Source organism: Lynx rufus, unplaced genomic scaffold (assembly GCF_022079265.1).
Source record: "Lynx rufus isolate CCGP_SWC_20201006 ecotype Redwood Valley unplaced genomic scaffold, mLynRuf1.p SCAF_14, whole genome shotgun sequence".
Lineage (NCBI taxonomy): Eukaryota > Metazoa > Chordata > Mammalia > Carnivora > Felidae > Lynx > Lynx rufus.
The window spans coordinates 1407028-1551206 of record NW_025814828.1 but is presented as its reverse complement, the minus strand read 5'-3'; the positions used below and the strand labels follow the sequence as shown (position 1 = coordinate 1551206).

Here is a 144179-nt window from a genome sequence, read left to right as displayed (position 1 = left end):
TAATTTAATTTAAACAAGATAAAATAAAATAATAAATAAAGCAAGGTTAAAATAAAATAAAATAATAAAAAAAGCAAGGTTAAAATAAAATAATAAAATAAAGGGAGGTTAAAATAACATAAAATAATAAAATAAAGCGAGGTTAAAATAAAACAATAAAATAAAGTGAGGTTAAAATAAAATAATAAAATAAAGGGAGGTTAAAATAAAATAAAATAAAATAAAATAAGATACAATAATAAAATAGTGGTAAAATCCATACGGCACCACTTTCCGTGTGCGGGCCAGTGGTAAGAAGTTTATTCACTCTGCTGTGCCATCCGTTTCCATAAACATTTCATCTTGCAAAACTGAAACTCTGTGCCCACTACACCCTAAAGTCCCAACTCCCCCTCCCTCCACCTCCAAGCGACCTTAATTTTTTTTTTAAACAGCAAGGCGTTACTCTATAACATAAAGGAACCAAGCTGTGCTAAGGTTCCCCCACTACGGAGCGCCCCCCACTATCTGCAATTCTTCCACCTCCAGCATTATTGTGGAAACTATCCCTGGCATCCAGCCTGGGATGACAATTGATTTAATGACTGTTTTTAGCCGGGAGCCACTCAGCAGACACGGGGGCAGAAGGAGGCGTCCGGGACCAAGTGGGGCCTTAGCTGAGCCCCAGCAGAAAGTCCTGCAAAGCGATCACGGCCCGTGAGGCCCTCTCGTGGGGAGAGTCTGATGGGCACAGAGCGGGCACACAGAGGGCGCACCTATTCCAGTGGCTTCTCCCACGACCCTCGGCCGACCTCGGAAGCCACAACCCCGTCCTCCGCCCTGTGCATCTCTGTGCACCTGCCCTGCTCTGTCCAGACGCGTCACACCCACGTGGGAACCATGACTTTTTTGAGATGAGATCCGCCCTCTCCCTGTGGGTGCAGGACGCAGGCCGGATCCCCTGTGTGTGTTTCCCTCTTCCTCCTCTAGGCTCAAGGAGGCCAGCGCTGGTCAAAGTCCGTCTTTGCAACTTTTCTGCAAATCTAAGACTGCTTCAAAATAAATTGCGTGCTCGGGGCGCCTGGGGGGGGGGCTCAGTCGGTGAAGCGTCCGACTTCGGCTCAGGTCACGATCTCACAGTCTGTGGGTTCCAGCCCCACGTCCGGCTCTGCGCGGACAGCTCGGAGCCTGGAGCCTGCTTCGGATTCTCTGTCTCCCTCTCTCTCTGTCCCTCCCCTGTTTGCTCGCTGTCTCTCAAAAATAAGTAAAGATTTAAAAATTTTTTACAATAAATTGTATTTAAAAAACCAGATATAATTACATTTACGAAGATCTGGTAGCTTTAAGGATAAAGCGGACTCAGTGGGGTGTGGAAAGGGATGCTGACTGTCTCAGAAACTTTAGGGGGCACGGGGGCAGCCACCTGTGTTTTATCTCTGCATGGACATTGAGTCCCCAGGGTTAAGGACCAGAAACAAACCCCCGTGTCGCAGGGATAAAATCAGCCAGAGTGCAGCGGTAGGATGGACGGTCTGAAGCACTTCCCGGGGCTCTAGACGCAAGGCTAGGAGTTTGGTTACTTTTATAGAAACAATGCCAACGTGTTGGGAAAATGAACCGAAACCGACTAAGGTTATAAATCCTGCATTTGCTCTTGCTTTTACACTAAGAGGTAATGATGTTCGAGAGCCGGGAGACATGATGAGGAGGGTACCGTGGTCAGGTTGAAATCCGAAGGTCAGCCGGACTAAAGGGGTCAATGAGGTGACTTCTAGTGGTATTGTTGCTATGAATCAAAGAACAATGTCGGGGTACATGAGGGATGGTCAGTAATTGCCGACAAGCTTTTGGGAAGTAAATGTCTCAATTCCAACATCCCCAGCATTTAAACATTGACTGGTGTTCAGATCAAATACTTCCTCTACCCTCTTAGATGTGGTTCCCGGGAGGTGTGAATTAAACTCTTAGAGGACAGTTTGAAGGGAGGGGGTAAAAAGCATAGAATTTTATTAATATTTTACGGGCACCAACATTTGCAGAAAAGAAGTAAAAACTCAAGTAAGTGGCTACATTCAGGGGCATCTATACCGTTTTAAGGAAAGGGGGTTAGGTTTTGAGAGGTGGCAAATTGTGGGAAAGTGACTAGGATTGATGGGGGCAATTAATGGAAGACGGGGGGAGGGTTGATAAGGTTTTTTCTTTTTTTTACAAGTTTTTTTGCTAAGTTTTCTTTAGGTAGACTCTTGCCACGTGCAGTGATAACAGTCACCTTCCCAAGGGACAACTTATGCCCTGCTTTTTGGGCAGATAGGGCAGGGCCCAGAACTCCTCAACTGCCTTCAGTTCAGAACAATTTTCTCTGACAAGGCACGTTGTGAAAATCCATCCGGCTGTGATGAAGGAGCCCTTTCCATGAACGGAGGTCCGTTTGCATGTTTATTGTCCCTGCTCAAGCTTGCCTGTTGCCCCGTTCCGCCGCATTGGTCTGACCCACTCACCCTTTCCTCAAGCTAAAGTGTGACAGGTTGCCTGTAGAAAATTGGATGTGAAGTTCACGTTTAGGTCGGGTTTGTTCTTAGTGTGCTTGCTAGATAAGAGTCTCAGAAAAACATTAAAAACAGGAAGAACTTAAGAATGGGACAAGAGGATCAGAAAACGCACCGTGTTGTATTTTTCCTGGGTAGATACGTGGCCAACGCACTTGTGGCCAACACCTTCCGTGTCCCCGCAAACGCACGCCTTGAACAGAAGCTGCTTTTTCAAAAATCCTTTACCTCATTACATTCTTTGCACAAATCCCATCACGCGGCTCGTTCGTCCTAGAGGAAAAGAGTAGAGAAATGTCCTTCCCAGAAGAGAATTTCCGGGTCCGCCATAGTTGGTGCAGATTTGACTCATTTTCATGCCACCCTGGTAGCTTTATGTTCAACCTTCATTCGCATCCTGCAGACGGTCGTGCGTTCACAGATAGCGACTCCCTTACAGGGAGCACTGCCTCCTTTCTCATTGTCCTGTGTTCACAGAGAGGAAATGTCAGACCTGAAAAAAGAAAAGTTAGCTTTATTTTATTTTATTTTATTTTATTTTATTTTATTTTATTTTATTTGGTTTTATTTTATTTGGTTTTATTATTTTATTATTTTATTTTATTTCATTTTATTTGGTAAGTTTTTTGAAAAAAGAAAAAATGATTTATTTTATTTTGTTTATTTTTGTTTGCTTTCTTGAGAAAAGAAAAAGCTGTTTATTTTATTTTATTATTTTATTTTATTTATTTTTGGCAACTTTTTTGAAAGAAAGAAAAAGCCGTTTATTTGATTTGGTTTTATTATTTTATTATTTTATTTTATTTGGTAAGGTTTTTGAAAAAAGAAAAAGTGGTTTAATTTATTTTGTTTACTTTTTTGAGAAAAGAAGAAGCTGTTTATTTTATTTTATTATTTTACTTGTTTTTGGTAAGCTTTTTGAAAAAAGAAAAATTAGTTTATTTTACTCTGTTTATTGTTGATAACTTCTTTGAAAAAAGAAGAAATGAAAAAAAAAGAAGAAATGGTTTATTTTATTTATTTTTGGTGAGTTTTGAAAAAAAGAGAAAGCTGTTTATTTTATTTTCTAATTTATTTTATTGTCTCATTTTATAATTTTATTTATTTTTGTTAACTATTTGCAGAAAAGAAAAAGCAGATAATTTTATTTTATTTTGTTTGTTTTTTTGGTAACTTTTTTGAAAAAAGAAAAAGTCATCCATTTTATTTCATTTTTGTTTTTATGTCGTTTTATTTTGTTTTATTTCAATTTAATATACTTTTACTGTATTTTATTTCCTTTCATTTCATTTTACACTTTTCGGTAGCTCGGTGGGGAGGGGCCCTAACATACTAGAGAAATAATATTTTTTCCGTGTGTTCCTTACCCGTCCTGGAAATTCACTTCTCATTCACAAATCCAACACTCTAGAAATCAGGTCAGCAAATTATGCCCCCCTCCCCCACCCCTTGTGCTGCCTTTCTTTGCACAGCCCTTGGAGAACAGTTTTTCTATTTTTTAATAGTTGGGAGTGGGGGGGAAGAAAATCAAAAGGAAAACCGTATCGTGCACCTCTCACGATTACAGGAAACCCCAATCTCTGTGCCTATAAGGTTTTATTGGAACACGCGCATGCATTGGGCACTGTCTGTATACAGGTGAGCAGACCTCCAAACAGAAGATGAGCTTTTGTCCAAAGGGAAATTGAAAACACACAGAGTCTGGATCAAATAACCCGCATGTCAATAATTTTAGTGGAATAGTTATTATTAGCTCAACAGTATAATCAGTTAAAACAGCGCCAGAAAAAAAAAACAACACAGCTTTTCTGAATTATGCGATCCGTATGGCCGCATGGCTGTGTGATATCACACACACATGCTATCTGTCTACACCCCTATATGTCCACGCGCATTTATATGTGCAAGTACACGCGCATGTGTGTATATGCAATTCTATAAACGTACAAATATACACACAAAAGCGTGTGCATCCGTGGATATGGTACATACCTCCACCAAAACCAAAAAACAAACAAAAAAAGGAGTCAAATACCCAAAGTTTATGACTTCCTCCAAATGGGAAGGGACCCAATTGCTCAACAACCATAAAATGAATCCATATTCCACGGTAATGGAGAGAAACACGCTAGAAACACAGGCTCCAGGAAGGACAGATTTCACAGGCATTACAGTGCCCGCCAGGAGCCCGACACAGAGAAGCCTGTGCCTCATGGCCGTTTGCAAAGCCCCCAGCCACCCGCCCGGCTGCCCATGGCCCTCAGAGACTGGGTCCTGGGTCCCCTCCGTGTTATTTCCTGACGTGGATGCTGGCAATTTAAAAAAAAAAAAAATTAATGTTTACTTTTGAGAGAGAGAGAGAACGGGGTGGGGACTGGAGGGGCAGAGAGAGAGGGAGACGCAGAATCCGAAGCAGGCTCCAGGCTCCGAGCTGTCAGCACAGACCCTGATGCGGGGCTTGAACCCACGAACCGCAAGATCATAACCTAAGCTGAAGTCGGATGCTTAAGTGACTCAGCCACCCAGGTGCCCCAAGATGCACTTTTAAATGCAACTCATTTCGGTCCCGCGTGTGCAAATAACTGGCTTCCTTCTCCCCGGCTGTAGGATGTCGGCTGTAGAATTAAAGCTGATGCTTTTCTCCCTGGTGCCGGAATGCAGCCCCCAAATTCGGTGCCTTCCTGCACTTTCTCCCCCATCCCGGGGTGATCACCTACATTCCTAGGGAAGACGGCTGTCTGGGGGACAGGTGGGCTCAGGTTTGTTGCTACCGAGAAATCCTTCCAGAGCGACATTTTACTCGTCACAAAAAGACCAGAAGACGTGACCCTCCCTCTGGCTCTCTTTCCCCGTCATAAAAGCAGAGCCACTGTGAATAATAAAACAGGCCAGTATTTGTGGAAAAAGGGAACAGAGGGGTTCACCCCGTATCCAGCGTCCTGGTGCCCAAGCGCCTGAGAGTTGACGGATTCCCCTCTGTGGCTCCAGCTCAGGATGGGGGCCTCAGGCTTTTTCTCTTGCAAAAACGGGGTGATAAGAGGAGACCCCCCCCCCCCCCCGCCTTGCTGGTGTCGTGTGGCCTTATGAGAGCTGAAACGTGGATACGGTTTCTCCCCAGCAGGCGGGAAAAAGCTAACTAATGTTACTTCACCTTCCCAGTAGGGTTCTTTGCAAAGGGGTGTGCACGGGGATTAACACGCGGTCACCTTCCCTTACCAGTAATAACTCATCAGTTTTAGACAGAATTTGTTTTGTAAAGGGCTCAGCACCAGGATTAATGCCATGTAACCTTCCACTGGAAGTAACAATTTATCATTTTTACATAGATTTTTTTGTAAAGGGGTCAGCACAAGGATTAATGCAACGTAACTTTTCATTGGAAGTGATTTTTCATTCTTTTTAGGTAGAGAGATAGAGAAACAGATATATTGCACTTGTCTTCATTGCTTGTATACACATTGCATACATCCTGTGGGGTTTAATTCTATGTAGAGATATTTAGTGTTTATAACTAATAATATAAAAATTTTTTTTTCAACATTTATTTATTTTTGGGACAGAGAGAGACAGAGCATGAACGGGGGAGGGGCAGAGAGAGAGGGAGACACAGAATCGGAAACAGGCTCCAGGCTCTGAGCCGTCAGCCCAGAGCCTGACGCGGGGCTCGAACTCACGGACCGCGAGATCGTGACCTGGCTGAAGTCGGACGCTTAACCGACTGCGCCACCCAGGCGCCCCTATAACTAATAATATAGATACGATAGTTTTCCACATAACTTTATATGTACTTACATACATAAATGCACACACATAGATACTCTATTAGTTATACTGAATGTTTATAACTAATATACATAGTATAGTGACACATATAAGTTTATATATGTACATATATTAAGCCCACACATATACACCCTATCAGTTATATTAAATATTTATAACTATATATATACATAGTATAACCACACATGTAAGTTTATGCATGTACATATATATATATATAAACACCCATGTACATCCTATTAGTTATATTTCATGTTTATAACTTTATATACATAGTATAGTTACACATGTAAGTTTATGCATGTACATATATAAACACACTGATATACAGCCTATTAGTTATATTTACTGTTTATGACTATATATATACATAGAATAGTTACACATATAAGCTTATGCATGTACATATATATAAACACACACCTGTGTGTTTATATATATATATTTAATGTATTTATATTTGTATATATAAATACAATCCTGTTACTTGTATTTAATGTTTACAACTATATATGTGTATATATATATATATATATGTATAGTCAAACATATAAGTTTATGCATGTACATATATATAAACACACTGATATAAGCCCTATTATATTTACTGTTTATGACTATATACATAGTATAGTTACACATACAAGTTATGTATGTATATATAAACACACACATATACATCCTGTTAGTTATATTTACTGTTTATGACTATATATATACATAGAATAGTTACACATATAAGCTTATGCATGCACATATATATAAACACACACATATACAGCCTGTTAGTTGTATTTAATGTTTACAACTATATATATATATGTGTATATATATATGTATAGTCACACATATAAGTTTATGCATGTACACATATATAAAAACACACTGATATACACCCTATTAGTTATATTTACTGTTTATGACTATATACATAGTATAGTTACACATACAAGTTATGTATGTATATATAAACACACACATATACACCCTGTTAGTTGTACTTAATGTTTATAACTAATACGCAAACTATATACAGTTACACATATACATTTATATACATATACATAAACACACACACATATAACAGAGAGATGTATTATAAGAAATTGACTGATGCATGATGGAGGCTCACACGACCCGCGATCTGTAGGCTAATTTGGCAAACTGGGGCCCCAACCTACCCGATGGTGTGAGTTCTCACCCAAACGCCAGCAGGCTCGAGAGCCGGGAAGAGCCCGCGTTCTAGACACTCCAAAAGCAGGAGAATGCACCTGTCCTGCTTCGACAGCACTCAGCAGGTGAAATTCTCTCTTCTGCCCCACACGTCTGCCTTTTTGATGTGGTCGGGCCTTCAACTTATGGCACAGGGCCCACCCACACTGGGGAAGGCCGTGTGCTCTACTCCGTGCACGCATTCAGTGCTCATCTATTCCTGAAACACCCTCACGGACACACACAGGATCATGTTTCCCCACACGTCTGGCACCCCCACGGCCCAGCCAAGTTCACACGTGCAGTTAACTGTGACTCTCCATCAATGTGCTCTTTCAGCAAAGCGGTGATGGCTCCAAGGACGGACCTTCCCTTCCCCCACTCCGTTCCAGCCCTCAAGCTCCAGGCACGTGCGGGTTAATTGTACCTGGACTTGGACCACCGAGGTGCCCAGCTGTTTGGTCAAACGCTAGGCGAGGTGTTGCTGGGAAGGTGCTTTGCCAAAGGGATGAACACCCACCATCAGCTCATTTTTAACAAAGTACACTTTTTCCATATGAGGTGGGTGGGCCTGGTCCAGTCAGTCGAAGGCATGCCACAAACGAACAAAAACCAAAGTGGACTCTCCCAACAAAAGGGAGCGATGGTGCCAGACCTTCCAGCCTGCTGCCCTGTGGAATTGGGACTCCAGATGGCCATGTCGATGCCGGCCCGTGTCTCCAGCCCGCTGGCTTGCCCACAGATTTCAGCCTCGCCAGCCCCTACAATGCCTCGAGCCCACTCCTTAAAATACACCTGCACATGCAAACGCATCCTGTTGGCTCTCTCTGGAGAACCCTGAGGAACACCACGGTAAAAGGGGCAACCCAGTCATCACCCCGATTCCCGGAGCATGTCCCCTCCAAGGAACAGGGGCCGTCTGCAGGAAAATGCATCTTAAAACAACTTCCAAGGAAATGCCCCAAAGCAGGAGGCATGCATTTGGAATTGTGGGATCCGCGCTGGGTGCCCAGCTCTCCCTGGGGGTGTCTTTCACTGCGGGGGGGGCGGGGGCTTTCCAGCCTGTGAGCGCATCCCCGGGATGTTGGGACGTCCTTGACCACACCCACAGGCGGTGACACGTCTGGGGCAAAGGCCCTTGGGTGGCATCAGGGTGTCAGTAGCACAGGGGTCGATTACTACCCCCCCCCCAGGGAAGACTTATATGATAGTATAAGTCTAGCTCAAGGCCCCCCCAGGGAAGGTGAGCTCTACTATATATATGATAGTATAAGTCCAGCTCCAGTCCCCCAGGGAAGGTGGACTCTACCGTATATATGATAGTATACGTCCAGCTCCAGTCCCCAGGGGAGGTGGGCTCTACCGTATATATGGTTGTATACGTCCAGTTCCAGTCCCCAGGGGAGGTGGGCTCTACCGTATATACGGTAGTATACTTCTAGTTCCAGTCCCCAGGGAGGTGGGCTCTGCCGTATATATGGTAGTATAAGTCCACCTCCGGTCCTCTAGGGGAAGGGGACTCTACCGTATATATGGTAGTATACGTCCAGTTCCAGTCCCCAGGGGAGTGGGCTCTACCGTATATATGATAGTATACGTCCATCTCCCGTCTCCAGGGGAGGTGGGCTCTACCGTATATACGGTAGTATACGTCCAGTTCCAGTCCCCAGGGGAGGTGGGCTCTGCCGTATATATGGTAGTATACGTCTAGCTCCGGTCCCCAGGGGAGGTGGGCTCTACCGTATATATAAGAGTATACATCCAGTTCCAGTCCCCAGGCGAGGTGGGCTCTACCGTATATATGGTTGTATACGTCCAGTTCCAGTCCCCAGGGGAGGTGGGCTCTATGTATACATGATGTATATGGGTTTATTGTGTTCTCCATGGTGAAACAATCATACTGAAGGATTATCTGCTTCACCCACACCCCCCAAAACGAGGTAGCTTTTTTGGTAATTATCTGGTTAACTCAGTCAGTGAAATTTGCCAAAGTGATTCATCATCCCTAAAAGTTTTGTTTCTTGTTCTTTTGCTCTTTGATAGCACCCTTGAGATTTCTAACAATTAAATGTGACAGCCTTTCTTTGCAATAGCATCAGCACGTTTTGCAATCTCTGCTGAGCGTGGCTTTTTCCTAATCTCAGTTAAATTTCCTTGTAAGTCATTTATCTTCCTGATTCACTTTTGAAGGACCCACGTCTCCCTGTGGGATGTCACGTCAGTGGATGTTTAGAGCTCCAACTCCTTCTGGCTTTGATGTTGACACCGTAAGCATCTTTCACAAATTCCTGTGTCCATATTTTCGCCCCATTTATTGAAAAACCGATTCTGGGGAAACCGCACATTACCTCACGATGTGTCAAAATTTCTTGTCCTGCAAAGAAACGCTGGGGAGTCACAGCATGGCTGAGCTCGCTGTGTCTGGCCTTTATCTGGCGCGGACAAGAACTGGGTGAGTTTCTAATTCTTCAGACCCGATTATGTGACTGACGAGCATTCGACAGGACAGAGCACATGGAACCATCATTTCCCCCATCTTATCAAGACTGCTTTGTCCTACTCACTCCTTTCATGCTTATGGATGTTCCTTGCTTACAAATTCTATACATGGTGTTAGGAAACTCCACAAAAGGTGCGGAAAGGAGACCTCTTTAACCTGTACGCACATCGCGTTCCGTGATTTTCTCGTCACCTCATTACTTGTAAAAAAGGTACAGTTGCTATGGGATGTGGTTGACCCAAAGGAGCCCAGCCAGCGAGGAGGGCATCGATCCAGTCTTGGAACTCTGTTTTTATTCTGTCTATCCTATTCTGAAATCTCTCTGATTCCCCCTCCCCCCAAAAAAGCATTTGACTGGCAAGCCTCAGGATGACTCAGTAAGTCGTGAATCCTCCCTGAAATAAGGCACCTTGGATTCAAACCTAATTGTATTCTGAATCAATATTCTCTTCGAGGACCAGTACATGATTGATCGTTGACGAAGGCAAGTACACGCACACGAGCGCACCAGTGAATTCAGCCCCCGTGAGCCCTGCCGTAATATTCCCACCCCTCTCCACCCCTCTCCATTCCTATTTTCCTTTCCCCCTTTTCCTGGGTCTGAGCTGTAGCTGAATCGGGTCGCACAATTTGCACGTGCTGGCCAGCGCTAAATGAATTTTCTAATTCCATTTATGTCTGATGCTCCTTAAAACGCACCTCCCTCTCTCTCTCCGTCTCTCTCTCTCTCTCTGTCGTGCTCACAATGCACGTCTTTGTTCTGTCCATCCTGAGCAAAACGCCAGTTCACAATGAACTATAGCAAGCTTCCAAAAACACCCAGGCTTTCAAGCCTATAGAAGGGGTAAAAAACCCACACCACCGGGACACATGGTTTTCATCTAAAGGACTAAAATAATTCAAAAGAGGTCAGCATTTTTAAAATTAATTAGTGCTCTGCCTCTTGGTGAAAAACCAAAGAATCGTCTGTTGTACAGCAAAATGAGGTCATGGATTTCTTTCTTTTTTTTTTTTTTTTTTCTATTCAAGCAGATGGTTTGCATTAAAAATGATACGGGCTAAGGGAATTTCAGCCTTTGGGGAGATTCCTGCACGCAGAGTTTCTTGAGATGCCCCTCTAGTCTCAAGGGGCGCGTAGACGATAACCCCACAGGACCGGGCACGCGGGCAGTGAGTTTCTGTCTTTCCTGCATCATCTTGGGTGACAATATGCCTGAAGTCACTGAGAGCCAGCTTCCACCCCCGCATAGACTCAGACAAACCCCCGGGGAACCTGCATGCTGGTGGGTTTGAACACACAGCCACTCCCGGCAGCCAGAACACTCATTACAGACCCAGCTGATTTTCTGGATACGGTAGACAGGCGGACTCCACAGGTAACCGAAACGGCAAGATAACAGAATAGGAGGAAAATTCTCTGAGCTCGGACGCTTAAGTGGCCGCCATTCCCGACAAAGGCTCCCAGATCCTCCCTGCGGAGAGACCGAATAGAGAACCGGCCGTGGCCAGACCAGCTGTGCAAACAGAAGTCTGACCCGGGAGCTGAAGCGAGCTGGCCTGAAAACCCCTGACAGCAGTGGCCCCAAATGTCCGGGACCTGATCACCACCCGCCAAGATCCCTCACTCTCGCCCCTGGTTTTCTTCCCACCTTAGGACCAGCCCAACAAGGCTTGGGTCAGGCTCCCCCTGACCGATCCCATAGGACGCCCTGCTTCTGGTCAGCCGCTACCAGCTCCTTCCAGAGCCCCCAGCCCCCAGCCACGTGCACACCTGCCCTTTCCCATTTTTGTCCGCAAGGCAGGTGGGCCCCACCTGTGCCTGCCTCGGAGCCTCCACTGACACATCTGTGCTCAGCGGCCGACTCCTTCCCAAGCTCTGAATAAACCGCTCGCTCAGGTGGTCTCCAGCATTCCCCAGCATCACGTCCACATCCTGCATTAAGTGTCCTCTGCTCCTTATTTGCCGTCCCCGAGCTGCTCTGAGACTCACTCCCCTCCTCTCTCCCCTCCAGGTCACGGCCACCTGCCCCCATCCTGCACACCCCAGGCAGGTGCTCACCCTGAGGAAGCCTGCTGGGACCCCTGTGCTCCCACCACCCCTAGGCCACGTAGCCACTCGTGGTGCGCACATTTGAAGGAGCCGCTGATTGTCTGCAGGCCTTCGGTGTCCTCCGCTCGGGGAAAGAGGGGCGTGTTGCTGAGATCCGTTGAACCTTGTCTCCTGGCTGAAAGCACGGCAGCGTGAATCATCCCCCGGGAGGCTGGAGTCAACCTGTCTATTCATCTCTTGCCTGTAAGACAGAGAGAAGCAAACTCACTTGGCTCGTACATCGAATATGTTTATTCTCATTGACTTGCCCAATCTCCACTTGATAGGCATTTACATCGCTTTATTTTTGTAAACGTTTATTTATTAGTTTGAGAGAGAGAGAGAGACTGAACAGAGGAGAGGCAGATAGAGAGAGAAAGAGGGAGAGAGACAGAATCCCAAGCAGGCTCCGAGCTGTCAGCACAGAGCCCGGCGCGGGGCTCGAACCCACGAACCGCGACATCATGACCTGAGCAGAAGTCAGATGCTTAACCAACTGAGCCACCCAGGCGCCCCTATATCGATTTATTTGGATTCACTGCACAACATCACGATAAATACTATGACGCCTGCAACGTACCCTCTGTCCTTGCTTGTATTCCTGGATGGTTTCCTTCGCCCAAGGGTCTGCACATGAGAAACTTGCTTTCCGCGGTAGACCAGAGATCCCAGATGTTGCTACTATGAATCCCCAAAACTGCCTTCTTTTTCACGGGCGTTGGGAAAAGCAGGTCTGGACGGACCCCTGCCAGATTCTTGGAGGCAATGGGTCTCAGCCTCAGCCCCACGGACGGTGCCAGCTTTCCAGGGCGAACCTTCCGTCCGCAGACACACGGCTGTGAATCCGACGAGAGAGACGTTTCCCGACCCCAGCTCTCCGCTCTTATCAAAGCCTGACCTTCCCGATGCTTTGGGCTTGACGTGCAACTGAGTCAAGGCTGGCTGCACCTGTAAAAAACCTCTTTCAAGAACCAGCAGCCTCATGTGGGATGAGTGAAGATATCCCTGATTTCCGCAAACTTGTCAAAGATGTGATCGTGTGTTTTCACAGAAGGTGCACACGTCAGGCTTCCCACTGGTTTCTTTGTCTGTCTGTGTCAGGGTATGCGTGCTTGCATAGAGTTTTTAAAAATTAATCTCGGGGCGACTGGGTGGCTGAGTCGGTGAAGCGACCGACTTCGGCTCAGGTCCTGATCCCACGGTTCGTGGGTTCGAGTCCCGCGTCGGGCTCTGTGCTGACAGCTCGGAGCCTGGAACCTGCTTTGGATTCTGTGTCTCCCTCTCTCTCTCTCTGACGCTCCCCAACTTGCACTCTGTACTCTCCTTCTCTCTCAAAAATAAATAAACAGTGATTTCTGACATAGTCTTTGCAGGCCACATGAGGACCACAGCCACTGGTCGTGGACGTTAACAGAGATACCAACGCCATTGAGTATAGACAGACTGTATGAAATATGTTTTTTTTTAGTTTATTTATTTATTAAGAGACAGAGAGAGAGTGAGCAGGGGAGAGGCAGAGAGAGGGAGAGACAATCCCAAGCAGACTCAACACAATCAGTGCAGAGACCAACATGGGGCTCGAACTCACCAACCATGAGATCATGACCTGAGCTGAAATCACGAGTCAGATGCTTAACCGAGGGATGAGCAGCGAGGGGTGACCTCACAGCTGTTAGGGAGGGACCACGGACAAGGCAATGACACCACGTGTTGGCGAGAATGTGCCCGTAACACAGCCTGAGCGACAAAGTTCGTTCTTCTGAGAATCCTTGACTGCCCCATGCCGTCCTCACATTGGGGACGTAGCATCCCGTGCTAGAGAGTGACAGTGCTGATTCAATCTAGTCAGGGAAGTCATACGCCCCCGACAGAGCAGAGAAAAATACACCCACATCTGGAAAGATCACTCTCCGATGCCTGGCCTCCCGGCCCAGATCCACCTTTATTAGGACCCCTCTCCCCTTACCCTGTCCGTGCACCTTAAATCCCAGGGCCCAGCATTTCCACAATTCTCCCCAATTTGTAACTCTGTGACTCAAGAGACTGAGTCTTGTAGAGACTTGAAGAGTGTCCCCCTCTCTCAAAATGCACATCCATCTGGAACTTCAGAATGTGACTTTATTTGAAAATAGGACCATTGCCATTGCAGGTTAGGATGATGTCATGTCCTGATGGCAGTGACAGGTGTCCTTTGAAGAAGAAGAGACACAGATCTAAAAAAAAAAACAAACCCATGTCAAGACAGAGGCAGAGATTGGGGTGATGGTTCTACAAGCCAAGAGTAGGGGAGGGAAAGTCATTTTCCTCTACCCTGCTAATTCTGTACCGGAGGGCTGCAAATTAAACGGACGATAAGTTCACAAGAAAATAACTAGCTTTAATTACGTACATTTGTAACCATGGGAGCTCACAAAGAAAGCTGTAGCTCAAGGAGGCAGCCGGATGATTAGAGTTTGTGTAGCACCTTAGAGTAAACAGAGGAAGAGGGGTTTGTGCTTCCCATAGGAGGAAGTAAGTTTGGAGAAAGGGAAAGGTAAATTGTGTTGTAAATGGCATTGTCTTCTTATGTGCATAGAGAAGTCTCTCGGGGGGGGGGGGGGGGGCGCCTGGGTGGCGCAGTCGGTTAAGTGTCCGACTTCAGCCAGGTCACGATCTCGCGGTCCGTGAGTTCGAGCCCCGCGTCAGGCCCTGGGCTGATGGCTCGGAGCCTGGAGCCTGTTTCCGATTCTGTGTCTCCCTCTCTCTCTGCCCCTCCCCCGTTCATGCTCTGTCTCTCTCTGTCCCAAAATAAATAAATGTTGAAAAAAAATTCTAAAAAAAAAGAGAAGTCTCTCGGATAGTAAGAAATGTCTCCAGAAGTTACTGTCTTTCTGGTAAGAGGTGTTTCTGCAAATGTGGATTTCTTTTAGGAAAAGGGGAAATTCACATACTCTGTTTTTAGGCAGTTAGGGAAAAGTAAAGAACTTTTCCTGCACCTGCTGGCTTGCAAACACCTGTAGCTCAAAATCGTCCACATCACCAAAAATCTATAGTTTAGGGTAGCACATTGTGGTCCCCTTTGGAGGGAACGTCGAAGGTTAGCAGAAGCCCCCATGGTGGGGTGGAGGGAAATGTAGGGGACAGACCTGGGAGAGGACACACCTGTTGTTGTAAGTCCCCAAAAGTGTGGTCATTTGTGAGGGCCACCCCAGGAAAGTGCTACCTGTGCCACCCTGGGATTATCCGATTCACAAGCTGTGCACCCTGACAACTGGACCTTCCCCTGCTTGGTCCCCATGGCGGCCTCCACATCAGCAGCCTAAGGGACCTGATGCCAGGCATCCTAGAAACAAACAAAATGGAACAAAACAAATGCCTTGACACACCCACACCTCCCCCCAAAGGGGGAGAAATCACATTTCTTTTTTAAATTTTTTTAATTTTAATTTTTTAACTGTTTATTTATTTTTGAGAGAGAGAGAGAGACAGAGTACGAGCAGGGGAGGGGCAGAGAGAGAGGGAGACACAGAATTCGAAACAGGCTCCAGGCTCAGCCGTCAGCACAGAGCCCGACGTGAGGCTCGAACTCGTGAACCATGAGATCATGACCTGAGCCGAAGTCAGACGCTCAACCAACAGAGCCACCAAGGTGCCCCGAGAAATTGCATTTCTAATGTGAAGCAAAGTAAATGAGCCAGCACAGACAAACAACAACAACAACAACAACAACAGACAAACAAAAAAACAAAACTCACAATTTTACATTCTGCTGGGTTTACTGGGTCAGCGGTGAGGGCAGATACATGAGAGGTAGCAACAAAAAGCAACAGTGTTCAGAAGCATAAAAAACACTAGTGAAAATTCCTCTCCTCCCCGCCTCATCCACGACGTCAAATGAAAGCTCACGGAAATACCGCTTGGCCCTTTTTCGATTGCCATTCCGAATGACCATTTCTGAAATCCTGTGCAAAATCAGCGTATGCATTCGTTGGGGTTTCTGCACCTTGAAAGAGGAGGTCCTGATACCCCGTTACCGTCCCTGGACCCCCTCGTCTTTCTCCAGATGGCTGATCCTGTGTACAGAATGCTTGATTCCCCTGCATTCTGCACCAAGCATGAAACACCCACCAAAATTTCTTTTTCTCATTCTGCAAGGTATAGACCGTTTTTTTTTTTTTTAGGAAGACAGCACTGTGTACAATGATAATTTTAAATAAATTTCAATCTGCGTGGAGTCCACCTGATGGCAAAAATAATCCCCGTTGCGTTTTCTTACCAGGAGTACCACTGTTTTATATCATATATGTTCTCGTTACATATATCATATGCATGTATATGATATATGCATATATCCATTATATCCACACATGTATCTGAGATGCTTACTTATATACATTTCATGCGGTGCTGACCTAGTTATGCATTTTCATGCCAAACACCTTCATCGAGGCCTGGGAGCTGGGTCCGTCCAGTGGTGCCTACGGACCACACCCAACGTCAACGACCTTCCCAATTCCAGTCGTCTCTGACCCAACAACATGCCCCAGGAAACACCGGTCTGCCCCCCTCCCCCACAGAGGACACCAGCCCTTCGCCAAACTGTAAAAATAGAAAAAGTTGGGATTCCACTTTGGAGGATGTAAGAAAAGTAAATCCCAACTCTGCACCCTGTGCTTTCGCGATAAACACGGATGCTCAGCTGGCGGGTGGAGAGGGGAGGCCAGGGTTTGCGATGGGACGGCAGGTGCACAGCCAGAGTGAAATGCAGTGGGTGGGGGAGGGGAGGTGTGTGCCCAGAGCCCCGCCCCCGCGTCCAGGCCGCAGCCCCGGGCACTGTCCCCTTCCCTGTGGGCCCCTGGCTGGTCTCTAATCACAGGGACACCAGGTCAGCAGGAAAAACAGGGGAGGGAAGTCCGTCCCGGAATGAACGTTGAGGGTCAGCATCTGTGTGGTTGTGTGTGCATCTATCTGTTCACGGTGTGTGTGGCTGTGTCTGTGCACGGCATGGGCACCCTCCCTCCCGTCCCTCTCGCTCTGGCTCTTTCTTAACCCATTTTAATTCGAAAATCGCACATTTGGGGGCGCCCTGCCCTGAACCGGCAGCCTCTCAACCTGGACTGAGAAAACGAAACAGCCCAGCATCTTTGTTCTTTCCAGACTAGTGAGAAGAAAACTCGGCAGTAAACCCCAAAAGGGCCCTCCGTCACCCCTAGCTGAGAGGTTTACATGCTGGAGGACCGTGAACCCTCCAGAAGGGACAGGAAGGGACGGACAAGGCAGGCGTCCCCGGTCCCCTGAAATTACGCAAAGTCCTCTAAAGCGTGTCCGCTGGCCTCCATGCTGGGTCCCCCAGAAGGTTCTGCACTGTGTCAGCATCCATCCCTGCAAAGGGGAACCAGCAGGTCTAAACATCGCAGGGACAAACAGGCTCGTCGTCTTTCCAGCCTCATTTTCAAAGGCTGGCTGTCCACAAAATGAAAATCCTCCGATCAACACATTCTTTGCCCTTGGAAAACTCCCCCTCGGAGCTCACCCCGCCCACACCATCCCCGAGTTCGGAGCAGAAGGCAGCCTGGCCCCGAGTCAGATGGAATCCAGGAGGGAAAATCCGCAAGCCGGGATCCAGGGTGCTTATCCCACGGGACAGGAGTGGGCAGCCCCTCTCGCAGCCGGGTTCGGGGGTCCTGGAGGTCTGGGCACCTCCGTGCACGGGGACCGGGGCTCCTGGGTAGGAAAAGAGGATGCAAAACGCGGCTGTGTGGACACACAGGGCAGAGGGCACACAGCCAGGCACAGCCCCCTTCCTCCTGCACCCTCCGCAGGGCTTCCACAGGGTGCAGAGAATACCGCCCGGCTGTGCTGTGCACCTGGCCCCAAATGGGTGGGGGTCCCACCCCAGGCCAGGTGTGACCACCCTGCCGAGCTGCAGCACAAAGCGTCCGCAGGTGTAATTGGCGGAGAAGAGACAGAGACGGAGACAGGAGAGAAGGCGAGACAGGGAGGGAGGTCCCACCCTGGGGGGGCCCACCGCTGGAGCAGCTACGTTTAAAAAGCCAACAGACCCCAGGCCCCGGAGAAAGACAATGAGAGACAAAATAAATCCCCCGATGCAGATAACTCAGCACATTTTCTCTCTTCCCCAGGAGAGCACATGGAAAGTCCGGGATGACTTTTCTCCGGTTCTGACTCATCGGGGAAATTCCTCCTGCAATGTGGCAGTGATAGGCGTGTCTGTCCTCGTTTAGGGCCCAGGAGAATTCTGGGGCTTCCTCCTCCCTCATGTGCCAGTAGACAGGACGGGAGGCATTGGGTGGGGGGGGGGGTGTGGTGCAGACGACCTGCTCGTGAACGGAAGTCCCCCTGATGAAGCTGGAGCTTGCACTCAGCTGGACGCCGCGTTTTACGCTCCTTCGTTTTCATTTCGATGCGTTTGCACAAAGAGGACAAGGTCACCTTAGCAATGATGCGTAATAGATACAAAGGTTAGCTGATGCTTGGAGCTCTCCACGTTACTTAACGGCGATAAAATATTTCCTCCCCCACCTCACCCTGCCTGAAAGAAATGCAACATCGCAACAAAGTCTCGAGTTCCCTGGCTCAAGGTAGCAAATGACAGTCTGAGTCCGTATCTGAAAACTGTCAGTGAAAGCTCTACAAGTCAACGCGTGCTGTTTTCTGGGCTATTAATGAGGTCAAGAGGGCAGCCTTGCATGACAGACTTTTCTATGCCATAGGACAGAGCAGGTCTCCAGAAAAAATGGGTCTCGGACATTTGCTCACGATTTCACACGTGTGTATAGTTCCTCACTCAACGAAGTAACGAAATTGAATGATAAACCAGGAAGATACCTTCATATGCTTGGATATGACTTATCCGTCATCTATTGTCTATCAATCATATGTAACATATGTCTATGTATCTATCTAGCCATCTATCTTATTTATCTATCATCTAGCCATCATATCCATGCATACATATGTATGTATGTATGTAACATCCATCGATCAATCTATCATCTATCAATGATACTTCTATGTATATATTTGTCTATGTATCCACCCATCATATCTATCTATCCATCCTTCTATCTATCTATCTATCTATCTATCACCTATGTATCCACCCAGCATATGTATGTATGTATCTATTTATTCATCCATCTATCTATCCACCCATCTAATCATCTATTATCTATCTACCTATTATCTATCCATGTATGCATCTATCTGTCACCTATCATCTATCTATATACCTACCCATCATCTATCTATCCATCCACCCATCTATTCATCCAGCTACCTATGTATCTTTCATCTATCTATTAATCCATCTATTAATATATTAACCTATCTATTATCTGTCTAGTATGTTTCATCTATCTATTAATCCATCTACTAATATATCAACCCATCTATCATCTGTCTATCTATCAATCGTCTATATCTATCCACCCATCACCGACCTAGGCATTTCTAACGGAGTCATCCCTTTCCCCAGTGACCATGCACACATCATGATGTGAAACCAAGCAGCCACCCCATTTCAACAGCATGTGCTGTGTAGGAGGGGTTTGCAAAGAGTCCACATTCCTTTGTCTTCAGGAAGTGATCAGAGCCCTTTGGTGGTGCGGCCGGCTAAGCTGTGATTCCATTTGGATTTAATAAATGATTCCATGTAACCCTGCAAAAACAACAACCAGCTCTAGATTTCATGCATGGTGACAAGATCTGGGATACGCATTAACGAGAGAGGGGCAGTGATGAATTTAACATTTGTCTCGTACAAATAAGATTTGCCGTAGATTTTTGTGCGCGTGTGTGTATGACCCAATTATAGTTTCAACATCAATTTTTAAAATTACTCTCTCTGCTTTTGCTAAGGGTCACTGACGCCTTATGGTTTATGGTATATCCATCTGTTCAGAATTTTTCCAACATTTTAACAATTTCCGTTAATATTTCAACTCCACGAGTGATGTTTAGAAAGCTAAAGCGTTTGGACTCCGGGTTGATCCTGCTGTTTCAAAAGCACGAGTTGGGTTTATACTATCTGAAGTGGAAGATTTTTTTTTTTTTTCAGGGGAGTGGAATTTCCACATGGCTTTGATCATTTTTTTTAAATATTTATCTATGTTTTAGAGAGAGAGAGAGTAGGTGGGGCAGGGACAGAGGGAGACGCAGAATGTGAAGCAGACTCCAGGCTCTGAGCTGTCCGCATAGAGCCCGACGCGGGGCTCGAACTCACGGACCGTGAGACCACGACCTGAGCCGAAGTCGGACGCTGAACCGACTGAGCCACCCAGGCGCCCCTCAACTGCGTATTCCCGGGGCGATCCTGGCTGGCATTGGATGGTGTCTGTGACATTCTTACAGGGAACCCGAAGCCTGTGCGAAGCATGGGCCCCCATGCTCGCACACGGCACCGCTCGGGTTAACGTAACACCTAAGACAAGGCGCTCCGAAGAACTTTCCCCTGTTAGTGGATACGCGTCCTCTACTGCTGATGCCAATCAGTTTTCTCCAAATCTTAGAATTCTTTCCTCTACAAAACAAATAAATAAGTCAACAAAAGCGCTTTCCTTGATCTCCACACCAGCAAGCTTTGGTTTTAATGAAACGAAATCTTGAGAATTCCCGTGCCTGCATTCTGCTGGCTGTTTCCAAACCAGCCACTTTTTCCACTGACGTCGACGTGTACGTGGAAACCTTGCTCCTTCGGAAATTATATTTCTTTTGCTGCTTCTGCAGCATAAAAGGTGTCTGGTGAGCTGGCAGGAGGCTTTAACAACTTTTGACTTTTCCTCAAATGCATCCAAGACTCAAAGCAAACCAGTAACTGTCGGTTCCCCGCTGTGTATTATAAAGGTTCGTTAAAGCAAATGTAGAGAATTTTTTAAATTTTGCCGAAATCCCAAGGGGCAGGTCAGGAATAACACTTGGCGATGGCTTCCTTTTCAGCCTCCAGAAACACACAGAAACCCAGGATAATCCACTGGCCGCTGGGCAGTTACCTAATACGGAAACTCTTGTGGGTTAAATGGTGACTCCCAAAATATATGTCCAAGTCTTAACCCCAGAACCTTCCAAAGTGACCATATTTGGACAAAAAAAGATAGTGTCATTGTAAGAGACAGAAGAGGAGAGACACAGACCCAGACGAGAAGCCACGTGAAGACAGAGGCAGAGACGGGAGGGACGCGGCCACAGGCCCAGGGACCCCCGGAGCCCCAGAAGCTGGAAGAGGCAGGAAGGACCTTTCCCCAGAGTCTCAGGAGGGAGCACAGCCCTGCCCCGCCTGGATCAAAGGTGTGTGGGTGTCGGGCTGAGTCTTGGTTTCCTGGCATAAGAAAATTGTTGCCCATGAGTGTTCCTGTCTCTGCCACATCCTGCCTTTCTTGCCATCTCCGGCTCCGGGGAAAAACCGTAAGATTGCGCACAGACAGGAACGGAGAGGCTACACCTGCCAGAGATACTTTGTCTGCAGAATTGAACAGGCAGGTTGGAACGTCTTCCTCTATCGGAAAGAAGGGAAAATAGATGCACAGGGAAAAGGGAGTTCAGAGGGAGTCAGGACGATTTGCTCCGTGCAAGAGTCTTTCCCAAGCCGGCACGGTTTTGTAAACTTACAGATTCAAATCGCTGTCCTCATGATAATGGAAAGACTGGCCTTCAATCTGGGGCGGGGGGTGGGGGGCAAGTGTGATTTTGAATGACATGGTAAGACATTACATGAAGACTGGAGGTCAAAAAATCAACAGGTAACTTTTGGGGGCTCCTGGGTGGCCCAGTCTGTTGAGTGTCCCGTTCTGTTTGTTTTTTTTTTTTTATGTTTATTTTTGAGAGCGAGACAGAGAGAGACGGAGAGAGAGACACAGAGAGAGAGAGAGGGCACAAACAAGGGAGGGGCAGAGACAGACACACACAGAATCCCAAGCAGGCTCCAGGCTCCGAGCTGTCAGCACAGTGCCCGACATGGGGCTCGAACCCACAAACTATGATATCATGACCTGAGCCAAAGTTGGACACTTAACCGACTGAGCCACCCGGGCGCCCCGAGTGTCCCTTTCTTGATTTTGGCTCAGGTCACGATCTCACAGTTTGTGATTTTGAGTCCCACGTCCGGGCTCTGCACTGACAGTATGGAGCCTGCTTAGGATTCTCTCTGTCCTATCTCTCTGTTCCTAACACACTCAAACTCTCTCTCTCTCTCTCTCAAAATAAATACATAAACTTAAAAAAATTATAAAAAATCAACAGATAACTTTTATAACCCCCTCAGTTCCTGGTAGACTTCTATTCAATTTCTGGTCAAGCATGGATGCTTACTTTGAAGAAATAGCCCAGTTGGGAAATGGTAGAGTGGGCAGAAAAGGTAACGAGGTGGGGAACACCAGCGTGCACAAAGAATTCAACCCCGTGAGTGATTTTCTGTACCTGAAAAGTGAGGTCCAGACATGTGACGGGGTCAGGGCTTTCCCGTGCGGGCCCCTAAAACACAGCACTGGGGCCATCACGACCTCTCTGCAAAGACGTTCAAGGCTGCAATGAGGGGAATCTGTTGTATTATAAGCACAGAACAGACTATGGAGGGGCGTGGGTGATTTCTTCCGTCACAGGAGATCAGCGCCTGATCCGCAGAGAACTTCCCACCAGACATTTCCATACAGTTGCCTCAAGTCAGGAAAACAGTTACAGACAGAACCAGAACTGTAGGATGCCATCCCTCAGAACCCTGTTAGCCGAGCTTCATGGGAACCAACACCAGTCCTTTTCTCCGTATTTGGAAAATATGGCCCGAATGATACAGACCACTAGTCCGTGTTGCTGCGAACCCACGTGCCCCAAGACCAGTTCCCTCTTTGTCCCTACAGTAGATTGTAAGATGAAGACAGGGACTGTCTACATCCCTGACAGACACCCCTACCTGTATTGTTCCCTCATGATGTGCTTGCCGAGTAATGTAAGGAACATTCACAATTCTGCCTGAAAGCAGATTTTAACTCATGAGAGAAAATAAATACATCAAAAGCAATGTGGGTGGTTCTCGATTTTCCTTGGTTGTGCAATATCTCCTCGTAGGTAATAATTTATTGGCACAGACAACATGACATTTAACTCTTCCACTCCTAAAAGGAGTATCTGTTGGCATTCTTGGGGCATCAGACAAGAAAGAAAGAACAAATTGGTTGAAATCATGGCTCTTTGAAGGCAAGAACCCATTCGAAGCATCAGGGGATGTACGTTGATGAGATCAAGGAAACCACCCGCGTGGCTGGAGCCGGTGTCCCCAAACGCCCACTTGTCGTCTCCAGACCAATGGTACCCTCTCATCCAGTCCTCACCATCTCCTGCCTCCTTGGTATTTCCACTTGGATACTTGTCAGCCATATCTCAAATTTGGGCTTTCCACTTGTGGGATCCCCCCCTTCCAACTGCCGTCTTTGCAAATGGCACCCGTGTCCCTGCAACGGCTGACATGAAACAGCAAGAAGCCATCTGTCATAAACATTTTTTCTCTTCCTTTGCACCCCTTCCCCACAACCAATTAGCAGCACATCCAGTTACTTCTACTGGCGATGCGTGTCCAGAATCCAGGCGTCCTTTGCTGTTTCTAATGCCCGTGTTGTGGGGCAGGCCATCACCGCCCACACAACCTGGGGCAACCACCCTCTCTTCTCCTGTCCCTGTGTCCTGTGGCTCAGTTTTAGCCACCCAGCTTTGATCGCCACCCCTAGTCCTATGTTTTTCCTCCACGCCTGGTTCCTTTCAAAGCCAGGTCCTCCCTATCCTTCAACGTCAACCTAAACATAGCTCTTATCTTAAACATCCAGAGATTAGGGACAGGTTTACACTCATCCAATACTACCTAAAATTTCAGAGATGCCTTCGATAAGCGCGAAGCTTGTCCCAGAAGAGACTCTCAGGGAAATCACCAGCAATCAGGGCCAGCTTCCTGATGCCTGACCCATATTGTCACACGCTAGTCCCTCCCCCAAGGAATGGCCCGCCTGGCTGAATGCCCTGCCCTCCCTGTCCCCACATCCTTTAGGATTTCCAAAGAAGGAGCCCAGGGTTTTAATTCTGCAGTGTGCCCCTCAACTGACATAGCACATCCTGACCCCAAAGGAGGAGGCCCCCCAGGCTGATTGTGGTTATGGCATTATTACTCAGACTGAGAACCTACAGAGGTAGGTTTAGATGCACAAAGCCTGTCTTTGCAAATATGCCAATTATACGTGTTTGTTGCAACTGGGTTTTCGGAACGGTCCCTCAGGGTGACAGGGCGTCTGGATCGCTGAGTAAAATTCTGCTAAAAGGAAACAAACATTTCTTTACAGTTAAGAAAGGACACAGGGGCGAGACGCATGAGGGGATATTTGCATTTTCCTGGCGGAAGCTTTGCTTGCCTTTTATGTAACTGCAGTGGGAAAGGGGGGAACCTGGGTGGCTCAGTCGGTGAAGCATTCGACTCTGGATCCTAGCTCAGGGTCTTGAGTCATGAGTTCAAACCCCAGGTTGGGCTCCACGTTGGGGGTGTGATGGCTGGACAACTGTCCCTCACACCACATCCTTGTCCCCGAGGAATCCAGATGTCCCATAGACATTGTCCTTCTGGGATACTTGGGCTGAGTCTACCTCCCACCATGTTCTGGACACTCACTCTGGCCAGAGGCTGGGGTGGAGCCCCAGACACCACATAATGCTAACCCTACAGGTCTTCACTGTCTATCAATCCATCCAAGTTGGGATTTCCTCCAGAAACCCCAGGGCATCCGGAGTCACATTCCACGAGAGATTTTGAGTCTAAAATGCCATTGCAGGTAGGTCCACCGTTTCCTTAGACACGCTATGTGCAAGACTGGAAGAGTAGATGGTGAGGGCAACAAAACATCAGAATCACTTGCACGCATATCCCACCTCAAATTATCATTTTCGCCCCATCCCTGGAACAGGAGGGTCTCAAGACAAGAGAAACGATGCATCTTTGGTCCACATTTGTCGGGATTCTTCCAGGTGTCTGATGAATGCATCACCATACTCAGGATGGATGAACAAAAACACATCACAAATAGTAGTTGTGATCAACGTGTGATTGCTTAGAAAATTCCAGATGGTGAAGTATGCATGCTGAGTATTGTCTCTAGGTCTGACTGTGTTTCTTTAATTTTTTGCTTTCTGCTATTCTTACCAGAAAATGTGTGATCATAACCACACACCCCACCCCCCATCTTACCTTGTAACATAATTACGTCTTAACATGAACAAAGCAGGTGGGGGTGAATGTCTTGATCCAATCAGAGGGGAAACATTGAAAACGGGGTCCATGCCTTGCAAATTCCTTTTTCGGGAATGGAGTTGAAACTTATGCTTTTTGGTTTTTTTTAAATGAAAGATGTGTATACATTTAAAAAGTTGTTTCTTAGGAATTTTGAGTCAGGGATGCACACAGCTATATCAGTGTGCCCCCTTGTGGTTAAATTAATCTAATGATTAAAAGCATCTAACACTCAAGAAAGCTTAAATTATTAGGTATTGAGAATGGGGGAAAAAGAATTTTTTTATGTATAAAATAATTTTTATAGCATTTTTAGTTTCCTGGCAATATTGAAAAGAAGGTGTAGCTTCCACAATACCAACTCAGGAAAAAACACTTTTAAATCAGTATATATGTGGAGACAATTTTATGATTTATAACTCTATCTGGGACAATGGTTAACCAATGGCCCTTTTGACAAGTGGCCAAGACATGCACCATTTTGATCTATGACATGCCTTACATTCTAACCCACATATTTTAAGGTATCTTCAAAACAGCTCATCGAAAAGCAACTATTTACCTAGCAGTCTGTGTGGGACCGGGTGCTAAGTCCTCCGGGAATCTCCACGCAAGTCCTGTGATGTGAGTGTGGTTGTTACCTGCATCTTTTAATTAACATTCTTTTTTTTCTTAAGTTTATTTATTTTCTATTTTTTTTTAATTTTTTTTAACGTGTATTTATTTTTGAGACAGAGAGAGACAGAGCATGAACAGGGGAGGGGCAGAGAGAGAGGGAGACACAGAATCTGAAACAGGCCCCAGGCTCTGAGCTGTCAGCACAGAGCCCGACGCGGGGCTCAAACTCACGGACCGCGAGATCATGACCTGAGCCGAAGTCGGACGCTCAACCAACTGAGCCACTCAGGCGCCCCGGTTTATTAATTTTCAAGAGAGAAAAAGACAGAGAGTGAGTGGGGCAGGGGAAGAGAGGGAGGGAGACACAGAATCCAAAGCAGGCTGCAGACTCTGAGCTGTCACCAGCACAGAGCCCAATGCCGGGCTCAAACCCACAAGCCATGAGATCATGACCTGAGCCAAAGTCGGACACTTAACCCAACTGAGCCACCCAGGCATCCTTATTATTGACATTTTATACACAGAGACACTGAAGCCATAAGTGGGCCAAAGACACATGGCTGGGGACAAGGTCAACTGCTATTGAATTCTGTACACGATTTGTCTCGACTCTACAGATACCACTGTGCAGGATGGGAAGGTGTCCTTGACTATACATGGCTTGCTTTTTCCTGCAGCCTTCACTTCAATGTGTGACTTGGGGACATAGAAGAAACAGAGCTGGGACCTAAGAGCACTCCTGAATCCTGTGTCACCAACCTGCAGTCTGGAGTGGGTCACCCTGGTCAGTGTGGGATGTAGCCTTTCTTGGTCAATCCCTTTAACCACCCCCCACTCTGTCTCCTTCACCCATAAAATAAGGGGGCTTGGTGAGAAGGTCTCAGAAGATCCTTCTCAGGCTAAAGTGCTCCGATTCTCCTCTGTGACATCCTAAATTGAAAATGAATCTTCTCGTACGATGTGTCATAAAATCAGGATGTGTTGGAAGTCTTAGGACAAGCAGTGTTAGAGAGATGATGCAGCCTGTGTAACTAATCCTTTCGTGAACTAATAAAGTCCAAGAAGGCTGCCTGAGATCACTCAGGAGACAAACAATACCCGATATTAACACGGTTATTTGTGTTTGATAGTTGTGTATGGGGACTTGGGGTGTGTTCTCTTGAGCATGTGACTCAACAATTTCCAAGCCCCGGTTGGTTATTTATTGGTTTATTATTGGTTATGTGAACGTCATAACCCCTGGTACCTGTGAATGTTCCCTTCTTTGGAAATAGGATCTATGCAGATGTTAAGATGACGTCTTACGAATCCAATGACAGGTTTCCTTTTAAAGAGAGGGGGGCTTGGGGACAGGCACACAGAAAGGGAAGAAGACCGTAGGAAGACGTTGACGGGAACCAGAGCGATATGTCTGTAAGCCGAGGGACCTTGAGGATTGTGGCCACCACCAGAAGCTGGGACAGATCCAAGCAGTGAAGGATTCCACCCATAGCTTCAGAGGGAGCACAGCCGTGCAGATGTCTTGATTGTGGCGATCTATCAAGGCAGCCCAAGCAAACTCGTGCAAGGACTCCTACTCAAATCATGGAGGGGAAGTTAGACTCCATCAAATCTCTGGCACATCCTCAGGGGGAAATCCACGCACCTGCCCCTCCCAAGCCTTGGATGGACTACTCCCCATTCAGTTTCTGTGGATGAAGATAAATCCGTTGGCTCAGCAGCCTACGGGTACTTTAGACTAGTTCCTTTCAACGCATTATTATTTAATCCATATTATTTTTCAACTACCCAATTATTTCAATGACTCAATACAAATTCAATCATAATTTCAATGATTATTCTTTAATGGTTGATTTTTTTGTTTGTTTCCCCATCAATGGTGCGCACAGGACCTAGATACACATTTATCCCCAAGAACAGAGAAGAAGTTGACAGATAGCATCACCACCAATGGGCATTTAGTAATCTGGAACAGAAGACGAACCCATGGGCTCTCCAATTCCTTCCTTGAAATTTTGCAGGTGCCACGATCGGTTGACTTTGTCTGCCTGTGCTCAATCTTTTCCTCATGCGCCCACAGCAGATGTGTTCCCTTCTGTGTCGCACAGACAAAATGGGAACACCCCACAGCAAGGCTTTAGCCATATGTTGCCCTGATTCAATTCGGAAATCTGGTGCCGGACAGGAATGATGCTTTTCTTGTGTTCCTTCACAGCACTGGCCACCGTCTGGATCACCACATTGTAAGAGGGCTCCGTGTCTGGCGTCAGAGGTGTGGACTCAGAGGGGTCCCTTGTGAGGTCAAAGAGCAGAGGAGGGTCATGGTAGGTGACCAGTTTTCCCGAACATCGGCAATATTGGGTCTCATAGCAGCCCTGAGCTCCTGGCGGCTGGAACACAGGTGTCACGTAATGAACCTTCCACACTGCCTCACCTGGACGAGAAAAGACACGTCAGCGACATCCAACCCATGTGCCAACCCATCTTGTGTTCTACCTTCTCAGGCATTTTCCCTGTCCTTCCTCCTTGCCCACAGGTTAAGGCTAAATGTCATTCCATCCTTAGAACAACACTAAGAAATCAGATTCCCCTGGTATAATTTTATATATCCTTGGAATCTGTCACACGTTTCGCATCTCAAAACATATTATTTCTTATAGATGACCCTCTACCTTTCTAAAGACAGTGATTCTTAGAATGATTTCAAAGAAGGTGTTTTCAGTGGCCACCCTAGAATAAATGGACTTGTCTCAACAAAGTGTTGAGAATGGACTTGAGTGGCTATAATCTTGGCGTACATAGCAAGCAGGGGCTCATGTACTCACTGTCCTTTGGATGCCAGCGTGCTGCGTGGAGAAAGGCACCACAGTAGTGGAACAAGAACTCATGCTCTGAGCGCTCGACATCTCCCTGAAGCAAAGGCATGAGGTCCTGGCCATCGATCACCCTGCAAACACACGCAAAGGGCATCAGGCAAGGGGAAGCTGACCACAGGGCTGTTTGAAGGATGACATTCATGGGACGCCTGGATGGCTCCATCAGTTAAGCGTCTGACTCTTGAATTTCGACTCCGGTCATGATCTCGCGGTTCATGAGTTCGAGCCCTACATCAGGTTCTGCAATAGCCTGTTTGGGATTTTCTCTCTCTCTCTCTGACTCTCTCCTGCCCTTTCTCTCTTTCTCTACCTCTCTGCCCATCCCCTGCTGTCTCTCTCTCTCTCAAAAATAAGCATTCAAAGAAGCAAACAAACAAACAAAATACAACCAAATCACAATTTCATGTGCAATTGCCTTCCTACTTTTACAGGAAATCTTATAGAACCTCTAAAAAATCTTATACTTTTTCTCTTATATTAGAAAAAAGGATCTTCTACCTCATGTTAGAAAACAGTAATAATAAAACCTACCTTGTCATAAGAAATGCAATAATAAGTGTCAGATAATCCTAAAAATGATCATGAAAGAATGAACACTCTCTTTATTCTCAGATACAATGGTTACCTGTGTTGATAATCCCTTAAGAGTTACTGTACACTAATTCAGTTTAGCAAGGTCACAAGGATAGAATTTTATCTCTATATCTTAGCAACGAACACCTAGGAAATCCATTTTTTTAAACTAGCATTCACTACAGCATCACAAAACACAGTTTCCAATGTTAAAATTTTGTGTCCCAAAGCCACAAAACATCTGATAAGAGAACTGAATGTCCAAGAGATGTACAATGTCCATAGACTGGAAGACGCAGAATTGTTAAGATGTCAATTTTCAACAAGCTGATCTATAGATTTAATGCAAACTCAACCAAAATCCCTAAAGGGTCTTTTGCACAAAGTGAGCAACATGTTCTAAAATTTACATGGGAGAACGAACAAATAATGGTTAAAAAGAAGGAACTAGTTTGAGGATTCCTACTAAATCATTCCAAAATTTAGTACAAAGAAAGACTAATCAAGCCAGTGTAGTAAGATCATAAGGGTGAGCATATGAATCAGTGGAACAGGAGACATCCAAGAAACAGACCAACACATATGTCGGTCAGTTGATTCTCAACAAATGTCCAAGGTTATCTAGTCAAGGAAGAACTGTCTTTCCATAAATGTCACTAGAACGATTAAATATCTAAATGCAGGAAAAATAAATCTCAACCCATACCTCACACTATATAAAAAATCATCTCAATATGGACCATAAGCCTAAATGTAAAACCTGAAACTGAAAAAAAAAAACACACACACAAGAAGAAATCATAGCAGGAAGTCTTTGTGACCTTTGAATAGAAAAATGCGATTTAGATACACTACAAAAATTACAATCTGTAAAAGAACAAAAGAGGTGCCTGCATGGCCAGTTGGTTAAGCACCCAACTCTTGGTTTCAGCTCAGGTCACGATCTCACAATTGGGGGGGATCAAGCCCAGCATCGGGCTCTGTGCTGAGCATGGACCCTGCTTGGGATTCTCTCTCTTTTCTCTGCCTTTGCCCTGCTTGAGTGCATGAAATATCTCTCAAAAAAAAAAAAAAAAACAACAAACATTTACAAAAAAATTTTTTTAAATTTCAAAAATTAAAAAAAAGTAAATTGACCCTTATCAAAATTGAAAACTGCTTTTAAAATAACAAGCTAAGAGAATGAACAGAAGCCACAGAACGGAAGATAGGACTGGCAAAATGCAGATCTGATGAAAAACTTGTGTTCCTAATATATAAAGAACTCTTACAATTCAACAAGAAGAAAATAAAATGCCCAGTTTAACAAAACAAAAATGGACAAATGATTGGAACAGACACTTGGCAAAGAATGGACACGGATGGACCAATAAGCACATGGAGATGTGTCCAACACCATTAGTCCTTAGGGAAACACAAATTAACAGCATGATCAGATTCAACTGCATCGTTATTATATAAGATGGAAAAGAATGGCCATAGCAAGTGTGGCCAAGAATGTGGAGCCACTGGAAATCATACTAGTGGGAATGCCAAATGGGGCTGCCATTTTGAAAGTCCATCTGAGAGTTTCTCATAAACATTTATTGATACTATGACCCAGATTTCCTGCTCTTGGTCATTTACTCCAAAGAAATAAAAATTGATGTCTACCCAAAGACCTCTGTGCAAACATCCAATGCAACTTTCATCATAAAAGCCAAGTTTCTTTCTCCAAAGCACACATGCCTTTCAGAATCTCATGGAGCCTCTCAGCTCAGTTTTCCACTGAAGAGTAAAAAAAGTACTGGGAATAAAGAGAAGATGTTTTTAGAACTAATTCTGCAAAAAATAAAAAGCAAATCAATTCTATGAAGGAAATCCTAATCAGAGATCAGAGGACAATATTTCTTGGGGTTGTAATTCTGCAGAACACTTTGAGTCCAATATATAGATTATACCAATGTCCCAAAGTCAGTGCACCCCACTGATGTCTTAGAAAATTATTTTTATGACTGTGATCAGCTCAATTAAATAAAAAGGTACAGGGGCACCTGGGTGGCTCAGTCAGTTACGTGTCCGACTCTTGATCTCAACTCAGGAGCTCAGGTCTTGATCTCATGGTTTTTGAGTTCAGACCCCGTGTTGGACTCCTCACTGGTCATGAAGCCTACTTTAAAAAAAACCACTATTTCTTCACTAATATTTCTATGGTTTAAAAAAAAATGGATCATTTAGGGGAGCCTGGATGGCTCAGTTGGTTAAGCACCCAACTTCAGCTCAGGTCATGATCTCGTGGTTTGTGAGTTCAAGCCCCACATCAGGCTCTGTGCTGACAGTTCAGAGCCCCTGAAGCCTGCTTTGAATTCTCTCTCTCTCTCTCTCTCTCTAAAAATAATGGATCATTTAGCTCAAATCAATAAATATATTTCTTAGGAGACCAGAATTGTATTCTGTTCCTATTTTGTATAAATTCTCAATAAGTCCTATTACTCCCTAAAATGAAGGTTAAAAAAAAAATAAGTTGGTCTTTCTTTGCTGCTGTTTCTAATTTGCTTTGGGATTTATTTTACTTTCCTTCAGAACTAGGTGAATATGGAAACATTACAATCAGTCTTTGGGCTTATGATGAAGACGTGTCAGTGGGTTGGAGCCGCTAGAATAAACTATCCAAAAGGCGCCTGCAAGGTTGCCTCGGTCCGTTGTCTCCAGGGAGTGTTAGGATTCAGTAGGAAGGGTCTCCTCCTGGTGGGATTGAAAATCACGATAAGCATTCGAGTATCCATGCAACGTCTTACCTTCACATCAGCCTCGGGACCTTGAGCAGCAGAATCCAGGGGACTGTTGTGTCTCTTGCACGGAGGAGCGTTTTACCACGTGCTCATCCCCAAACCTCCCCAGTGAAAACCGCACGGTGTCTGAGACCAGTGTCTTGTGCACCCATGATGTTCAAGAGACACAGCCACGCCCGAACCCACATCTTTTAGGTACGTGTTGAGACAGAGTATGCTGCCTGTGTCCCGAACGCTCTGAGAACCACAATGGCGTGAACAGACGGTATGACATCACCTGTCCTGAGGGACCGTGCTTCCTGACACGGCCGCCAGCGTGGGGAAAACGTCCATCATACTCGTCGGTTCCTCGATCACTTTCCCAGCTGGTAACCTTCCCGGCCAGCGGACCAGTCCCGGGACGCGGATTCCACCTTCCCAGCCGGCCATGCCTTTCCCACCTACAGGGTGAGGCGACAGACGTCCAGGTAAAACAGTCGTGGGGGCAAAAGTGTTTAAAAATGTATTTGAAATGTATTTCTACTATTTAAAATATACTTAAATGTATTCAGATGTATTTAAAATGTACTCAAATGAATTTAAAAATTAATAGCACGGACGATTGCTCGGAGCCAGCACTGTGCAGAACTCTGAACGGGTCACCGGTACGTGTCCATGCAATTCCTTTTCCTTGGGCTGCTGATAGGTGTTCGATTGAATAACTGATCACATTCAATATGGCGTATTAGCACTGGCTATTGCCTTCGCCTGTACGGCTGTTACCCCACGTATACACCTTTCTCGGCCCCAGCCGCCTTCACACCTTTGCTCCAGAGGTACTCTCTCTGTCATTTCTGCAGGCACACTTCTGATCAAATGACAGCCCCATCCTAGAATTTTTTCAGGCTTTTTTTTTGTTTGTAGATTTACTAACATATCTTAGAATTTACTCATTCTTTTCTTTTTCCTGGTATGCCACCCTTCACGACAACGTAAATTCCCTGACGGCAGGGATTCATTACTTTTGGTCACTGCTGAATCCAGAACGCATGAACACACGTTGAATGGAATAGTATGGATTTATGCAAATTTATTACCCAACCCAGGGCATTCTAGAGAATGCGCGTAGGCGTCAGCAATGACCCCGCGACAACAGGCATAAACCAGGATTCCCTTGAGCAAACCAGGGAGAATGGCCATCTTACGGTGTTCATGGATTCTTATTATTTCATTAAATTACTCAATCACAGCATGTTCAGAAATGGAGATTTTTAAAAAATATCCTCATAGGCAAAAATAGAATTTCAAGAATTTGAAATTGAAATTGAAATCCCAATTTCCTTATGGGATTTATTTGATTTCCTAAGCGTGCACTTCACTTGTGCACTGATGCCCCACAGCTAGACTGAGACAGGGACGACCCTATGCACACAAAAACATTATTTCCTACTGAATCTGTATTATTATCGTTCATACAATTATAGATTCAGTTATTCTGCATTCAATAAGAAAGCATGAATATCATTAATATTTTCCTCTGGAAAACACTTTGAACTGCCTTTCAATACCCATGCTAACACGTACTGAACATTTTCCAGACAATTTTCTCTTCACACCAGGGTACGTATTATACAGACCAGGACAACATGGCCTAATGGAATGTGTTTTCATGCACTAAATGTTCCATCAGGACAAGGAGTCGTTACCTGTGCATTTAATGACACAACCGGAGACATGCTTGCTTTTGTGTGTGCTAAGCCATATCCTTACAAGACAGCACCGAATCTTCCTTCATAACCCAGGGGCCTCTGCTTTTTGTCCTCCATACCCTGGCTACCAGATTTTTCCATGTCGAGTCTTCTTTCGACAGCCTTATAAATGTAATCAATGAGTAGATAGATATTCAGTTCATTGGCAGAGTTGTGCAAAGGCACATGGTTATGGTAATACTTTATAACCTCACAGGGTTTCCAGGCAGGCAGATTTCTAGATGCCCCTTCAGCAGAGTACCAACCCTGGGGCTAATTTCCCCAGAAATCGTGGCAAACTTAAGGTCAATTTCCTTGGTTAGCATGTTATTTTACCCAGAGCCAAACAAAATGAACTTGTTCACTTTTTCATGCATCAGTCGGTTCAGTTCACAGATTTCCATTATCATGAGCACGAGAGAGCTTACTTACAACCAGACCCGGCTCACCATCCCCCTCCTCACCTTTGTATATTCCGTTCCATCCCCCGAGCTGGGCGTGGCCCACCCGTGCCTCCAAATGTCCGCCGTGGTCTGATGTAAAGTAGACGAGCGTATGGTTCCTCACACCAAAATCATCAATGGCATCAAGAAGCTTGCCTGAAATAGTAAAAAAAGAAAGAAAGAAGGAGGGAAGGAAGGAAGGAAGGAAGGAAGGAAGGAAAAGAAGAAAGAAAGAAAGAAAGAAAGAAAGAAAGAAAGAAAGAAAGAAGAAAGAAAAAAAAGAAAAGAAAAGAAAAGAAAAGAAAAGAAAAGAAAAGAAAAGAAAAGAAAAGAAAAGAAAAGAAAAGGGACACGTGTAATGAACGTCATGATGAGCTTTGGGCTATAATGTTAGTCTGTGTTGCTTCTGCGGGAGTCATTGCAAAAATGTTTCTCATTCACGACGCGCCCCGCTTACGGTAGGTGATAGTGTGAGCTCCAGAACAGTGTGTGGTTGTGAACTTCTTCTCAATTCCTCCTCCACATCTCATGTTGGATGGGCGATTATGTTACATTACTAATAAAAATTGATTTATTTTTTATTATCATTACTATTACCCACTGCTATATTATTGCTTAATCGTATTTATTTTTTAAAGACTTTGTGATGCAGATGCCAACATTTATATAGGTGACCCCTAAGTCATGTTTTGCTTTTGCTGATTTTTCTTTTGGGGGCGTCATTGTTTCTATTCTTGATTTCCATGGACTCCTTTATTCAGGAATGAAATATTACATTGATGCTAATTGTTCCTCTGTTTGCCAGGAGCCTGAGGCATGCTACTTTTGGGTACATTTTTGGCATTTCGTGAGGCCCAGCGCTCTTTGCCTGTGTCGTGACTTCCCTGTGTTTTACTAGCTCTGTGCTCATGTGCTATTGTGATCCGTGTGTGTGTGTGTCTGTGTGTGTGTGCGCACATGTGCACATGTCTGGGCCTTCACACGGCACACACATCCTCTGTGGGTCTCTGTGTTCCCACCTCTTATCTTCTTGCAAGGTCACCTGTCCCTTCTTGCAAGCACCCACTCTTATGACGTCACCATACCTTGATTCCATCTGCAAAGCCTCTATTTCCAAACACTGTCGCATGTAACAGATTCCAGCACTTACAACGTGGACCTTTTTTTGGGTGGGGGGGAGCTCAATGCAACCCCCAACACCAATTTTGCCTGACGCATCCCATCCCTGCCACTGTGCGTTAGTGACCTCCCTCCTACATTCTCCTCCTCATTGGACCGTCTTTGCGGCTTCCTGTTTCAGCATCCCTGATCTGAAAGTCAAATCTTCTGCACGTCATTTAGTGTTTTAAGGTTTATTTTCGATAGTGCTTTCTTTGCGACCATAAAACTAAGACTTGACACTTTCCTTCAACTGGTGTCCTGTCAGATGTCCCTCAGGCACTTGGTAAGGAGGGCTCGCCACGTAAGAGTAATTAAGACTTTCAGTAGACTCGACTTGGGCCTCAATATTAATTTTGGAATCACTAATATTTTATAAGAGTCACTGTGCCCACCCAGAACCTGGTATATTTCCATTCGTGAAAGTCTTCTTGTATGAGTCAGGTGTCTTCAATGTGGTCACCTACTTTCTGAACATATTTGTATATATTGATAATGGGTATTGGAGCTACTATGAATAGTAGCCTATCACCCACTGTATCTTGAAATGGATTATTTTTAACATAAAGAGAAAGTATTACTTTTGGTGTGCATTTTTAACAGAGAAACACTGTCACGTATTTATGTATGTACATGTATATTAGAGTATATACATATATATATAAGCATAATAAACTAAATATACTATTACACTAATTCTATACTAGGAGTATACTATATAATGATCTCAGTATCTTTTTTAATGTTTATTTAGGGGCGCCTGGGTGGCTCAGTCGGTTAAGCGTCCGGCTTTGGCTCAGGTCATGATCTCACGGTCCGTGGGTTCGAGCCCCGTGTCGGGCTCTGTGCTGACAGCTCAGAGCCCGGAACCTGCTTCGGATTCTGTGTCTCCCTCTCTCTCTGCCCCTCTCCTGCTCATACTCTGTCTCTCTCTGTCTCAAAAATAAATAAAAACATTAAAAAAATTTAAAAAAAAATATTTATTTTTGAGACAGAGAGAGACAGAGTGTGAGCAGGGGAGGGGCAGAGCACAGAATCCGAAGCAGGTTCCAGGCTCTGAGCTGTCAGCACAGAGCCCAACGAGGGGCTCGAACTCATGAAACGTAAGACCTGAGCCGAAGTCGGACATTCACCGACTGAGCCACCCAGGTGCCCCTCAATATCTTATATGTTATCTTAATGCCTATATTATTATATATTATTGCTATAGTACTTATTAATTTAGCATGCTATTAATAATATAATATACTGATGATACATGCATTTGTTGTATTATGTAGTACAGCATATACAATTACTAATGATCTATGTACATGTTATATCATTACATTTTATGTTACATATTATATATGTGAAGTATATATTTAAGTTGATGTTGGACATCATGTATTTTCATGGTTACTCCCTAATTCATGATTTTTTTTTGTTATATTTTTGAGAGAGCGAGCACAAGTGGGGCAGGGGCAGAGAGAGGGAGACAGAGGATCCCAGATGGGCTCTGTGCAGACAGCAGAGAACTCACGAACCATGAGATCATGACCAGAGCCGAAACCAGGAGTCGGACTCATAACTGACTGAACCACCCAGATGCCATTTACGCTTTAAATGAGCATGTTGTGACTTGTCCTGAGATGTGTGTGTGCGTATGACTTTCTCAGACAATTGTGTCCTCTCCTGGGCTCCTGCCGCCCTGCCCAGGGGGCCTGCCCAACACACCCAACCCATAACCCACTCCCAGCCATCACCACTGCTCTGCACGCAGGGCCAGCCAAGCCTCTCCTCCTGGTCACCTGTCCCATCCGTCCACCTCACCCTGGACTCTCACCGTCCCCTCCCGTTCTCCGTGAACCTGCTCTGAACTACTAAATTCTCTGGGACTCATTTTGGATACCCAACCAGAGGATTGCCCCTGGGTGGAGTAAGGGATGTTATTTGCATTGAAAGCCTCTAGGCAGGTTTGAGGAACCAGGAAGCCAGATGGCGTGGGGGTGGGGAGTTTCTGGAGCTTTCCAAACACCTGTGAAGTGGCAGGTGGTGTAGGGCAGGAAGTTATATGGAGGGAGACGAGGAAACATGGCTAGGTTCTTCCAATGCATCCTGTAAGCCCTCAGACTCCTACAGGCGGAAACCAAGAAAACCTAACAAAGAAAACGTTGTAACACGGAGATCAGAGATTTTTGGGATTTGGGGTTTTGATATAGTTTCCAGGATGGGTCTGTTGGAGAAAAATAAACTTTTTTTTATACTATTTCTGAAATGACATATGGAAACGTGATTATTTATCCTGAAAGCTCACGTCTGCCTGGACAGACAGCATATACACGGCCCATGAGTACCCACGCTTAGATATTTCGAACACTTTGTATTGATTTACAATATTAAAGCAAATGGAATTTGTTTTTGTTCTTTTTTTTGTTTCTACTGACCCCATCCTCAGTTGGAGTTAGTTTCAGACACACACACACACACACACACACACACACACACATACGTATGCCTGCATAAACACAGACCTGTGTGCCTGTATTTCGTTCAATACTATTTCTATTTCTAATAATGTTTCAATCATTTCTGTATTTTGAAGACTGTGAATTGACAAGCTTGATTTCCAAGGCGTCTCTCTCTGTTCCCCGAAATCCATTTCGTGCTGCCCACCGGGGAGGCCAGCCTCGCGTGCGTTTCTGTGTTTCCCCGGAGGAAACCCTGAACCTGATGTGCCAACTAATACACGTGTGACAGAAACACCGGGACTCGCACTGACGGGGAAGCACTGAGCGTGCTTTTGTGGGAAGTTTGTCGAGGGCTGGCACCTGTGGCGTCGTCGAGGCTGGCCGGGGGGCCGCATGAGGCTGTCCTCGACTATCAAAGCCCGGGCTTCCCGTGTCCCTACGTCCTGTGCCACTTACCCACCATGAAGTCCATCTCCTGAACGTTGTCCCCATACAAGCCGTGCTTGCTGGTGCCGATGAACTTGGTGGTCGTGGGAAGCGGCACGTGGACGTGCAGAAAGGAGAACACAAGAAGGAACGGTCCCTCACGGTGCCTGAGGACACATCAATGACGCGGCTCGCGAGTTTGCAAAGCCCGGGAAAGGGAACCACAGTTAGCAAGACCGTCCCTCCTCTGCCTGCCCTAAGAGAGGGGATGCACGCACCAGGCGGCATTGTGGCTGCCCTGGACTCCAGCATCCCCCAGCGTCCGGACCGCCCCCGGGGACACCTGCGGGACGGCTGCAGTCCTCAGTGACCCCGCCTGGCACAGCCCCACGCTTTCCCAGGGCTGACGAAATCTGCAGGCCAGAGTCACATCCAACAGACCCAAGGGATGCCAACTCTTTCGCAACCCACGAGCAAGCACGGACAGAGACATCTTGGCAAGCTGTCCCCACACCTTTGGCCCTTCCTGTGAGGACAGAGAAGACAAGGCTGACCTACTTCGAGCCCTGACGATCCTCCGGGAAGGCAGGTCCTCAGCTAAACAGGGCAGTGCACGACTCAAATGCCAGTCTTTGGGAAATTTCTCCTCTGACGACATGTCATGAGGGGAAATAATGAAATCATCATCATCATCATCATAAAGTTGCACCGTGGTGAGCTGGGCAGAATGGCTGGCGTCCCTCCAAAAGTGATGCCCATCTGGAAGCTCAGAATGTCATGGCATTGCCAATGGAGTCTTTGGGGATGTAATTAGTGGAGATGAGGTCATCCCGGGGTAGGGTGGGGCCAGAATGCAAGAACAGGTGTCCTTCAAAGAAACGGATGGTTCACAGACATGGAACGCACACAGGGGAAGGAGGCTTTGGGAAATCAGAGGCAGAGGTCGGGGTCACGGAGGGACACGCCAAGGAACACCCAGCACCGACAGCAGCCACCAGAAGCTAGAGGACGCCAGGAACGATGCTCCCCTCACGACATTCGCAGGGAGCACAGCCCAGCTGACACCTTCCTTTGGGACTTTTCCAGTGTCCACAGCTCACAGAGAGTACGTCTCTGCTGTTTCAAGCCCTTCCGTTTCTGGCACTTTGTCCTTGGAGCCCAAGGAAGCTGCTACATGTGCTAGTGAAGAATGAGATTATACAGACGCCGCCTTGCATGGCCAAAGGGAATCTGTAGATGCAATCAGGTTCAGGATCCTGGGACAGTGGGTGGATAATCCTGGATTATCTGGGTGTGGACCCAGTGCAATTACAAGGTTCCTTGCGAGAGGGAGGCAATAAGGACAAAATCAGACAAACATGATGTGGGTAGGAGGTAACAGAAGCAGAGATGCAGGGAGAGAGCTATAAGCCAAGGAAAGTCTGCAGTCTCTCCAACCTGGAACAAAGAACACTCTTCCCTAAAGCCTCCCAGAATGAGCTCGTCCACCCAAAGCCTTGATTTCAGTGCCATGAGATGAGTTTGGGGTTCCTCACCTCCAGAACCATCAAATAACAAATCTGTGACGCTCTGAGCCACCCCCACTTGCGGAAATGTGTTCCAGCAGCCAGAGGAAACTCACACACTGAGAATCCAGATAAAAGTGGTCTCTAGCAATCTCGAATCTATGCCACCTGTTCACGGCCACATCGCTAGTCAACAGAATGGCTTCCGAATCTTCGGGTCCCCATTCCCCTTCGACATGGTGCCATGATAGATCGTATAGACCTTCTGAAACTCAGCACAGGTTTTGGTGATGGAAGTCCATTTCCACACCCCAGCATTTGTTCCTGACGTACTAATGTAAATGGTAAGCAACAGCATGAGTGGAACAGAATCGCTCATCTTGAGCTCTCAGTGTGACGGACCCACCTTGCAACCTGCCAGTGTGTCCCTCTGTGCATCTATGCCTCTGCACATGTGGAAGTTACCAGGGAATAAGGCGTTTGCCCTGATGAAACCAGCCATTGCATTGCATCTACAAGGCAAAGACGGTTTGATCTCTCTCTCTCTCTGAGAGTATACATTTGTTTTGTGTCCTCGTGGCCTATGGGGTAAGGACAAAGCTAGCCACACATGGCCCAAGATCCTTTATATCACCAATCAACTCTACAGGGCAGTCAAACACACCAGCTTACAGACCCCTACCCTGTGATGACCTCATCTTCACAAATCACATCTCCAAAGACCCGATTCCAAAGTAACATCAGATTCTGGGCTTCCAGATGGATGTGAAGGTTCTAGGGAATTCCATTTCACACTAGCCTAATCCAACTCACCATGGCACGACTGCTTTTTTAATTCATTTTTTTCCCTTTCTTTGCGTTTCCATATCTCATGGCAGCCGAAGTTTCTCAGAGTGGCACTTGCGTTCTGTGTGTCCCTGCTTAGCCGAGGACCTATCTTCCTTCTACTTCAGCTTCATTTGGGAATGCCTGGCCCCTTGTTCATCTTGTTCTTGCTTACCTTTCAGGATTTAGTTAACATGTCTTCTCAAGTATGGCTTCCCTGATATATTGGAAGGTTCCTACAGTTTGGACTGATACCACCCTGAACTAATGCCCATTACCCTATTTCTTATCATGGGCTTGTACATCTAATGTCATCACTAAATGTGTACTTGTCATTGAAGCCCAGACCCCAGGATGGTGATCAGTAAAGACAAAAGGTGAGAAAAAATGTGTTCACAGCCTTTTTCTAAAAAAAGATCCATCAGGGGCGCCTGGGTGGTGCAGTCGGTTAAGCGTCCGACTTCAGCCAGGTCACGATCTCACGGTCCGTGAGTCCGAGCCCCGCGTCAGGCTCTGGGCTGATGGCTCGGAGCCTGGAGCCTGTTTCCGATTCTGTGTCTCCCTCTCTCTCTGCCCCTCCCCCGTTCATGCTCTGTCTCTCTCTGTCCCAAAAAAATAAACGTTGAAAAAAAAATTAAAAAAAAAAAAAAAAGATCCATCAGCTAGATGTTTCTAAATGTGGCTCCCTTGAAAACTTTCCAGTGATTATGTTCGGGATGCATAGGACTTTCTAATGATCACCACTGCTCTAAGCTGAATAAAATCCCTATGTATCACATGCTCAGCGATAAGCCCTCTGATTTTAACCTCTCAAAAAGTTTTTTTCCCTAACAGGAAAAAAAAAATGCAATGGCCAACTTACTCTACTGTTTCCTGGCAAATACATTTCCCATTGTACATTAATATACAAACAATATGCATTGCAAATTAATAAGCCAGTTTTGTAAGTCTCAGTCTAGTGTGAGTCTACCTGCTTGGTATGACCAAATCTGAATTTCGAGGCTAACAGAGATATTGTGATTTTAATAAGAGATAAGAGGAGCTCAAATGAGATACCACCTCCTCAGGCACTTCCTGAAGAGTCCATGTGAACTCCAAAACACGCACTACTGTATTGTCTAGCCCTGACTAGCAATATTCCATTTCTTAAGTCAACGTTGTTCAAGCCATCACCTTTTATTTTTAAAAAACACTCATTCTCTTATGGTTTTTAAAAGACTCCTGTCTTATCCAAATGGCCAACAGGCACATGAAAAGATGCTCAACGTCAATCCTCATCAGGGAAATACAAATCAAAACCACACTGAGATATCACCTCATGCCAGTCACAGGGGCTAAAATGAGCAAATCAGGAGACTATAGATGCTGGCGAGGATGTGGAGAAACGGGAACCCTCTTGCACTGTTGGTGGGAATGCAAACTGGTGCAGCCACTCTGGAAAACTGTACAGGTTCCTCAAAAAATTAACAATAGATCTATCCTACGACCCAGCAATAGCACTGCTAGGAATTTATCCAAGGGATACAGGAGAGCTGATGCATAGGGGCACTTGTACCCCAATGTTTATAGCAGTACTCTCAACAATAGCCAAATTATGGAAAGAGCCTAAATGTCCATCAACCGATGAATGGATAAAGAAATTGTGGTTTATATACACAATGGAATACTATGTGCCAATGAGAAATGAAATATCGCCTTTTGTAGCAATGTGGATGCAACTGGAGAGTGCTGTGCTAAGTGAAATGAGTCAGTCAGAGAAAGACAGAAACCATTTGTTTTCACTCTTATGTGGATCCTAAGAAAATTAACAGAAGACCATGGGGGAGGGGAAGGAGAAAAAAAAAAGTTAGAGAGGGAAGGGGCCAAACCATAAGAGACTGAGAACAAACTGAGGGTTGATAGGGGGGTGGGGGAGAGGGAAAGTGGGTGATGGGCATTGAGGAGTGCACCTGTTGGGATAAGCACTGGGTGTTGTAAGGAAACCAATTTGACAATAAATTTCATGTTAAAAAATATATATATATGTATATATATGTATATATATGTTTTAAAAAGACTCCTTCTTTAAAATACTCATTGTTAAATCCATTAAAATACATGGATTTTGAAAGAAAATGACCTTTACCTTTCCATAAATGAAGTCGCTTCCCTCACCATGATGGAACCAGCACGCTCTGCCTTCATCGGCTGTTCAGTGATCTCGTGCTCGCGCATGAGGAGGCAATCCCAGTACAGAGGGGATTTGTAACTGGAGAACCAAAAGTAGCCCAGCAGAAAAATAAAAAGAATCATGGAGAAGATGAAGGACCAGGGAAGACAGATCAAGCGACTCAGCTTCCCCAAGGCAGCCGTGAGTGCAGCAACGGCGACCAGCTGAATGCACAGCCAGACTTTGCCCCCGATGGCTAATTCCGTGTCACGCGAGGGATCCGGCCAGCAAGGTTCAACGAGAGTGAATGGCATGCCATAGAAGTAATCAAACCCATAATTATATGGGTGATGGCAGTGGTCATGTCGGGAATCACAGTTTAAGCCTTCGTGCCATTTGCCTGAAATGACAAACAGACAAATAATGCATAATATGCACACACGCCACCAACACCGCGTGACTTCTTTACTGCACAAAAATCTGTGTCAAGACCTGGTTGTGAGTGACCAAATAGGATGAAAATTAAAGGGAGGAAAACACACTTGTGAGTTTGCAGCAAGGATGTGAACTGGGCAGTTTCTCATTCACAGGAAGGAAAAAAGTCATAGCCACAAAGATGAAGACATGAGAGAGTCAGTGTAGACTATAGATGATGGATAGACAGGTGAGTAGGTAAGTAGATAAATAGATATTAGATGATGAGATACATATGATATAAGATGGATAGATGGATACATGAGTGGCAGATGAATGGATGGATGTATGGGTGGATGGATGGATGGACGGACGATGGATAGATAGATATGATGGATGGATGGATAGATAGATAGATAGATAGATAGATAGATATGAAGGATGGATGGATGGATGGATGGATGGATACATATATAGATAGATGATAGATATGGTGGATGGATATATAGGTAAATATGATGGATGGATGGATAGATGGATAGATGGTTGGATGAATGGATGGATGGATGGACAATGGATAGATTAGAAAGATAGACAGATAGATAGATGATAGATAGATATGATGGATAGATAGATATGATGGATGGATAGATATGATGGATGAATGGATGGATGGATGGATGGATATGATGGATGGATAGATGGATGGATGGATGGATGGATGGATACATATATAGATAGATACGATGGGTAGATAGATGATAGATATGATGGATGGATGGATATGATGGATGGATAGATGGATGCATGGTTGGACGATGGATAGATTAGATAGATAGATGTAAATTATAGCCATAAAGATAAATGATAGAGGTAAGATAAATGATACATGATGACTAGATGGTGGGTGGGTGGAGATAGTACATAGATAGATAATGATAAATACAAATAAAATCATGGCAAACAGATGGGTAATGTATATATGCATACATAGGTGGATAGATAGGTATATGATAGATGAGTGGATGTGTGGGTGGATGGATGGATGGACACACAGGTAACAGATAGATACAGAGAATAGATAGATGGATAGATAGATAGAATGATAGATAGATAGATAGATGACAGATAGTTAGTAGATATAGATAAATGATGGAGAATGGACCAGGCATGCATGAATAGATGGTTGGATAGATGGCTGGCTGGAAATCCCAGAGTCTCCCACTAAACTTCACTGAACTTTATTTGATAAAACTTGCCACACGTTTTGAATGGTAACAAAAAGATCCATGTTTGTCCTGTTAACATGAGGACTGTAACAGAATCTGATCATGTGTATCCACTAAACCGTTAATGGTTCCCCCCATGGAGTTAGGGCCTCATGAAGGATGCACAGATTCACATCTCAGAGCACCTGAGGGACTAAGCACATGAGAACCAGGACTACTGGCCCAGGCTTTCCTGTCCTGCACCTCCATGAAGACTGTCTTCTCTGATCAATGTCAAATTAGTTACAAAAGTCAATTTAAAATAGCATGTTAGGGGCGCCTGGGTGGCTCAGTCAGTTAAGTGTCTGACTTCGGATCAGGTCATGATCTCACAGTTTGTGAGTTCGAGCCCCACATCGGGCTCTGTGCTGACACCTCAGAGCCTGGAGCCTGCTTCCGATTCTGTGTCTCCTCCTCTCTCTGCCCCTCCCCTGCTCATGCTCTGTCTCTTTCTGTCTCTCAATAATAAATAAGAAGAAAAGAAAAGACAAGAAAAGAAAAGAAAATAGCATGTTATTCTGGAGATACCCAGGTGGTTCAGTCAGTTAAGCGTCCAACTCTTGGCTTAAGTCATGATCTTACCGTCACTGACAGCACAGAGCCTACTTGGGATTCTCTCTCTCCCTCTTTCTCTGCCCCTCTCCCCTGCTCTCTCGCTCTCTCTCACTCTCTCTCTCTCTCTTTCTCTCTCAAAATAAATAAATAAATAAATAAACTTTAAACTAGGATGTTATTCTCAAGCCAATTGAAACCCAGGCTCTCAAATAAAGACAGTAGGCGTAGCTGCACTTGATTGGGGTGACAGATACAGGGTGTTGACATTTCTCAAAAGTCAGTTTTTAGATTTTTTTTTCTATTTGGGTGATGGTTATAGGGCATAGACTTTTTTACGGAGTCATTAGTTTATGGAGTCATTAGTTGATGCATAAAGCTATTTGTGTGTTCTTGAGAGAGCTTGTCACATTTCACAAGTGATGTGTGGTGAATGGGATGACGTATTCCAGCGTCTGCGGAGAATAATGTAGAAATCACAGTATCGTACAGAGTTCTGTGCAAAGACGAAGAACACAGGATTATACAGAAGCACGTGGGGTGGCCATCTGGCAAGGACTGGGGGTGTGGTGGGAAGCGGTCTTCTGTCATGCCTGAATTCTGTCTGAAAAGAGTGAACGGGCGTCGTTTAGGAAGAAGTGTGTGTGTTGGTCAGGGGGCATTAGGGCAGATGGTCCCAGGTGAACAAAGCATGACGAAGAATTCTGGAGGACGCAGGGAACACGTTTCCTTGGGAAAGACCGTATGATAGATTAAGTCTATCGATAGAGTCGATATCACACGGAGGGCCTTCTCTGCCACAGCCAAGATGCATGCTCCTTTGGAAACAAAGGGTTTCCAAGAAAACCACATCGAGCATAGAACGACGCAGATTGTTCCTTTGGGTAAACGAGGCATGCCCGTGGTCGCTTCTTACCTATCAGTGCCGTACTATACCCTTGCCTCTTCAGTAAGGCTGCAAATGTTGTCTCATTGCGAGGGAGTCCAGCAGGAGCTCCGAGTGTGGAGATCACACGGCTCACTCTGTTAGAAACCATTCCTACACGGGATGGGAAAAGAAAAGCAAAAAGCAGAAGGGACGCACAGTGAGTAGGTCCCCGTGAGATGGAGAGGAGAGGGAGTCACGGGGAGTTCAGGAGCTGGAAGACGCAGACATGATGAGAGAGGATCAACAAAACCATCACGTGGGCGAGGAAAATCACGTCCCGCGGACAGAACTCACACCGGGCCCCATGACGCATCCCTTTACCCGCTTGCACGCACACGCACGACACTACCAGATATGCACAAGCACACCACTCAAATAACACTCTACACGTAGCCTCTTGCAAATTTACAACAGGACAGGGTGTCATTTCAGTAGACACGCGTGACTGAACCACTAACACAGGCCTACTCTTGGCAGGGGGATCACTGTGTCGGTTGAAGAGCCAAAAAATGAAATCACGAAAACCTGAAACCCTATGAAAAGAGCCAAAAAATGAAATCACGAAAACCTGAAATCGTACAGTGTGTGTGTGTGTGTGTGTGTGTGTTTCTGATAATAAGTTTTAGTATTTGTAGAAAAGACGAATAAGCCAAATGTCTGTGAAAAACCTGACACTGGGGCATCCGGGACAAGTGGACATCTAGGTTTTGAACTTCTCCGAATTTACATAAAGTGAGCAGCACAGAAGAAAAAAGAGAGTCAAATCACATAGAAGTTTACTACAAGACGAAAAAAAGAATAAAGAGTTTAACGTTCACTGGACCTGATGCGCCCTAGCACCCGCTAAGCCAGATATCATCAACCTCAAAAGATCTGAAAATGAGTCAAACACGTGTCTGGGCAAGTACACCACAGAACTTTTCGTAAGAGCCTAAAGCCAGAAACAATCCAGTGGTTAGTCAATCAAGGGACAGATAAGCAAAGCCTGTTGCATCCATACAATGGTTGAAATGGGTGCTGAACGTTTGAGACATTGTGCTAGGACATCCTCACGACAGCCCGGATTAGCGTAGGCGTGTTCTGTACGTTAAGTCCTTCTGAGACAGCTTCTCGTTCTTGCCCTGGGATGGAAAGTCCTGCCTACGCCCGATTGCAGGCCACCGAGGAGAAACATTCAACTCTAGGTGAATAGACATAACTCAGCCAAGCGGGGTGGGCTTGGGTTGACTAGGAGAGCAGTGCTTTCCACACACATGTCGGCAGCTGTGTGTGCACGGACGTGTGTCTGCCCTCTTTGGGGCAAACTTTTCGAAATGACCTAGTCGCCTACTCACTTCCTCGTGGCTTAACATGTTCACAGAGAGTAGCAGAGATGCGTCCATCTACACACCTGATCGGATGGGGTATCTTCCCGTGAGGAAGGCGGCCCGGCTTGGGGTGCACATTGACGCTGCAGAGATGTGGTGTTTCAGTTGTACGCCTTCCCTTGCTAAGCGGTCGATGTTAGGAGTCCTGGAAAGAGAGACAGAGGGGAATTGCAGAGGGGACAAGAGGGGACAGAGAGAGAGAGAGAGAGAGAGACAGAAACCAACAGCTCTGTTTGCTGTGATTCCCTGAGCTCAGAATCAGAGAAAAAGTAACTGCACACAGCGCCTAATTTCCTGGTTTCTGCCCACATCGTGGAGAAAATACAGCTGAGGTTTTAGGCAGTGGCTGTGTATTGCACAGTCGATAGAATTTGGTTCTGCAATGTGGTATCTACTGCATATATTCAATGAGTACATTTAATGGCACTGCCTTTTAAGATATATGTAAAATTGGGGCGCCTGGGTGGCTCAGTCAGTTGAGCATCTGACTTCAGCTCAGGTCATGATCTCACAGGTTCATGGGTTCAAGCCCTGCATCGGAGCCTCTGCTGACAGCTCAGAGCCTGGAGCTGGCTTTGGATTCTGTGTCTCTCTCTGCCCCTCCCCCACTCTCTCTCTCTCTCTCTCTCTCTCAAAAATAAATAAACATTAAAATTTCTTTAAAATAAAATATATGTAAAAAAACGTCTGTGTTTATGGGCTGATGAATTAAGGCTAATGACTTACAGACCTTAGTTATGCCTAGCAACTAATAGACCCAACGACAAGTTCAATGCACAGGTTCTGTAGACAGACGTCTTTGCTCCAGACAAAGTTTGCAACCTCTGCCTCATGATTCCCTAGAAAGGTGTGTGGAGGTTGCAGAAAATCAGACAGACTGTACAGAAGAGAGACAGCCCTCTGGCTGGAAGCCAATAAAATGTAATGAGACCTGGCTTTCTTCATAAGAGAGAAGATGGGACAACATGGAATTGTTGAATTCCACATATAGACTTCACACGTCTTGCCCTGATGCACTCCTAAGCCTACGTGTTTTGTTTTGTTGCCTACCACAAAGCTCTGGGTCTATTTCATGTACAATTTTTTCCTTCAGAATGCCCATTCTTACAATACAAGCACCTCACTGTAAAAGGTCTGTTGGCTTCCAGAATTAGGAAGGGGGCAACGTCCAGTCCCGCCGAGAAAAAGTATGCATCAAAATCGTCGCTCATCATAAAAAAGTGCATATCGCAGAGGGCTCATGACATGGTAGGTAACTACTCTAAATGCCTTGCATATGTGAGCCCACACCTGTATACTGCTCACCTGCACGCTTGACCGCTAAGAAAGATAAGAAAGACACACAGAAGTCAAGTGACTTGTGCCAGATTTCAGAACCAGTAAGTGCAGAATCAAGATTCAAGTCCAGACGGTCCTGATTTTAATGTTATTGGCTTCTTTTATTTATTTTTTTTTTCAACGTTTATTTATTTTTGGGACAGAGAGAGACAGAGCATGAACGGGTGAGGGGCAGAGAGAGAGGGAGACACAGAACCGGAAACAGGCTCCAGGCTCTGAGCCATCAGCCCAGAGCCCGACGCGGGGCTCGAACTCACGGACCGTGAGATCGTGACCTGGCTGAAGTCGGACGCTTAACCGACTGCGCCACCCAGGCGCCCCTATTGGCTTCTTTTAAAGGCAAATTCCATCCCATGAGTTTGGTTTTCCACATGATGTGGTCATAAAACGTTATCAACCTCCCAAGCCTAGACAACAAGTGAAACAGCACAGCTCAACTCGAAACCATACCTCATCGTGTCATTGCCAAAGCAGCCCAAGTCACCGATCCCAAGATCGTCCACTATCATCAGGACAATATTCGGCTTGTCCTCATGCACCTCCTGGGCCCCACGTGGGCTTAGGAGTAAACACGTCCAAGACAGAGCGATGGCGAGGATCCTGAGAAGGGACAATGGATTTTACAAGGATGGCTTCAAGAGCTCCTTCCCATTACCGCGTCCCCGTGAATGCAGCGGGGCTCACGGGAGACCAGGCAATCTCCAGAGGAACAGGCGAGCCTCGAGAATGTCTCCTCCCAAGCATTGACTGCCACTGTCGAATGGGACCCGCAACGCGCAAAGAGAGGCTCCCCTGGGTTTCCTGCTCACACACACAAAATGCTCCTCCAGGACATGAAGTCTGAAATCATTTACTTGAAGACAAAGCATTGTTTACGTCAGGGGCAGTAAAACTCCTGAGATCACATCCCTGGAAGAAGGAGCCCGCCGACTTTCCTTTGCACTGGAATTCAAACGCGGGTGGGCACAGAGTTTTGCTGAAGGGATATTTGGTTGGAGGGAAGGAAAACAGCAAGCCAAACAAAGAGAAACCAACCCCAGGGCAAAGGAGAAGGGAGAACATGGTTGAAGACCTGAATGGTGGAAAAGGAGCACCCTGGAATCTAAAGACTAGTTTAGTCTGCTTCACGATTTTGCTCAGTCCCCAACAAAATCCCCATTTTCCCGGAGAAATATATAATATCCTTCCCACCGGGTCCCTACTCAATTAGCAGGTAATGAATATTGGGTGCTTGAACTATTAGTTGTATCATCTCCGTCTGGTTTTTATTCATGTCTGAAGACCCACCTCAAAGATTTCCTCTGTGAGGGAGGAGACAAATGGTCACTAACCTTCCTCTGCTCCCAAAACCTTTGTATAAACACTTGGAAACAACACTAGCCATATTGAGTTGCTTTTCTCGCATCCTGTTTTGACATCATTTCACCTATTTTGTCTTAGACTTACTGAATCCAGAACATCAGTGTAGACATCTATGGCCAACCCTACCCAGGAATGGCTGTCACCTATAAATAACAGAATCTATAAATCTCGGGAATCCACAGATGTCCCCAGAGTGTCCATTAGATTCAACACACTTGCACAACAGCAACTTGCCTCACCTGAGCTTCATGATACAGTGCAGAGTGGCTTCCTATTATTTTCTTTGGCCAGAGGAAAAATGTGCTGAAAAACATAAACATGTGTTATTGCCACACTCATTACATGAGTCCCCATTATGAAAACCTCATGAGATTACAAAGCCATTATTTCTTTTTCCAACATTTCAAACTGGTTTTCCAAATCTATCAAGATATGACCTTTCCATCGTTAATGACCTACTGCTCATAGTTTATTTTTAAGGAGCTCATCCTTAGGTGCCAAGTCCTGGGTCTACCTGCTTCTTTCTGCGTCTTGAGACAATTGGCTTAGTCTCTAAAGCTTTACTAAAACACGTCTGGATGGCAGTAGAGTCTTGAGGAGCAGCTGAACACAAGGGCTTATGCTCAGAACGTCTAGGTGGGATGAATTTGGGTCCCCTGAAGAGAGGTAATTACTTCAATGAAGCTACTACTTTGGTTTTGTGTCAGCGCAAATTCATACGACTCTACGGTAACCGATGAATAGCTAATCCTTGCGTATAAAGAGGGTGGGAGCTATGATAAGCACATGATACAACAGCGAAATATATTGCAGTGAAAGAAAACAGATACCCATCTCCCACATGCAAGCTATTACTCCAATTTGTACTTAAAATAATATGGAGAACATAATAAGAACCACCTCCTTTATCAATCCGTCTTGCCCCTAACGAGATGCCACCAGAGACCACAGAGAACGAGCCGTTGGCTAAGAAATGGAAAGGAAGCAGGGAGAACGGAGAGAAGGTGACTCAAACAAACACTGGTTTGGAATCAACCTTTCAATGCCTAAGCTGGTCCATTGGGTTCTAGAGAAGAGTCAGCCAAAGGGGTGTCCAAAATCCCACCTCCGCCCATGATGACAGAAGCTAAGCGAGAAGTGGGAAGTGTCCCACGCGTGCAGCCTCACAAAGCTTCCTTGACTCACCGGTCCACAGTGTGGTCTACCTGATGTCTGGGACAAAACAAGAAGGAGGTCTTGAAGAACACTTGGTTCTCCTCAGCAGCCGCCTGGAGTCTTTAGCTGAACGGCAGCCTCCTCTTACCACCTGTCTCTGTGATGGGGAGGCCGGTCCACGCTCTGCCCACCCAGATGGTTCAGATTTGTGAGACACAAATGAGGCAACCTGATTTGCCTCCCTGATTTGCATCTCCTGATACAAGTCCAGGGAAGGGAGGGGGGGAATTACAGTCAGCGAAACACTTGCAACCTTCCTTGCAGTAACTGAGTGTTCTTATCTGTGACTGGCACCAAAATGATTCATCAAGATGAAAAAGGCCAGCCCTCCTCCAGAAGAGTCATTGTTTGATCCTGTCCTTTGGATTCTGATGACTTCAGGAACTCTGGCATTGCCTCGGGGCGATCTGTGAACCCAACTAACGGAGAGAAAATATGTCTCCCTGACCCCCAGGCTTATTTCTGAATTCTGTTTGGCAAGGTAAAGTTTGGGGAGTAATCTGGGGGCTCGTGGACCTACTATTTGTCAACATCGCCATTACGCACTAACTGAAGCAGAGTGAAACAGCCACTCTTCCACATGATGGACAGATCTGGGTGTATAAGAACCAAGGCATTGTCATCCTACCCCTGAAGAAAATATCATGAACACCCAGTTAAACAAACCAGAGCAGTTTGCCTGGGGATTAGCTACACAGATTGTCATCATAGAGCCCTGTTTGACCAGAACATAGTGTGTGTGTGTGTGTGTGTGTGTGTGTGTGTGTGTGTGTGTGTTTGAGATGGGATATTTCATTCAAGGTGCTACCACATGACTCCATCACTCCAGATACCAGATCCTGGACCGTCAGACCCAACATACAGATTATCCCCAGGCCGCCTTTGTTCCCTGGGGAACTCTGCATTGGAATTGTCTAAAAAGACCAAAAATCACGTGTTAAGAAGTTCTGAACCCATTCTCCAGAATGCGTACCACAGAGGGCATACCAATATACCATGTGGCACTTGGCTACTATCCTTGAAACACATACATGAATCTTTTCTTAACGTTTATTCAATTTTGAAAGATAAAGAGAGACAGAACGTGAGCAGTGGAGAGGCAGCTCCAGGCTCTGAGCTGTCAGCACAAAGCCTGATGTGGGGCTCGAACTCCTGGACCGCAAGATCATGACCTGAGCGGAACTGAGATACTTAACTGACTGAGCCTCCCGAGTCCCTCTTGAGACATACATGAATCTTAAGATATAAGCCCTAACAGGACACTTGAACATGATGTTGAGTAGAGGCAACCACTCATGATCCTGTTGGGCGCAGTGTCCCTGCCCACGTCCCTTGATAATTTGGGGTGTCTCCCTAAAAAGGGGTTAGCATCATCATGCTTCAAGACGATCAGGTGGGGAAGTTTCCGCACACCATCCCAAGTGACGCATAACCCGATCTAGACATGAAACATGCGTCAGCCAGATAACCGATGATTAATTAGTGAGGCGAGCAAAGTCCATGAGAACACAAGAGTTCCACTCCTCTCTGATGTGGACCATAGTCTGGGCCAAACCAAGCAAACAAGCACAAACTCTCCTCTGCCTTTCTGACATAACAACATTGCCTATCGATATCCAGTTTCAGGGAAGCCTTAACACGCACATCATGTTTGCAATAAACAACACACTCAGAATAACCCTGTATGGAAAGTAGCGAGACTCCCCCCACCGATGTTGGAGACCTAGTGGTTGCACCTTTGAGCAAAACTACATTCGTGCGATGAAATTTTAGCAGATGCCCGCGAAGCATTTGATATCTACGGTACACATCGGCATTATAAAGCTGAGTGGCATGCCTTGTTGCTCAACAGAGACTCTTGAATTCCAGAACAGGAGGGAAACGTAGAAGTGACAAGGTGGGATAAAAGATCACACAGGAACAGCTGAATGCATCCTCGGTTGAAATGAGGACACAGATGAGAACATGGAAGGAATTCTACCCGGGATGCTGAGGAGTTGGAGGGATCTGGCAAAGGTAAGTCTTGGACTGAAGGTGCCTTTCAGGCAGGTGAGAGGGTGCGGGGTTGCTTGGAGAAATGCACACAGGACAGGAGAATATCATAAATTAGAAATCGTAAAAACGCTGGGAACTTAGCCATCGCCACCCAGCACTTGGATCCTGGCACACCCCAAAGGACACCTGCTCCGTGATTTACGCCCCAGATAAAGAAGCAGCTTGCTGTGTTTGGAAGAAACACGTTTGAAAAGCGGCCAACATCAATCATAAAGAAAATGTGACAATGCAGATACATCGGCTGGCTCCCTCAAAGCCACTGTAGGAAACCATTTGCGTCTCTAGTGGTCCTGGAGAAGTGTGTTCGATTCCTCCCCAAGGGCTCAAGGGACCCCGCGGACAGGCTGAAGCACCGTGGGCCACGGCAGCGATATTTGTGAGGCTGAGTCCTGGCTTCGGGACCTGACAGCCAGCCGGGGCAAAGAAGTCTCCTCCCGGGAAACACTGCCCATGCCGATGCTGCCACAATCTGCACCCAGGCTCACAGACCAGGATAGACTTGGAGAACAACACGCCCGTGTTAGCACAGCCCACAAAGGCGTGCGTCCCGCAGCCACTACCCTTGATGTCAGCCCCGTCCACACAGGCTCTCGGGAGACACTAAACGGATTGCTCTATAACACACGGGGTGAAATCCCAAGCTCATAGGATTGCAGATTTAGCAAGTAGATGCCCAGCTCACTGTGAATGTCAACGAAACGAGCCATGTTCATTTTCGTGCAACATGTCCCAGACGCTGCATGGGTAAGCTCACACGGGGAAAAGGACGTGTTGCTTATCCGGAATCCAAATCTAACTGGGGCATCTGGTGTCATGCCAAGCAACCCCATAGACAGTGAGCTACGGCTCTGAGAGCAGATCAGTTTGAAGGCTTCGCAGATCACCAGTATGAAACTGGTTAGTGTGATACCTGACCTCAGCGGTCAAAGTCATCATCAGACCACTTGACACAACTCATAAACATCCACCACTAAAAAAAAAACAAATCCCTTGGGGCACCTGGATGGCTCAGTCGGTTAAGCATCCGACTCTTGATCTCAGCGCAGATCTTGACCTCAGAGTCATGACTTCAAGGTCCGTGACCAGCGTGGAGCCTTCTCGAAAAAATGTCTCAGCAAACTGAGATGACAGGATTTCTTGTTCTTTTTTTTGAAAAGGGACCATGTGTGTGCGTATAAGGATGTATCTATGCGTCCGGATACCTGGGTGTGTGAGTGCATATGTGTGTGCATATGTGTTTGTGCATGGATGTGTTTTCGTGTGTCCCTTTGTGGTGCACATGAACGTTGTGTCTCTGTGTGCCTCTGATACCACACTCTGGTGTTGAGAGTTCTGCCCAATGAACGTAAGAACCACAAGAAGGAAAGGATGAGGTCTTATTGTTGTTTATAAAAGAAACAACACGTGGATGGCACAGTCAATGGTTTGGATGGCGAATTCCCTCACAGCTCCTGTCCCCTCCAATGGGACACGTGTACGTCCCGCGGGGAGGAGGCTGTGAGGCAGGACAGCGGGAGGGTCCACACGCTCAGGAGGCGGCCAAACCCCTCGGGGGAACAGCGCAACAGGGTCCTCACTTTCCAAGAATCTAACCCCTCTCCACGCCTCTAACAAGGCAGACCCGATCCGGTCCAACACACCGCAAAGACACATAAACCGTTCCCCTTGCCCGCACCCAGTAATCCCACCAAAAAAGAGACGCCCAAAGCTTAGATACAAGGAAAGTAACTTGACCCTGGAAAAGATTCCAAAACACAGACGTCCTTCTAAAAATTCAGAATATGCCAGGACACAGAATTTCTGTGTAAAGCAGAGAAGCTGTGCTCAAGCCACTAATGGATGTCATCAGTAGACTTTTGGGACTGGAGAAAGGTGGGGGGGGGCACTGTGCAGAAGCAGTAACGACACCTCAGGATGAAAAATCGTTCCTGCATTAAACCCGGCAATGGTTGTCATAACATGATGAAAACCCACAGGACGTGGGATGAAATTCATGAGAGGCCAGTGGGAACAGCAAAGTGTGTGGGTAGACAAAGGTTGCAAGACGGACAAGCTCTGTGATGAAAGCAACTCCAGAAAAACAAGAAGGAACACAGACATACGCACACGCGTGTGCGCGTGCGCACAAGATAATCCAAGGAAAGCCAGAAGACTGTCTCCATGAGTCCCAAAGACAGATTCAAACTACTGTTGCATCAGCATCCAACAAAATGATCAGAAGGGACACATCCTGGTCATTTGTCTGCTTGTTTTCAGCTTCAAGTGTAAAGAAAAACAAATCGAGGGGACATTTAATTGAAAGACGCTTTGGTCTTATTTGGGAGCAGTAGACCCACAAGTCTGGAAGCTCACAGATATAGACCCAGGCAGTGTGCAACTTTCCTGGGGCTCCTGCAACAACTAACCACAAAGTTGGTGGCTGAGAGCAACACACATTCATTCTGTTCCCGTTCTGGAGACCGGAAGTCTGAGATCCAGGTGGGGCAGAGGGCTGGCTCCCCCCGGAGGCTCCAGGGGACAGGCTGTTCTGTGTCTGTGTCCCAGCTTCTGGGGGCTGCGGGCGATCCTGGGCGTCCCTTGGCATGTCCCACCTCTGCCTCCGTGTCTACACGGCCTTCTTCCCACGTGTCTATGTCTGAATTTCTCCATTTTTATAGGGGCACCAGGCATATGGGGGTCATGTCCCAGCTGGGTCCAGGATGACCTCACCTTAACAGAGCTGATGATGATACCTGCACCAACATTTGTTCCAAAGAAGGTCACATTCTTATCCGAGGTACTGGGCAATTAGGGCTTCAGCATGTGATTCAGGCACGAGGGACGCCATTCAACCCACAAGACGCCCTCAACCCTCAACCTCAACACACACACACACACACACACACACACACACTGTTCACCTAGCTCCTCTCTGATGGCCACCCTGGGACGTCCCTCCTGTCCATCCATAGGCTGTGCTCCACTGTCCTCTCACCTCCAGAAGGTCTCTTCTCTCATTGGCTCATTGCACGCACCCCTGCCTGGCAAACCCTACTCTGGGCAGCCACTTCTGATGACCCGTTGTGCCCCATTCGAATGTCAGGTGCGTGACAGCCAGGAAAGGCTTTGCCACCTGCCTTCTGCAGTCCTAGCACCCGGAGGACCTTCACCAAGCCCGGGTCCCCAGCTCATCACTTCAAGACGGAACCGTGAAGCCAGGTCCTGTTTCATGCCTTGACTCACTTGACTCCCCTGTGTATTTACAAGAAAACAGAGTCCCATTAAAATGTTGCAGTTCACGCGAGCAAACAAGGCTGTCCAGCAGGGATCACCAAACCTAACGTGGTCCTGAGTGCTGTAGGGACAGGAGCTCGGGAAACGCTTTTGCAGGGCAGACGCAGCTAGGTTATCTGATCCCCTCTACGGCATTTGGGGAAACATAGGTGGCTACCTGATTATGGTTGGTTCTTCTCAAATTTCGTTTCCTCTGGTTCAGAAGCATTTGCAGGTTCCGGTTTGCTCTGCACACTGTTACGCCATCAGACCCACCTTATTTCAAGGCAGTTTTTTTTTAATATTTCTTTATTTTTGAAAGAGAGACAGAGCGAGCAGGGGAGGGGCGGAGAGAGAGGGAGCCACAGAATGCGAAGCGGGCTCCAGAGCCCGACCCGCACACCACGCGTCTCTTTTCTCGCGCCACATGTTCGAACTTTGTTGTTTTTTTTTTTTTAGTTTCAGACCAGCCACCAGCCTGCTAAGACCAGGTATGCAGGCAAATCAGACCAGGACCTCAGAGCTTCCTAGTGCAAAACATCACTGCTCCCTGAAAGCCTGACCGGGCTTCTCTGTGGCCCCAGAGACACTCTGACGTGTCCAGAGTCCTGTCCAGCTACTGTCAATAACCTTCCCATTTGCTGAAAGCCATGGGTGGGTTCAAGGCACGCGTGTCAGAGGCTCTGAGTCCCGAGGGGTTTCCGGAATTTTCTGGAAGATTTTTGCATGTAAACCACGGGGCGGGGTGCGAGGTTATGTGTGCAATTTCTCGTTTTGGACTGCAGTGGGTTCCTCTGTAGTTCCTTTTCTTACGACAGGTGTCTGTCTCACCCGTCCCGGTTGCTCAGATATCCTGACAACACGGTCGGGATCGGGTCTCAACCTTTCTTCCGCCAGGCACGTCTCTCGAGCCCTGAATCAATACCGGGTTGAATCCTATCAAACCACTGTGCGTGTAGGTCATAAGCTGCCACGCTGTGACAATGTCATGTGGTTCAACCCAGCAGGCTCAGCCCCTGCCCCCGCGGACACCTGGGCGAGTCACAGACTCGGAGAAGGACAATCACTGGGACACGCTGGGTGGCTGACATCGTGCTGACCCAGCCGTACCTGTGCAGGCAGATGCAAAGATCCCACAACTGTGAAGTGAGGGGGGCGGGGCGTGTCGTTTCTGGGCGAGCCAGCAGAGAATACATGGAAATCTCGAATTTTACCAGCTTCCCACTCCATTCTCCTTCCTGCGTCTTTCTTATTTTGTTTTTACGATGACAGACAGGGGCAATACACGTGATGCACAAGACGGGTACCACAGGCTCAGCATGAATCACCACCGACCCCAAGGGTGCTGTAAGATTCAGACTTATGCCTGTCGAGAAACACTTAGCCAGACAGAAGACAGAAAGAAAGACAGAAGCCAGACAGAAAGCGTTCGCAGAGACCAAAATGGCGTGAGAGGTGGCCAAAGGGCCATCGACTGCCGGCATGTGCTTCGCAGAGCACGAAAGGCAGGCGGGGACCGCCCTCAGTCGCCCAGGAAGGTTTCTCTGCTCTTAGTTGAGGAAGTCAGAATTCCTACAGCCAGGGCACAGATACTCACATGCGTCAGGGTCAGGACGCGGGCAGGAGATAGTCTCCCACGTAAGGCAGTCTGGGCAGTAATGCAGTCCACGGCTCATTAGAGGCACCCAAATCCGTGGCTGAGGGCTCACGGTCGTTTCTGGAACCGCCGAATGTCCGTTTTTGCTGCGGAAATGACCTTTCGCTGTCCTGCTGGTAAGGGCGTACATTCTCGGGCTCATCAGCTGACAGCTCAGAAGTCCTCCTGAAAGAGCCACCCAAGGGGGCCTCACCCATGCACCCTCCCCTGGGATCTAAGTCACAGCTGATCTCCTGACACCACATAGCCCCACACCGTTGCGGGGAGAGCAAGTGCTGGCAGCTGTCTCACCCTTGGGCAAGGATTTGCCGAGTTTCAGGCAAGCGCTTCTTAACTAGGGCAGCTCCCCTTCAAGCCTTTCTCACAGACGGTCGTCCTTTTGTGTTTTTCGCTTTAAATCAACAACCGATTTAGGGGCGCCTGGGTGGCTCCGTCGGTTAAGCATCTGACTTCGGCTCAGGTCACGATCTCAGCGTTCGTGAGTTCAACCCCTGCATCAGGCTCTGTGCCGACAGCTCGCAGCCTGGAGCCCGCTTTGGATTCTGTGTCTCCCTCTCTCTCTGACCCTCCCCTGTTCATGCTCTGTCTCTCTCTGTCTCACAAATAAATAAACGTTAAAAAAATAAAATAAATCAACAACTGATTTTACTTTATCACTTGTCCGTGAGTCATAATTTGCAGTGATGATAGCAAAGTGAGGCTAGTGGGATGAGCCTCAGAGACAGGGATGCCTGAAAATATTCTTGGAGTTCTTCCTATGCATTAAAAAAAAAAAAAAATCATTCTAAATTATCTTTAGTATGAGGCGGGGGTAGGAAGGAAACACAGGTATACAGAACACAAACACAGCTCTCATTCAGGACCTGGGTTCCCTGGCTTGGTCTGTTTCTAAGAATGTGTGCTTTTGTTTTGTTTTTACTCCTTACAGCATTTTTCTACAGTAGGTTGTGATTCTGACCTGTTTTCTTTGAATGGCAAAGCTCCATAAATATGTGTCGACAAATGAGGAAAATTACACTGGAGTCTTGAGTGGGACATTTAGGGCTCTATTTAACGAATATATACATATATTCTTTATATATGCTATATTATACTATATTATCTTACACTATACTATACTATGTTATATTATACTATACCATATTCTATTCTATTCTATTCTATTCTATTCTATTCTATTTGGATTAGTCAAATCACTCATTCAGTCCAAAGTTTCTTTCTTTCTCTTGAACCTTTTTTGAAACCCTAGGTTATATTATACTATAATATATTATACTATATAGTATATATGTATTATATAATACTATATATTATCATATATAATAATATACATAATATAGTATGTATTATAGTATAGTATACTCCATTATATTATACTATATTATGTTATACTATGCTATACTGTACTATACTAAACTATATTATACTATTCTATACTCCATGATATTATACTATATTATGTTATACTATATATACTGTTTATAATATAATACATTGTATTATATTATACTATTCTATATTGCATTGTACTATATTATAATATATTATACTGTTATATTATACTATACTATATTGAATTGTATTGTATTATATTATACTATATTATATTATATTATACTCCATTATATTATACTATATTATGTTATACTATACTATACAATGTTATATTATACTATACTATATTATAGTATATTCTATTGTATTATATTATACACTATTATATAATATTATAACATAATAAATGTAATGTAAATTATATATTTTATATAGAGTAATATTATAATATCTTATATATAAATTATATGTAATTATAAAATACATGTTTATAACATTTATACATTTGCATATATAAAATTTATATATTTATGTAAATTATTATTTAAAATAAATTATACATATTATGTATAATATCTACAATAAATGTTTACATTTTATATATGAATTTATACATATTTATATATAAAATAAAATATAATATATTATATTATTTTGTAGATATTATATATTATTTTGTAAACATTTATTATTACTGTATTATATTTATTTATTACTTATTATTTATTTATTCTATGTGTACTCAAAAGTGGATGTCACAACCGGACCTCAAAATACATGGGCTTTGAAAAACCTAAGCATCGGGTTCACATTTTTATTTTCCTACGAATCAGATGTCTGAAACATGAAACGTTGTCTTTGGGGGCAAACTGGGTTTTCATGACAAAACATGTAATTTAAGTCATCATTCAATTTTTTTTAAATTTTTTAATGTTTATTTTATTTTTGAGAGAGAGAGTGTGAGTGGTGGAGGGGCAGAGAGAGAGGGAGATGCAGAATTCGAAGCAGGCTCCAGGCTCCGAGCTGTCAGCACAGAGCCCGACCCGGGGCTCGAACTCACAAACCCGGAGATCGTGACCTGAGCTGAAGTTGGATGCTTAACCGACAGAGCCACCCAGGTGCCCCATAATTTGTTTTTTTTTAATTAAAAAAAATTTCTCTTAAGTATGGAACCTGACACAGAGCTCAACCTCATGACCCTGATCACAATCTGAGCTGAGATCAAGGGTCACGACCTGAGCTGAGATCAAGGGTCACGACCTGAGATCAAGGGTCATGACCTGAGCTGAGATCAAGGGTCACGACCTGAGCTGAGATCAAGGGTCAATCTCCTCAGCGCATTGAGTCACCCAGGTGCCCGACGTTATTGCTTAATCGTAAGCGAGTCTGAACTGATCTGCGCTGGCAAGACGCTGAACCAAATCACAGATCCTCCAAGGACCCAGCCCACACCCCCGAGCCCGCTTCGAGCAGAGACTTTGCTTCCTGAAAAACCTTAGGAAGCCATCAGCAGTGTTAGAAATTTAATTTTAAGGGCGCCTGGGTGGCTCAGCCGGTTAAGCGTCCAACTTCAGCTCAGGTCATGGTCTCCGGGTTTCATGAGTTCGAGCCCCACATGGGCTCTGCACTGACAGCAAGGAGCCCCTTGGGATTGTCTCTCTCTCCCCCTCTCCACCCCTCCCCTGCTTGGGCTGTCTCTGTTTCCCTCAAAATAAATAAACTGATTAAAAAAAACTTTTTTATAAAATAGAAATCATCTGTAACTCTTTTGTCTGGTAGAGAAGTATGATAAAGTAACTACCAGAAGAATTTCAAGCTAAAAACAGTAGAATGGTGTGGAGGTGCTATACTGGTAAACGGAAAAAAAGATTTCACAGAGAAGAAGCCGTTTAGACTTTCCGACTAGTGAATAGAAGCTTTTTCCTATTTGTACCTTTTTTTAAGAAACACGGGCAAGATTGGATCTCGAATGAACAGTGACTGGTTGCAGAGGAAAGGATTAAAACGTGAGTATAACAGTGTTATCTTTAAACATCAGTATTCAAAGAGCACTAGGATGGCCACTGACCTCTCCCGAGGGCACAGGGACAAAGCCGACAAAAGACCTGGGAAAACACACACTGGCTTTGCCCCTGTGGCTTTAGAACATCCGTGTCAGCTCAGGGAAATCCTTACACGCCGTGAAACTCATTCTCCCCGGGTGGAAATGGAGGTCACGTGGCGCATTCAAAAACACACTAATCTGTGCTACACGAGCTGAGCCCTCATGGTGGGCCACTTCCCTCCAGATTTGGGGAACCCAGTCTCCTCTGTTCCCAGAAACCAGAAAACTGGCCAAAGCCCTCAAAGCTCCCATTTACAGCCCCAAAGTTCTTTCTAGTCCTTGAGAATTAGTGTTCTGTCACTTGCTTTGCATACACGCATATGAACCTACAAGAACAGAACACTGCCCCCCTCCCCCCAAAAAAGGCTCTTTTTATGTCATTTTGTCATTGAAAAATACGCTCAAGAAAAAGCACAAGTTCCAAGTGTGGCTTGATGGCGTTTCTGCGAGGTGAACGGAACAGTGACAACACCCTCCAGGGCATCTAAATTGTGAAATATATCATATTGGCTTTTCCATTTCTCTTCCAATATTTGTAGGATTTCGAGTTTTGCTTCTTCTTTGATCCTCATATTGGAGGATCCTCTTTGACCTCCTTTCTGTCTCTGTCTCTCGGTGGGCAATCTACTGAAGAGTTTCAAGATGAAATGTGTTTCTCAGAGGGACAAACACCACTCTGTGGTGAAAACGAGGACAGAAATAGATCCGAGGAAAACAAAGAACTATGTGCATTTCAGTGTCGTAAAGAGGAGCTTGTTCAGAGGTATTTGTTACATGGTCAAGGATGAGTGCCAAAACCTAAGGTATTTAGACTGAATTAAATGCACGTTAAAGATGTATCGGTTTTATTTTTTTTCTAATTGATTTATTTTTGCGGGGGGGTGGCACATAAGCGGGAGAGCGGCAGAGAGAGAGGGAGAGAGGGAATCCCAAGCAGGCTCCACACTGTCAGTACACAGCCTGTTCGGGGTCTCGAACCCAGGAACCGTGAGATGATGACCTGAGCCGAAATCAAGAGTGAGACGCTTAACTGACTCAGCCACCCAGGTGCCCCTACACAGGTTTTATTTTTAAAACTTATGGGTCAGGGGCACCTGGGTGGCTCAGTTGGTTGAGCGTCCGACTTCTGCTCAGGTCATGATCTCACGGTTTGTGAGTTCCAGCCCCGCGTCGGGCTCTGTGCTGACAGCTCAGAGCCTGGAGCCTGCTTCGGATTCTGTGTCTCCGTCTCTCTCTGTCCCTCCCCTGCTAATGCTCTGTCTCTGTCTCAGAAATAAATAAAACATAAAAAAATTTTTTTTAAAAAACTTATGGGTCAATTCATAAATATTTTAGAAGGAACATTTTTAAATTATCAACCTTATTGTGTAATAATTTACACAATATAAAATGGATGCAGGTTAATTAAATGTCAAGACCAATGACATGTGACAAGGAAAAAAATGTTGTTAATGTTACACTCATGGAACTACCATGAAAATCTATCTGCCCACGGCCAATTCCAAGACCCAGGCATTCATGGATTTTGCTTTCTGCAACGTTACATTACGTTGCCGTTTTCTACAGTTTCACATAAATAGAAGATACTGTAATACTGTACATACTCTTTTGGTGCTTTATTCCTTAATTTGAGGATACTGGGCTTGAAATTCATCTATGGGAGTTATACATCTGTGCTCTCTTCTTGTTCACTGTTGAGTACTATTCCATCCTAGGCAATTTGTTTCTCTGTTCTTCTATCAATGAAAGATAGGATTTCTGTTACTCTCTCAATGGAATGGAAGTAGTTAATGGCTATTACAAATACAATGTTTACCAGAAAGCCCAATGACCGAAGTTTAGAAGATAGAAAAAAAAACTCTGATAAAAATATGGAAAGGACTCAGTTCCATAGAGGACAAACAAATCAATGCTGACGACATGAACACAGCATCCAACAAAGCTTGGGTCAGAAGATGTGTCATTCTACTCCTGTCTTTCACCACAATCTGTTCCCATCTGGCTAGTTAAAAGTGTTGCCCCACGCATGTTGAGGATCCCAACCCATGTGTTAAACTGTCTCCCGCTCTAGACTATCACACACACAAGCTGTGAGGAACCCAGCAATTTGGAAACTTTGGGACATAGAGTTTACAACAAGCACAAGGTTATGCTGTTCCTTAGATGTCAGACAAGCCTCACTGTCACTGATGTGACCGTGATGTGCAAGCATGATACACATTTTATACATGAGTGGTTGTGTTTACAAGAAAGTTCAGACAACGTAGTCGTTGATTCACCTTTATTTTTCGTTTTGAAAATTCTTTCATTTAGGATTTTCCTACGGTCGTAAGAGCACATCATGTAGATCTACCCTGTTGAGTTTTTACCTGCACTATATAATACTGTTAACTACAGACACGATGTTACAGAATTTATTTATCTTGCAAACCTGAATGTTTATACGTGTTGAACAGCACCTCCCTATGCGTTTCTCCCCAAGCCTCTGGCAACTTCCATTATACTTCCATGTTTCTACAAGTCTGACTAATTTAGATGCCTCATGGAGGTGGAACATTGCAGCCTTTGAAACTACCATGTATTTAAGCACTGAATGTGTGTCTGGCCCCCGAAAATCACCACGAGGCTACAGAAGAAAAAGATACCACCCTAATTACTGGGGACATGGAGATAATTCTATGATAAAGAAACAATTATGTATTCTTCCCTAAAACACAGTGATGATTCTAAGTAACTCTGTGAGTCCAAGAGGTAAAATTCCATACTCCATGAATGTGAAATTCCTGTGGTCACTTTAACGGTAATAGTAGTTGTGTGAGATTTACATCATAAATCAATTCATGATGCCTATTATTAACCTTTAGTGAGGAGGGATGATTACCTAAATTTTTTGGTGAGATTACAAGGTTACCAGCAGGTGACTGTCCTCAGAGATGGGATGAGTTTGGCCTTGGGGCTCAGTCTACTTAGTAAGGTTTGTGAACTCACTTCTCTTAAGCAAGAAATAATACTCTTGTTCCACTTGTGCAAATATCCTTAGGAGAAAGAACCTATGTACTCTTATTAGCTCATAGACACTTAAAATATCCAAGATTCACCCATGAAACTGAGTCACAAAAACATAATCGTGTCACAGAAGACGGTTGAACTGAATTATTGCAATGTCTGATCCCCAAAACCATTGACTCAAAACCATTGCTCTGTCTTCTACGTCAAGAACGCATGAACTAGCTCCTGACAGACCTGTCTTCCCAGAGATCACAGCTATAATCGCTATACTAAATGCAAAAAAAAAAAAACCCAACACATTAAGTAGTGAAGGATCTGGAGAGTGAACACAACAAGGCGGGTTCAGGATGAGAGTCAACATGTGGAAGGAGGGACCATCAAAGGGTGAGGTTTCCCAGGTTTCAAAACTTCTAATCTGAGAGTACCAGGGGCAGCTAAAGCTCGGGTAGGATTGGAGGGTAGAGCCCAAAATATCCAAAATGCATGTAAAGGAAGGTGAACATGACAGAAAGAAAAGAAAGAGCCTGAATGGGATCACTGTAAAACACTGCATATAAGTGCTGCCCAGATCTGTGTCTGATGTCAGAACCACACACATCCAGAGCAAACACAAAATGCCCAGTTAAAGAGAAAACATGGGGAAAAGACTGGCAGCTGAGCCGTTACCTAGTAGCCCGAGCTCTTGATTTGAGTCCAAACACGTTAATTCCCTGAGAAAACAAAAACATCAACACTCTTTTGATGAATATAAGAGAAACCAGAATCCTCACTCTACCATTCACAATGTCCAAGATAGAATCCCGAATTACTCAGTCTACATACAGTCAGGAGGACGTGAGCCACTCCCAAGAATAAAAGAAACAAAAATATCAACAGAAATCAACCCCAAGTTGGTTAAAACCATCTTGTGTTTTTTTTTAATTTTTTTTAACGTTTATTTATTTTTGAGACAGAGAGAGACAGAGCATGAACAGGGGAGGGTCAGAGAGAGAGGGAGACACAGAATCCGAAACAGGCTCCAGGCTCTGAGCCATCAGCACAGAGCCTGACGCGGGGCTTGAACTCACGAACCGCGAGATCATGACCTGAGCCGAAGTCGGACGCTTAACCGACTGAGCCACCCAGGCGCCCAAAAACCATCTTGGTTTTAAAGATGGATGGTTTCAAGATGGTTGGTTTAAAACCATCCACCTTGGTTTTAAAGTCCTTGGTTTTAAAGGACTTTAAAGCAACTGTTATCTTTATGCCTAATGACGTAACAAAAAATATGTTCATAACAAAAACAAGGTTGGTAAGTCTAAGTGTAATGAACTAAATGTAAACTCTAGAATCAAGCTATACAACTTCTATACTGTAAATGCCTAAAAACTAAATAGAGCACAAGGGGGAGACAGTCAATAATTTGAAAACATATCAGCAGAAATTATCCAATTTTCAGGTCAGAGAGAAAAAACTGTAAAGGAAGTCTTACAAAACAATCTCAAAAAAGTCTAATTTGGAGTCACCAAAGAGAAGAAGAGAGAAAAAGGTAGAAGCATTATTTGAATAAATTAGGAAATACTCAAAATGTTTCGAAAGACAAACAATTTACAGATTCAGGAAGCTCAGGAGAACTCACGTAGGATAAATATGAAGAAAAACATGTCTAGGCACATCATAAACACAATGCTAAAAGCCAAATGTAGAAGGAAAATCTTGAAAGCAGCCTGAGAAAAATGATAGATGAAATCCAAAGGAACATCAATTCAAATGACTGTCACATACTTGTGAAAAAAAGGAGACATGGGGATTGATGTATTTAAAGTGCTTAAATAAAATAAAAATCAACAGATAAATCTGGAACCTGTGAAAATATCTGTCAAAAATCAAAGTGAAATAACAGTTTTAGATGGACCTTAAGGAAAAAGTTAAAGCTAAGAGAACCCATCATCTAAAGACCTACACTATAAAAAAATACTAAAATAATATCTTTAGTCTGAAGGGTAATGATGCCTAATGAAAACACAAGTCCCCAGAAAGAGACAAAGAACATGAGAAATAGTCAATATTGAGCTAAGCAAAGAAGACTACTTTTTTCTCTTGGTTTCTTTAAAATATACGTTGGGTTTAAAGCAAATAATTACACTACTGGGGGCTACATCATACACGTAGTTGTAATACAACACCCAGAGCATAAAGAATGAGTGCTGGCAAATAGATATATGGAGTAGCAAAGTTTCTCCATTTTATGGGAAGTGATGAGATTAACTCTCATTAGACCATAAGCTCAACACATATATTAGAATTTCTAGATCCCTCACTAAAAAATGCAAAAGAGGAATATAAGAAAGACCAAAGATAAAAGAATATTCTAATTTTTTAATGTTTCTTTATTTTTGAGAGAGAGAGAGAGAGAGAGGGCAGGGGAGGGGCAGAGAGAGAGGGAGACACAGATTCCAAAGCAGGCTCCAGGCTCTGAGCTGTCAGCACACAGTCCGACACGGGGCTTGAACCCACGAATACAAGATCATGACCTGAGCCAAAGTTGGACGCTCAACCGACTGAGCCACCCAGGCACCTCAAAAGAATGTTCTAAAAGAAAATAAAATAATCGGGTAACCCAAAAAAGACAGAAGTGTAGCAACAGATGGCACAAACAGAATTGGAAGATGCAAACCCAAGCATATCAATAATTACACTAAATGTTAATGGACAAAACATTCCAATTAATACCAGAGATTATCAAAATGGATTTTAAAAAAAAGCAAGACCCAATTATATGATGTCTAAAAGAGAGGCACCTTACTTTCTTAATTAATTTATTTTTTTGTTTGGGATTAGTTGACACACAATGAGAAGCACTTTATTTTTATTTTTTAATTTTTTTAATGTTTATTTTATTTTTTGAGAGAGAGAGAGAGAGAGAGAGAGCATGAGCAGGGGAGGGGCAGAGAGAGAGGGAGACACAGAATTGGAAGCAGGCTCCAGCCTCTGAGCTGTCAGCACAGAGCCTGACGTGGGGCTCAAACTCACAAACCGTGAGACCATGACCTGAGCTGAAGTAAGACGCCTAACAAACTGAGACACCCAGGCGCCCTGAGAAGCACTTTAAATATAAAGCCACACATTGGTTAAACTGATGAGGAAAAGTACATCACTTAAATACTAAGCAATTTTTAATGTAATTAAGTTTTAACATTAAAGCTATGTTTATTTCAGCTTCACTGGACTTCAAGATACAGAGCATTACCAGATGTGAGGAGGTAATTTGCCTACTGATCAAAGATTCAATTAATCAGGAAAACAATTGTTTTCAAAGGCTTCTAGTACCATAGAGCTTCAAAATACAGGAAAACAGAGTTAAATAAAGGGATAAAAAATCCAAAATATTGGCTGTTTGTGTTTTAAAATTTTCAGCATCATTTTCAAATAATAGTTTGAGGAGATTATTCTGTTCTCTTATAGCTTCCCTTGGGGCCATTAGCAAATCTAGTTTTATTTGAATACTTTGTATTTTATAGGAAATCTGATTGATTTACAGATCTTTTCTTGGTCCTTTGTAATCTGCAGTTTTCTCATGATTCTTCAAGGTGTGGATTTATTTTTGTTTATCCTGTTTAGAATTGCTCTCTGCATGTGATGCCTGAATACCTTTCATCAATTAAAAACTTTTCCATCCATTTTTTTTTCCATTTTAGATATGGCCTCTTCTCCACTCTTCCTATTCTGTACTTTAGGGAACATGATGAATTGCAATTGACAATTACAACATTCATAACAATAACACCGATTTAGTGCTCACTGTACGGAAGGTGATTTCAGGTGAATTAATGCATGCGATGTTCAAGCCACTCCATGCGATAGACACTGGTTTCCCCCCAATTCACACATGAGCACACAAGACACAACACATCCTCTGTCATCAAAAGTTGCCAGGAATCAGAACCAACACCTGTAGGCGGGCATTTATTTTGTAAGCGGGAAGAGAAGGAAAGAAGAAAAGACCGGAAGTCAAGAATTGAAAAGTAGTGTGGGACCACTTCCACTATCATGAACACCATCTGCTTCAGGCTGAAACGAAATGACTGATTACAAAAATAAGTCATCTGGATTTAAGATCCCCAAGTGGAAGTTTCTACCACAACTACGTAAAAACGGTGCCATCCGTCCGACCATTTCTCACCATCTCCTAAGCGCCACGGATCCATAAGAATCTGCAGAAGGTTTCCTAGGTCTACCTTTTTGCTTGAACAATGACACAATTATATAAAGATATGACACAAGTTCTCTACTCCAGGGGCGCTGGTGTCCAGATCCATTTTCGCTTCGTCGAGCTCCCGGATGTGACTTGAAGAAAGAACTGAAATCTGAGGGTTAAAAAAAATGGCGGAGGGCATAATTATTCATCCCACAAGGAAGGGAGGAATCAGCTGAGAGCTGCTTCCATGAAGTCTGTAACAGTGTGTTGGTGGTTGGTAACAAGTGGCCCCTTGCTTCTCACCAAGCCGTAGAGAGGATGTCATCTTCTTTGTCACACCCACAAAAAGGGAAAGTCCCACAGCAGGGCTGCAGCCACGGTTTCCAAATGGTGTTGAACACAGAGAATTGCTGTGGGACAGGTGTGAGAGTCCTGCGATGCTCTTTTATGGCCGCCTCGATTTTCTTGACCACTGAGTCAAATAAGGCTTCATTGTCAGGGCTAAGAGGCCGGGCCTCAGAAGGGTCTCTTGAGATGTCAAAGAGCAGTGGAGGATCATGGTAGGTGACATCTCCAGAACATGAACATATTCCACTTCCATAGCAGGCATCAGCTCCGTCCGGGGAAAATTTGGGAGTCACATAATGGACCTTCCACACCGTTGCACCTGGAAAACAGAGCTCTGTTGAAAGTGCCATAGTTGTTATCACTTTAGGACTCGTTCCATGGAAACCTATTTCTCAAATGCTTTCGCCAACAATCAACCATCCTGTGCACAGAGTTACTTAGCAATTGTAGCATTTCCTCAACTGTGAGAACAACACACAACTTTGCTGCAAATTTGAAAACTTTTTACCTTATCACAAGGGCATGTGGAAATAATAGTTATTACCTGAATGGCTGCTATAATTCCAGAAGTTGTGAGTCTGATCACTACTTTGCTCTGACTTGCCATAGGCAAAATGGAAAGTTTCCTTTTCTTTTTTCTTTTCTTTTCTTTTCTTTTCTTGTCTTGTCTTGTCTTGTCCTGTCTTTCCTTTCCTCTTGTCTTGTCTTTTCTTTTCTTTTATTCTTGTCTTTTTTTATTTAAAAAATTTGTTTGACATTTATTCAGTTTTGAGAGTGAGAGAGACAGAGCATGAGCAGGGGAGGAGCAGAGAGAGAGGGAGACACAGAATCCGAAGCAGGATCCAGTATCTGAGCTATCAGCACAGAGCCTGATGCGGGGCTTGAACTCATGGACCATGAGATCATGACCTGAGCGGAAGTTGGATGCTTAATTGACTGAATAACCCAGGTACCTCTCTTTTCTTTTCTTTTCTTTTTTCTTTTCTTTTCTTTTCTTTCTCCTCTTTTTATTTGAGAAAGAGAGTGAGAACATGAGTGGGGGGAGGGGTAGAGGGAGAGAGGAAATCTCAAACAGGCTCCATGCTCGGTGCAGAGCCTGATGTGGGGCTCGATCCCACAACCCCGAGATCATGACCTGTGCCAAAATCAAGAGTTGGACTCTCAACCAACTGAGTCAGCCAGGCACCCCAAAATTCTAAAGCTAAATACCACTTTCAGGTCTGAAATTGACAAAGGTCATCTGGCAAGGTCAATCATTCCTTGTTCTATTCGTTCTCCATCTGTCTGTCCTTCTTTCTTTTATCTTTCATTCTTTCCTTTCTTTCTTCCTGTATCAGTGGTTGGCAGTTCTATTTCCAGAGATCGATTTTAGACAGAAAACATCATAAGTATTTCTCAGCGTCCGGTCAATGAAACTTTCATAGAAGTCTGTAAGCTGAGGTTTTACAGAAAAGATATGCGCTCCTAATCAATCACCTGACTTTACCCTTCCCCCAGATGGTGTTGAACATTGTACCACCTCTGTGCTTCCAACTTCTGAAATCTTGATTATGAAGATATAAGTAAAATTCTATTTGTTTAACCCTCCATCATTAAGTTTAGGAAGTTTTGCTGTTGGGGGGGGGCTGTTTTTCTTTCGTTACTCACCATTGAACATGTCCCTAAGTATAGAGAAGCTAGAAAAAAGAGGTTTTTGTCCGTTTGTTCTTGTTTTATGTGGGCGATTAGTCCACACTGACATGAAGAATGGATCACACCACAAGTGATAGGTCTCGTGGGAGAAAATTTTTATCTTTTCTGCAGATTAAGTTAATTCCCATCACGTAAGAATTCTGGAAATTTATCCAACTGCCTTTGATAGAGCTTTTCCTACAGACGTAAGGAAATGAGTATCTTTTGTTAATTTACATTTGTTTTCATGAATCATCTAGCGCGAAGGTAAGGCAGAGACAGTTCATTGGAAGGGGACAGGACAGTTGTGTGGGTTACACTGCAGAGCTTACTCCCTGTTGCTAATTACTTCACTGTCCTTAGTTGTGAGCATTCATATTCTCTCTCTGTCTCTGGCATATTTGTGCATATGAGCTTACATACACCTGTAAAATCCTACCGCAGTACAATGGCTGCTTATAATTAACTTCCCCAAGGAAAAAGAACCTCAAACAGCTAGGTGCTGTTTGTACATGGTACAACTTCCCCCAAGAGGGAAAGGAAACGGGGCTGTGTTCTTATTGTGTCCCCACACTCCTGCCATCTCCATACTTACAGTCCTTCTGATGCCACCTGGCTGTGTGCAGGTAGACCCCACAGTAGTGGAAGAGGAACTCATGGTCCGAGTGGGATACCCTGCCTTCCAGCAAGGGCATTAGATTCCGGCCATCAATCACTCTTTGGAGAGAAGGAGAAATGCAGAATGCGGTGAGAGGGGCACAGTTTCATCACACATCTTAAGACAAGAGGAAGTGAAGGGGAAGGGGAAGGGGGAGGACAAGGAGAAGAAGGAGAAGGAGAGGAAGGGAAGGAGGAGGGGGAGGACAAAGAAGAAGAGAAAGACGAAGAAGAAGAAGGAGAAGGTGGGGGAGGAGAAGAAGATGGAGAAGAAGAAGAAGAAGAAGAAGAAGAAGAAGAAGAAGAAGAAAGGACTTTAAGCCTCACTACACATCTTCACCCATTATATACCAGTAACAACAACAACCACAAAAGAAAAAGGAGGAAATGTCACACAGTTTCTAAGACAGTGGGAGAGGTGAGTGGCTGGAGATACTATTCTGATACTTGGAAGACAGGATGAATGAGCGTCATGGATTAGAAAATTGAGCTCCTGACACTCATTTGATTCAAGAGCATCCCCCCCTCAGATGAGCAGATACCAGTCCCCACACATGGAATTAAACCACTAGAGCATGGACCACGTCTCTTCATCTTAAAGCCCATAGATAAGTACAGCCTCATTCATACGTTGACACAAATGCACTTGTATTCAGTCATTCACCTAATAAATATCTGCTTAGTCTGGACGATGTGGTGGATATAAAAGTGAATGAGAGTCCATCCCACCCATGAGGACAGCCAAGCCTGTGTCTGCACATGCGTAGGAGAGACAAAGTAGAACGTGTCCTAATCGGGAAACATCCATCCACCCACCACCCACTAAGGGGAAAAAGATGTCTGCCCATCTTAACGGAATATTGAAAATTAAGTGATATACCACACATACACATAGAACATTTTCTAACACATCCAAGTGCCTGTCAAATATATCTGCCAAGGTTAGGCACAAATACCGTTTCCATACCTGTCCTGGGGCAATATCCCTCCACCTACATAAGACAGTGTCGGATAAATGTCCATTAGGCTTGTTGGTTCGTCAATCACTTTCCCAGCCTCCAGGACCGTCGGCCACCGGAATATTCCTGGGACACGAATGCCCCCCTCCCATCCGCCCATTCCTTTGCCACCTAAAACCAAAGATGAAAGCCAAGGATGAATTCAAGTCAATCATATTTCTCCACTCAGTTGGAAATTACGTCTAGATGGAATGTTTTCTGTCACTTGCCAAATTCTTGTTTCCAAGCAGTTGAAACTCCACTTGTAAAGCAAGTGCTGTCCTAATACAGTGCTATTATTTTGTGATGACAATGATTGCCATGGAGTTTCAATACTATGAGAAAAGAGAACATTCTGTGAGCTTTAAGAGAAAAAAAATGAGGTTCTCTGGGCTGGGTAAAGGAAATTCTTCCAAAGTAGAACAAACATGAAACATTCACGGAACACCTTTTCCATGTGTGTTACTCTGACGGTACAAATCACAAAGAAAACACAAGACAGTGTCTCTCTATGTAGAAGTGGGGAAAACATTAAATGGGAAAACATTTAGGGTCCAAGATACTGGTCTTGTCAGTGTTCAAAGCCCCCACCCCCACCCCCAGTCTACAGCACCATTCTTTATGGAAAACTTAACCAGCTCTCTGAACTGAATTTATGTTTGTTTTATATATGGATAAACAACGAACAAAAAAAGCAAACATAAACCCACCTTGACATATACATGGTCGTATTTAATGCCTGGCAACTGTGTAAGGCACCTACAACAAAATTAATCGTCTGCCCAGGACACCCAAATTTGTGTGCCAAATGGACTCAGCCCCTCCTGGTGAGCCGGACACTGGTTCCGAAGGTAAAACTGCTCGACAACAATTCAGCCATGTCTCTTTCAGAGATATCAGAAGGTACTTTTCAGAGTGATGGTCTTGTGCACACACAACCCCCCCCCCCACACACACAAGCAATGTGAATATAATTTAATAGTGACATCTCACTTGATGGCACATATAGAGTGACTTACTTTTACTACATAACTTTTTCCCTAGGATTGGCACCAATTTAGTCTATGCTAATTAACAGGATGCCTACAGCAAGTTGACATGACCTGCCAGAAAAGGTGGATACTTTTAGGAGGTCACTTGTTGTCAGTTCCAATGTATGATGTATCTGTCCTATCTATCTTCTATCTAATATCTATCAATCAACCGACTGATCAACCTATTGATCTGTCAAGGTATCATCTACCCATCATATCTATCTATCTATCTATCTATCTATCCATGCGTCCAACCATCAATCCATCCAACCATCCATCCATCCATCCATCCATCCATCCATCCAACATATCTGTCTGTCTGTCTATCCACCCATTCATCCATCCATCTATCCATCCATCCATCCATCGATCCAACATCTATCTATCCATCCATCCATCCATCCAACATCTATCTATCTATCTATCTATCTATCTATCCATCCATGTATGCATGCATCCATCCATCCATCCATCATATCTGTCTGTGTATCCATCCATTCATCCATCCATCTATCCATCCATCCATCCATCCATCCAACATCTATCTATCTATCTATCTATCTATCCAACCATCCATCCATCCATCCATCCATCCATCATATCTGTCTGTCTGTCTATCCATACATTCATCCATCCATTTATCCATCCATCCATCCATCCATCCATCGATCCAACATCTATCTATCCATCCATCCATCCATCAATCCATCCATCCAACATCTATCTATCCATCCATCCATCCATCCATCCATCATATCTGTCTGTCTGTCTATCCATACATTCATCCATCCATCTATCCATCCATCCATCCATCGATCCAACATCTATCTATCTATCTATCTATCTATCTATCCATGCATGCATCCATCCATCCATCCATCCATCATATCTGTCTGTCTATCCATCCATTCATCCATCCATCTATCCATCCATCCATCCATTCATCCAACATCTATCTATCTATCTATCTATCTATCTATCCATGCATCCAATCATCCATCCACCCATCCATCCATCCATCCATGCATCCATCCATCCATCATATCTGTCTGTCTGTCTATCCATCCATTCATCCATCCATCTATCCATCCATCCATCCATCCATCGATCCAACATTTATCTATCCATCCATCCATCCATCCAACATCTATCTATCTATCTATCTATCCATGCATCCAATCATCCATCCAACATCTATCTATCTATGTATCTATCTATCTATCTATCTATCTATCCATGCATCCAATCATCCATCCATCCATCCATCCATCCATCATATCTGTCTGTCTGTCTATCCATCCATTCATCCATCCATCTATCCATCCATCCATCCATCCATTCATCCAACATCTATCTATCTATGTATGTATGTATGTATCTATCTATCTATCTATCTATCTATCCATGCATCCAATCATCCATCCACCCATCCATCCATCCATCCATCCATGCATCCATCCATCCATCATATCTGTCTGTCTGTCTATCCATCCATTCATCCATCCATCTATCCATCCATCCATCCATCCATCCATCGATCCAACATCTATCTATCCATCCATCCATCCATGTATCTCTCCATCTATCTATCTATCTATCTATCATCTACTTATCTATCCTAAATTGTTTCATGAAGTACAAGGAAACCCTAAAGCTCTGATTTTTGTAAAGATGACAACTTGGACATGCTTTCACTTTGTTTTGATTGGGGTTCGGAGTGGTAGGAGAGGAGTAGCAAACAGCAAGACTATTCTTTTTCTTGGCCCCACTTTGCAGGTCTGTAAGGGCAGGCTCAGGAGAGCTGCTGAGTAACCCAGCACGCACACATCAAAGGCAAAAGAACTCCCTCAATGAGGAGGAAGGCCCCGTGCTAGATCATTAATGCCTTTCCTCTTTGTTTCACAGTGTTTGAAGCCTACTGATAACATGACCAATTTTATCTCATTAAGACCTGAATTTGGGTGCTCAAGTGAGTATTATTCTAGAGTAAGTCATTCTCAGCTAGAGAGGACTGTGCCCTGGGGGACACTGGGTAATGTCTGGAGACGCGTTCGGTTGTCACTATTTTGCTGGGGAGGGGAGTGTTAAGCGCCCCTGGCATGTGCTGGGTGGGAACTAGAGACGCTATTCAATGCCCTACAGGGTCCAGGACGCCCCATGCCACAGTCATCAAGCTCCAAATGCCTAGACTGCAAGCCTGAGAGAGCAGCTTTCGATAGTCACACAGACCCTGTGCATTCCCACTCAAGAGGCTTTCGTTACTTCAGGCACTTCTGTCTTAAACTCCCAGAAATAGCCCCCAAACTTGCACCTTTTCCCATCTAGTTTCACGTGAGAGTATCACTCACACAAAGATCTCCAAACCGAGTTTGCAAATGAACGCGCGTGCATGCAAAGTTAAGTAGACGCTACTCAGGCATTAAAATAAAACATGCGGATTCTCCGCACATCACCTTTGTAGACGCCGTTGGAGCCGCCCAGCTGGGCCCCGCCTTCCTGCACCTCCAGGCGACCCCCGTTGTCCGACGTGAAGTACACCAGCGTGTGATTGGACAGGCGCTCCCGGTCCAGGGCCTCCAGGATCCTACCTGGTGCAGGTGCGGACAGGAAGCTCTCAACTTTCAGTGTGACCACGGTCATCTCCATGAGGTGCTTATTATCAGGCACTTGTTAGCGTAACAGTGTAACTAAGGGTTATTTTATTGTATAGGTTGTAATAATATGTAATAAATCACTGTTATATACTCTAATACATGGGTAGCATATGTAAGGATACTAAGAGTGGATACATAAATATATGCTATATAGCATAGAATGTATATGCTAAGTAGCATATAACATAAAATTGGGCTTTATATATTTATAATTACTTATTACATATATTTGACATTATATGTAATATGTCATATGTATATAAATATATATTCCATATAACTATATAATAAATAGTAAATATATAATAGGAATAACTTATTATATATAATAACATAATAATAAATATATTTAATAAATATAAAAGATGCTTCATATATCATAATGTTTTAAATTATAATAAATTGTAATCCACAACATATACTATAGGATAAACATATTATGTGTATGTAAATATATGAAAGTATAATTTATGTATTATAATCCTATATGCTTTTTATATTATAAAGTTCATACAATGGTATATAATATATGATATGTAAATATGAGGAAATATGTATAACTATAAAAGTTATGATTTAAAATATATTAAAATGTTATATTAAGCATATAATATTTTATATAATGATATAGTATATTAGTAACATATACAATGTATATAATATATAATGTAAGTAACATATATATTAAAATATTGTATAGTGTTTGATAACTATATATGATAGTATTATATATTGGTTATTTATGTAATATTGATGGATAATGTTTTCTGTACTGTGCAATTTTATATACATTTAATATATCATTTAGTACATAATAAATGATTTTATATACCATATATTAAGTATAATATATGATATATAAAATATAACATGTAATGTAAGAAGTATGCTATATAATACCTGCAAGAAATATATGTAATATATAATATGCAGGAAAATATATTTATTTTAGAAATTATGTAATGATATGCACACACATTATATTCTATAAATACATGACGTATACACATAGAGTGTGTGAGAACATATGAACTACTATGTAGCTACAACACTATCACGGGTCAAGGATCAAACAGCCAAGACAAAAGTTTTAATAGGCAGTAAATATGAAGTCTGGCAGTTAGAAGAGCCTTACAATCACTAATACAAAAGAGACAACAGATGAAACACGGACATTTGCAGGAATAAAGAAGCAAAGTCCTACCCTTGTGCCAGAGAGCAACACGGTCCCCCCACCCCCCCCCCCAGGATGTACTGTCCCCACGGCTCTCTGAAGGTGGCACCGGACCCACAGGTCCTAAGCCTCCGACAATAATTAACATCTTCCCAGACTCGGCAAACATTGTGTGTTAAGTGTGGACACTCTCGTAAGAAGACAAACGAGGGTTTGAAACAAACAGATGGAAAGCCACGTTCCACACGACGTTGACTTAATTTGTGATCCCAGCTGGACATCAGCCCTGGGCTTCTGTAGGTCTCACCTCGGTCCTGCCGTCCAGCAGGAGCCCCTTCCCCGGCCACATTCCTGTTCTACTCAAACATGCAAAGACAACGTGGCTAACTGCAAAGAAAACCCCTTGAAGCATAAACTCGTTAACCTTTCTGTTTCGTTGTTGAAAAGCGGTTTGTTGGGGCGCCTGGGTGGCGCAGTCGGTTAAGCGTCCGACTTCAGCCAGGTCACGATCTCGCGGTCCGTGAGTTCGAGCCCCGCGTCGGGCTCTGGGCTGATGGCTCAGAGCCTGGAGCCTGTTTCCGGTTCTGTGTCTCCCTCTCTCTCTGCCCCTCCCCCATTCATGCTCTGTCTCTCTCTCTGTCCCAAAAATAAATAAACGTTGAAAAAAAAAAATTTAAAAAAAAAAAAAAAAAAAAAAAAAAAAAAAGAAAAGCGGTTTGTTTCCGAAGCCACGTTGGCCTTTTTTTTTTTTTTTTACAAACCTTGTAGCTAGAAATCAACGAAAGCCCTGATTTTGTTAGATAAAGTAAATGACACCGATGCGAATCCTGATATTTTTTGGAAATATTTCTATGTGTATGCAAGGTGTAAAACATAGAGATGTCTGTGTCCATATGTATGTGCAAACGGCAACGGCATAATCATAAATATAAGACAAGATATGAGGAAAGACTGCAAAAATACAGAGTGTCTGACATATTTTTTTAGGCTCAAGTTTGCTTGAATACAGAGTCTAAAATGTTCCCGAACCCTGGACATTTTAGGACATTCACTCTCTATGTCACTCTGACTGTAACATTGTTATGGCTTCTTGAGAAAGTTAATAACTTAGGAAATGATCTTAAGTTGTATCATCATATTGCCAACTAGACACACACACACACACACACACAAGACGCCTCTCTGGTTTTTGACCTGCCTCTGTTTTTGATGCGCTTTTCAAAAGCCATGAAGGGAGGGGCGCTTGGGTGGCTCCCTCGGTTAAGCATCCAACTTCGGCTCAGGTCATGATCTCACGGTGCGTGAGTTTCAGCCCCACATAGGGGTCTGACAGCTCAGAGCCTGGAGCCTGCTTCCCATTCTGTGCCTCTCTCTCTGCCTCTCCCCTGCTCACACTCCTTCTGTCTCTCTCAAAAATAAACATTAAAAAAAAAAATCTGTAATTGGCAGGTGTCGTGCAGGGAAATGCTGACTCGGCATTTCTCCCACATACATCGGATGAGCCCCGGAACTAAATGCAATTAATAGCGTTTACAAGGAACCTGTAACGCGGAGTTAACATAGACGGCAGAAGAAACGTAATTATCTGTTAGTGGCAAACTCTGCCCCTTCGGGTCTTGGACTTAAGATAGAAATGCCTTGTTTGCAAGGAGAGTATCCTGAAGGATAAAACACATCAAGGAAATAAACCACAATGTTGCAATGACACTAAGTTATCAGCCTACAGCTTGGCTTTACTTGTAGCAACTCTCAATAAGTTTCAGTGTTTGTGTACATCTGCCAGGAAATTTAAAAAATATATATATATTGTACTATGCACAGAGACATAATTAAATCATGTATCCATACATATATGCACATTAATGTTTCAGTTGCATGGATAGATTTATAATAACATAATGATACACTGTTGATTCATAGATATTAAATACATCAAATGTATTAATATTGATAGATATTAAATAAATAGATACTCATAAATAATGACTATTAAATAGATATTGAATATTGAACACTTAAGTTAATTGCATACTTAGTTGATTTAATATTCATAGGTACTAAATTAATAGATATTAATAGATATTAAATTAAAATGAATAGATATAGGGGCGCCTGGGTGGCGCAGTCGGTTAAGCGTCCGACTTCAGCCAGGTCACGATCTCGCGGTCCGTGAGTTCGAGCCCCACGTCAGGCTCTGGGCTGATGGCTCAGAGCCTGGAGCCTGTTTCCGATTCTGTGTCTCCCTCTCTCTCTGCCCCTCCCCTGTTCATGCTCTGTCTCTCTCTGTCCCAAAAATAAATAAATGTTGAAAAAAAAAATAAAATGAATAGATATTAAATAGAAATTAATCTGAATAGCTATTAAAGAGTATTATATATTAATAGATATTGAATAAATATTAATAGATATATTATATATTAATAGATATATATTATATTTATTTCATAGATATTAAATATATAATTTAATATTAATAGATATTAAATACATTAAGTATACAATTAATAGATATTAAATATAAATTGAATAGATACTAAATTAATGGATACTAAGTTAAATCAATATTAAATTAAATAGATATTAAATAGGTATTAAATATGAATAGATATTGAATAAATATTAAATAGAAATTAATATTAAACGTTAATAGATATTAAATGAATATATATCTTATATATGTAAGAGTAACATTTTCATATTTAAGGAACTTTGAATATATTTTAAAACACATTTCAAATTCTGTGAATATCAGTGTAGGCAGTCTGCACAGAATAGTTTTCAAGCTTCAAGTAGAGGGGGAGAAAATTGTACTGTGTTTCAACAGTAAAATACCCTAGGGGCGCCAGCGTGGCTCAGGTGGTTAAGCATCCAACTTTGGCTCAGATCATGATCTCAAGGTTCATGAGTTTGGGCCCCGTGTCAGGCTCTGTGCTGACAGCTCAGAGCCTGGAGCCTGCTTCCGGTTCTGGGTCTCCCTCTCTCTCTCCGCCCCTCCCCTGCTCACACTCTGTCTCTGTGTCTCAAAAATAAAATAAATACATAAATAAATGCAAAAAAAAATTCAAAAGTAAAATACCCTCCTTGTCATTCATTCCATTTGTCTTATTCTGTGTATTGATCGTATAGCTTTGAATCGAATGGCTTCGGTTTAGAATTCCCTCCTACATTTCTAAGCGCTTCTTGTAAAACGAACTAATAAGAATAACAGGTTTCCTTTTATATGCATCAAAATAACGGGGAAGGACAGTATCCTTTAGTAACTTTACTAATTTCGTCTCTGTTTTCAAGACAGGAAACCCCACATTCGTCATCGTGACCGCTTTCTTGGTCACGATGAATCGTGAATGATTCTCACTGATTCTGCTGCACCTACGGCCAGATTTGAATTCGGTTCACAGGAACAAACACTTCTCGGCGGCCCCAAGACGTGCAAGGGCCCGCCCGTTCCCAGAAACCCCGTTTTCCTCAATACTCACCCACCATCCAGTCCATTTCTTCGACGTTATCTCCATAGAGCCCGTATTTACTGTGCCCCACAAACTTCTCTTTGGTGATCAGTGGGGTGTGCACGTGCAGAAAGGACACGAAGAGGAGGAAGGGGCCGCGTTTATACCTAACGGGTGGAACATTAACTGAGTTATCGCCACAGACAAAGGTGTTTTCTTCACTTGGCTATGACGCTGCACAGGTTGAAAGGTGTTGCAACAGTGGATAGAGGTTGTGCAAGTACTTCAGTGATCAATGCCACTCACGGGAGTAACAAAAAGTACGGCGGAAAGACCGACCGTGGGTAGGAATAAACAATATGGGAACATTTGCACTGGCAACAAAATAGTGAGTTCTGACTTCGGAACAAAGAGTTCTTCGCTCCCTCCTCCTCCTCCTCCTCCTCCTCTTTCTCCCCAATTGCTGTGTGGAACATAGACGTGATGGCTGGAGCTTTGGCATTAACTTTGAGCCATGAGGTTGCTGGCACAGCATCACAGGTCGCAAGAGAGGATGCTAATCCATGTTGTTTCTTGTATTCTGCATTTTAACGTCACATGCAGCCATTTCAAATTGCCCCTTCACATACTCTTACAAGCGGGCATTATACAGGGTGAAGTGCATAGACACGGGGTGCGTTCTCTCAAGGACAGCCCTTGGGCTGAGTGAAAGCTGGGCTGAGTGACTACGCTCTGACCGCTGTGTTAGGGCAAAGAACGAACGTGCGGGTCATGCAGGCATAGGAGTGAAGGAGGCTCCATTGTCAGGGGTTAATCTCGTCTCCCATCTAGACCCCCATTCCCCATCTAGAAAGGAGCTTGTACCGAACATATAAAACCTCAGACGACGTATCTGGACATTGAATCACAGCCCCATCTTTCACGGACAGGGAGGCGTTTCCAGGCTGTTCCTGAGAAGAAGCAAAATCAGCAGCCATCCGAAAGCTCGAATCCATTTAGACACCAATCCATTTCGAAGCAGTTTTGCTTGAACAAGAGCGAGCGAAATATAGCTCTTGGCCATTTTGGTGTTTAAAATTGGCAGGAAATTTAACTGTCAATTTTATTATTATTATTTTTTTAATTTTTAAAGTTTATTTTCAGAGAGAGAGAGAGCAGGGTAGGAGCAGAGAGAGACACAGAGAGAGAGAGAGAGAATCCCAAGCAGGCTCTATGCTGTCAGCACGGACCCCAACGTGAGGTTCACACTCAGGGACCGTGAGATCATGACCCGAGCCAAAGGCGGGGGGCTCCCGCGACTGAGCCGCCCGGGCGCCCCTCAATCTTACTCTAAGGAGAGAGTCTGGTCTGTCGCAAACGTCACAGACACACGTGCGCACACGCACAGGCCCGCGTCCCCAAGACAAAGCCAACGTCTCTGCCGTGCAAACCAGAGCCCCAAGCAGGCAGTCCGGCCGGCGGGGGCCGCGTACCTGTCGATAAAGGCGAGGGCCTCCTTGAGCAGGAGGGAGGTTACCCGCTCCTCGCGCATGGGCTGCTGGACGATGTCATGATTTCTCATCAGGATACAGTTCCAGCGTCTCGTGAACCCGTAGCTGGAGTACCAGGACAGGAAGAAGAGGAAGGCCAGCAGGCCCAGGGCCAGGAGGACCTTCCAGGGCACGGGGAACCAGCGGGCGTATTTGGGGACGAGCAGCAGGACGGGCACGAGGCCGAGGACCGCCGTGGACATCCACAGCTTTATACGCAGCCAGCGGTGCAGCTCGGGGGTCCTTGACGCCTGGCAGTCACTGAGCAACCCAAAGGGCAGCCCGTAGAAGTAGTCGAAGCCGTGGTTGAGCGGGTGGTAACAGTGGTCGTTCCGAGAGGCGCAGCTCAAGCCCTGGTGCCATTTGCCTGCAGGGGACGCACAGCGTCACCGGGGCGCCAGGAACATCCGTCCGTCTGGAGAACGCATGGGTTCCCGTATTCCCCACCAACTCCGTAGCGGTCCCTACCACCCGCACCTCGCGCACGAAAACAGGGCCACAGAAAACCGTCCGCGTGCTGCCGGGACGGGAGTCCCTGCTGGGGGCAGAGGCAACAATTAGTGCGCAGAGCACAGCCACCTTCTCCATCAGACCCTTCCCAGGGGTCTGGAAGGGGCCGGAAAGCCAGATCGCATGTGCTGGGTGTTTTCTGCCCTCCTCCGAGCTGCTCACTGTGGGTTTGCCCCCAGATGCTGTAATCTGACTCCTTTGTTCCATGCCCCCGAAAGGGAACCAGAATTCTACACAAAGATCTGGTCCAAGAGCCCTGAGTAACGATCATAAGGGAGCCACGAGGAAAAGGACTCAGGTGATGGTTCCCATTCCCTTTATTGAGCACCTACTACATGGCTCACATACATGCTCGTTCATTTACGCACGGGATTATACCTAACCCACTCCAGACCCCTTACTGCCAGTGAGAAATTCACCCTCGTATTAACAGGCCTCAGGTCATGTTAATTAAAAACGACACAGCTGAATGGGAACTCAGATTTGGCCGTGCCCTAGAATATTCCTGAAAGATCGCGTACAAGATCTCCATCCACACGGTGCCCATTGGGGTTTATTGAGGGATGATTGCACTACAGGTCACATACGGGGGAACCAGGGTCATTCTTTTTTTTTTATTTGACTGCTTCAAGCGAGGACAGCCGAGATCCTCGAAGAAGCCTGAAGAGACTGGGTATAGGGAGCAGGTGGCATCTTCTTGGCTCATCTCTTGTTGGGGGAAAAATGCACTGGATAGAAATTCCACGGAAAAAAAACTTGATGGGATGCTGTCACAGTGTCATGGGTCTCCCCAAAAGGGCATAAGATATCAAACAACCCGTATAAACAGACTTCGTAGCCCCAATTTCTTGTGTTTACCTTACTTTGTTGTAAGAGTACAGTATACACTTTGTTGTAAGAGTACAATAGACACTATCTACAACTTGCAAATATCTTCTCTTTAGCTTACTCTGTTGTAAGAACACAGTATATACTATATATAACTTACAAATATGTGTTCATCAATTGTGTTATTGGTAAGGCTTCTAGTCAATAGCAAGCTATTAGTAGTTAAGTTTGGTGCGCGGGGTTGGGGAGGGGAGTTAGAAGCTGTATGTGGATTATCAGCTGTGAGGGGGGTTGGTGCCCGTAAGAGCCTCATCGTTCAAGGGTCAAATGTAGTAACTTGGTCACCATTCATGCTTTTGGTTGAACAGGACATATTTAAAAATGCCCTCACTCGGGCGCCTGGGTGGCCCAGTGGGCTAAGCATCTGACTCCTGCTCAGGTCATGATCTCACAGTTTGTGAGTTCGAGCCCTGTGTTGCACCCTGTGCGGACAGCGTGGAACCTGCTTGGGAATCTCTCTCTCTTTCTGTGTCCCTCCCCCCCCCCCCCCAACTCTCTCTCTCTCTCAAAATAAATAAATAACCTTTCAAATAAGAAAATAAATAAAAGTGCACTCACTTCCCGGCTACTAATGATGTCATAAAACTAGCGTCTCCCCCCCCAACACACACACAGAATATCCCATCTTGGGGATAAGAATCTACAAGCTGTTGTTCCTGCCGCTGACTCCCCCAATACCCTGCTCTGGACTCCGGAAAGGTCCTGAGTAATCGTGCATCTGACTCCTTCCCCGCGGGTCTCCTGCCACCCAGAAGTCAGCTGGCGTGCACCCGGCGGACGTCCCCCGGGAGGCCTGAGCCCCACTGCCAGGGGACGTGCGTCCCCACGTGTCCACAGCCCGTACCTATGAGTCCCGTGCGATAGCCCCGATGTTGTAGCAGCTTGGCGAACGTGGTTTCGTTGGTGGGCAGACCGCCCGAGCCTCCGAGCCAGGTAAGGACGCGGTTCAGGTTGAAGGGAGACGCCATCCCTAAACTCACAGAAGCAGAGAGCAGGTGACGTATACAGGCCGCGTGGTGACACGAGAAACCCCAGGGCTCGTAGTCCTTTCCTTCAAGCGTCTCCCCAACGCTGTTCGTTCCCCCACTGTATGTGCTTTCTTTGCGTCTACTTAGCTAACCCTCACATTTGTCACATGTACCTGCTGTCTTGTCATCAGGATACCCAGCTCCAGAAAGCATGCCCGGTCACAACGGAATCTCATATTAACCGTGCAGGACTCTTCAGTACATACACGTGCCCCAAACATTGCGCGGGGCGGGTCTGTGCTGAAAATTTATTCACTGATTGTTCGAGGTTCAAATGTAACTGTGCACGTGACTCTGGGTGACGTCGCTGGACCTCGATTCTCAACTTTGATCTCATCTTTCTTTTTAAGACTTTTTTTAATGTTTTATTTATTTTTGAGCGAAAGAGAGGGACAGAGCGCAAGTAGGAGAGGGGCAGAGAGAGAGAGGGAGACACAGAATCCCAAGCAGGCTCCAGGCTCCGAGCCATCAGCACAGACCCCCATGCAGGACTTGAACTCACGAACCGTGAGATCACGACCTGAGCTGAAGTAGGACACTTAACGGACTGAGCCACCCCGGCGCCCCTCATCACGTCTTTCTACATGGTGAGAAGCCCGCTCTCCTCCAGACCTTGCTCTGAACTTTACGTCCTATCTGGACATCTCTATAGCGACGAATCCCAATCTTGGCCTGGCCAACACACCAGTCCACAGTCATGTGACTTCAAACCTACCTCAGCCGAGGACGCCATGATGCCCCCAGCCACCCAACGCACAAATTCCTTTCCTAGCCTCTTTGTCACACACCCTGCCCTGTTCTGCCCTATCCAGTGTCCAGTCCTGATAATTCTGTCCCGGTAAATGCTAGGGTATCTATCATAGCTTCGGAGCACAGCTTCCACTGGGCTGTATGGCATACACCAGCCAGTCTCCATGCATCATCTCAGTCACCTTCTCAACAACCCTTCCAACCTACATGCCTCCACTGGTCAAACCTCATGACTGTCCGTCCAGCACCCGTTACAGAAATCTAAGTCTGGGGTGTAGACTGCACCGTCTTTTGATTATCGGTGTGGCCACCTCCTTCTCCACACACTCATGCGTGACTGCGTTACCTGAGCGTGTCATTTCCTCTGCTGGGCACACCCTTCCTCCTGAGTCCTGACTCAGAAATGCTGCATTTTTAGGAACACGTTCCAGGACAACTTTCTGCAGATGCTCTACGGGCCCTTAGGGGCTTCCAAAGCTCACTGAACTGTTCCTTGCATCTCAACCACTAAAACACATGTGCCTTGAGGTATGTCCTACTTACGTCACAACGATCACCTATAAATAAAAGGTACCAATGTGCATGATCAATAAAAAAAAAAAATCAGTACATGTTTCAATAGCCTTGTGACCCAACCTACAGCTTTGTTTTTCCCTTCCCAAGAGCAATGGGTACATTAAAAACGATGCCTTTTGCCAAATCCTAGAAGGCAAAAAGCATGTCTGTCATTTGCAAGGAAAGTGGTTACATCTTCTCATTAAATGTAGATATCTGTTTACATCTTGGTGTGTGTACAAAAGTTTGATGGGAGCCATTCACACGACACGACACTCAACACCTAAAAGAGCTTAAAAACATCTCCATCCTGCTGAGCCCTCAGCCACGCCAGCTCCCCTCTCAGAGGCGACCGGCGTGACCAGCTGCTTTTCCAGGACAATGACGGAGCTCTATTCCATTGTGCACGACCTCTACTCTGCGTTTTCAGGTTGCTTTCCCCATCTAACAAAAAACATCTTGCAGCACGCTCAGGGTCCACGTGTTAGAAGATTTGTCTACCATTTTAAAGATGCATTGGGTTCCACACTATTGACTTGATCACTTCCTACCGACAGACATTTAATGTTATTTCCCCAGTTGACTTGCTCCCTCAAAAGGTTCAGAAAACTCATTTTCACACCATCAGTACCCAGAGTCCTGATTTCTCAGGGCGCCTGGGCGGCTCAGTCGGTTAAGCATCTGACTCTTGATTTCAGCTCAGCTCATGATCTCCCGGTTTGTGAGTTCGAGCCCCATGTCGGGCTCTACACTGGCAACACAGAGCCTGCTTGTGATTCTCTCTCTCCCTCTCTCTCTGACCCTCCTGCTCCCTCTCTCTCTCTCTTTCAAAATCAATAAATAAACTTTAAAAAAGAAGTCTTTAAAAAAAAAAAACAAGAGCCTTGATTTCTGCCAAATCTGAGTGGTGAAAACATCTCATGAAGGTCCAACACCATTACTTTCATGAAGACGGGTGGACACTGCATCCCTTTGTTCAAAAGCTCGATCTTGGTTTTATTTTCAGCCTGGCACCTTTCCTAAACTATTTTTGCTGAAAGTTAGGGGTAAGAAACATTGGGAACTTCTCCATCATAAAAGGTTGGCTATGTTCTTGCTGAGTCCAAAACTTGGACAAGGAGCTGGGACACAGCTCGCCAAACCCGGCCACTGGATGCACACAGTGGGGCAGCCTGGGAGGCACTTGTCAAGACACTCGGCTGTGTAAACTCTGCAGGTATAAAAACATGACCCCCGTTTGCACTGAGATTCTTAATCCCGTAAATGACCGATCTCGAGCATCCTTACGAGGAGGAGCAAACAGTAAACATACAAGAAGGAAGCACGAGAGAAAGACAAGACTGTTGAGTTCCTGCACCTGATCTGACGGGGTACCGGCCGGTCAGGAAGGCAGTCCTACTCGGGGTGCACACGGACGCAGCCGCCAGGTGCTGGGTGAGCCGCACGCCCTCACTCGCCAGGCGGTCGATATTCGGTGTGCTGCGGGCAGACAGACAGACAGAGGATTCAGCACCTGTGTTTCGCATTCTCAGCAGAGCACGGAACATTCGAAGCCATCCACTCTGGCGTGAGTCCCACTGACTCTGTTCCCGCCAAACCTTATAAAACACATGCTCTTTAACCTTCTATCCATCCACCTGCTGGGACGCATCGATGCCCAGAAGGGACACGAAAACAGAGTTTACAAGAATATGTCTCCAGGCACAAGTGCGTGTACAATTCAACTATTACCGCCCCGGGCGCATTGGCCTGTCCATGCAAAACTTAGCCCGTTTGGTTATATTATATTCCCAAAATGAAGGGGTAACTTGGATCACATTAAATTTTACTGTAATTCTTCTAGGAAAAGGTGACTTAAAAAAAAATAACCAAATTGTGACATTTTGGATGGTCCCTTATTGCCCGCTTTGGTCGTCTGATGTTTTAAGGTCTCCAAAATCTTTTGGGAGAACGGTAGACTGTAGGCTCTCCCATGACGAAAGCATGTCCCCAGTCTTGATGACATACTGCTCACACAACCGCACAGCGGTGTGATCGGGGAGGGTCTCAGATACGCCCAAAGACCCTCAGTGTCGGTGTTGGGGACGATCTGTGTGTACCTCCCAGTACTTTGTGTGGATAGAGTCACCACCTGGTTGACAGTCACAAGAATCCCGGACAGTATTTTCCGTCTTAACCACGACTGGAGGAGGTGACTAGGGAACAGTGTTCATGTGGCCCCAAATTGCCCTTAAGAAGACCAAAACTATGCTTAAAATACAGGACTGGTCCATGACCCATGTTGCAAGGACAAATAATATCAACGTGTGCTGTTGACGGCCACGCGGGATGTGCTGTCTGTTATGGTGGCCCTGGGACGGGATGCGGTATCTGTTATACCGCGGTCATATGTGGTAGGGACGGTCATGGGTGATAGGACTCAGCGGATGTGAAATTTCCGGAAGAAACCAATCCTGAGAGACAGAAAGCAGATGGGCAACTCGCAGTCGAGGGACCAGGGCGTCACCATCTGGGGACGGGCGGCCTCCTTACCTCACTGTGTTATTGCCGTAGCAACAGACATCTCCCACCCCGAGGTCATCCGCCATCAGGAGCACAATATTGGGCCTCGAGTTCCTCGTCATCAGCGCTGAGCTCAGGCCCCCAAACAGGCACCAGAGGTGAAAGGACAGCCAGCAGGTCCTGGAGGCGTTTGGGGACGTGACAAACAGAAGACTGTCAACCGCGTCTACATGTCGGGCAACTGAAAATATGAAACACTGTGATTCCTCACCCATTCCAACTACACCAAGGACCTGAGTGGGCTTGCTCAGAGGCCACAAGTTTTGTGTTTTAAAGTCATGTGTTTTTTTTTTTAACATTTATTTATTTTTGAGACAGAGAGAGAGAGAGAGAGAGAGAGCGTGAGTGGGGGAGGGACAGAGAGAGAGGGAGACACAGAATCAGAAGCAGGCTCCAGGCTCCGAGCCGTCAGCACAGAGCCCGACGCGGGTCTCGAACTCACGAACCGCGACATCGTGACCTGGGCCGAAGTCGGACGCTCAACTACAGAGCCACCCAAGCATCCCAAAACTCATGTTTTGTGTTAACATACTCTCACGTTCAAATTAGTTTTATATGTCTGGTGATATTTAAATTCTTATCATGCTACACAGGGTTTTGTGATAGGAAACCCTTAAAGAAGACCAACAGTGCGAGGGCACCGGGGTGGCTCTGTCTGTTGGGAGTCCCAGTCTTGATTTCGGCTCAGGTCACAATCCCAGGGTCACAGGATCGAGCCCCACGTTGTGCTCTGTGCTGACAGTATGAAGCCTGCTTGGGATTCTCTCTGTCTCTCTGCCCCTCTCCCCCACACTCACTCATGCTCTCTCTCTCTCTCTCAAAATAAATAAATAAAACTTAAAAAAAAAAGACTTAATAGCAACTAACCATGAGTGCAAGGGCTAATAGTTTGATTGATTTAAATAAAAACTGAAAATGGAAAATCAGAGGCTAGCCACCAGCTAAAGCTTTTTTTTTTCAACGTTGACCTGTCCTTTTTAAAATATTAAAATATATATTTAAAATACCATCGGGAATCCTTTTGACACCCGAAAGGGGAAATGTAAGCTACTCCTATATCCTACTGAGTGTTAGGCTGTAGAATCACCCATTTGTCACTGCCGAATGGTACCCTATGGGCAGAAAAGCACAAACAGCCTTTGACCGAAATCCCCACCGGCTGAGATGAGGACCGTTCTCCGGTGAAGAACCTGGCTCCCCAACCCCGGAGATTCCATCCGACCCCTTTTACCTTCTCTTAGTTCTACCTCAAAAAAGAATATCTTAGATCCACTGGCCTCCATCCATTTTCAGAGCAATCATGGCACGCCAGTCACGGTGTCTCTCACTCACATATCCGAAGACTCTCCTGAATGGCCTGCCTGGCCCTTCCCGGTTTTGCCACTTAGGCTGCACCAAAATGCAGCCAAGCACAGCGACCCTACCAATATACAAAGCTGGTTGCTATGCTCCGTAGAGAATTCCAACGGCCTCCCACTGCGCCATGATTGACAAGCCTCAGCAAATGGTGCTCTGCTACTCTGTCATGGCTTCCTCTCTCTGCCCACCCCCCACCCCTCGCTCCTCCATGGACATCCTTAAAATCCCTACAACAATCTGACTTTGGCCCTTGTACAACCCCCACCTCCGTGCTGTCATCCTTAAGGTAGGCATTCCTCAGAAAAGCCACCCTGTAGGATGCCATCAACCCATAGCCCCCGGCACACCCCTCATGACCCTCATCACGTGTCAGGCAGACGAAGCAGAACTAACATCAGCCAGGGTGATACAAAGGACAACGGACAACACTGGGACATCGAACCCTTCCGTCTGGATACAAAGGACAATGACGGTTTACGAGGTCGCATACTTACCACCTACGGAATGGCCACATCATGGCTGCAACAGCGATATCTCTCTCATGGGCAGACGAGTCCACCCGTGAACGCGGTCACCCCCTCGATTCTTTATACCTAATTGCAAACAAGTCGCGTTTGACCAGAGAGAATGTGACAAACACCACGCGTGACCCAGTCATTCCTGGACACTTGTCGTGGCAGACTCCCGACAAACGATGATCTGGCCACAAAAACCCTTCATTCCAGAGTCAGTAGAACAAATAAGTCATCAACCCACTGACTGACATTTTTCAGGGCGCCTCGGGGGCTCAGTCGGTTGAGTGTCCAGCTTCAGCTCAGCTCGTGATCTCACGGTCCGTGAGTTTGAGCCCCGTGTAGGGTTCCCTGCGGTTAGCACACAGCCTGTTTCCGATCCTCTGTCTCCCTCTCTCTCTGACCCTCTCTCCGCTCGCGCCCTCTCAAAAATAAATACACATTTTTTTAAAAAAAGGAAAGAACATTTTTCTGCCCAAGGTGCCTAATCAATGCCTACCTTAAAAAGCACAGTGATCAACACCATGAACCCGTGGCCGCATTGGCCAAACTCATTGAGGTCAAGAAGGCATGTTTAGCCGCTGTAATTATGATGATTTTATAAGAGTCCAAAGACTGGAAGAGTCCTGTGTCCCCCCCCCCCCCCACCAAAGACCCTCAGATGGCTCCAGGTGGGTGAAGTTTTGTAGGCTGATGGGCCACCCCCAAGGAAAATGATATATAATCATGGTTAATGACCCCACCATAGAGTTTACAGGGTTTCCTCATCCCCAAGGCATTTCCACACACATGTTCCCATTGGCTCCTTAAAACATTTCACCCTGCTTGCCTCGAAGGGTTAATGACACTTTTGTTTTATGGGAGAAGGAGCTGCGGTGAGAGAGCTTTGAACACTTTCACGAAGGCCAGTGAATTGGAGAGGTCCCATTTGGATGGTCTCTGCCTCTCCATCGTGTGTGTGTGTGTGTGTGTGTGTGTGTGTGTGCAGTTCTCACCTTCTCATCTTAGACCTCCAGTGACGCTCTCAAGTGACACAGTTCTAGAAGCTGACTCTCCTGGGGCATTTGGTAGGCTCACAGCCGACCTTTTAGCGGTGGCCCGTTTTCTCTGACCCATGGTACCCAATCAATACCTTACTGAGAGAGAGGTTATCAGGTACTGATAAGGAAGAACCTTCGGGTGGGGCTTTACATGGGAATTTGCAGGGTCTTTGCAGATGTGATTAAGTGAAGGATCTGAGATGAGCTCATCCTGGATCAGGGTGGTCCTAAATCCAAGGGCAGGTGTCCTTGTAAGAGACAAGAGGAGACAGACACAGAAGAGAAGCCACGTGAAGGCGGAGGCAGAGACGGGAGGGAGGCGGCCACGAGCCCAGGGACGCCTGCAGCCCCAGAAGCTGGAAGAGGCAGGAAGGACCCTCCCCTGGAGCCTCAGCAGGGAGCACAGCCCTGCTCTGGATCTCAGTGATCCTTCCCTGCCTGGGTCTCAGCAGCCCTGCCCTTAGTTTGTGACCATTTGTTACACCAGCCCGAGGAGAGAAATAGAAGTAATTGTAGGGGAGTAGGGGGGGAGCAGAAAACTTCCCTGTGCCAAGAGACACCGTCAGCAAAGCAAAAGTGGCATGTTCAGAGAAGGAGAAAACATTTGCAATATTTTCTATCAATAGATCGGACAAGGGAGAAAGATACCGTAAAAATCAGACATAGGCTGTCCACAGGCAACTGACAGCACACAGACACGATTAATGAGCACATCGCTGTAGGCTCAGCCTCTTTGGCGACCGGAACAGGTACGTTTTAAGCATCACCAGGCCGTACAGCTATCAAACCTCCAGTAATTTCTCCAGGGTCAACAGCGGGCACTTGTGCTGCCGGTGAAAGCTTCTGTGGGGGTACGTGGCCATTAAATAGTAGATTAAAAAACTATCATAAGCTATCACACACCGCTTGTGATTTCTTACTCCGGACAAACGCTCGGCCAGTGCGCAACACGCAGGAGTGAGGGTGTTCGGGGCAACACTGCTTTTATTTATTTTTATTTATTTATTTTTTTAATTTTTTTAACGTTTATTTATTTTTTTATTTTTTTTTTCAACGTTTATTTATTTTTGGGACAGAGAGAGACAGAGCATGAACGGGGGAGGGGCAGAGAGAGAGGGAGACACAGAATCGGAAACAGGCTCCGGGCTCCGAGCCATCAGCCCAGAGCCCGACGCGGGGCTCGAACTCACGGACCGTGAGATCGTGACCTGGCTGAAGTCCGACGCGCCACCCAGGCGCCCCAACGTTTATTTATTTTTGGGACAGAGAGAGACAGAGCATGAACGCGGGAGGGGCAGAGAGAGGGAGACACAGAATCCGAAACAGGCTCCAGGCTCCGAGCCATCAGCACAGAGCCCGACGCGGGGCTCGAACTCACGCGAGATCACGCGAGATCTCGCGAGATCTCGCGAGATCCTGACCTGAGCCGAAGTCGGCCGCTCAACCGACTGAGCCACCCGGGCGCCCCATCACACTGCTTTCAAATATGCCATGCTGAAGCCGGCTGAAATCGTGCTGCGCTGACATCGCTAATTCACCCGGCATACACTCTTAGTGCGGAATTCTGTGCTCTTTTCCTTAAAATAGAGAGGATGTACACGTCGATCCTTTAGGGTTTTTTGATGGTAAAGCTGGATCGTGCTGCGAGGCATTCGTCAACCCCAGCTGACATCAAAACATTAATTACTTTGACGGGACCTTTCATCCAGGGGCACACAGATGCTTCCTGGGTGTCACGGCCTCACGCTTTGGAGGACGGGGGATAATCATATGATTTGTCCCACTCTTCCGCGGATACAGTGGGCTCCAGGAGTGGGGCTGTAGCTTAGGGTCAACCAATAAAGTCAACTGCAGCCTAATTAAAACACTGTCTCTAATTAAGACCCACTAGCCAAGACCTTCCAGGCATCGAAGCCAGTCCTTTCTTTGCCCTGTGCTCAGAGCCAAGCCCTGCAGCGGAGAGAGTCAAGGCAGCCAACGCAGAGACGCATAAAGAAATCCCCACGGATCACGATCTCTCAGTGTCAGCACTGAGAGCATCACCTGGGGCTGGGTGGCTCTCGCATGGACGGGAGGAGCGGTGTCTCTGGTCTCCACCCGCCACCTGCTATGAGAACCCCCACTCCACACATGACAACTAAAGTTATTCCCAGACATCGCCCAGTGTCCCCCAGGGGCATGACAGGGTCCTGTCTCCGTGGCTAGCTGCACTGAAGCAGCCTGATAGGTAGGAAATCGTTCTCGGATGGTATCGAAAGCTATTGATTCGTCCTGCAAGATTCCGATTTTCTCATCCAGAGCTGTGGATTGAGAATAGACCATCTGTGATTCTCTTCTATGTTTTCCCTAGTTTATATATGAGACTTAAAACTGAAGTTGACAGTTCTGTGAGGGCTTTGTTTTCCTGAGTCCTTCTGGAAAGAATTGGACACGTGGAGTATGGCTTTATCACCTTGGGTCTCCTCACGCATCCGAGAGACTTCTAAAAACGTTCACATCAATCCCCAAACTTCCTGCAACCTACCTGATCTTCAGTGACTCTGGCAACGTCATTATGATAAAATATAACAGGGACTACGCAACAGTAAGCAAAAAATTTAAATACGTCTGTTATTTTTTTCCCACTAACAATTCATACAAAAAACCCACGTTTTTCACAGGATGAGAAAAACTCATTACTTGCTTTCAGCTAAGAAAAACTCCACTAATAAAACATTCAATGACACCATTATGAAGTAAATTCAGAGACCAGAAGCCTGGTTTCTAAATTGGCAAAACTCTTATGATATGGGTCCACCTGTGGTTTTCAATATTTTAGTGTTTGTTCATTCACTGCAATGGTACATTATCCCATTCAAGGAGGATAACAGATAGCTGAAAGGGAGAAAGAAAGAAAGAAACAAGGAAAGAAAGAAAGAAAGAAAGAAAGAAAGAAAGAAAGAAAAGAAAGAAAAGGGAGGGAGGGAGGGAGGAAGGAAGGAAGAGATTGGGGGAGGGGGTAAGAAACAAAAAGAAAGAAAGAAAGAAAGAAAGAAAGAAAGAAAGAAAGAAAGAAGAAAGAGAAAGAAAAAAGGGAAGGAGGAAGGAAGGAAGGAAGGAAGGAAGGAAGGAAGGAAGGAAGAGATTGGGAAGGAGGGGGGAGGGGGTAAGAAACAAAAAGAAAGAAAGAAAGAAAGAAAGAAAGAAAGAAAGAAAGAAAGAAAGGGAAAGCAAAATTTAAAGTTTACAAACTTACTCGTAGAGATTTTACCATTTTACTACCAAGCAAAGGTCACTCACCTCCAAGACCTCTGATTACCCTCCCTATTTGTCTTCCTGGAAACACCATAAATACTCTTAAACACTTAACATCCACTCCAGAAAATACAATTTTATACAGATATCCCCTCACAGGTGAGTGGGTAAATCAATTCTGGGATATCTAGAATCCTATAGAATACCATCCGGCCACCATAAGGAGCAAACTGTCAATAACACAGGCAGCACCAGGGAGGGATCTCCAAGTGATTAGGCTGAGTAAAAAAAAAAAAAGCCACAAAAAAGAATATATAATATTTCACACTCCGGTTATATAAAATCCTAGAAAACATAAAAAAAAGAGAGAGAGAGAGACAGAGAGAGATGATTCAATGCAAGTAACACTCAACCCTTCATGCTCAACCTTGTTGACCGTTAAAAATTTCAGCCCACCAAACTGGAATTAGTTTAACTTAACGTCTTTTACGTTAATTATGTGAACTTAACATATTTTACTTACTTGAAACAAGTGGTTTCTCCAATTCCTACATTTGTGGACACGGGTCCTGTGTGTCCAGGCTCCTGCCACGGTTCCAAGAGACTGCGCTCGTTATTATAATTAAACGTTTATTAAGTACCAAGGTTGTGCCCTGCTCAAGTCTGTCAATTATCTTTCTATTTAAATATAACCTACCTGGCAGCTGTTGCATACTTATTTACCAAAGGAATATTTCATCTCAGCTTTCAACTGCCACCAAATACTCATGTATAATTAAGGAGACTTAATTAAGTCGAATACGTTTTCTGCCAGGATAATTTAAAAAAAACAAAATCCCCACGAAGGATTCCAGTTAGACTTTCAAAATAGAGACGAGAGGGTAGATGTACAACAAGAATTTCACCATCTTCAATTCTGACGCCAACTTTCAAGAGTAGCTTCTGTCTTGTGGTCTACATGTGTCTTACAAACACTGCATCATGTGTGGCTGCAACTTGCAACTCTGAGGAAGGGGAGGGTCATTAGCTGCATTGATACCTGGAGACATAATGGCACTGAGACAGCATGCGATATTCAGTTAGACACTCCAAGAACAATAGATGATAGAAGAAATGCTTCGAGGGAAGACAGAGATAGGTAGATAGATACAGGGATGAATAGATAGATATACAGATGGATGGATGGATAGATAGATAGATGAGATGGATGGATAGGTAGGTGATAGATAATAGATGAAGAGATACATGGATAGATAGATATTAGATGGGACAGATGATAGATAGATAGATAGATAGATAGATAGATAGATAGATATTAGATGGATTTATAGATGGATGGATAGGGGATAGATAATAGATGGATAGTTACATGCATAGATAGATACACAAGTAGATACATAGATAGATACATACATTGGATGGATGCATGATAGATAGATAGATAGATAGATAGAGACAGATACAGAGATAATAGATAGATATAGATGATTGATGGATGGATGATTGATAGATGATAGAGAGATAGATAGATACAGAGATACAGAGATACAGAGATAATAGATATAGATGATGGAAGGATGGATAGATACATAGATAGATACATACATTGGATGGATGCATGATAGATAGATAGATAGATAGATAGATAGATAGATAGATAGAGACAGATACAGAGATAATAGATAGATATAGATGATGGATGGATGGATGATTAATAGATGATAGATAGATAGATAGATAGATATAGATGTTAGATATGATGGATAGATGGATGGATGGATGGATGGATGGATGGGTGGATGGATAGATTATTGATAGATGATAGATACATAGACACATAGATACATGGATATAGATATGATGATGGATGGATGGATGAATGGATGGATGGATGAATGGAGATAGATAGATAGATATGATGGAAGTATAGATGGATAGATGTATGGATGGGAGGATATATGGATGGATGGATGTTGAGATGGATAGATAGATAGATAGATAATAGATGGATGGATGAATACATAGATAATGATTGATGGATAGATACATGATAGATGGATGGATAGATAGAGATTACATAGAAAATAGATAGATAATGGATGGATGGATATATAGATGATTGATGGACAGATAGATAGATGGATGGATAGATAGGTACAATTGCTTCTATCACAAGATATTTTTCTCATTTGATTGTACCATGTTTTACAGTCTTATTGTGTCTGTGAAAACGGGGTATGGGAGCCAGACAAGCAGTGATGTTCGCGCGAGCATTACCGTGGCGAGACAGGCACATCATCGCTGGGAAGGGATCTTCAGCCAGGGCTCCTTAATTTCTGGAGACAGAACCAAGGAGCCAGCGTTGCAAGGAGGTCATACTTCAAAGACATTCCAGCCCTGGGATCCTGCACGCCGTCCCCTCCCCCCCTCCCCCGCAGGGCCCTCTCTGCCCAGAGACCTTCTCCCTGGGCAGCGTCTCGCTTGTAACCGACGCCTGGGCTGTTGGGGAAGAGAACACAATACAACTCACTCCAGTTCCCTGAAGCATCAATGCAAATACAACAGAGGAAGCCCGAGGGTCCGGAGGGCAGGGGGTACAGTCCCCTTCAGAAGGGATCCTGGTAGGAATTGGGGAACACTCCGTACCCACACAGTGACACGTCACCTCACAGCCCCAAATGACTCCAGACCAAAGACACGCAAGGATCCCGTTCCGGGGCGTGCACTGGAAAAAGTAGCCAAGGGGAGAAACGGGGAGAGGCTGGAAGTCTGGGTTGACAGCTTCAGTGTGCGACCTGCCCAGCAGGACTGTGACAGGGCAGCGGAAGGTCAGTACGCGCCAGGAAGCCTTCTGCAAAGTGCTGGACCACTGGGGGGTCCTCAGCAAGAGCCATCTTGGTCCCAGGCCACACTCAGCAACGTCTGCAGGCATTTGGGGGCGGTCACAACCTGGGCAGCGGGAGGTGTTACGGGCCTCTGGTCTTGTCCCTCAACGGGGAGCAGGGAGCGAGGTGGGGTGCACCACAGGTCACGTGGAAATTCCAAGATGTGTCTCCGCTTAGTCGGGTTAAAAAAAAGTAAGCTAAAGCAAACAGTCCACAAAACACAAGGAGTCCCGCTGCCCTCCTCCATCACCCGCATCCCCGGGGCGGAACCTTGTTCCTGTCCTTTGTTAAGTTCACAAAGAGTGTTGGACGCCTGGAGCCTTCTGCCAGGCGGGAGCCCCCAGTGGAAAGTCTGCAAGGCTCAGGCCCCCTGGCGGGGTTGGGGGGGGAGGCTGGCGACCACACACGAGGGGCTTTGAGGGGGGACGTGTTGACCGGACGGCACACCTGGGAATGCGCAGCAAGGTCTGATTCAGGAAAGCCTCGGAAAGGAAGTCTTTGGTGTGACGGCTGTGCCTCCGGCAGAAGGAAGGCGGCTCCCCGGTGAGTAGAAAAGAACAGACACAAACAACAACAATGGCCTCAAACCCCAGAGCAGCTCCCCAACGCGGGCATCCGCCTCGGCGGCTGCGAAGTTCCTGGCCTGTGATGCTGCTGGCCCGGAAGGCACACCTATTTTCTGTTCCCCCTTTTCCTTGCGGAGGCAGACGCGGGCCGCAGGGGAAGGGGCGCGGGCTGCGAGCAGCTGGGGAGAGGCATTTTCGAGGCAACCGGTTGGCCGCTTTGGAGGGAGACCCAGCACAGAGCCCTGAGCTGGGGACAGAGGTCAGGAGGTTGCGACCCGCTGGGGAATAAGTGAGTCACCTCCCCCCGCGGGAGCCTTGTGCGCGGCCCCCCGGGCGCCTTGCGTGTTCTAATGAGTAACAGAAGGTCTCCTGTACCAACAGGCCGCTGGCCACGGCCCCGGCCACTCTCTGCACAACCGAACTTGCTTCTCCTCCACCTCCTTGCTGTGGCTTTGAACGGGCTGAGTCGCTGTGCACATGCGTGCGGCCGGCCGGCCGGCCGAGGAGGCCTGGGCACTGGTGGCCGCCTCAGGACAGTCCCGCAGGACCAGCCGTGCCCCCTGCTGCACCGCCAGCCGATCGCTGAGGTCCAGGCGGCCCGGCCCCGACGGAGCACAGCCATCCAGGTAACTGGGAAGCCCACAGAAGCGAGAAAGTATCACTGACTGGTCCCCCCCACCCCATCTCTCTCTCTCTCTCTCTCTCTCTCTCTCTCTCTCAGACACACACACACACACACACACACACACACACACCCCTGGGGTGGTTGCAAAAAGGAACCAGATTGCAAGGAACCAGAAAGATCATGCAGAGACGGGGAAGCATGGAGACGGGGTTGTGAACGGGTCTCAGAGCCTGTGGACTCGACGTGGCTGGGATCCCGGAGACCGGAAAGCGAGCTGGTTTTGGGAGCAGGTCCAGGCAGAGCCGGGAAGGCAGGCTTGCTCTCTGGGGTCTGGAGGACAGCCGGGAAGCTGCGTGCAATTTCTTCCCACCCGGGGAAGACACTGCATTGAAGGGCTTTTCTTTCTCTGTGTCCTTATCTTTAAAAAAAAAAAAAAAATTGAGAGGGGCGCTTAAGTGGCTCAGTTGGTTGAGCATCCGACTTTGGCTCAGGTCATGATCTCACCATCTCTGAGTTCGAGCGCCGCTTCGGGCTCTGTCATGACAGCTCGGAGCCTGGAGCCTGCTTCCGATCCTGTGTCTCCCTCTCGGCCCCTCCCCCACTCACACTCTGTGTCTTTCTCTCTTTCAAAAACAAATAAACATTAAAAACAAACGGAACAAATGAAAAGACCGGGCATCTATGATTCGTGGGGCGAACAAAGCTGACCAGATCTGTAAACGTTGTTTCAGGGGAAGCCAGTGACACCCAGTCACGTTCCAACGGCAGAGTGGGGGTAGCGGCAACGTGGGCAGAAAAGCCCCCAATATTTATCGTCCTGCCCATGACAGACGCACGTTCCACATTCTTAACACAGCGTTCAGCTTCCTTAAAGCCTTTCTGACAGAGAAGACCATTCTTACGAGTTCTCGGTAGCTGTTTTAAGGTTTTATTGACACGATCCGAGCGCATCAAAGTTTCCCGTTCGATAGGTAGGTACTATCTTTCGTGTTGAACATCGTTATTACATACGTCCTTGTTTCTTACAGGAAATACGAGCGAAAAGAGAACATGTTACGTCTGGAGCACGCTTGGTAAGGTAGAAACAGTGCAATCTCCAGTCTTCTGTTTGCGCCTCTACCTTTCTTTACGCCCCCTCGCTCAGGACGCACTGATGGAGCGCTCTGGCACACCTAGTAATTGCTGATGCATCTGGGGCGCTGGCCGTGGGGCTCAGGGTTTATATCGCTGTCCCACACTCTGCAGTCTGGGAGCCACTCGAAGGAATTCTATTCCACTTTTCCCAAACCGCGTCGTCTGGTTTTCCGGGGTGCCCACACCGCAAATCTTCTTTGGAGACTCAGATCCCATGTTGATTTCATGGCCCGGGGGATTGGCACACTCCTGTCCCTCTGTATATGCACCCGCCCACAGAGACTTCCAGAAACAGGAGGACCCCCACGGAGGCCACGGTTATGGTAGCGATAGTGGTAGGAAAGGCACCACCACCCCCTCCCCACCCCGTGCCAGCCTTTGGTAGTTTCACAGTCATGCTAGAATACACGGCGACTTTTCATAGACTCAGAAGCACCAGATGGCATTGGTGAGCTTTTGCCCTGACTTGGGCCCTGACTCAGTGGCCCAGTTCCCACCAACGGGCCACAGAGACCCAAGTTCAACGCAGTTTACTTGTTTAAAGAAAAACGAGGAAGAGGCAAAGGCAGAGAGTTGTAGCTGTTCTGGGGACCTGATCCAAGCCACAAAAAAGGACTTTCCTCAGTCACGGTATGAGTCCTAATAACAGACCCCAGGGCTTCCAAAGACAAAGTGTTTACACTTCAGATAAAATCATCAAGGGCCACCTGGGTGGCTCAGTCAGTTGAGCGTCCAACTCTCGATCTCAGCTCAGGTCTGGATCTCACCGTTCGTGAGTTCAAGCCCCACCTAAGGCTGTGAGCGGACAGTGCGGAACCTGCTTGGGATTCCGTCTCTCCCTCTCTCTCTCTTCCTCTGCATCATGCTCTCTCTATCAAAATAAATATACAAATTAAAAAAAAATTAAAAAACCATCCCTCTCTCTCTCTTCCTCTCCATCATGCTCTCTCTATCAAAATAAATATACAAATTAAAAAAAATAAAAAATAAAAAACCATCCCTCTCTCTTCCTCTCCATAATGCTCTATCAAAATAAATACATAAATTAAAAAAAAATAAAAAAACCATCCAGAAGGTGAATTGTTTCCAACTTTAAAACAAAAATCAAATACCTGAGAAATGTAGTCAAACCCTTCCACAACACGATGCAATATCCAAGTCCCCTAGTGACGCCCCTACAAACGTCACTATTTAACTGGAAAGCAGCGTTAAGCTTTCGTTGGCGCCTTGCCTTGCAGGACCTGGCTAGCTGTGACGGTCGGCGCACTTCTGGGTGTGACGCCCTCCGCCAGCAGGGATCTGTCTGGTTCTCGTCCAAACATCCTTCTTCTGATGGCAGACGATTTCGGCATTGGCGACATTGGCTGCTACGGCAACGACACCATCAGGCAAGGATCTGAGAACGGGTCCTCTGGCGTCTCGATGAAAACCCCACTAACAAGGGGTCAGACCTTTGACGTGCAGTCCAGACCTTGACCGGATTCCGCACACGTCCGTGCCACGCCCCCTCGCCCCTCGTTCTGCCCTCAGCAGCGCTAACCCCAGCTCAGATGCCTCCTACGTGTGACTCCTCATTTCGCTTTGAAACGTGGTTTCTATCAGCACAGTCCAAAGATTCATTGGTGTTGCGTCTAAGTCAAACACCAGGGCTTCCTCACCGTCCACTTCCGTCCATCAAGTCAAGCCTACCCAACCACGCATGACTTTTCCCGTGCTCCCCACTGGAAAGCCCTGCTTCGGTCACGCAAATCCATGCCCCCGTCACCCCAACATACCTCACCACACTCACCTGTCATTGCTAGCCCGTCTCGCGTAGAATGACCTCACTCCATCACCTGGGTCACATTCTAACTGCCCTTGGGCGCTGAACTCAGCCAACACCAGGAAGTGCCATCTGAATCCCACCCTTGAGTCCCAACGACAGCGTGCGGCTGCCATGAGGTCAAGTTTTCAGGTCCTCTCATGGTTCACGTGACGTCCCAAGTTCTGGCCACTGCCTTTTGGCCACTCCCAAGAACACCTTGCTGTGCTAGATGGTGATGGGCTGATTTTTCTATGAAATATGTAGCAGTTCTTGTAGACAAAAAACCCGTGTGTGTCTTTGTTCAGCAACAAAACTGTTCGTGTTTCTTCTGCAGGACTCCAAATATTGACCGCCTCGCACGAGACGGTGTGATGCTCACCCAGCACCTCGCGGCCGCGTCAGTGTGTACCCCAAGCAGGGCAGCTTTCTTAACGGGCAGATACCCTCTCCGATCAGGTCTGTTCTCCCTCCTGTCTCACCATGGCTCTGGAGAAGAGCGTGTTCCCTGTAACTCCTCTAACGCAGGTATTAAAGCATGGGTCCACTGGTATCGTGGGGAGAGAATAATCTGATATCGCCATAGTTTTACCATCAGATATAGAGCCCCACCGATAATGACGTGACTCAGATGGGGCGTTTCAGGAGGGAATAGACAAAAAGTTGGAAGTCTGTGTGATGTTCTTGGACCCTAAGGACGAAGAAGGTCCATATCAAGGGTTTTCCCCTTTGGTGAAAGCCAGTTGATTGTACACGTCAACCGTATCTTGAAAGGCCTTCGCAGCACCATCTGAAGTAACGGGCTGCTGTTTGAATAACTGGACACTGGCCTGGCCATGTGACATATCAAATGAACTGTCACACACCCTCCTGTGTATGGGTCTCTGGCACCCTCTCATGTCCCAGGGAAGAAGGAATCCTGGCCAACTTAAGCTGAAACACCCCACCTGTCTTTGTTATGGCCGAGAACTACGTCTGTTCGTTCCCCTAGTCTCCTGCGGAGTCAGATGCATTCTCAAAGGTTTGGAAAACCTCCGAAAGAATTCTCCAGGTCCCCAAAAGATGATCAGTGGGAATTACGTTCACTCTTTGAACCAGGTGGATCTTCCCTAGTAAGACTGAGCTGCATTGGTGAAAATGGTCTAGGGGGCATAGAGCACCTTCTAAGTCAGTGGTTTTCAACTGTATACTTCAGAACTTCAGAAAAATGTTTAACCTACCTTTTGGAACACTCGCGTCCATGCCTTGGGTATGTCAGGGCTGGGAGGAATTATAGCCATGGCTCCCTACCTTGCTGGCACATTTGAATCATCTAGGGTGTCTTGCAACCCACCCCAAATTCCACCCCCAACCAACCGAAATCAAACTCTGGATCGATGACCAGGTTTCAGAATGGTTTGAAGCTTCTCAGATGATTCCAAAGTGCAGACAAGTTTGAGAACCCCTGGGTTATATCAAGAGTTTGGTGAAATTATAAAACCAATTTTAATTCCCCTTCCTGTGTCCTTTCATCCTCTTTGTGTATATAACCTTCACACAGCAGCACAGTTAAGTGTTTTTGCTAATTGTTCAATTAATTTTTCACTGCCTGTTTTACATGAAAAATTAACCATAATGGCAAATGTCGATGTGTGATGGTAACATTTCTCTGAAAATGATTCCTCAAAGGTATGGTTTCCAGTAACGGTTATCGTGTTCTTCAGTGGACGGGAGTATCTGGAGGGCTCCCGACCAACGAGACAACGTTTGCAAAAATATTAAAGGACAGAGGCTATGCCACTGGGCTAATAGGTATGTGCAGTTTTTAAAGTATTAATCACATTACTTTTGTATGAAGAGGATATTCAACCATAAAGCTTGCAGATTACGTGGTCATGACACACTGGGATCGTCCACCGGACAGAAAGCTCCCTCCGTGCATGCAGGAACGACCTTAATACCTGCAGGTTGCTTCGTGCAAAGTACATGCTCAAGAAATGTCCGCTTAATGAAACATCTAGCATGTCATACTATTTGCTGATGCACTGTCACAAAAAAATTAGAAAATTCTTTTCTAATGTCACCAAATTACCAACAATTTCCGTAACGTCGTTCCCCCTAAATTCCGCTTAGAAATGTGCCTCTTAGTACATTCCCTCTCTGCTTCCATAAATAGCATGCTTACTTTTCTGTATGTCAACAAACCATGTCATGTGTAAGTACAATCAGGGACAGTAGTTTCTTGAGAGGGGACCAAGCTGTCACTATCGTTATCATCTTATACTGATAATTTTTATTAACAGTGCCATTTATTGACCAAAAAAAAGCAAGACCACCTGATACACTGACCATCAAATCTGACAGGCTCTTTGTTGTTTTCGGGACAGAAGTCTACCCACGTGGAACATTCCTTGGAAAATTGCATGAGGTTTTCTGGATGGGAGACACCATTTGGGGTGTCGGGAAGATACACAGGCCTCTTTGTCAATACCCTAGTAGTGACAGTAGAGAAGCTAAACACCTGTCATTGGTTGAACTTGACAGTTGTGTTCTGTAGAACCTAATGTCCACCATGATCCTGACCATCATTTCAGTGCTTTAACAAAGAGAGGGACAATCCCAAAGTCAAGAAATCTTTTCCCCGCTGACTACAGCAGATTGCATTTTCTTTTTTTTTTTTTAATTTTTTTAACGTTTATTTATTTTTGAGACAGAGAGAGGCAGAGCATGAACGGGGGAGGGTCAGAGAGAGGGAGACACAGAATCCGAAACAGGCTCCAGGCTCTGAGCTGTCAGCACAGAGCCCGACGCGGGGCTCGAACTCACAGACCGCGAGATCGTGACCTGAGCCGAAGTCGGCTGCTTAACCGACTGAGCCACCCGGGCGCCCCCAGATTGCATTTTCTATAATTTTTTTTTTCAACGTTTATTTATTTTTGGGACAGAGAGAGACAGGGCATGAACGGGGGAGGGGCAGAGAGAGAGGGAGACACAGAATCGGAAACAGGCTCCAGGCTCTGAGCCATCAGCCCAGAGCCTGACGCGGGGCTCGAACTCACGGACCGCGAGATCGTGACCTGGCTGAAGTCGGACGCTTAACCGACTGCGCCACCCAGGCGCCCCCAGATTGCATTTTCTAGAGCAATCTGAGCATCCTGTGCCTTCCTTATTGACCTACCAGAGACCTTTGCAAATTCAGGCACAGTAGATTGAATAATGCTCACCAGAGATATGTCCTACATGCTGGAGGCTGAAAATATTACTTTCAACGTTTTTTTTTTTTTTTTTTTTTTTTTTTGGGACAGAGAGAGACAGAGCATGAACGGGGGAGGGGCAGAGAGAGAGGGAGACACAGAATCGGAAACAGGCTCCAGGCTCTGAGCCATCAGCCCAGAGCCTGACGCGGGGCTCGAACTCCTGGACCGCGAGATCGTGACCTGGCTGAAGTCGGACGCTTAACCGACTGCGCCACCCAGGCGCCCGAAAATATTACTTTCTATGGAAAAAGGGTCTTTGTAGATGTGATTAAGTTGAGGATCTTGATATCACCTCACACCTGTCAGAACGGGTGACATTAACAACTCAGGTGACAACAGGTGTTGGCGAGGATGCGGAGAGAGAGGATCTCTTTTGCATTGTTGGTGGGAAAGCAGCTGGTGCAGCCACTCTGAAAAACGGCATGGAGGTTCCTCAAAAAACTAAAAATAGAACCACCTTATGACCCAGCAATTGCACCACTAGGCATTTATCCAAGGGATACAGGTGTGCTGTTTCGAAGGGGCACAGGCATCCCCATGTTTATAGCAGCGCTATCAACAATAGCCAAAGTATGGAAAGAGCCCAAATGGCCATCGATGGATGAATGGAGAAAGATAGTGTAGTATATTTATACAATAGAGTATTACTCAGCAATCAGAAAGAATGAAATCTTGCCATTTGCAACTACCTGGATGGAACTAAAGGGTATTACGCTAAGTGAAATTAGTCAGTCAGAGAAAGAGAAATATCATATGACTTCACTCATATGAGGACTTTAAGAGACAAAATAGACGAACATAAGGGAAGGGAAACAAAAATAATATGAAAACAGGGAGGGGGACAAAACAGAAGAGACTCTTAAATACGGAGAACAAACAGAGGGTTACTGGAGGGGGTGTAGGAGGGGGGATGGGCTAAATGGGGAAGGGGCACTAAGAAATCTACTCCTGAAATCACTGTTGTGCCACATGCTAACTAACTTGGATGCAAATTTAAAAAAATAAATTAAATAAACATCACAGTTATGTTCACAAATGAAAAAATAAAATAAAATAAAATAAAATAAAATAAAATAAAATAAAATAAGGATCTTGAGAAGACAAGATTGTTCTGGATGACCCACGTGGGTCTTATGTGCAAGGACAAGGGTCCTTTAGAGAGAGATGTAGAGAGATATATGACACAGAAGGGGAGAAGGCAGTATGGCCAGAGGCAGAGATGGGAGGGATATGACCACAAGTCAAGGAACACTTGGAGCCCCCAGAAGACATAAGAGGCAGGAAAGATGCTCCTGTGGAGCCTACAGGTGGAGCACAACCCTTCACCCCTTGATTTGGGGCTTCTGGCCTCAGAACTACAACGGCACAAATTCCCGTTGTTTTAAGCAACCATGTTTATGGTAATTAGTCACAGCAGCCTAGGGAACAATATGGCCCATAACGCTGCCACACGAGATCCGGGTCCAGGTTGTGCTTTAAATCACAGTGAGCACTACTCACACCCATCTGGCTGTCCTGCCCTTTTTCCGCTCTCAGCAGAGCACCCGGAATGTGGCGAGCACACGATACCCACTAACCAATGACCCAACTATTTTGCCTTTCAGGAAAATGGCACCTGGGTCTCAACTGTGAATCTCCCAACGATCACTGCCACCACCCTCTCAACCACGGATTCGACCATTTCTACGGAATGCCGTTTTCCATGATGGGGGACTGCATCTGCTGGGAATTGTCAGAGAAGCGTGCAGGTATGGAGCGGAAACTCAACGTCTGCTTCCAAATCATGGCCGTGGCTGCCCTCACGCTCACCGCTGGGAAACTCACCCACCTGACGTCAGGCTCATGGACTCCGGTCATCTGGTCAACCATGGCTGCCATCTTACTCTTTACGACCAGGTATTTCCTGGGAGACCTGATTGTTCACGCAGACTGCTTTCTGATGAGAAATCACACCATCACTGAGCAACCCATGCGCTTTCCAAGGACGACGTCTCTTATTCTCAAAGAGGTCTCGTCCTTCATCCAAAGGTGAGCATCCAAGGAAGGGTTAGCTTCATCCTAGGGCTCTGGTCCGTGGTGAAAATGCATTTTGAAAAGTCTTTTTCTATAATGAGGATAAGACCAGTGAAATCACCGTAGCCCAGAAAGACGTTTTTGGTAAACTGTGTCATAGATGATGTCCAGTTGAGCCCCACTTGAGTCAGTCCCATTGCGTAAGCACCCGCTGATCACCACCGGCCGTATTGAACTAACAAAACAAACTGAAACACCCGTAGATTTGCAATCAATTCTAAATATTTTTAAAGCTCTATCATCAGAACTACATTGTCCTCTTGGTAACTTTAGGCTAAATGTGAGTTTGAGTAACAAGGAACTTACTGTGTCAGAGCCCAGAGGGACTTGATGAAAAGCTACGCCAAACAGAGGTAGTTTCTATGCTCCCCAAGGGTGTTCCAGTAAAGTGGGAGCAAGGGAGCCCCTGGTGAACCCCAGTTCACTTGGTGGTGATGAGGTTGTGATCATGTTCCAGAACATTCTTTTCATGAGTCTGAAATGATGTTGACAGTTACAGTTGACCTTGAACAACGTGGGGGTTTTGAGACGCCCACACCATGTGCTGAGGAAAATCACGAATAACTTGGACTCTCCCAAAACGTAACTGTTAATAGCCTATCGTTGACTGGAAGTTTTACTGATCACATGAAGAGTCGATCAACACATTGTTTGTGTGCTATATGTATTCTATGCTGTGCTCTTACAATAAAGTGAGCTAGGGAAGCCCAGGTGGCTCCGTCCGTAGAGCATGGGACTCTTGATCATGGGGTTGTGAATTCGAGCCCCATGTTGTGTATAGAGATTACTTAACAATAAAACTTAAAAAAAAAAAAGAAAGCCAAATATGCAATATCACTTTATCCTATACACTAAGGATTGAGGTGGGAACCTACACCGACATAATTGAATGAAATAAATAACTGAATTAAGTAAACTCCAGCCACCTGGAATTGTCTTACCTTCAGATCCGGAGGCACATACACCTATAAACTGCTAAAAACCAGGGAAAAAATACGTGTCGTATCTGTGCCATTTTTTAAGTTTCTTCATTTTATTTTTGAGAGAGAGAGAACCGGCAAGGGAGGGGCAGAGAGAAAGCAGGAGAGAGCATCCAAAGTGGGCTCTGAGCTGTCAGCACAGAGCCCGATGTGGGACTCGAAGTCAGAAACCGTGAGATCATGACCTGAGCCAAAGTCAGACGCTCAACCAACTGAGCCACCCAGGCGCCCCTCAACAGACTTTAGAAGGGTGACGCCATCACATTAAACACTAGCAGGTAGACTTCTTTAAGGACATGACGATCTAGATCCCTATTTTGCATCTTCTAGGGCCTCGGTCTCTGCTTTACGTAAAAGTAAACCCAGTCGTGTTATTTATTCTCAGAAACAAGCAAACACCTTTCCTCCTCTTTGTGTCCTTTCTACACGTGCACACCCCTCTGATCACCACCGAGAAGTTCCGCGGGAAGAGTGTCCACGGGCTGTACGGGGATAACACGGAAGAGATGGACTGGATGCTGGGTAAGTAAGTGCCTTTTCCCCGTGCGGGCAGGATGGTTGCTTCTCTGGAAACAGCAGCAGGAAAGGAGATTAGTGCAGACTACAGATGGAAGAGGCAGTGTGAACAGTGCGATCTCATTGCACAGGAAGGCTGCGAGCGATTGTAGCCTTTTCGTCTCTCTGATGGCTTTGTTTCTTCTCATCACACTGTCTTAGGTGGGTTGATGTTGGATTTTCCCCCAGGAGAACAGAGCTTAAAATCCCCATGGGGTAGGATTGTCTTGCCCTGTTCTCCCAGTGCATCCCCTGCGTTTGGAATGATGCCCGGAATGACAGAAAGGGCACATTTGTCCCATGAGTACATGGATACAGACACACACACACTTCCCTGCTCCTCACAGGAGGATTCGGGTCCCCTCGGGCTGACGTGCCGGTGGACGGAGAGGGCCAAGAGATGCAGAATGATGGGAATCAGATTTTAGGAGAAAACATACTGTAAGAAATTCGCCGAAAACATCACTTTGGAGGAAAATGTATGACTTGAATGAACTGCTGGAGAAAATAGTGGCGGTTGTGAGACCTGTAGGCAAAGACTGATGTCACATCGCGTCCCCCCGTGGGACTTTGTGATGCCATTTTCTTCAGGGCGAACTCATTCACCATTACCACTATGGTCCTTGTGTGGAAAAGATGAAAAATGACTGGAAAATCCAGAGTCGGATGGCCAACCAACTGAGCCACCCAGGCACCCTAGATATTGAGTGTTGAAAATGGAATTCACCATGTCACGGTTGGGGGAAAATCTGCTAAATGAATGCATGTGCAGGTGTATGTACTCGAACACTTACTGAGTGATAGAATCTGAAATTCTACAGTACAGAGCTAAGAACCCCCTAAGTCCATCAAGATAAGGAACCCAAGATACATTTAAGGAATCTTTTCTATAGCCTTAGTGCCTCTGTGTTCCAATTTCAAACACAACCAAACCACAGTATGATCATTAAAAAAAATTTTTTTAAACATTTATTTATTTTTGAGACAGAGAGAGACAGAGCATGAACGGGGGGAGGGCCAGAGAAATAGAGGGAGACACAGAATCCGAAGCAGGCTCCAGGCTCCAAGCTGTCAGCACAGAGCCGGACGTAGGGCTCGAACCCATGAACCGTGAGAACATGACCTGAGCTGAAGTTGGATGCTTAAGCGACTGAGCCACCCAGGTGTCCCCTGTTTTTCGTTTTTTGTTTTTGTTTAATGGAAGCATGGTTGACTCCATAATCTTCTTTTGCCTCCTTTTTAAATTTTTGCTATTTTTTTTCCTATGCAATATATTCCGTGTAGCTTGCCTGAGCATGTTGGAAACAGAATGGGGTGCATCCGAGGGTGTATATGAACCTTGGGTCGGTGATGCTCAGAATAGCACGACTACACTGGCCTTCGCTCCCATTCATGTGCTAACACTAAAGGCTTATTCTCATGGAGAGCTCCAAAATACTCCAGCATGCACGGAAGACTTTGGTTTAAGACGGCCTTCCCTTTTGACTGGCTCACATGCCGTCTATTCTTTGCAGGGAAGATCCTTGATACTTTGGACACGGAAGGCTTGGCCAACAGCACCCTGGTTTATTTTACGTCGGATCATGGGGGATCTTTAGAGTCTCGACTCCGAAACAACCAGTATGGCGGCTCGAATGGAATCTATAAAGGTAGGGAGAGTCCCAGATCCTTGTGTCTGGTCTTTATCTCCACCCTACAGTTCCCCACCCTTCCCTTGGAATGGGGCCATGCATGTCAAGAGAGTCACCAGAGACTCTGCTTTTCTATTCAGGGTAGAAAGTATAATTTGTCATACTGAAACTTGATTTTTTTTTCTTTTGCACAACGCTGTGGTTTCGGTAGAATCACGGAATTATGAAAACATCACCACCGCTCAATCGCAAAACATGGTCAATTCCTCAGAAAGAAACTCAGCACCCATGTGCAGTCATTCCCGGGTCCGCCCTGTGCCCAGCCCCTGGCAACCACCAACTCTTTCTCTGTTTCCCTCTTCTAACCAGTTCATGTAAATGAATCGTGCAGTACGTGGTCCTTGACAACGGGCTTCTTTCAGCCAGCACGATGTCTCTCCCAGGTCCACCCACATCCTGGCACGTGTCAGTGCCGTGCTCCTTTTTATGGCTAAGCTTCCACTGTGTGGAGGGGCCACAGTTTGATTACCCGTTGATTGAGTGAGGGACTCAGGAATTAGGCAATGCATCCAAGGAGGGTGGGTACCCGTGGTGGCCACATCATACGCAAACTAGAATGCTACCAACCACAGACATATCATTATCAGATGTACCCCAAGGATTGTAAAACACACTACCAAAAAAATACGGCCCGATCACATTCTTTTCTGTTCGTGTTTACACACAGGTGGCAAAGGGATGGGGGGCTGGGAAGGCGGGATCCGCGTCCCGGGGATCTTCCGGTGGCCTGGGGTGCTGCCGGTCGGCCGAGTGATCCACGAGCCCACCAGCCTGATGGATGTTTTCCCCACCGTGGTCCAGCTGGGGGGCGGTGAGGTGCCCCAGGACAGGTACATAACAGCCCAAGGAAACTCAAGCAGCTCAGTTTTGCATGCGGACAATCGTGTATGTGAAATGTCATTGTCACTTCTGCATTGCGTGACGTGCCCGCGACATCAGTTTCTGGGGAAACACTCCAGGCCCCCCGTTATGAGCTATTAGGATCAGCTGTCCGCTTCATTTGATACACAGAATGTTTATTTCCCTTCTACCGATTCATAAGTGGAGCCATGTTATTATGGTGGCCATTGAAAAAATCTAACAATTCATCGTGGGAAATTACTTTTCATGTAGTGTGGTAGAGATTTTGTACAGATTCCGATTTTTTTGTTTTAAAAATTATAGAGACTTTTTGGGGAAATAGAAAATAATATTATTTCATAATCTAATTAATTATGTATATAATCATATAATCATGATGTAAAAATATAATATATGATTCTCATACAATTATAAATTGATATATATCATGTCGATCTATCTATATGTAGATCTATCGAGATATGTAGATTTAGATATATGATTTAGATACGTTTTCCATATTTCCATATATATTTAGACATCTTTCTGAACAGACAAAAAATTGAATGCCTTCATGGTATTTTCTTTCAACCATCCCCTTATAATTTTTAGCCTCGCTTTAAAAAAAATACTGTCTTATCATGTTACTGTCTGTCATGATTACCTCCTTATTAAGAATCCCCTAGAAGGTGAATTCCTGAGTCAAAGCGTATGGCTGTTTACAGATAAATCTCTTCATGTATTTTGTCAAAATTTTCCTTAGGAACCACAACCAGACATATGCGAGATGTCTACTTTAAAACATAACAGAGCTAAGATAAATATAGATTTTGTACAGGTAATTTATATAAAATTACTCATATGTGTGTATACAAATATACATATATGTGTGTATTATAATTTCCACCATTTTATCCCTGGAGAGGTTGAATATTTCATACCTTTAGTCAACATTCTTCTGTTTTTTCTTGCATTGAATATCATATCTCTGGTTGATTTTTTTTTTCTAACTGGGTGCTAATCTTTAAATTAATTTCTAATTTATCATTTGCCTTAAAAATAAAAATTTGACATGTATATTGCAAATGTGTTTCACTAGATGAAAAAAGAAATGCAGCCATATAATGCATATATTTATGTTATATATATGTGTGTATATATATGGATATATAAGGATATACACATGTATTTATGTGTATGTATATATGTGTGTGTATATATACACACAAAACCAATGTTATCTATTATATGTGTGTGTATATATGGATATATATAAGGATACACACATGTACAAAACCAATACTATATATTATATATATGTGTGTGTGTATATAAGAATATATATAAAGATATATATATATTTATATGTATATAAACACGATGAAGAACATTAATGAAACTAGAGAAAAAGATCCCCTTTCCTTGGGCATCTGTCAAAACCTATCCTCAGTATCGGTGATTTACATCTGACCCACAAGATTCTGAAAGTAATCAAGACAATTAAGAAAAATCAAGAAGGATCGCTGCACTTGTCCATAAAGTCATTTGATTACCTTCAAGTATGGGGAAAGTTAATGGCCCGATACATCCACGCAACTTTACTGCTTTAGGAGTGGTGGGCAAGTCCCAAAGAAACACAGACCTGTTTCCCACCCTGAAGCAGTGGACCCCGTCACTAGGACATCAAATGCTCAGGGCCATCCCTGCAAATCACAAGTAGTGGGTTTAAGCTGTCTCCTGCAAAGTGTGGAGAACATGAAACCGGAGTCCCTAGAAGACCTCCGTCCTGAGTGGGATGGAGTCACACCTTGGAAACTGGAGAAGACAAGGAAGGGAAGGGGGAAGAAAACCCAACAGGTTGGGCTAGGGGAGGGAACACAAAAGCAGGACGAGCAGCAGGCAAGGAAATGGTACTCAGTCTTGATGAATACACCGTAGGCTGCAATGGCTTAGAACCCAGTGCAGTATAAAACCAAAGAGACAGGTCACAGAACCTTCGGCTTATGTTTGCATTCCTAACAAGGTCGGTCTGGTAATAGCTGGATCCTTGGGGATACTTTAGCCAAAGGTGATGTTGGCAGACAAAGAATGGAGGCACCTGTCCCGGTGCTTCCCTAAACTGGCTAAGGCTCGAGCATGCCTTCCGTGCATCCTTGCCGCACCCCTGAGTCCCTGTGCTTCTCGTCTGCAGGGTGATTGATGGCCGGGACATGCTGCCCTTGCTGCTGGGGACAGCACAGCACTCGGATCACGAATTCCTGCTGCATTACTGCGAGAATTTTCTGCACGCAGTCCGCTGGCACCAACGTGACGGTGAGTTCTCTGGAACACGGAGTCACGTCTTGGCTTGTACTCCCATGGCTCTGCTTCACATGAGCCCTTATTATCCCTTTCTTGACCGTATTTTCCCGTCACAGCTGCCGGATGCAAGCGGTCAGTCACCTTATCACCATAGTACCATTGTTTAGGGGATTTCATGTGGCCTTCCAGAACACAAGTGTTCTAGTCTGCCTCTCATCTTTGAAACCTGTGCTCTTAACCTACATTGGTCTCCACCTGTCCCAACCACCTTATCTCAACAACATGATTTCATCCTTGTAATAATCACTAGTTTATGATATAAGCAACAACATGCATACCAAATAATTTTTGCATTTCAAAACTTCCTGGGCTATTTTGGCCCAACTGGCCTTTTATTTTTTTTTATTTTATTTTTTTTTAACGTTTATTTATTTTTGAGACAGGGAGAGACAGCATGAATGGGGGAGGGTCAGAGAGAGAGGGAGACACAGAATGTGAAGCAGGCTCCAGGCTCTAGCTGTCAGCACAGAGCCCGATGCGGGGCTCGAACTCACGGACCGCGAGATCATGACCTGAGCCGAAGTCGGATGCTTAACCGACTGAGCCACCCAGGCGCCCCCCAACTGGCCTTTTAAAAGAAGTCTAAAATCGTTTGCAAGGGCTTTTTTTACTGTTTATTTTGTTTATAAATATTTATTTCTGAGAGAGAGTGCAAGCGGGGAAGCGGACAGAAGATCCAAAGTGGGCTCTGCATTAACAGCAGCAAACCCGGTGTGGGGCTCGAACTCACGAACCATGAGATCATGACCTGAGCTGAAGTTGGATGCTCAACTAGCTGAGCCACTCAGGATGCGCTGCAAGATTTTTTTTTTTTTAATTTTTTTTTTCAACGTTTATTTATTTTTGACAGAGAGAGACAGAGCATGAACGGGGGAGGGGCAGAGAGAGAGGGAGACACAGAATCGGAAACAGGCTCCAGGCTCTGAGCCGTCAGCCCAGAGCCCGACGCGGGGCTCGAACTCACGGACCGCGAGATCGTGACCTGGCTGAAGTCGGACGCTTAACCGACTGCGCCACCCAGGCGCCCCAAGATTTTTTTTTAATCCGATGGGACTACGATTTGGCTCTGCATCCCATGTATAAACTGACTCTGAGAGAAGATTGGTTATCTTTACAATATCAGATTTTCCTGACTGAGTCACGTTATGCCCCCCTACTTAGTCTTTTTGTTTAAAAAATATTGATTTCATCAAGCACATTGTTCCCATCCCTACTAATTTCATTGTATTTTAATTGCCTCCATATTTCTATGCATCTGATCTCCATCATCACTTAAGTGGCATTGCTAGAGGTTTTCCATTGTTAGAAATTTTTTAATTCAGCTCTTGCATTTACTGTAGAACTGTTAGTTTTGAATTTTACACACATTTGATTTCTGCTGCCACCTTTGTCTTCTGATAGCAGAGTTTCATTCATTTGAGTTACTTTTCTTCATTTCTATTTGCCTTCTATTACTCTTCTGTGCCTTGACATTTTCTCCTCTCTTTTGGATTTGCCCTATGGATTGATTGGATTTGTGACTTTATGATTGCATAGGTTTTGTGTTTCTTTTCTTCCTCTACTGTTTGGGAAGGACTGTATCCTTCTTGTGATTTAACTGTTATCTTTCCATTCCTCAAAACCATACTCTAGAAGTCTCCAGCCATCGGAATCAAGGGTGAAGGAATTCCTCTTGGGGTCTCCCTTATTTGAGGAAGTTACCATAGATTTTGTGTGTGTGTGTGTGTGTGTGTGTGTTTAGTGTTTTAGTGTTTAGCATTTTTTGGAGAGAGAGACAGGGTGTGAGTGGAGGAGGGACAGAGAGACAAGAAGAAACATAATCTGAAATAGGCTCTAGGCTCCAAGCTGTCAGCCCAGAGCCTGACATGGGGCTCCAACTCGTGAACTGTGAGTTTGTGACCTGAGCCAAAGTTGGACGCCTAACTGACTGAGCCACCCAGGTGCCCCCTATAACATACACAATTTTAAAATATTTATTTATTTTTGAGAGAGAGAGAGAGAGTGAGCAGGAGTAGGGCAGAGAGAGAGGGGGGCAGGATCTGAAGAGGGCTCTGCAGTGACAGCAGCAAACCCAATGACGGGTTCAAATCCATGACCGTGAGATCATGAGCGCTGAAGTCAGACACTTAACTGACTAAACCACCCAGGAGCCCTTAGATTGTTTTCTTTAAACGTCCCTCCCTTTTCATCCATTATTTTCCATATTATTGTGATCTACATCCAGGCTTCAAGTTTGTTCTTTTACATTGTGGCTGCCCGTTAATGACCTCTCATCTCACAGTAACTGGGCGAATATCTCAATGTTTTTTCAAGGTCAGTAGACAGTGGGTGATTCTGGGAAGCCAGTGAGGGTGCTGTTGAAGAGGCTTGAACGTTGTCTACTGCCCCCGCCCTGGGTTACACATGGCTTCTCCAGACTGACTGTCGGGATACACGCGTGGGGGCCTCCCTCCCAGAGCAGCAGGAAGCCGGGAGGACAGGCTGTGCAGCTGGCACAACCCAACTCTGGGCAGGAGGCCAGTGCAGCGACCTCCCTGGTCCCTCCTTCTATTCTTTCAAAGTCCCTTCCTGAGGCAGAACTAGGATGGGTGCCCTCCCAGAGAGGAAGGTTGGTTGCTATAGCTTGCCCCCCCCTTTCTTCTTCCCTCCCTCCCTCCCTCCCTCCTTTCCTTTCCCTAGCTGCCCAGCGCCTTGGAGCAAGCTTCATGAGAGCAGCTAGCGCCCTTGTAAGCCTCTGAGCATCTTGCCTGGAACTACCTACCACACAAGGAACTCACTCCTTTGTAGCTTCATTGAGCTGCCCGATCTGCCCTCCATTCATTAGCCCATCGGACACTTGGGCTTCTCCCAACACCCTTCCTCCGTCTCCACCTCAACTCATCCTCCTTCTCCACGTCAACCCTCTGAGATTCGTGTCCTTCCCTCAGGAGGAAGACTGTGGAAAGTCCACTACACGACCCCAGTGTTCCACCCACATGGAGCTGGCGCCTGCTACGGGAGAGGGGTGTGCCCGTGCTTCGGGGACCAAGTGGCCCATCACGACCCACCTCTGCTCTTCGACCTGTCCAGAGACCCCTCCGAGGCGCATGCCCTCACGCCGGACACCGAGCCCGCCTTTTACCGGGTGATGGACACGATCTCACGCGCCGTGGAGGAGCATCGCCGGACGCTCAGTCCAGTCCCAGTGCAGCTGGACGCGCTGGGAAACATCTGGAAACCCTGGCTGCAGCCGTGCTGTGGCCCGTTTCCCCTCTGCTGGTGTGATCGGGAAAACGGCCAGGCATAAGCGCCTCCAGGGAGAACCAGGTCCCCCTTCCAGATCCCCGCAGGTCTTCGCTGGTGGAATTAAACCTCCCTTGGCGGGTTAAGTTATCCATTTGTGAGGGCGGACTAGTTTTGCATCTCAAAACAGGAAGTTATAAGGAACAGGCAGCCGGGTGCAGTCACCACTAGCTAGAAGGAGCCATGGGGGGGGGGGTGTTCAGACCACCCACAAGGAAGTGGGGAGGAGCAGAGCCCCCCACCCCCACCCCAGGGACTTTCACCCACAGACCTCAGTGTCACCCAGAGGAGGCCACTCTGGCCCCACCAAGAGCCCCGAGTCCCAGCGGAAGGGAGGTCCGTGCCAAACAGATTTTCAGGCAAAGAGCAGGTGCGCACCCAATATAATCAACGACCCCGGAAGCGTGGGAGTCGGGCCAGTTCAAAGGGCACAGGGGAATCATTATTCTTGGTGAGCAAACGCCCCAGTGATTTAGGGACACCCAGAATTTGGGGGCTGTGCTGAGAATTGCACGTCCTTCGGCTCCGTGTTGGAAGGTCACTGCGCGATGACCAACCTCCCTTGCTGGCTGGCTTTGCAGCGCACCTGCCCGGGACGGGACACCGGCAGGACGGGGCCTTTACTCCAGACTCAGTGCGCAACTCCCTGTCGGTGCACACACACAGTCCCCGCCTGTGACCCTCCCCTGAGCCCAGCATCTGCAAGGAACCACGGAGGACGCAGCTTAAACCACAGAAATGTATTCTTCCAAAGCTCTGCAGGCCGGAAGCCCCCCAGCAAGGCGCGGGCAGGGACGCGGGCGGTAGGGCAAACTAGGCCCACTCCCAAGCTAGCGGGGAACGTTCATTCCCAATTCCTATCTCCCCCAAATGCAGAACTGAGCTGGAAGGATAACACGGGAACTAAGTAGCCCCGCTCACATCCTCCACACCCCCCCAAACTTGGCCACAGAGTAGGAGTCTGCGTCCAGGACCCTGGCATTCACATCCTGCCTGCCTGCACGCCGTCAGTCCCCAGACCTTTCCAGAACTCGCTGGCAAGCGGGGGTCGCTGGCCGAGGCCTGCCGGAGGCTCCCCGTGCCCAGGCCCAGCCAGGAAGAATCATCCCCTCCCCTCCTGCACCCCAGTATCCGGGGTGCCCGCCCGGAGGCGGCCGGACCCCGGAAAACCTGTTTCCGAGATCAGTTCCCGGAGGCCCCCGGGCGCCTGCGGATCAAGCGGGTTGGGGCGGGGCGCGGCCTTGCACCCCGGAGGGCTCAGCTGCCGGGGCGGGTCCCCGCAGGGGCAGGCTGGGGACAAGGTCCTGCGCGCCCGGCCCGCGCGCGGCCATGGGACCCGGGGCTCGGAGGGAACGCGCCGCGCCCGCTGCCAGGTGCGCGGGGGCCCGGGGACACGGCCACTCGGGGCGGAGATGGGGGCGCTGGGGGAGGGGGTGCATGCACCTGGGCGAGCGCGGGGCCGGGGCCGGGCGGCCGGGCCGGGGATGCGCCTCCAAAACGCAGCTGGAGGCCCCTCCCGCGGGCTGTCAGCTGCTGGATCCGAGAGCCAGCCTTATTGGGGGTGGGGGGGAGGCCACAGGACCCGGGGAGGGGAGGGAGGGGCCTCGAGAGGCAAGGGAACACCCCGAGGGTCCTCACAGGCCACGCCCCGGCAGAGCGCGGCCGGCAGTGCCCCCACCCGCACTGACTGGGACACCCCCTGGGCCCCGAGTACCCCCCTTCCCCAGCAAAGCCCTCTCCTACCCCCGGAGCGCGGCCGTGTCCCCCAGCCCCACTGCCTGGGACACCCTCCCTGGGCCCCGAGTACCCCCCTTCCCCCCCAAAGCCCTCCCCTACCCCCGGAGCGCGGCCTTGTCCCCAAACGGCAGAGACAGGTCCCACCCACCCCCCCTTGGGTCTCTTACCCCCCCCCCCCCCAACAGCCGGGCGGCGTCCCCACCGAGCACAGCCCCTTGGCCCCCCGGGCCACGGCCCATCCCCCACCCTGTTCCGTCCCCGCCCCCCACCCCAGCACGGCGGCACCCTCCCCCCTAGGACACACGTCCGGTCCAAACCCCAGTCCCCGCCCCCCTCAGGGCGCCGCTTCCTCCCTCCTGCTCGGTCCCGCCTCCTCCCCAGGCCTCGCGCAGGCGTCTGTCCCCACCCCCAACGCGACACAGGCCCTGTCCTCGCGGGTCCCCAGCCTGCGGGCTACCGTGCGTACCCCCCCCCCCCACCACCACCACCACGCCGCCCTCTAAGACGCGCCGGGCCCGCCCCTTCCCTGCTCCGCCTGCACCCGGTCGCGCTCCCTCTGCCCCCTTGTTCCCTCCCCGGACTGCGGGCGCACCGGAGCGCAATGGAGGGACCAGACAGCCCTGGGGGCCCTGCCGGGGACCCCGGCGCACGCTCCAGCTGCCAGCCAGGACCCAGGAATGGGGATCAGGGCGCCCCCGGCCCCCAGGCGCCCCCCTCGGTTCTGGGGCGGGCAGGGTCCGGGATCCGCGTCGGGGACGCTCCAGGTCCCTTCCACGCGGGGTCAGCGGTGCGCCCCGGCCTCCCCGGCGCCATGCGTTTCAAGGCCGTGTTGCAACTACTGGGTCCCATCATCTCCCTGCCGCGCCTGGGGTGCTTTTAATCCCACATTCTGCCTTTTGAAATGTAAGTTGCCCAGGCTGCCTAGACCCTCTCCCTCCTGCGGGATCGCTTGTGGGACGCCTGGCGCACCCGGGCCCGCTTGGCACCCTGAAAGGCTGGAAGGCGAGGCCCTGAACTCAAGTCCTTTAGAAAGAACCTCACAGAAGTGGCCTCATTACCAAGCGGTCGGCAGGACCGGCCTGGGTTAATTCACGGAAGAAACCTCACTCGGGCAGACCCTAACTTTCACAACCAGACCCCAGCGAGTTCAAGTGTTCTGGGGGTGGGAGTTACAAAGCAAGGACGAAAGGAACCCAGGGCTCAGATGCAGGCCCTTGGGATGAATCCTAATTCGGTGGTTTGGTGGAGATGCTCGAGCCTCCCCAGCAGCCCGCTTTGAAATGTCACTCCCCTAACCTTCCCAGTCCCAACCCCTAATTTTCCCCTTTTGTTTCTGTCTCCAGGGACTCTTGGTGGGTTCCACTCTGTCTCAGTTTGCTTCTGAGGACTTCGGGGTTCCAAGCAGCAAATGCCTCTAAACCCAACATTCTACTGATAATGGCAGATGATCTTGGCATTGGGGATCTTGGTTGCTATGGAAACAATACTCTGAGGTACCCAGTCCAGCTGTTGTGTTTGCCTGTGTGGTGGGGGGTATATTTGGCCAAATGATGCATTTAAAATCTGCCTATACTGGTGATTCCTTAGAGCATCAGATCTGAACACTGAAAAATTGCTTTTACACAGGGAAGCAGGATCCCAAACTTTTCAAACAACACAGCACTCGGGTGAGTGGGTGTAGTCCTGTCCTAGGGCTGCCTACTTCCTAAAGAGGAACTTTAGGCAACAGGACTGTATTCTCTCTCCATCCGGGAAACCAGGACCGCTGAGATCCAGGCAGGACAGGCTGTGGAGACCCAGGAGGGGCAGGGCCACTGAGATCCAGGCAGGGCAGGGCCACTGAGATCCAGGAGGGGCAGGGCCACTGAGATCCAGGCAGGGCAGGGCCGCTGAGATCCAGGCAGGGCAGGACCCCTGAGATCCAGGCAGGGCAGGGCCGCTGAGATCCAGGAGGGGCAGGGCCACTGAGATCCAGGAGGGACAGGGCAGGGCCACTGAGATCCAGGAGGGTCTGGACCACTGAGATCCAGGCAGGGAAGGACCATTGAGATCCAGGAGGGGCAGGGCCACTGAGATCCAGGCAGGGCAGGGCCGCTGAGACCCAGGCAGGGCAGGGCCACTGAGATCCAGGAGGGGCAGGACCACTGAGATCCAGGCAGGGCAGGACCCCTGAGACCCAGGCAGGGCAGGGTCGCTGAGATCCAGGCAGGACAAGACCACAGATATCCAGGAGGGGCAGGACCACTGAGATCCAGGGAGGGGGAGGGCCACTGAGATCCAGGAGGGGAAGGGCCACTGAGATCCAGGCAGGGAAGGACCAGTGAGATCCAGGCAGGGCAGGGCCCCTGAGATCCAGGCAGGGCAGGGCCCCTGAGACCCAGGCAGGGCAAGACCACAGATATCCAGGAGGGGCAGGGCCACTGAGATCCAGGAGGGGCAGGACCGCTGAGATCCAGGCAGGGGAGGGCCACTGAGATCCAGGCAGGGCAGGGCCTCTGAGATCCAGGCAGGGCAGGGCCCCTGAGATCCAGGCAGGGCAGGGCCACTGAGATCCAGGCAGGGGAGGGCCACTGAGATCCAGGCAGGGCAGGGCCCCTGAGATCCAGGCAGGGCAGGGCCCCTGAGACCCAGGCAGGGCAAGACCACAGATATCCAGGAGGGGCAGGGCCACTGAGATCCAGGCAGGGCAGGGCCACTGAGATCCAGGCAGGGGAGGGCCACTGAGATCCAGGCAGGGCAGGGCCCCTGAGATCCAGGCAGGGCAGGGCCCCTGAGACCCAGGCAGGGCAAGACCACAGATATCCAGGAGGGGCAGGGCCACTGAGATCCAGGCAGGGCAGGGCCACTGAGATCCAGGCAGGGGAGGGCCACTGAGATCCAGGCAGGGCAGGGCCTCTGAGATCCAGGCAGGGCAGGGCCCCTGAGATCCAGGCAGGGCAGGGCCCCTGAGACCCAGGCAGGGCAAGACCACAGATATCCAGGAGGGGCAGGACCACTGAGATCCAGGGAGGGGGAGGGCCACTGAGATCCAGGCAGGGAAGGACCACTGAGATCCAGGCAGGGCAGGGCCCCTGAGATCCAGGCAGGGCAGGGCCCCTGAGACCCAGGCAGGGCAAGACCACAGATATCCAGGAGGGGCAGGGCCACTGAGATCCAGGCAGGGCAGGGCCACTGAGATCCAGGCAGGGGAGGGCCACTGAGATCCAGGCAGGGCAGGGCCCCTGAGATCCAGGCAGGGCAGGGCCCCTGAGACCCAGGCAGGGCAAGACCACAGATATCCAGGAGGGGCAGGGCCACTGAGATCCAGGCAGGGCAGGGCCACTGAGATCCAGGCAGGGGAGGGCCACTGAGATCCAGGCAGGGCAGGGCCTCTGAGATCCAGGCAGGGCAGGGCCCCTGAGATCCAGGCAGGGCAGGGCCCCTGAGACCCAGGCAGGGCAAGACCACAGATATCCAGGAGGGGCAGGACCACTGAGATCCAGGGAGGGGGAGGGCCACTGAGATCCAGGCAGGGAAGGACCACTGAGATCCAGGCAGGGCAGGGCCCCTGAGATCCAGGCAGGGCAGGGCCCCTGAGACCCAGGCAGGGCAAGACCACAGATATCCAGGAGGGGCAGGGCCACTGAGATCCAGGCAGGGCAGGGCCACTGAGATCCAGGCAGGGGAGGGCCACTGAGATCCAGGCAGGGCAGGGCCTCTGAGATCCAGGCAGGGCAGGGCCCCTGAGATCCAGGCAGGGCAGGGCCCCTGAGACCCAGGCAGGGCAAGACCACAGATATCCAGGAGGGGCAGGACCACTGAGATCCAGGGAGGGGGAGGGCCACTGAGATCCAGGCAGGGAAGGACCACTGAGATCCAGGCAGGGCAGGGCCCCTGAGATCCAGGCAGGGCAGGGCCCCTGAGATCCAGGCAGGGCAGGGCCCCTGAGACCCAGGCAGGGCAAGACCACAGATATCCAGGAGGGGCAGGGCCACGAGATCCAGGGGGGCAGGATCACACTCTCTCTTGAGGCTGCAGGGGAGGGTCCTTCCTGCCTTGTCCAGCTTCTGGGGCTCCAGGCATTCCTGGGCTCGTGGCCGCCTCCCTCCTGTCTCTGACTCCACTTTCACACGGCTTCTGCTCTGTGTCTGTGTCTCTCTTCTGACTCTTACAAGGACACCCGTCATTGGATTTAGGGCCCACCCTCATCCAGGATGAGCTCATCTCAGATCCTTAACTAGTTACATCTCTCAAATCCCCACTCTGGGGTAAGCTCCTATTCACAAATAAATACTGGGGATTAGGACTGGGCCGATCTGCCCCGGGGCTGTGGTTCATCCACCGCAGGGAGCTTAGTGCGTATTCAGGGTGTGCCTGCTCCCAGGGGCACGTTTGCCTGCTTGGCTCCGTGCAGAAGGACAAAAGGGAAGAAAGCATCTCACTCCTTCTGTGAGCATTTCCTTTAGGACGACCGCCCCCGCAGATTCACACACGTCTGCCTTGCAGTAGGTGCCCACCTTAGGGCTGACCTACACAGACCGGGGCCACCCTCTTTCCGAGCGGCCGGTCCAGCACCACGAGAGACCCCTGTGTCCATGCTTCTTCTTTCCCACGCGGAGCCCGCGCAGGGCGGACGATTCAGCCACCGAACGTGGACAATTCATTGGCTTCCGGATCTTCAGAGATGGGCATCCATCGGCACGAACCAGTTTAGGACAGTTTCATGCCCCCAGGGAACCCTTTGCTTTCTCTTAACCATCGTCCCCCCCCCCCATGGACTGAATCATGGCCCCCCGGAATTCATGCGATGCATCCCTAACCCCTCGGGATCTTCTGTGGCCTGCGGGTTTGGGGCTCAGAAAACCGCCATGAAGAAATTGGTCGGTTCAGTCCGTTAAGCATCCGACTCTTGATTGCGGCTCAGGTGGTCATCTCACAGTCGGTGAGTTCGAGTCTTGCGTTGGGCTCCTCCACTGCTTACGCACTCTCTCTCTCTTTCAAAATAAATAAACTTAAAACTATTAAAATATTTTTAGCCCACAAAGATGTTCTCTTGCAGACGTGGGGGCCGTGCCCCTCCAGGTCCGTCTGTACGAAATGCGGGTTCGAACTCACAGACTGTGAGATCATGACCTGAGCTGAAATCAAGAGTTGGGCGCTGAACCGATGGAGCCATCCCGGCGCCCCTAGAAGACTTAACTTTTGTGTAAGAACCCCACGATTTAGAGAAACCGTCATTGGGTTCACGGCGACGTGGTTCCATTCCTTCACTTCATCCTTCAGTGATTTGCGATGAAATCCCTCCAACCCATTTGGCACATAGGCCATTCTCCCTCCGGTAGTAAATCAGCCCCATATCATTCTTTCCAGCCTCCTCGGCATTCGGTGCGCATGTCTAAATATGCTAGAAGATGCTCACGTTCTAAATCAGGGGTCAGCCACATAGCACTCCGGTACCTTGTGTGGGCCACACCGGATCTGTGTTTCACACCCCCCTTCTTCCCTTTTCATTTTTTCCAACTCGTGACACATCTTAAAAAGTTCTTAGATCCACGGGGACCCCTAAGAACAGAGCTAGGGCCAGATTTGGCCATAGTGTGCTGACCTTTGTTCCAAACCATGAAACTCCAAAGTATCTCTGATGGACGGAGCAGACCTTGAGGACCCCGTAGAGAGGTGCGTCCAGACTCACTTCTGCTTGTTCGAAACACCGGTTCTCCCTCGCTGCGTACAGGACACTCAGTGGTGGCAACGCAATATCCCAGATGCTTGGCCTCGTGAGAAAGGGACGTTGAGAACCCATGAGGTATGTAATGAGTGTGTAGGCACTGAGGGGGCACAGGAGGTCAGGACAGAAGAGGGAGTCCCAGGACTGGCTCTGTGACCCCAACCCGGCTTCGGAATACCTAGTTAAAAGAAAAAGGATGTGTAAAAAATGAAAGGTGTTTGAGAGTAATACTGTAAGACTATATTTGGCAATCAACTTATATATATATATAGATATAGATATAGATATAGATATTATGTATATGTGTGTGTGTGTATACACACACACACACATATATAAGCATTTTTCCTGTTTTAAGGTTATCTTTTAACAAGTGAAGGAATGAGATTCTGCAGGAGATTTCCATGCTGAGGTTGAAACCTGTAGTGTTTTACATTCTGTTCCACAACATAAAGACATGTGTAAGAGATAAATACTTGATAGAAAAGAGATAGACAAATGATTGATGGATGGAAGGAAGGTTGGATGGATGGATGGATGGATGGATGGAAAATTGGTGGATGGATGGATGGAGAGACTGAATAGCTGGCTGGCTGGCTGGATGTGATGGATAGATGGATGGATGGATGGATGGACAGATGGCTGGCTGGATGGATGGAGGGATGGATGGGTGGGTGGATACATGGATGGATGGATGGATGGATGGATAGAAGGAAAGGTGGATGGAGGGAGGGAGAGATGTTATAGGATTCTGGAGTGATGGTGGGGTCCGGAACCAATGGCTAACAAAGAATTCTTGAGACATCTTTGGTGCAAAAATGTGATTTTATTAAAGCACAGGACAGGACCCACAGAAAGAGCTGTACTGGGGTTGTGAAGAGTGACTGGTTATATACTATGGAGTTGGGGGAGGTAAAAGCAGAAGGGAGGCCTCCAGAAGGACTTTGATGTGCTAAAGAGGACTCCTAAGATAGCTGAGACCTTGCTATTGTCAAGTTAAGGTGGTTTTTCCTCTAGTAAGGCGTTAACATTAGGAGGTAGGGGTTTCCTGGAGAAATGTTCTACTCTGTACTTACCTCAAGTATCTGTCAATGGGCTGTAGGTTATAAGGAAATTTCATTATATCTACCATTTCCTCTTGCCTTTGTTCCCTACATCATGATGGAGGGGAGGGTGATATTGGGGCTCCAGGAAACAGTCTATAGGGTTCTGGAGATGAGGCTATTGATAGGGTTGCCTTTTTCTTGTAATGTACTAAGACATTTTTAAACTGATCAAGACTCCTGTCTTGCATGACTGTGATCTCGATCAGTTAACCATTTGTTTTCTTTCCTTTACTTTGTTTTTGGGCATCAAGGGATGCCTGAGGAACGTCACACATGTCCCACCCGGGCAGGGAGCTGTGTGCCGAGTCTCAGTTCTCCTTATGCTCCCTCATCAGGTGGATAGAAGGATGGATGGATGGATGGATGGATGGATGGAAAATTCGTGGATGGATGGATAGATGGATGGAAAGATGGATGAAGGATGGATAAATGATTCATAAATTTGTAGATAATAGATACATAGTTGGACTTTAGGATATCAAACTGGAGAGAACTTTTTGTCAACTGTGAAAAATAGGTCAACGCTAACAAAATTATATTTAATTGGTAGAATCCTATAAGCCCCTTGCAAATCATGTTCATCGCTGAGCCAAAAAAAAAAAAAAAAGAAAAGTAAATTTCTATAATTGGGTTATTGAAAACAACCAGCATGAGTACAGAATGGGTGCTTTTTAACAACAACAGTTATATCTCAGTTGGTTGCAATTAAAGTATGAGTCAAAAGCAGCCAGAACTATCTTGAATGACATTGACACAGCTGTTCTTTGGAAACAGAGGCTGGGCAGGGCCCCAGCAGTTGCCCTGAGGAGCAGGTGTCTGAGCTTCCCCTGTGGTTTCTGGGAAGGCAGGGAGGGCCTGGAAGTCACAGCTGATGGAGCTCAGGTATCAGCTTACACATAAGAGGGTGAGGGGCACTCCTTGCCTTCGAACAGGAACAAAGCGATCAAGAAAAAGGCTGCCACGGTCACAAAGTGGATGGGTGGTTGTAAACGATCAGATAATCCGTGACTCATACAAGATGTGACCCCCGATATCTAAGATGCTTGAGTCACAATGCCCAGTACGGCACACTCTGGATTTTTTTTTTTTTAAGTCAAACAGATTTGGCATTAAGCCCTCCTTTGGCACTTTTTTGCTCCATGACCAAGGGTGAGGGGTTCAACCTGCAAACGTTGCTTGTCTCCTCGCAAACGGGGAGATCGCTCCATTGGCCGAGAAATCGCCAGGGCTAAAGATAACACAGGGTGTCCCAAAATGCAGCTTTTCGCTGTAATGACCCCCAAAATCATCAAATGGTTATATCACTACACCAGCTCAGAAGTTTACACCTTAACAACGAACATCTTTTGAAAACGATCCTCCTGCCCGTTACCTTTATGTTTCACTGGCTTTGCGGGTTTGGACGAATACATTTAATTTTTCATGTTTTTTTTTTTTTTCAGACAACATGTACCGTGTTCAATCAAAGGGACCGAAACAAAAGCAAAAGTAAAGCTAAAAATGTGTTCTTCCAAAGGTGAAACACCATTCGAGTTAGAAAGAAAGATACTTAGTGCAGCATTCAGAGAATGGTCTCGGTGGTGGTCTTGATTCGTCTCACGTTCTTGAAGCTGAAAACCCACACTAGGACTTTGGGATGCCCACCAACTCACAGCGGTCCTTCAGTTGACCTCTTGTTCCTTCACAGCTCATCTCGTTTCTATCCTCTGTCCATACAACCTATGGACATGGACCCTCTGGGACACCTGGAACCCCCCACTAGCAAGCAGTCAGTGTCACAGGGCTTGGGGTGTGCCTTATGTACAAGAAAATAGCGCCCATTAGTGCCATGACTCAACCCGGGGCTGCCCGTTCCCCCTCAACAAAGCCACAGTCACTTCAGCCTACTCCTCCTGTAGCATTGGGTGAACAGGGAACTTTAGAGGCTCTTCTCCCCTGTAGATAATGGTTGTGGACCACACTCGACTCCCAGAATCCTCCACCAATACTCTTAAGCTCAGCTAGGAAGCCCTCCACCCATGCCTCCAATACTGTCCAAAGATCCCTTTCACCTTGAGGTCATGGGCTTTTGGACCACTTGCCCATAAGGAAGTTTTAGGTATTGGCTTTTGCAGATTCTATTCTAGCCAGTGGCCTTGGTCTTCATGTCATCCTCTCTCTTTCTTTTTTTTTTTTTTTTTTTAATTTTTTTTTCAACGTTTATTTATTTTGGGGACAGAGAGAGACAGAGCATGAACGGGGGGAGGGGCAGAGAGAGAGGGAGACACAGAATCGGAAACAGGCTCCAGGCTCTGAGCCATCAGCCCAGAGCCTGACGCGGGGCTCGAACTCACGGACCGCGAGATCGTGACCTGGCTGAAGTCGGACGCTTAACCGACTGCGCCACCCAGGCGCCCCCGTCCTCTCTCTTTCTAATCCACTTGCTCTCTGCTATTTATAAGCCATCTGCACAAAAACTTGGTGGTCTAGGCAGGAAAGGGGCACTTTGTCCCCATTCGATTGGGAAGAGCATTTCCTGTATGTGGAACAAAGCATGCTCACAGAGCAGCAATGGGTATCAGGGGAAGCTTGCTCCGGACCCCCAAGACCCTCTGGTGACACAGTGGGCTCAGATGTTGAATATACAGGCAGTGGGTTGGGCTCCAGCTGAGGACCCCAGGACAAGGGCCCCGCATCTTTTATAGCAAGCAGTACTCAATGCATGTGCTCATGCTGGTTGTTTTGGGGGTGGGTCCATCTGCCTCTGCAAGACACCATGTGCAACTACTTCTAAAACCTATAGAAATGCACTCTGCCAGTACCTTCCAGTGCATGGATCTCCATAAGCTGAATGCATGTCCCCGTCCTGACAGTGATTGTCTGTGTGGTTTGCTCAGGACACCCAATATCGACCGGCTTGCAGAGGAAGGTGTGAGGCTCACCCAGCACTTGGCGGCCGCCCCCCTGTGCACCCCAAGCAGATCTTCCTTCCTCACGGGGAGGCACTCCTTCAGATCAGGTCGGTGTTGTCGGGACAATCGAGAAAGGGGCCGCCACTCATTTCTCATCTTCAATATTATTAGCGATGCTTGAGATCCAGGGGAAACGGTGCAAATATAATCTGCAGAGGCATCACCTTGTAATTACATGAAGAATACTGTGTTTTATATAGTCATGCAATGATTGGGTCGACTGGGAATTCAAAGGCTGAAACTCTCCAACGGTAGTTGACTATGTTTGACATTGTGTTTAGTTGTCTAAATATTTTAGTCAATCTTGACGTGCAGTCATGATTTCAGACAGGCTCTGGGTAAGTGTATAGGGGGCTGAATGAGGGTCTCCAAAGATCCCACATTGTAATTCCCAGAAGTGACGAATGTTCCTTTATATGGCAAAAGGGACTTTGGAGATAGGATTAAATCAAGGATCTTGAGATGGGAAAGTTATCTTAGATTATCCAGGTGCCCAGTGTCATGACAAAGGTCCTTATAAGGGGGAAGCAAGAGGGTCAGGGTCAGGGTCAGAAAAGGACAAGGAAGAGGTTGGTGTGATGAACTTCAAGGATGTAGGAAGGGGCCATGATTTGATTCTCAGTGTCTGCTTAAGCTAAATGCATGCGTACCCTGTGACCCAGCAGTTCCTGAGTATGTACCCAATATGGATACACAGGCATGTTCCACAAAAGATGGAATGAGAACGTTCACAGCAGCACTGTTTGTAAGATGCAAACACGGAGACAGTTCACCAGCAGAAGAGTGGGTTAATAACCTGGTATATTCACGTATTGGAATATTGTTGTATTGGGCTGTTTGAGATGCCACATGGAACGCCACAGGTGTGGCAGCCTAAACAAAAGAGATGAATTTTCTCACCAGTCCTGGAGGCTGGGAGTCCAAAAAGCAGGTGGGGCTGAGGCTGGTTCCTCCTGAGGCCTCTCTTCTCAGCGTGCAGACACCATGTTCTCCCTGTGTCCTCATGTGGTCATCCCTCTGTGCGTGTCTGTGTTCTCATCTTCTTTTCTTAAAAGGACACCAGTCCTATGGGATCAGGGCCTACTCTACTGACTTCATTTTACCTCTTTAAGACCTTATCTTCAAACATAGTCACATTCTGTGCGGTTAGGGGTCAGCTAGAGGCTAGTAGCACCCACTTTCCCCACCAAATTGTGACAACCAAAAATACCTTCAGGCATTGCCAAGTATTCTCTGGGAGGTAGAATTGTCTTTGGTTGGGAAACACTGACATAGATCATGGAAAGATGATAGATAGATAGATAGATAGATAGATAGATAGATAGATAGATATGATGTATGGATGGGTGGATGGATGGATGGATGGATGGATGGATTGATTGATAGAATATATGTTGGGTGATGGATAGATAGATATGATGGATGGGTAGATAGATAGATAGATAGATAGATATGATGGATAGATATATAGAAAGATAGAAATATAGATATGATGGATAGATAGATGATAGATAGATAGATAGATAGATAGATAGATATAGACAGATATGATGGATAGAAAGATAGAAACATAGATATGATGGATAGATAGATAGATAGATAGATATGATGGATGGATGGGTAGAAGGATGGATGGATAGATAGATAGATAGATAGATAGATAGATAGATAGATATGATGTATGGATGGGTGGATGGATGGATGGATGGATGCATGGATTGATAGAATATATGTTGGGTGATGGATAGATAGATAGATATGATGGATGGATGGATAGATAGATAGATAGATAGATAGATAGATAGATAGATATGATGGATGGATAGAGAGAGAGAGATATGATGGATGGATGGATAGATAGATAGAGTGAAATAGGGATGGTTGGATAGATAGATAAGATGGATAGGATAGGTAGATAGGCAAGATAGATAGATAGATATGATGGATGGATGGATGATAGATAATAGATAGATAGATAGATAGATGATGGATGGATAGATAGATAAGTATGATGGATAGATGGATATGATGAATGGACAGATGATAGATAGATAGATAGATAAATAGATGATAGATAGATGATAGATAGACAGATAGATAGATATGATGGATGGATGGATGGATGGATGGATGGATGGATAGAGAGATATGATGGATGGATGATAGATAATAGATAGATAGATAGATAGATAGATAGATCAATAGATAAGTGTGATGGATGGATAGATAGATAGATAGATAGAAATAGGGATGGATGGGTAGATAGATAAGATGGATAGATAGATATGATAGATAGATAGGTAGATAGGTAAGATAGATAGATAGGATGGATAGATGGATGATAGATAATAGATACATACATAGATAGATGATGGATGGATAGATAGATAGATAGATAGATAGATAGATAAGTATGTGGGTAAATAGATATGATGAATGGACAGATGATAGATAGATAGATAGATAGATAGATAGGATGGATGGATAAGTGATGGATAGATACACAGATAGATGATAGATGGATGGACGGATAGATGGATGGATAAGTGATGGATATGGATGGATGGATAAATGATGGATATGGATGGATGGATAAGTGATGGATAGATACACAGATAGATGATAGATGGATGGACGGATAGATGGATGGATAAGTGATGGATATGGATGGATGGATAAATGATGGATATGGATGGATGGATAAGTGATGGATAGATACACAGATAGATGATAGATGGATGGATAGATAGATAGGATGGATGGATAGATAAATGGTGGATAGATACACAGACAGATGATGGATAGATAAACAGAATCTCTCACGGTAAGGCAGGGTTTCTCAATCTCAGGACTGCTGACTTTGGGGCAAGATAATTCTCTGTGGTGGGGGCGTCCTGGGCACCGTAGGGTATTTTCCACCCACCAGATGCCAGTATCACCCCTCCCACAATTGTGACACCCAGGCCAAGCCCAGGCACGGCGACGAGTCCGCTGGTGTGGGCCAGGCTCCTCCCCAGGTGAGAAGCCCTGCTGTAGTCAAGGGAGAGTGAGCACTTGCTGTCTGCTCTGTTCCACAGGCATGGAAGCCCATGATGGGTACCGCGCCCTCCAGTGGAACGGGGGATCGGGTGGACTCCCCGAGAATGAAACCACGTTTGCAAGAATCCTGCAGCAACAAGGTTATGCAACCGGCCTCATAGGTACTCATATCGCTAGTGAACAGGAAGACCAACCATCAAGAGAACGTGTTTCCCTACAAGGCGGAAAAAAAAAGTCGTGTGTCAGAACCAAAATCGGGGGCTGGACCCTTCTGATCTCTCTTGGGTTTGTCACACTGTTGGAACTTCTGTTATTGACAGGCAGTTTTTCACTCAATCTCTTGGGAGGTGGCCCTCTTTCCTCCATCCCCAGGTTCTATATTCGGGGCTGTTCTCATAGGCACCTGCTTCCCGGCACCCATGACTTTTCTGGTCTCCATGTAGCAATCTGGGGGCGACACAGACATTCAGAACATAGCATATCACATCTTTGGGGACATTTTCAAGGACTCGTTGCACATCCACACTACCACATTTCTCTTTTCACTCCCAAGAAATGGAGCAAAACTTCTTAGCCACCCAAATTGACTAGAACTTTCTATTAGCAACTCACCACCATTGGATCAGTGTCCCTGACCCCAGAACTGGAAAAGTAGATTTATTTTGTGTTGACTAGAATTGCAGACCTGTGTACCGGTTCCTTCTGTGCCTCTTCTTCTGGTGCACACGTGCCATCTATATTTAGAGGAGGCTGTTCTTGACAGCATGAGAGGTGGAGACCCTCCTGGACACTCTTCGTCTCCACCACCCTCACCCTGTTCGAACTTTTTTGCTGCCTTAAATGAAAGCAGGGGAATAAAGGAAGATACCTGGGCTTGGAGTTAGAACCAATTCCTATAGGTCCTGAAGACACTTTGTGAGTCACGGGAGGGAGCGACAGGGCAAGGACCCGGTGTACCCTGTGCACTTGGAAATTATGGCAAATAGTACTTTGGAGCCTTTTCTATCCTGTTTTGTAGCTAAATTTAAGGTGGTTGAAGGTCTGGAGTAAATGAAATAGAAAGTGCCCATAGACGGGCGCTTGGGTGGCTCAGTCGGCTAAGCGTCTGACTTCAGCTTAGGTCATGATCTCGCGGTTCGTGAGTTTGAGCCCCACGTCGGGCTCTGTGCTGACAGCTCAGAGCCTGGAGCCTACTTTGGATTGTCTCCCTCTCTCTCTGCCCCTCCCCCGCTCATGCTCTGTTTCCCTCTGTCTCTCAAAATGAATAAATGTTAAACATTTTTTTTTTTTTAAAGTGCCCATAGAGAACCCAACTCTTGCATATCCTGCTGGAATTTGATATACGGGCTTACTCACGTCCCATCTCAATGATATTGTCGTCAAAAGTTCTTGCCTTTGGGAAAAAATCTATTATAAGCATTTCTTGCTTACTAGTTGGTGGAGTGAGATGGTTACTTCTACTCGGTCTTGAGATTTTGCAAGAACCAACTCCTGTTATCAAGCGGCTGTCTTTTAAGTAAGAAATAGCAGTAAATGATATTATGTGAGTTATTTAATAGGATAGTCTAGGGTGACAAACTTATAATTCCAAACAGTCCAGAAAATCTTAAACCTTTAATCTCTTGATAACCGTCATGAGTATTTGTAATGTTCATTACTGTTTGCAAAGTGTAACACACCCATTTAAAAATACCCCAATATGAATGAATTCATTTCATCCCTTTCTATTTTGAATTTCTATTGTGTTCCTTTCTTTAAAAAAATTTTTTTTTAATGTTTATTTTTGAGAAAGAGAGAGAGACAGAGACAGAGCACGAGTAGGGGAGGGTCAGAGAGAGAGGGAGACATAGAATCCGAAGCTGGTTCCAGGCTCCAAGCTGTCAGCACAGAGCCCAATGTGGGGCTCAAACCCATGAACCATGAGATCGTGACCTGAGCCAAAGTCGGACACTTAACCGACTGAGCCACCCAGGCGCTGCTATTATGTTGCTTTTCTCGTTCAAGTTTTGCTGGTTGCATACCATCTTTTTTCATCAGAACATCCAAATTATTGAGAAGGTGATTCGTATCAGACAGAGCACCTTATTTGTATGTTCTTCTCCAACGCCCTGCTCTCATTTTCAGGGAAATGGCACCAGGGCGTAAATTGTGAATCCCGCACTGACCACTGCCACCACCCACTGAACCACGGATTTGACTATTTCTATGGCATGCCTTTCACGCTTGTGAATGACTGTGACCCAGGCAGGCCCCCGGAAGTGGACGCCAGCACGAGAGTGAGGCTGTGGTTTTACACCCAGGTGGCGGCATTGGGAGTGCTGACCGTTGCTCTTGGCAAGATTTGCGGGTTAATCTCCGTGCCCTGGAAAGTGGTCCTGGGTGCGGCCAGCCTCGTCTTCCTCTTTTTTGTCTCCTGGTATGCCAGCTTCGGGTTTGTGCGTCGTTGGAACTGTATCCTGATGAGAAACCATGACGTCACAGAGCAGCCCATGGTTTTGGAAAGAACCGCGCGTCTCATGCTACAGGAGGCAGTTTCCTATATTGAAAGGTAATAAAACCATCACCTTTGATTTTATTGTTTTAAGTTTATTTATTTATTTTGAGAGAGGGAGGGAGAGAAAGAGAGAATACCAAGCAGGGTCCACACTGTCAGCCCAGAGTCCGACATGGGGCTCGAACCCATGAACCATGAGATCATGACCCGAGCTGAAATCAAGAGTCAGATGCTTAACTGACTGAGCCACCCAGGAGAGCCAAAAACACCACATTTGAAAGAGGAGGTGACTTCTCAGAGCACCTGAGTCTCTTTGTCATCTTTGGGATTTCCTCAACCAGCCTCAATGGGGAGATGGTTTTCAGGGGCTCAGGTGGATCGAATAATGTCGAAAGAGGTTCCATCGTGTCTGAAGAGTGTTTCTCTGCTTTCAGAAATAAGCACGGGCCATTCCTCCTCTTTGTGTCCTTGCTACATGTGCACATCCCCCTGGTCACCACAAAACAGTTTCTCGGGAAAAGCCAGCACGGCTTATATGGCGACAACGTTGAGGAGATGGATTGGCTGGTAGGTGAGTCAACGCACACCTGAGCCTCATTCACTCTTGGAGTCACTGCTCAAGTTTGGGAAACACATGGGCCATCTCACTGTTAACCAGGTTGCAATAAAGAATAACAGGGCATGGGGCGCCTGGGTGGCGCAGTCGGTTAAGCGTCCGACTTCAGCCAGGTCACGATCTCGCGGTCCGGGAGTTCGAGCCCCGCATCAGGCTCTGGGCTGATGGCTTGGAGCCTGGAGCCTGTTTCCGATTCTGTGTCTCCCTCTCTCTCTGCCCCTCCCCCGTTCATGCTCTGTCTCTCTCTGTCCCAAAAATAAATTAAAAACGTTGAAAAAAAAAGAATTAAAAAAAAAAAGAATAACGGGGCACCTGGGTGGCTCAGTCAGTTAAGCGTCTGACTTCATCTCAGGTCATGATCTCATGGTTTGTGAGTTCAAGCTCCGCGTTGGGCTCTGTGCTGACACTCGGAGCCTGGAGCCCTCTTTGGATTCTGTGTCTCCCTCTCCCTCCCCCACTCACACTCTTTCTCTCTCCATCTCTCAAAAATGAATGAACATCAAAAAAGAATTTTTAAAAAGAATAGTGAAAAAGGCAAAGAATAGAGAGAAACGTCCCCATATCATTCACGTGCTCCTTCAGCACTTCGGATTCCTCAGTCTGCTTCTGCACAAAATCATCCTTCCACGAAGTGCGTTATTTAAAGCCATCGTGAGACATTACCGTAAGTGAAGCAAGAACACTGTGGTTCAGGACAACAAACCAACACAGCTTTCCTCCTGTGGCCTCGAGAAAGTCCGGACAGATCCAGTGACATGGTAGATTCTATTTGTTTTCACCTTGGAGTGTAGCTGATACACAGTGTATCACACTTAGTGTCAACTGTATAGAGATTCTCAGAAAGACGTAGACATCTAAATCCTTGCAGGATCTGAGGGGTGTCCTGGGAGAAACATAGTGATGTGGTACACCAAGTTAAGAGGCAAACAGCCCCAAAATGGGAGGGTGGATTACATAATGTTTTAAAACTCTGCATTTCCACTGTTACGCATGCCAACGTGCTCTAAACTCTTCATTTTCAGTGCTTTAGAGGTGCGTTCGGTCTCCATGGATAAAATGTGCACATGGCTTGTACGTGGCTCTGCACTCCCGAGCCTTGGGCTCCCTGTGTCAACACCCACAGACAGATGCTCACAGGTCTGGCTTCCTCGTGTCCCAACAGGGGACTCCCATCAAACCTTTTCTCACCACGTTGCCACCCCCCTGCACTCATCATGGACACGTGTATGCGTGCCGACCATGCGTGTTCAGAACACTCTATGACTTTGGGTGCTTATTATGTTCTCTGCATTGGTGATACCTTTGTAAGCAAGATTCTGAATCCTGTGGCATCAGAATAATCTCATAGGCATTGACCCTTTCTGACCACGTGCATTATGATGGTCTATGGTGACTGCAGAATCCACTTGGGGGACTTTCTAGCAAGAATGGGGAAATTTGGGTTGAATTCACTGATGATGGATTACTGGCTCTGCCCTGAAATGTTCCATTTTTCCTAAAGGTGAAATCCTTCAGGCCATTGAAGAAAACGGTCTGAAAAACACGACACTCGCGTATTTTACCTCTGATCACGGAGGACATTTGGAGGCAAGAGACGAACGCGGCCAGCTGGGGGGATGGAATGGAATATTCAGAGGTGAGACCAGTGGAGATCGGGGCTGAAAAGGCAGATCGTGGTCCACCAAATGACTCCCAGCAGTGGAGACTGGAGAACAAGCAGAAGGGGGAAAGAGTGTGTACTCTCTTTCTTTCTTTCTTTCTTTCTTTCTTTCTTTCTTTCTCTCTTTCATTGTATTTTTATTTTTTTTTTATTTTTTTATTTTAGAGAGAGTGAAAGAGTGTGAGTAGGGGAGGGGCAGAGGGAGAGAGAATCCTAAGCAGGCTCCACACTCAGCGCACAGAGCCCAACACAGAGCTCAATCCCACAACCCTGGGATCATGACCTGAGCCAAAATCAAGATTCAGATGCTCAACCAACTGAGCCCCCCGGGCACCCCAAGAGTGTGTGCTTTCAATGGGGGATTTCTTGAGTAGCAGCTATTCACCAAATTTTACCAGATGCCAAGAGAGAGAAAAAAAGACACCCGACCTTCCCATGAAGAGTTTACATTTTAGTAGAAGTGCGAGATACACAAATAAATGATTAAGACAAAGCAAATGCCATCCTAAATAAAAGACAGTACAGTAACTGTAACCCTAATTATATGCATCCTTGTATTTGACTATATTATGCGATACTTAGCCCATCATAACTCTTTTTAAAGTCTGACACAATCGCTCCACATGATTCATGGATTCCATATTTATGAATTCTCCTGCTTGCTAAAATTTATCTGTAGCCCCCAAATCAATACTTATGATGAATTTGTGGTCATTGAAAGAGCAATAAAAATACTGGTCACCTGACACGCCCATTCCCAGTTAAGGTTGGATGAGGCGACCGTGTGCCTATATTTCGTCTCTCAGACTATGAACACAGGTCTCTTTCGTGGCCACGTTTTTGCGGTTTTGTTTGCTTTTTGTTGGCGACTTGGCTGCTTCAAATGGCTCCCAACCATAGTGCTGAAAGCTGTGCCCTGTGTCCGAGGGCAAGAAGCCTGTGCTGTGCCTCACTGAGAAAACCAGTGTGTTAGATCCGCGTGGTCGAGACATGCGTTCTAATGCTGTTGGCTGTGACATCAATGTCAATGAATCACAGTATCTACTCAGTAAGGTGTGTTTAAGCCAAACACACAGAGATATACCAACTGACTGATGAAAATATAGAGACCAGAGTCTCCCTGGAACCGAGCCCTGTATTACTCCTGGGAGCTGGGGTTTCGTATTTGCTCATGGGGTGTTTTTGATGGCTCTGTAGAACACCACTCCGGGGGATAATGAAGGTTGACTGTATATGTTCCTATCCGTTGGAAGCGGATTTTTCTTCCGATCCACGGTATACATGTCCAAGATGTAGCAGGTTCATTTACAGTAGATTCTTACTGTTCCCGGTAGTATGTTCTACAAACCGCCAAAACCTTGAATTCCGACTGTGGCACCCGGAACAGAATACCTGTGAACCCAGCATACAGAACCGGGACCAGATACACAGGAGTGAAGCCGCTGATTTTCAGTCACTCGTCACACAGCGACAGAAAATGAAAGGAAGCACATTATAATCTGAACTGTGGCAAAGAAGCCTTTATTTAGCGAGATTCTGAACGCATCCTTCCCTTCTTAAAACTCTCCTTCTGGGGGGCGCCTGGGTGGCGCAGTCGGTTAAGCGTCCGACTTCAGCCAGGTCACGATCTCGTGGTCCGTGAGTTCGAGCCCGGCGTCGGGCTCTGGGCTGATGGCTCAGAGCCTGGAGCCTGTTTCCGATTCTGTGTCTCCCTCTCTCTCTGCCCCTCCCCCGTTCATGCTCTGTCTCTCTCTGTCCCAAAAATAAATAAACGTTGAAAAAAAAAAAATTAAAAAAAAAAAAACTCTCCTGTAACATAAGATTGCTTTAACTCCCCTATCCAGAGTTCCTAGGCAACGTAAGCATGCTCCCTAATGCTCAGTAGTTGTGTGTGTTTCCCCAAAAGCCAAGCTGGGTCCCAACTCATTGCCAGGCACCCCAGAAATGAGGAAGAACCAGGCAAGGGGTAAAGGAACAGGTGGATGGTGTGGTGAGCAGGTGGGAAAGGAAGAGAGGTGGGGGAGGGACGGTGGTCCCAGACCCAGTTCCCAGTCCTTCCGGAAGGAAAAAAGATGGAATAAGATAGGGGTCACCAGCCGCACACGGTGTGAAACTCCAGGGCCATGATGCCCCTGATGCCATGCATCGCACACCCCGTTTTTTCTGGCGGTCACAAAGACACCCTGAATCACAAGGGGAGAGTGCACAGACTCCACGTGCCCGTGGGGGAGTGACGAGGTTCTGGGATTATTGCCACAACCATTTATGGGGAACGCAGCCTGCCGCAGAGTGCGTTGATGGGTGTAGGTGTCCAGGGAAACACTAGGTGTGCCCAGGTGTGTGTGTGGATGAGACCATCTCCTGGACAACCCTAATGGCACTTCCTTACAGGTGGCAAAGGGATGGGGGGCTGGGAAGGCGGCATCCGCGTCCCGGGGATCTTCCGGTGGCCTGGAGTGCTGCCAGCCGGCCGAGTGATCCACGAGCCCACCAGTCTGATGGATGTCTTCCCCACCGTGGTCGAGCTGGGGGGCGGCCACGTGCCCCAGGACAGGTACACGTACAATGAGACCCTCTGTTCCCCAGTTCCTGACAGCTACCCTTGCACTATTTCACACGTGGGGGAGAAAAACGACCACAACGTGAAAACATTTAAAAGGTTCTCACGTCCTCAAAGGTAGGGGTCAGCCTAACAACACAAAATAACCATACTGGCGAAAACATGATTAAATACACTATTGGGTCCATTGACCGGTTTTGCCGAGTGGGTAGAATTTGATAACTGCAACAATCGGGAGATTAAAACAGTAGAAGTCAGTCCGTTGGAAAACATCCCCCTATGATTTCCCGAAAAGGCAGTCTTGCCCATAGGCGGATGAGACTGTGGCCTCGATATCTGCACATTACCAAAGGCTCACGCTAATACAGGGTAAAAACAAAAAAGTAAATCTTTTCACAATGATTTGATTTTAAGACGACAAAGAAATACTTCTGAGTAAAAGAGGCAAAACCAATACAATATGTGCAGGCATGTGTCTGTGGGTTTATCAAGTAAGACCTTGATTTTAAGGCATTGGCTCAGGCAACTGTGGAGGCTGTTCAACTGAAATCCTCATGTCGGGCCAGCAGGCTGGAAATGCAGCCGGATTTTCCGTGTCATAGTCTTGAGACGGAATTTCATCTTCTCTGGGAAACCTCAGGCTTTGCTCTTGGCAAGATTCTGAACGCATCCTTCCCTTCTTGAAACTCTCCTTCAACTGATTGGGTGGGGCCCACCCTCATTATCAAGGATGCTCTGCATTGCTCTGAGTCCACTGACTGTGGATGTTAACCGTATCTAAAAAAACGCTTTCATGGTAACCCTTAGGCTGGCGTCTCACCAAATCCCTGGGCGCCATAACCCAGCCAAGTAGACACAGAAGATGGAACCATCACAACTAGGGTACAATTAAAATAAAAGGGAAAATAACTCCATTTTTACATTCAGTTCGGATTAAGGACTTTTTTTGTTGTTAATATTTATTTGTGAGAGAGAGAGACAGAGACAGAGCGTGAGTGGGGGAGGGGCAGAAAGAGAGGGAGACAAAGAATCTGAAGCAGGCTCCAGGCTCTGAGCTGTCAGCACAGAGCCTGACGCGGGGCTCGAACTCGTGAACCGTGAGATCATGACCTGAGCCGAAGTCAGTCGCTTAACTGGCTGAGCCACCCAGGTGCTCCCAGATTAAGGACTTTAAAAATGTAAGTTGTTTGTAAGGAAGACACTTCAGGTCACGTGGCCGTTACTGGCTTCCCTACCCAGCTCCTATAGACATGTGACAACATGTCTTGGAATCTGTTATGATTTTAAATCATAACATAATATGTTATGTTACGATTCTGCTGCATTAACACTCAAATCAGGGGCCTGGGCAGTCCAGCCAGAATTTAAGATGACTTTGTGTGGAAGAAGTGACCCCACGACTTAGTGACTTTGTGTCTAAAAACAGTATGCATCTCGCTCAGCAACCTGCCATCTGCACGATACTGGGGAGATGGCTCGTCTCCCTTGCCCTCAGCGGGGGTCCCCTCCAAGCTTGGAGTTTCATTTGCAGGTGCAACACAGCACGAACAAACTTGGTCTGATTCCTTCCTGGGTCTCTTCACTGAATCAGGGTGATCGATGGCCGTAGCCTGGTGCCCTTGTTGCAAGGGACTGCCGAGCACTCAGCACACGAATTCCTGTTTCATTACTGCGGGAATTATCTGCACGCAGCACGCTGGCATGAGAAAGACAGTGAGTACACACCCTTCTCTTGTGGCAGGAGGGGGCTTGCATTAGTCAGGGTTCCCCTGAGAGACAGAACCAAGAGTGTGTGGGATGGATGGACAGACGGATGGACTGTGGATGGATCGATGGATGGATGGATGGAAGGGTAGACAGGTGATAGACAGATGATGGGTAGATGGGTAGATGACAGATAACTAATGGATGGATGATAGGATACATTGATTAATAGCTAATGAGATAGATGGATGATAGGTAGATAGATGGATGGATGATAGAAATAGAAGATAAAGACAGATGTGGATGGATGGACGGATGGATGGGTGGAGGGTGGATGGAGGGTGGACAGATGGGTGGAAGGGTAGACAGGTGATAGACAGATGATGGATAGATGGATAGATGACAGATAAATGATGGATGGATGATAGAACTAGAAGATAAAGGGGCGCCTGGGTGGCGCAGTCGGTTAAGCATCCGACTTCAGCCAGGTCACGATCTCGCGGTCCGTGAGTTTGAGCCCCGCGTCAGGCTCTGGGCTGATGGCTCAGAGCCTGGAGCCTGTTTCCGATTCTGTGTCTCCCTCTCTCTCTGCCCCTCCCCCATTCATGCTCTGTCTCTCTCTGTCCCAAAAAATAAATAAAAAACGTTGAAAAAAAATTAAAAAAAAAAGAAATAGAAGATAAAGACAGATATGGATGGATGGTAGATGGATGGACAGATGGATGGATGGACAGATGAATGGGCAGATGGACGGACAGATGGATGGACGGATAGGTGGGTGGATATAGAGTAGATGGATGAATGGGTGGACAGATGGATAGATGGATGGACAGATGGATGGGTGGATGGATGGATGGACAGATGGATGGGTGGATGGATGGATGGATGGATGGATGGAGGGTGGATGGCTGGGTGGATGGATGGAGAGATGAATGGATGGATGGATGGATGGATGGATGGTTCGGTGGATGGATGGATGGATGGATGGATGGATGGACAGGTGGATGGATGGATAGATGGTGGATGGGTGGGTGGACAGATGGATGGAAGGGTAGACAGGTGATAGACGGATGACGGATAGATGGATAGATGACAGATAAATGATAGATGGATGATAGAAACAGAAGATAAAGACAGATATGGATGGATGGTAGATGGATGGACAGACAGATGAGTGGATGGATGGAGAGATGGATGGATGGATGGATGGAGGGTGGATGAGTGGATTGACAGATGGATGGATGGTAGATGGATGCACAGACAGATGGATGGATGAATGGAGAGATGGATAGACAGATGGATGGATGGATGGATGGATGGATGGATGGATAGACGGATGGATGGATGCACAGATGGATGAGTGGATGGACGGAGGGATGGATGGATGGGTGGACAGATGGATACATGGATGGGTGGATGGATGTATGGGTGGACAGACAGGTGCATGGATGGAGATATGGATGGACGGATTTGTAGATAAATGATAGAGGTTGGATGCATGATTAGATGACAGATTGTGGATGGATGACAGGATAGATTGATTAAGAGCTAATGACATAGATATGATAGGTAGTAGATGGACGGATGATAGAGATAGAAGATAAAGACAGATATGGATGGATGGATGGATGGATGGATGGAGGATGGATGGATGGAAACAGGGAGAGATTTTAAAGAATTGTCTCATGCAGCCATGGGGAGCGGCAGGTCTGAAATCTTCAGGGGCGGCCAGCAGCCTGGAACGCGTGCATGCTGCCATCTTGAGCCCAGAGGCTGGAAATTGAGGCAGAATTTCTGCTCTGGAGGCAGAATTCCGTCCTCTTTAGGGGCCCTTTGTCTGCTCGCTTATGTCCTTCAACTGATTGGGTGAGGCCCACCCACAATGTGGAGGGTAGTGTACTAATGGAACTGTTCACCTCCTCTAAAAAAAAACAACCCAAGAAAGTCCCCGCCGCACTGACACGTAGGCTAGTGTTTGACCACGTGTCTGGGTGCCATAGCCTGGCCGCGATGACACATGAAATTCACCCTAAGTGCCGTGGTTAGTTGTGCCTCATCCCTGACTGTCCTGCCATTGTTCTCCATGTTGTTGTCACGGTTCTTTCAGTGTGTCGCTGAGCACTCTGGGATGAGTCCCTTGGCCTGGGTGTGCCTGGAGCACACCATGCACCCACGTGCGCACCCACACACACGCGCACACACACAGGAGGACGTGACGTCTTTTCAAACTTGCAAGAGCATCCGCTGCTTATTCTCTCCTCTCCATTTGAACGGGACGTGGAAGACGTCCCCAGGGCTGGCTCTTGGCTCTGCTGGTTCGTCCTGCCCTGACCGCCTCCCTGTTTGCCTTTAGGCGGAAGACTCTGGAAGGTTCACTACATGACACCGCGATTCCACCCCAAGGGGGCGGGGGCCTGCCACGGCCAAGGCGTGTGCCCCTGCTCGGGGGACGGCGTGACCCAGCACAGCCCGCCTCTGCTCTTCGACCTGTCCAGGGACCCTTCGGAGACGCGGCCCCTGTCCCCTGGCTCGGAGCCCCGGTACCACGCGGTGCTGGCGCGGGTGCACGAGGCGTTGGAACAGCACAGGAGGACCCTGAGTCCTGTGCCCCCCCAGTTTTCCCTGGGCAACATCGTCTGGAAGCCGTGGCTGCAGCCGTGCTGCGGAACCTTCCCCTTGTGCGCGTGCACGCAGGACGGAGACCCCAACGAGGCGTGACCTCACCCTCGGCCACGGTGCCCGTCATCCAACACAGGTTGGCGACGGGGTGCAAAGAAAGGAGCGCTCATGCACCGTTGCTGGGAATGCAGACTGGTGCAGCCACCCTAGACAACAGGAAGGCGGTTCTTCAAAGAGTTAAAAGCATTCATGCCCTACAGTCTAGTGATCGCGGTGTTGCATCCACACGACTCCTGAAACAGAATGCTACGGGCACCAGTGACAGTCACAGCAAAGTCTATTACAATGAGAGGCAAGGCCGACCGATCGGGACCAACACTGTTGATAAGAGTGCGGCCCCGAACAGCCGGGGTACACAGTTTTTAAAGCCGATCACATCGTTTTATCGTTATCTGGGAACAGAACAGAGAAACGGTTCCCAGATGAGTCAGAAACAGTTATCGAATGAGGTGATTATTTTAGACTCTCTGCCGCTAAGTTGCAACCAGCGGATCTCCTTGACCTTGTCTCTGATGCTCTTTTTTGAGCTTTTGTTTCCTTCATTGGTAAAGCCTGATTCACAAGAGTATGAAGTATGATTTACAAGAGTAAAAGAGCGTAAGACTGGCTGCCAGGGTCTGGGGGAGACGGGGAGGGGGGTGGTCGGAGGGCACGAGCTTCCAGTTGTAAGAGGTCTACGTTGTGCCCACCTCACAGTCCACGTAGATTATAGCTCCTAATACAGTGGCATATACTTGAACTCTGCAGAGAGCAGATGCTTGGTGTCCTCACCGCGCACGCAGGGGGCGATCACGACTGCAGGTGGCAGCTGGGCTCATGAACGAGACTGGGGCGCTCATTTCACGATGGACACGTTCATTGAATCGTCACGCTGTCCTCCGTCAATACATACAATTTGATGTGTCACTTCTACCCCAAGAAAGCTGGGAAATAAATGTTTAAATTTTTTTTAATGTTTATTTATTTGTGAGAGAGAGAGACCGAGCATGAGCAGGGGAGGGGCAGAGACAGGGGGAGACACAGAATCGGA

At 46.6% G+C, this 144179-nt stretch overlaps 4 protein-coding genes and 1 non-coding gene across 11 annotated transcripts; 2 read left to right on the top strand and 3 right to left on the bottom strand.

The window, feature by feature from the left end:
* Nucleotides 1–12535: 12535 nt before the first annotated feature.
* On the bottom strand, nucleotides 12536–12620 carry TRNAR-UCU (transfer RNA arginine (anticodon UCU)). Its single transcript has one exon. It is a non-coding gene; the product is annotated as a tRNA-Arg (tRNA).
* A 15428-nt stretch (nucleotides 12621–28048) lies between these two features.
* Nucleotides 28049–50364, bottom strand: ARSF (arylsulfatase F). Its single transcript, XM_047076338.1, has 10 exons — nucleotides 50354–50364; nucleotides 49203–49352; nucleotides 47438–47559; nucleotides 46036–46158; nucleotides 42862–43285; nucleotides 38437–38573; nucleotides 34394–34528; nucleotides 32480–32642; nucleotides 28808–28929; nucleotides 28049–28416 (listed from the first exon to the last, which is right to left on the bottom strand). The coding sequence occupies exons 1-10, from the start codon at nucleotides 50362–50364 to the stop codon at nucleotides 28049–28051; spliced, it is 1755 nt and encodes a 584-aa protein (XP_046932294.1).
* Nucleotides 50365–68888: 18524 nt separating this feature from the next.
* ARSH (arylsulfatase family member H) lies at nucleotides 68889–88842 on the bottom strand. The gene is made up of 9 exons (XM_047076350.1): nucleotides 88693–88842; nucleotides 87518–87639; nucleotides 84672–84797; nucleotides 82373–82796; nucleotides 80931–81067; nucleotides 76080–76214; nucleotides 72562–72724; nucleotides 71533–71654; nucleotides 68889–69585 (listed from the first exon to the last, which is right to left on the bottom strand). The coding sequence occupies exons 1-9, from the start codon at nucleotides 88782–88784 to the stop codon at nucleotides 69218–69220; spliced, it is 1689 nt and encodes a 562-aa protein (XP_046932306.1). The 5' UTR covers nucleotides 88785–88842; the 3' UTR covers nucleotides 68889–69217.
* A 9551-nt stretch (nucleotides 88843–98393) lies between these two features.
* ARSL (arylsulfatase L) lies at nucleotides 98394–117117 on the top strand. 4 transcript variants are annotated; one of them, XM_047075858.1, is made up of 12 exons: nucleotides 98394–98577; nucleotides 98700–98944; nucleotides 99972–100016; nucleotides 101316–101465; nucleotides 102216–102406; nucleotides 103547–103669; nucleotides 106719–107142; nucleotides 108553–108689; nucleotides 110237–110371; nucleotides 111081–111243; nucleotides 113445–113566; nucleotides 116542–117116. In XM_047075858.1, exons 2-12 carry the CDS (start codon nucleotides 98796–98798, stop codon nucleotides 116898–116900), a joined length of 1998 nt encoding a protein of 665 aa, XP_046931814.1. In that variant the 5' UTR covers nucleotides 98394–98577; nucleotides 98700–98795; the 3' UTR covers nucleotides 116901–117116. The 4 variants fall into 4 exon arrangements, with proteins under 4 accessions (XP_046931814.1, XP_046931813.1, XP_046931815.1 ...); XM_047075857.1 differs by having other exon boundaries at nucleotides 98394–98607; XM_047075859.1 differs by having other exon boundaries at nucleotides 98395–98607; nucleotides 102216–102337.
* A 1023-nt stretch (nucleotides 117118–118140) lies between these two features.
* ARSD (arylsulfatase D) lies at nucleotides 118141–143441 on the top strand. Of its 4 annotated transcripts, XM_047075855.1 has the most exons (11): nucleotides 120059–120126; nucleotides 120260–120300; nucleotides 124347–124418; nucleotides 128323–128444; nucleotides 131475–131597; nucleotides 133561–133984; nucleotides 134365–134501; nucleotides 136048–136182; nucleotides 138598–138760; nucleotides 140358–140479; nucleotides 142824–143441. In XM_047075855.1, exons 3-11 carry the CDS (start codon nucleotides 124414–124416, stop codon nucleotides 143186–143188), a joined length of 1596 nt encoding a protein of 531 aa, XP_046931811.1. In that variant the 5' UTR covers nucleotides 120059–120126; nucleotides 120260–120300; nucleotides 124347–124413; the 3' UTR covers nucleotides 143189–143441. The 4 variants fall into 4 exon arrangements, with proteins under 4 accessions (XP_046931809.1, XP_046931810.1, XP_046931812.1 ...); XM_047075853.1 differs by lacking the exons at nucleotides 120260–120300; nucleotides 124347–124418 and adding an exon at nucleotides 118141–118269 and having other exon boundaries at nucleotides 119977–120126; XM_047075854.1 differs by lacking the exons at nucleotides 120260–120300; nucleotides 124347–124418 and adding an exon at nucleotides 119102–119536 and having other exon boundaries at nucleotides 119977–120126.
* The last annotated feature ends 738 nt before the right edge of the window (nucleotides 143442–144179 follow it).

Excerpts from the sequence above, each read along its gene's own strand:
- ARSF (XM_047076338.1), bottom strand. Across the intron at positions 47,560-49,202 it reads TTTGGCAATGACACGATGAG|GACTCCTAACATCGACCGCT; the intron begins GTATGGTTTCGA and ends CTCTCTTTCCAG. Across the intron at positions 28,417-28,807 it reads ACGCTGGCATCCAAAGGACA|GTGAGGCAGTGTGGAAGGTT; the intron begins GTGAGTACATGA and ends TTTCTCGTCCAG.
- ARSH (XM_047076350.1), bottom strand. The coding sequence starts at position 88,784 with ATGACGAGGAACTCGAGGCCCAATATTGTGCTCCTGATGGCGGATGAC. Across the intron at positions 72,725-76,079 it reads CTCCAACGGCGTCTACAAAG|GTGGCAAAGGAATGGGCGGA; the intron begins GTGATGTGCGGA and ends CTTTGGTTTTAG. Across the intron at positions 71,655-72,561 it reads GGGATATTGCCCCAGGACAG|AGTGATTGATGGCCGGAATC; the intron begins GTATGGAAACGG and ends TTCTCTCCAAAG.
- ARSL (XM_047075860.1), top strand. The coding sequence starts at position 98,669 with ATGAGTAACAGAAGGTCTCCTGTACCAACAGGCCGCTGGCCACGGCCC. Across the intron at positions 103,670-106,718 it reads CTATGCCACTGGGCTAATAG|GAAAATGGCACCTGGGTCTC; the intron begins GTATGTGCAGTT and ends TTTGCCTTTCAG. Across the intron at positions 107,143-108,552 it reads GTCTCGTCCTTCATCCAAAG|AAACAAGCAAACACCTTTCC; the intron begins GTGAGCATCCAA and ends ATTTATTCTCAG.
- ARSD (XM_047075853.1), top strand. The coding sequence starts at position 118,226 with ATGGGACCCGGGGCTCGGAGGGAACGCGCCGCGCCCGCTGCCAG. Across the intron at positions 133,985-134,364 it reads GCAGTTTCCTATATTGAAAG|AAATAAGCACGGGCCATTCC; the intron begins GTAATAAAACCA and ends CTCTGCTTTCAG. Across the intron at positions 136,183-138,597 it reads ATGGAATGGAATATTCAGAG|GTGGCAAAGGGATGGGGGGC; the intron begins GTGAGACCAGTG and ends ACTTCCTTACAG.